This window comes from Paramormyrops kingsleyae, chromosome 21, assembly GCF_048594095.1.
Source record: "Paramormyrops kingsleyae isolate MSU_618 chromosome 21, PKINGS_0.4, whole genome shotgun sequence".
Classification (NCBI taxonomy): domain Eukaryota; kingdom Metazoa; phylum Chordata; class Actinopteri; order Osteoglossiformes; family Mormyridae; genus Paramormyrops; species Paramormyrops kingsleyae.
Window position 1 is genome coordinate 5,507,175 of NC_132817.1, and position 142,294 is coordinate 5,649,468.

At 44.3% G+C, this 142,294-nt stretch overlaps 8 protein-coding genes and 1 long non-coding RNA gene across 12 annotated transcripts; all 9 read left to right on the plus strand.

Moving 5' to 3' along the window:
- Positions 1 to 27,407: 27,407 nt before the first annotated feature.
- Positions 27,408 to 29,048, plus strand: sox14 (SRY-box transcription factor 14). Its single transcript, XM_072704446.1, has 2 exons — positions 27,408 to 27,716; positions 27,808 to 29,048. The coding sequence occupies exon 2, from the start codon at positions 27,825 to 27,827 to the stop codon at positions 28,497 to 28,499; it is 675 nt and encodes a 224-aa protein (XP_072560547.1). The 5' UTR covers positions 27,408 to 27,716; positions 27,808 to 27,824; the 3' UTR covers positions 28,500 to 29,048.
- A 15,905-nt stretch (positions 29,049 to 44,953) lies between these two features.
- On the plus strand, positions 44,954 to 52,150 carry LOC111849446 (uncharacterized). Its single transcript, XR_002839526.2, has 3 exons — positions 44,954 to 45,092; positions 45,598 to 45,673; positions 51,128 to 52,150. It is a non-coding gene; the product is annotated as an uncharacterized lncRNA (long non-coding RNA).
- A 15,770-nt stretch (positions 52,151 to 67,920) lies between these two features.
- On the plus strand, positions 67,921 to 75,879 carry LOC111849422 (claudin-18-like). Of its 2 annotated transcripts, none has more exons than XM_023822270.2 (5): positions 67,921 to 69,346; positions 73,950 to 74,114; positions 74,835 to 74,982; positions 75,067 to 75,177; positions 75,351 to 75,879. In XM_023822270.2, the coding sequence occupies exons 1-5, from the start codon at positions 69,127 to 69,129 to the stop codon at positions 75,445 to 75,447; spliced, it is 741 nt and encodes a 246-aa protein (XP_023678038.1). In that variant the 5' UTR covers positions 67,921 to 69,126; the 3' UTR covers positions 75,448 to 75,879. The 2 variants fall into 2 exon arrangements, with proteins under 2 accessions (XP_023678038.1, XP_023678039.1); XM_023822271.2 differs by lacking the exon at positions 67,921 to 69,346 and adding an exon at positions 70,959 to 73,180.
- A 2,663-nt stretch (positions 75,880 to 78,542) lies between these two features.
- LOC140577553 (E3 ubiquitin-protein ligase TRIM35-like) lies at positions 78,543 to 84,038 on the plus strand. The gene is made up of 6 exons (XM_023822263.2): positions 78,543 to 79,293; positions 80,610 to 80,705; positions 80,803 to 81,033; positions 81,157 to 81,179; positions 82,400 to 82,524; positions 82,628 to 84,038. The coding sequence occupies exons 1-6, from the start codon at positions 78,892 to 78,894 to the stop codon at positions 83,155 to 83,157; spliced, it is 1,407 nt and encodes a 468-aa protein (XP_023678031.2). The 5' UTR covers positions 78,543 to 78,891; the 3' UTR covers positions 83,158 to 84,038.
- Positions 84,039 to 87,627: 3,589 nt separating this feature from the next.
- On the plus strand, positions 87,628 to 118,039 carry LOC111849444 (E3 ubiquitin-protein ligase TRIM35-like). 3 transcript variants are annotated; one of them, XM_072704471.1, is made up of 7 exons: positions 87,628 to 87,896; positions 88,005 to 88,498; positions 88,991 to 89,086; positions 89,184 to 89,414; positions 116,438 to 116,460; positions 116,718 to 116,842; positions 116,936 to 118,039. In XM_072704471.1, the coding sequence occupies exons 2-7, from the start codon at positions 88,094 to 88,096 to the stop codon at positions 117,478 to 117,480; spliced, it is 1,425 nt and encodes a 474-aa protein (XP_072560572.1). In that variant the 5' UTR covers positions 87,628 to 87,896; positions 88,005 to 88,093; the 3' UTR covers positions 117,481 to 118,039. The 3 variants fall into 3 exon arrangements, with proteins under 3 accessions (XP_072560572.1, XP_072560573.1, XP_023678086.2); XM_072704472.1 differs by lacking the exons at positions 116,438 to 116,460; positions 116,718 to 116,842; positions 116,936 to 118,039 and adding exons at positions 89,502 to 89,524; positions 90,545 to 90,669; positions 90,761 to 91,309; XM_023822318.2 differs by lacking the exons at positions 87,628 to 87,896; positions 88,005 to 88,498; positions 88,991 to 89,086; positions 89,184 to 89,414 and adding exons at positions 113,980 to 114,532; positions 115,927 to 116,022; positions 116,120 to 116,350.
- On the plus strand, positions 97,340 to 101,048 carry LOC140577581 (E3 ubiquitin-protein ligase TRIM35-like). Its single transcript, XM_023822258.2, has 6 exons — positions 97,340 to 97,990; positions 98,620 to 98,715; positions 98,813 to 99,043; positions 99,142 to 99,164; positions 100,178 to 100,302; positions 100,401 to 101,048. The coding sequence occupies exons 1-6, from the start codon at positions 97,586 to 97,588 to the stop codon at positions 100,943 to 100,945; spliced, it is 1,425 nt and encodes a 474-aa protein (XP_023678026.2). The 5' UTR covers positions 97,340 to 97,585; the 3' UTR covers positions 100,946 to 101,048.
- On the plus strand, positions 105,227 to 112,947 carry LOC111849416 (E3 ubiquitin-protein ligase TRIM35-like). Its single transcript, XM_023822259.2, has 6 exons — positions 105,227 to 105,827; positions 108,011 to 108,106; positions 108,204 to 108,434; positions 109,056 to 109,078; positions 109,294 to 109,418; positions 109,510 to 112,947. The coding sequence occupies exons 1-6, from the start codon at positions 105,423 to 105,425 to the stop codon at positions 110,037 to 110,039; spliced, it is 1,410 nt and encodes a 469-aa protein (XP_023678027.2). The 5' UTR covers positions 105,227 to 105,422; the 3' UTR covers positions 110,040 to 112,947.
- Positions 118,040 to 119,002: 963 nt separating the features above from the next.
- Positions 119,003 to 123,941, plus strand: LOC140581434 (E3 ubiquitin-protein ligase TRIM39-like). The gene is made up of 6 exons (XM_072704004.1): positions 119,003 to 119,401; positions 122,399 to 122,494; positions 122,592 to 122,822; positions 122,910 to 122,932; positions 123,122 to 123,246; positions 123,394 to 123,941. Exons 1-6 carry the CDS (start codon positions 119,003 to 119,005, stop codon positions 123,939 to 123,941), a joined length of 1,422 nt encoding a protein of 473 aa, XP_072560105.1.
- An 8,205-nt stretch (positions 123,942 to 132,146) lies between these two features.
- On the plus strand, positions 132,147 to 135,150 carry LOC111849417 (zinc-binding protein A33-like). The gene is made up of 6 exons (XM_023822265.2): positions 132,147 to 132,786; positions 133,207 to 133,302; positions 133,400 to 133,630; positions 133,718 to 133,740; positions 133,930 to 134,054; positions 134,180 to 135,150. Exons 1-6 carry the CDS (start codon positions 132,382 to 132,384, stop codon positions 134,707 to 134,709), a joined length of 1,410 nt encoding a protein of 469 aa, XP_023678033.1. The 5' UTR covers positions 132,147 to 132,381; the 3' UTR covers positions 134,710 to 135,150.
- Positions 135,151 to 142,294: the final 7,144 nt, after the last annotated feature.

Here is a 142,294-nt window from a genome sequence, read left to right on the forward strand (position 1 = left end):
CCCTACAGCGGGTTCACTGGACGATCACGGCATTCGGCATCCGACCAAAAAGCCCACGCATGGAAACGTTAGAGCCAGACTGGAAAATGAGATGTTCCAGCTACCCGAGGAGTGTGAGAGCGCCCCCCAGAGCATCGGAGGGGCATCGTGGCGTGTTGGCCAGCTGCCGGAGGGCCCTCTGCAGAGACCTGTTATCCCATTATTTCCAGGAAGGAGGCGCTGATGGCTGGGGGTAGGGTTCTCCTCCACAGTCCCTGTTAAAACCCCCCACCCTGTAAGTGCCCCGTCAGGTAGAAAGGAAAGCCGGTTCAGCGCGGGCCCTGGCGGCGGCAGTGACTGACCCCCATCCCCGCCCTCATCTCCATGTGCATAATTTTCTGGCGTCTGCTGAGAGCGGCTCCAGGAAACATTAATCATCCATCCCGCTGTGTCCCAGCAGCCTCGAGACACCGCAGCCCGGCCAGGCCGACGCGTGTCGTACTTTGGGTTCACCAGAGCCGGAGGTACGGGTGCGGGAATTAGCTGTCCGGCAGGGAGCAGCTTCTGTTGGCCTGTGATGGAGGAAGCGAATGTAAAAGTTGGAGACTAGTCCAGGGCGTCCTGCGGCTTTATTCCCTGTCGCGTTTTGTTTTGCGCTGAAACGACCAAAGAGACGACGCTGTGAAAGAGCAGAGGGTCGCCGCACGACACGGACGTCATACCCGGAAAGCCGGCCCGCCTGCCGACAGCCCACCCCTCTGGTGTTCCTTTCTCCTGTGGCTTCCAACAAAGCGGGCCAGGATTTAGCCCCAGGAAGCACGCAGCCAGACGTGAGGAGCCGGGGCGAGCGGCTGACAGCGTCCCCCGTCTCAGCTGCATCCCACCGCTGGCACCGAGAGGCCTCCTCCGTGCCGCTTCCTTACGAGGCCCGGTTCTGTCGAGGGAGGTGCCGAGGGGACCCAGGCCCGGTTCCAGAAGCCCGGCCTCCGCCGCTGGGGTCTGGATGGCAGTAGCTGCACAGAGTCTCTGACTGACCGCTTTGACATTGACCTCTCATATGGAAAAGTTTTTAAAAAACAACACCGGACTCTTATCCATTTTACCCAAATCATATATATGACACTCAAAATATATATACAATCCATATTAAATGTATGTGTCATTAGTCAAATATGTCCTTTATTCCTGTAAAGTACATGTTAAATGAATGCTTTTTTTCAGTATTAGTGTTTAATGCATAATTCTTTGAATGATGGGCAGTGCCTCAGTATCTCACCAGGAACCTCCTAACAAGGTAAATGACCAAAATGATTAAATATCTATAGATGAAAAAGTTTGGAAAATTATCAGGTTAAGCAATAAAAAAGAAAACAATTGCTAGACTATCTCGCTAGAGGGCTATGTATACATTCTTATAATAGCAAATGCATTTTTAAAACCTTTCGACATAAACTCTTAAGAGGATTTTAATAGCTCTGCTAACATTTTTAATATCGCATTATCTAAATGATAAATTTCCTGCAGTCTGAAGCCTTTTTTCCCTGTCGCAGGAAATGCGCCCCTGCACTGGAGCTCTGCCGGTGACTGTCCATTAAGATCTGCCTAGAGACCACAGGGTCGCATGGACGCTGTGGCTGGGGCTCCCTAAAGTCCCCAAGGACACTCGAGCGGTGATGAACGGGGCATGCGGCGAGCACGCAGCGAGGACAGGTCGCCATCGCATTCCGTCCCCATTGTCACGCGGGGACAGATGAAAGGAAGCGTCAAGCGGGAAGAGGCCTCCGTTTTGACAGGCCCTCAATTGGCACATTATCTCACCGCAAGAGCAGAGCGAGAAAGCAATCAGCTTCACGGCACGCTCCGCCCCACCCCCCTGTCCAAAATCACCCCAGCACTGATAACATCTGCCTCCCCGGTCTGCCGGGCTCCCAGGCCTGCCCTCCTCCAGCCCGGGCTGGGACAGAGCGCAGGACGACTCGTGCTAGAGGGCCCGGTGACCCCTGATTATCACAAAATAATGGCCGCCTTTCCCCATTCAGTTGTGCGCCTATTGTGGGTGTTTAAATGAGAATCGCCGTGGCAACAAGATACCCCATCGCAGCTCGAGGGGGGGGATCATGAACTCTGAAGATCACAAACTCAAGGTGGATGCTAAGCTAATTCAACGTGCCAAAGACCCGAAACGTCTAATCATTTAATTACCAAAATAATTTATTCATAATTTTATTTCATAGCCGCAGATAAGTGCCACGTCGTCCTTCTCTGTGACATCGTGTTTTGGAACGTGGCGGCAGTGCGCTCCCTCGTTTGCCGTTGTCTCCTGTCGCGGACGGTTAGTCCTCTGGGAGACGTGAATGTAGAGGAGGTGAAAGGCCTCTGAAGAGAATGGTGTTTAACTTGTCAGGTGTCGCAATGACTGGAGTGTTTAAGGAAGCTTGTGCACGCGGAAGGCGGCTGCAGGTGCTCCGGGGGGGGGTGAGACCCCCTGTTAGGCAGACGTGACTGACCTGGGGCCTGTCCTGGAGTGACTGCGATCGGCGTGGCGTTCCCGCTCACTGCCGCATTAGGGCACAGGGGTCACTGCAGCCAGCATGCGTCTCAGAAATGTCGTTTTTTCTCTTCAGTGAGAAATTCGGCGGACGGAGGGGGGCACAGATCGGGGCGGTCCTTAGATGCATGGAGGGGGGGTGAAGGCTTGAGAAGGGCAATGGAGGGGGGTTTGCAAGTGGCTCGACCTTCCGATTTTGTTGATTTTCGCGGGATGCTGTCCTCCTGGCCGCTCGTCCTGTTTACCCCCCCCCACCCACCCCCCCCCGGCCCCAATCCCTCCTCACCGGGATAAATAGCACCTCCACCACTTAATAGCCTCAGACCCAAACAGTGGCCGATGATAAATACAGGGAACTTTCTATTTATCTCCATGAGAGAGGTGTCCCCCATTACAGTCCCCCATTGCCACAGGCGCGCCCCCCTCCCACCGAAAAACCACCATCCCTGAGCAATTCTTAGATAGCCTGGTTTGTTCAAGGTTCAGTGCAGTACTAACCAGGACAATTACACACCCTGATGCCCCCCCCCCAATAATACACCCCACCCCACCCCCCTTTACACCCACATAGAAGGAGATGCTACAGAGGATGTGGTCAAAGGGGAATAATGAAGGAGGGGGGGTATAATGGTCTTCTGAGAGGCACAGTGTCATTGCGTTGTGCCTGGAGTCAAAAACTGATACTAATGTGAAGAATTCCCCCCCCCCCCACCCCCCCACCTGCCTGGCTAAACAATTATCATATAAATGCTGCAGAGTGAGCTGGGAAAATAAGAAAATTGGGCATGAGTCTTTCACTAGTTCCTTTACTTCGCCTTTATCCCTTTATTTTCAATCGGCTGAGGAGATGAGTCGTCTCGTCCTGCTTTTTTTATCTCTTTATGATAAACACTGCATAGATTATCGCAAGGAGCCTAAAATTCTATAAAAATAGTCGTGATTTTTGTGTATCGCCTCCCTCGGCGGGGCTAGGAACTGCAGGCCGGGTCACTGGGTGAGGAGGTGTCAGTCCCACTGGTCCTAAGCGTCCCCAGTGCCGGAGGAGAAGGATTGGAGGAAGTGATGGAGGAGCTGATCCTCCAGGCGTTTCGCTGGGTGCAAATGGCGGGCATCCGTGAAGCTGGTGGGCCTTTCGCTCGCAGATCTGCCATCTGACTCGTCTTGGCTGCATCTTGGCAGCGCTAATATCCGGGGGCGGGTTCTGTGCATATGCTAACAAAGGCTCCTGCCGTCATGCCAAGAAGAACGTCCTCTCCTGCCTGGCACCGGAACGTGGACCCGGAACCAGCGATGCGAGCGATGCGAGCGATGCTGAGAAGGAGGGGGAAACAAACGACTGAGCAGGAAAGCCGGCCCGCGCCCGGGGACTCGGGGAAGACGCGCTGATCCGGGATCAGGAGAGGGATCTCCAGTTTTTGTGCGTTTGAGAGCCTCTCCTTAATGGTCTGTCTCGGCGAGGATAACCGGGCTGTGATCCGCGTGGCTGGATGGCGTCGCCGCGGACGGGGCCTGCAGCAGGACGCTGGGGAGATGCGCCCATTGTGGCGAGGCTGAGAATCTCGTCGTGTGGACAATGAATGGGCGAGTCCGTGGTGAGGACCGCCGCCAAGAGGCTTTCAAAGACGCTTAGTCTTGAGCTGTTTAAGCGAGCGGACGCGCGGGCGAGCGAGGGGGCCATCCGGAGAATAACGGCCCCCTCCAGCCTGAATTGGCTTTCAGATCGTGAGCAATCGGATGATGCCGTGATCCTAATTCAAGGCTGTGTTTCTTACAGCGATCTTCTGCCCATTGTATGAGGCCCCCCGCCCCTCCCCCGCCTCTGGCCCTCTAACAAAACCCTACTGCGAAAATCTGAAAGCTTGTTTGCCGTGTATTTCGTAAGCCTCTCGTACTTTACGTGGCTTAAGATTTACCTCTCTGGAAGCGTGTTGTCCTGGCAGCTGAAGGCGTCCGAGCGACACTGTACGGCTGCCATAGAGAGGGCGTATCGCTGCGTCGCTGCGTGTAAGCAACAGAGAAGGTTTGACTCGCTCTGTGTGTGTGTGTGTGTGAGAGAGTGTGTGGGTCTGGACCTTATCATGGGCTGGTGCTCTGTCCCAGGTCTGCAGGGGCTCCCACCCTGTGCCACCTGTGATGGACTCCAGACTCGCAGGCCACCGCCCTGCTTTGGATACACAGTTCTGAGGAAATGGAATGGATGTATTTATGTCAGGAAGTCAGGCTATGAAGAAGGACTGAGGACGGGCGCCTGAGGACGGGCGCCTGAGGACAAGCGCTCAGGGTCTGTCACAAAAATGTCACCTTGCTGCTTGTTTTTGTAATATGAGCCCACAGTTACGGGAAATCTCCCGGTGCCTTCGTGAACTTTCTCATGTGCCCGTTCAGGGCCAGGTGCTCCGCTGCGTCCACTCCCCGTGTGCTGGGGGCGGGAATCCCCGTTGTGGGGGCAGCTTCTGCCCTCAGTCCCGCTCTGGCAGAAGAGGGGGAGGGACACGGGGGGGTGGATGGGGGGGGGGCTGGAGAGAAAGGAAAAGGGCAGGAGGGAATTGACACGGATCTTGGCAGCGAGCCTGGCGCCCAGCACCCCCCCCCACCGAATCACACGGAGGGGGGATTTATTAAAACAGTGAGAAGAGAGGACGGCTTCACAGTGCTGGATTAATTCCGCTTTTTTATTCGGAAAATAAAGAGACTTTGAATTATTAAGAGATAGCAGGATTAGAGGCCTCTCTCCCCAGCCCCAATCTGTGCTCACTTTTAATTTCCACTTCATTAGAATTCTTTTTGAAGTATTTTAATGTGGACAAAGGGGGGAGTGAAAAAGCAGAAAATATTAAATATCATTTAAACTGTATTAAACAGAGGCTCGCGCCCCATTTATATATATTTTTTTATCGTCATATTGATCCTTCTCACCGCTCAATTATCAAGCCGTATGCACAGGGGCCCATCTGGAAGCTGCACGTCAGCCGTCCTCGATTCTCCCCAAGGCTGCTGACTGCCTCGGCCCCTCTCTCCCTCTCCCTCCCTCTCTCTCTCTCCCTCTCCCTCTCGCTCTCTCCCTCTCGCTCTTTCTTCACAGGAAACTCACAGCAAATCCTCAGATAGGTCACGGGCCCCATCCCGGAGAGGTACCGGCCCGTCGTTCGCTGTCCCGGAGCTTCGCGTTTGGACAAAGATGAGATCTGAGGGGTCAGAAGTCGCCGAGATGGAGCTCGCCGGAGGACCGCGCACCTCTGCTTTTCATGACGGCTTAACATTTCATGTGCTCGGATTTTCCTAAACCCCTTGTGTACATTGGCTGGCATATTGATTTTGCACATATTTTGAGAGCTGGACATTTTCTTCAGGTTTAGAAATCCTGTAGAATTTCTGGAGGGAGAGCCACACCGCTTCTCTGAGCAGTTTGCTGCCCAAAGACCCTTGGGTCTGTGTTTTCAGGGTGGAAACACTAAAAATGGAAGTTACGGTGGAAGTTACGGACTCACTCTCGTAACCTGTACACTGGTTAATATCTCCTTCTGGACCCTGATATTAGACCCTGGTGTTTAGCTTGGACGTCGGTCTGGCAGAAATCAGTATTAGATTTATTAATTTTTCTTAGATTGAATCAATTAAGGACTACCTGGATATTTAAGGCATTAAGTATATAAAGCACTGTACTTTGGATGCACTTATTACTCTCTTTAATCCACTAATCGCTATACTTACTTCTTTAAGTACTATAATTTACCCATTAATTACTACATTTAATCAGTTAAGTCTTACATTTAGCCCCATTCGATTCTACATTCACTTAAGTGCTATATTTAGTGCATTAAGTTGTAGTTGAAGTGAATTAAGTCCTAAGTTTACTGTATTAAGCCTTTGGCTTTTGTCATCTCGTCCTTGGCCGGTGAGCTCTGGTGATGGAGGCTGTTTCTGCGGCCGCTTAACGGCACTGAGAGCTGGTGCATATCTAGCCCCCAGTCTGCCGGTAACTGGCCGCAGCCTCACGGGCGTGAAGGCCCAGTCCAAGCGAAGCCCCGTTCAGTACGAGCAAGCGGATCGAGGTTTAGTGAAGCGTCACATAATGAGGGAGCGGCTTGTTTGAAGGGGGAGCAGTCTGCCATCGGGAATTACCCGTGTAAACTAGAGATGAATCGCGATTTTCCGGCGAATGTTTGCCCACGTAAAGGGAGGCCTGGGGGAGGCCTGGGGGGGGGTATCCCCAAGGACGCCTCACGCCGCTAACGCAAACAGGGCTGCATGTCACATGCATTACAACTATTCCTGCTGTAGTCCTTGTTTTCTGAATGGAAATCAATGGACAATTAACTGAGTGTCCCCACTAATGGGTGACAGAGAGATACCTGACAAGGACAGAGGACAGCCAGTACCATACCCAAGCACGACTGCCCCCCCCCCCCCCACACCCCCGCTGGCCTGTGCTCACATTGCACTTAACCATCCTGGCCGGAGCAGGCGCTCAGCATCATCGTGCTACTTTTTGTGTTAAAGAAAACATAGGAAATAAAGCGCGGAGTCGTTCGGGTATGATGACACACACGGATTTATCACGTACGCAGTGATTTTTATTTATTAGTGCTGCTCCAGTAAGAAGACAGTCCCACATTTTACGAAATATCTCAGAGATTGTGCAGACTAGTGTTGCACGGGATACCGACACTGAAAAAGTACCGCGGTACCGCATTTTTGAAAGCTGTTCGGTATTACATTTCTTTAATACCGGCACTAATTACACTATGACAGACCTCACAAATGCTAACCATCCAACCAGAACCAAGGACTCAATATGTCTGAGCCACTGCTGAAGCTCAATTATATCCTGTCAGAATTGCACCCATCATGCTATATAGGGGACAGAGGACAGTAGGACTAGTGGCATGAGGCTGACTAAAATATCAGCTAGTTAAGTGTGATCTGCCCAGCTTCAGGTCAGTGCTTTATATAAGGGGTCTTTTAATACAGCAAGATCTTATAATATAGTAGACAGGCTATGTTAACATTATCACACTACGGTGTGATCACACTAGTCAGACGAGCCCCTAGAGCAGCATCAGAATAGCATGTCGGCCAATCACAAGTCAAGGAGCCAAAGGGGGGGTGGGGGGTGGCAAGGAGCTGGATTTCATGTATGATTATTCCATTTTTGCTTTTGTTTTCACTATAAATCAGTCCCACCCCTAACCCTGTCCCCATGCAGCCTCTAGAAAATACTAGAATCTCTAGAAACTCACGAAATTGTTATGGTAATGACCAGAGAGCATTGCCCCCCCCCCTCCAGGAGGCTCTGTTGTAGCCCCTCCCCCCCCGTGTGTTTTTTGCGAGCGTGTGGAAGGGGCGGGGGTGGTTGAGGGACAAGGGGTCAAGCCCCTTTAAAGACCCTGATAAAACACACAGGAAACATCTGTGTGTGACCGTGAAGAACAGTCCAGTCATGGAAGGCTGGTGTCAGAGTGTTGGGAAGTGTTAGTACGGGGGAGGGGGGGTCATCATTTGGCTGACGTTGGCACCTCAGGGTGTGTAGTTCAGTGCCCCCTCAATGCAATACAATAGGGATTAGCAGAAAGACAGCATGGCACATGTGATGGCTGATATAACAGGACCTAGCAGTAAAACACAAAGTCATGTTCATGATTTTTTACATTGTAGTTCGTAACCGAGCAGTTCGGTCGGTCAGGACAGCAGAGTACGATTTTATTTTCCTGTCACCTGCAGTTACATCCGGAGGCTTGTCATACGTATGGTTGCCGTTATCATCCTGTAATACTGTGTGTCACCTGACAACTGTAACCAAAGCAACGACTGGTCCACGGCGACCTGCAGGGGGTGGGACCGGATCATTCCTTCATTCCGTTCACTTTGTGCGGCTCGTTGCCTCTGATGGAATATAACCCCCCCCCCACACACACACACACACACACACTTTCACCAAAATATATTTATACATCAAATAGATTGTCAGGCACTGATATTTTTGGCCCCCACCAATGAGAGCGGGCAAATGAAACAAGGCCCAGGGACTAATTAAAAAACGCCCTGGCGCTTTAGCGAGCGCTTTAAGAAGGCCAGTGGCGTTCCTGAAAGCCACGGACTGAGTAAACAAATGGTAGAACGGCAGGGGGGGGGGACGAGGGGGATACAGAACAATGTCAGGCTGCACGTTGGAAGAATCACTGATAAAAATCATCTATTTAGACAAACCCAATGCTTGACTGCTTGTCGTGGCTGCATTTCATAAATAAAATATGTTCAGTCACTGATAGTGTCCTTATCTCGAGAAAGAGGCGAGGTGAATGTATGGCGTCATGTGCTGCCTGGGATTGTTTGTAGGGGCTGATAGCTGGTTGGACCCCAAGATGGACATCAGATTGCATTTGTCTGTCAACCAGGCAGACGGGAACCTCAAGGGGAGAATGGATACGGCTGGGGCAAGGGGGACAGGGTGGGGGGCGGTTTGGGGGGCGGGGCGTCGCCAAGCTTCCCACATCCCAGGCACGACCTCTTCCTTTTGGGGGTGCGGGGTGGAGTCACTAGGTCACCCGTAAGAGGACCTTCGAACAAGGCGTGGTGGTTGGATGCCCTCGGGGCCATCTTGGGCTTGGGGGTCTGTGAGCTTAAATACAGACACTGACAAGGAGCTTATTTAATATTTAAAGAACACCATCATGTGAGCTTTATTGTATTGGCCAACCAGATTCAGTATAGTGCATCACATGACCCCTTCATGTGAGAAGTACTGCGGCACGTGTGCGGTCGGTTGCTAAGAGTGTATGATTGAGAGAACAAGACTGTTCAATAAAGTTTGTTAAAAAAACATTAATGGTCCAGTTATTGTTTACATGCACATTGTACCATGGATACATGTGTCCGACCCCCTCTTTTTCACTCTGTCCTGTGTTTTGTACTTTAAGTATCGTGAGAATCCTCCCATTGTTACTGGTTGTTTGTATGTTGCATCTGGGGGGTGTTATTTTGTGCCACTGGATGGTATGACAGTGCAGCCCACCTGACTTGACTTGACTTGATTTGACTTGACTTGAATTGACTTGAATTGACTTGAATTGACGCTCCCCTCTGGACCAGATGGTACTGTCTAAGCTGTCCTGTATGTGAAGCGCAATAAACTGTCCTCAGTCTCTGTGTTTTTAATACCTCACACCAACAAAGCAGGAAGGTGGCCAGTAATCTATCTTAACAATCAACAGATGTATTTTGCATCCGCCGGACGCAGCCCCGCCTCTCTCTTTCAATCTCGCACATCCAATTTTTCTCCCTCTCTCTTTCCATTTCTCTCACTCTCCTCCCCTCTGATCTCTGATTGTTTGATGTAGGTCTGCCTCCCGCAAACGCGTGTGTGTGTGTGTGAGGGAACCACCCTACCTGCCTGCCTCAATTGGGCCGAATATTTAAACAGGATTATCAGTCTGAATGAGGGGTGTGATACAATCCATGCAGATGCTCCAGAGCTGAAAAAATCCCATTTGTCAGATTGTCGGGCTTCATGAATACCAAGGAAGGTGCAGATGGGCTTCCAGATTCCCCAAACCAATTAAACTCAAAGTCGGAGAAAGCGGAATAAACAAATTCCGGGAACATAATACTTATCCCAGCTAGAAGAAGAAGAAAAAAAGAAATCCAGGGTATATTTGCGATCCCATTTTTTCTAGAAGCAGGCGAGCCATGAATTTCACACACCCCGGCTCGCGTGCAGAAATGTCACCCAGTATGGTGTTGCTGGGCAGAGAGGTTAAACGATGAGGTTAAACATCGAGCGGTCGAGAAGAATCGTCAGAATAAATCATCGCTCCTAGAGGCGGAGGCACAGAGGAGTCACGAAGTCGCTGTAGAAACCATCCGCCTCTCCGCACGGCGCAGGCTCCTCCCCAGCCAGTGGAATTGGGCCTTGGGGTCTTCAGCACGCCCTTAATGGGGAAATAACAAGCTGATAAGTTCCTTGTCGGGCACAAGTGGGTAGTCATCTCTCATCCAGGTAGGCTCGGGCCCCTTGTACTGGGGATTGCCTGCTCTCCGCAGCCCCCCCCCCATACATACACACACCAACTTGGCCCCCAGTTCTGATGCCTCATCATGACATCAAAGGCAGGTATCGTTTTCACCACCTCAATTTCAGACCCTGTGCCTGGGGACACAAATACAACGGATAACCCGAAAGTACTCTGCTCCCTTTTAGGTGTGGATTCAATCTATAGGGTTCATCATGTCCCATTTTCATCGAGGAAAATAAAATGCACAAGGCATAAACAAATGAGCAGAATTCTCTTTTTAGACAACACACATGTTAGCATGCAACAAATACCATCCATCTTGAAGCTTTGGGGCAAAGGCAGAAGCATCCCAGTGTGAGAGGTCTTTGGTCAACTCCCGAGCTTAAAGTGAGTTTTAACGCAGCTCTGACATTCCCGCATCATCACGACACAGCGGGGGGGGGGGGGTGTCTCAAAGATAATTCCGATCAGATAAGCGCTCGAAAGAAACACCTGTCTTCTCAAATCGATACACCTCTCCGCCTCTGCCATAATTATTTTTCAGATTAATATCGATTATTATTAAGGGCTCTCTCTCAACAAACTGCTTTGAATGTTTAAAAAGAAACCTGAAGATGTAAAAAACCAGCTTCTTTTCTAAGCTCAGTATTAACCCCTCCCCAGGGGTGGGTGTTTTCAAGTACAGGTAAGAACATCCTTGGGGTTGGATGGGGAGATGAAGCCTGGCCAGGAATAGCAATGAAATGGACTCAGATTGTGTTGATATTTGCATAAATACACATTGATTAATGGCTGAGTAATAAAAGGCCATATTTTGGCATATTATAAAAAATTCTGAACTTTCAGAGCAATCTGTTTAAGAAAGATGAGTATGAGACACATCACTTCATGATAAGTTGGGACTGACAAGGTAAAATTCATCTGCAACGAAATGAAAATATGCCTAGCCTCTCCCCCCCATTGGGGTTACCGTGGCGTTACGTTCCGACAAGCCTATTGTAAGCCGAAAATGCATTTGAGTACAGTGCACCTAACCTAACAAACATCATAGCCTAGCCGAGCCTAGCCTAGCCTACCTTAAACATGCATAGAACACTTAAATTAGCCTACAGTTGGGCAAAATCATTAGCACAAAGTATAATTTATTTTAAAAAGTTGAATATTTCATGTAATTGATTGGACTATGTACTGGAAGTGAAAAACATTTGCACATCGTAAAGTCGAAATATCGTAACACGGACCATCGTAACCAGGGGAGCGTCTGTATTTTTTTGCATCTGTTGTGAACAGAGAAATCTAAAGAACAACCTGCTTCATTTAACCAATGACTGCAGAGTGATGATTTCCGATAGTCTGTTGCCAACACCAGAGGCCCAAGGCTTGGTGGTCGGGCAGTATAGCGGGGGTGACAGCTGGGGATGGAAGAGGGGGAATACTGGGGGGGGGCAGGGCCAGTCGAAGGCTATGTGGGACCCTGACCAAGCTTCACCACCGGCACCGCCAGCGCCGCCGTCCCCCCCCCCCCCAGTAGCTAGCTCTGAGAGCTGGGGTTCCAGGAAACGGACTGACTTCTTCTATGCTGAAATGGTCTGTAAAGCGCAATTCCGGCCCTTAATCTTGGCCGGGAATACCAGCACCAGTGGCAGGAAAAGCTGCGGGATCAGGCCGTTACAAGTGGGTGATACGGTGTCCTCACCTCAGCACACTGCCGGCGAGGATGCAAAGATTACACACATCGGGGTCTTTAAAAGGGGCAAATTTAAGTCTTTCTTCAGAGTCGGTGATAAGGTGAAAATGAAGGGAGTCACCTTATCAGCTCAGCGTGCTCCATAAATCACAACTGCCTGCTGCCTGCGTGCTGCCTGTGTGCCCCGGGGCCTCCTGTGGGAGTCCCCCTGCCACAAAGAGGTCTAATTCCTCACCCCGCAGACTGCTTTGGGGGCGGGACTTCCTGTTTCGGCTGGAGACAGACGGCAGAAGAGGAAGCTCTCCGAATGTCATTCAGCCCCCAGATAATTAATAATTAGCATTAGCAAACTTGTATTGACACATGAGCTGGGCGAAGGCAGCGTCATCTTATTTCACTAGTGAATCTTGTGGAATGAGTGTAAAATAAAACTTCGCATAGGTCAATAAGGTGAATCACGAATTCAAGAATTCAAGATACCAGATTTTATTTTTCACAGGCACAGTTACAGTGGCACAATTCACAGTGAAATGTGAATTTGGCATGCTCCTGCCGCAGTGTGCATGGTATGCAGTGCGCAGACGGCAGTGTACACAGTCACAAAAAGGTAAACATTTCTTATATGATGCAGTGAAGCAGCATAAATCAGCGGCAGCCAGGACCTGGGCAAGGTGCTCGATAGACATTTTGCCTTTTAATCTCTGGAAGTATGAAGCCACATGTGGCCCCTTGTTCTGGGCAGTTGGTGCCATGAGGAAGGAGGTGGATTGTGGTGAGGCCACAGGCAGACGGGGAGAGCGGACGGGGACCGGGGGAGATCGGAGAGGGTCTCACTGCTGCTGTGGATGAGTGACTGGCTGCAGCTGTTACTCCTCAGCCAGGGCATTGGAACAAGGGGCTTAAGATGCTATCAGACCATCCAGAGCCTGCAGGCTGCGAGAAGATTATTAGTCCAAAAGAAAAAAATGTTGACAAACATTCTAGGCCTCATTAAGCTTTAATCATATGTAAAGCTGCCAGTTCCTCTGACCTGCAAATACTGGGCTTATGTGAACTCTGGGACTTAGCCTCCTTATCAAGGTCAGAACCTTAACTCCGATTCTGCTCCACTCAGAGGTGCCTGAATGGGGGGCATTGTGAATCTGGCCGTGTCCTTCAAGCCTCTTGATGGTGCCGTGCTTTCGGTACACCTTGCGTTGCAGGCTCCGAACCAGCAGTTTATTACCGATTTGATAGATTCAAAATATGAATGCACACCAAGTCAAAGGGGCTGTGTGTAGCTCAGCAGTTTGGGATGCTTGTCTGGGATCAAAAGGTTGTTGGTTCGAAACCTACAGTTAGTAGAGCGATTTCACTATTTGCCCCCAAGCTTGACCCTTAACCTGTAATTGCTCCAGGGACTGGCTTTCTCAATTGTACAGCGCTGTGGACAAAAGCTAAATACGTTAAATGTACATCCAAGTCTGCTTACAGCACCCCCTACTGCAATAGTTTGATAACAATAGGCAAATTGTACTGCTTAGATTTCTCACTGCATTACATTTTCTCACTGCATTTTCTCACTGCATTAAACACTGTTTCTGTATCTTAGCCACCAAAACACCAGCTGCTTAAGAGTGAAAAAACATCTTAAGTGAAAGATATTGGATGAGTGTTTCCCAATCCAGTGCTCAGGGACCCCAAGACGGTCCACCGTCTGGGGGTCCGAGAGGACCGGGTTGGGAAACACTGCATCGGGCCAGGCATCAGAAAAACAGCTTTTTAAGGAGCTGTGAGCTTTGGTCAGTGCCTGGCCGCTGCTTCATTAGGACCATTGCGATTTATTTCCTGAGGAGTTCTTGCTGCGGCATTTCGGCCGCAGGCTCGTTCACCAAAATGGAAATTAAACGTATAAACTGCCGCCGGAAACGCTGTTCCTCTGACATTCTGGGAGTTTCTCTGCGAAGAGCGCCTCCCCCCCCTCAGCAAACCGACACCCCGTGTTCAAGTCGCCGGCCACGGGGAGCCGCGGCGGAATGAACCGGGCGGTTCTTATTGTACCGCGGTATCTTTAATTGCGATGCAAAGGATTATGTAGATTTGGGTAAGTCCTCCTGTAAGGACACGTTCTGAAGTGGACAGGCAATGTGCTAGGAAGGCATCTGAGTGTGGAGCTTAGTGTAATGTTCCTCCATAATAGGGTAATCACAGGGGCTCACCGCGGTACATCCACCGCTGCCAAGAAGATACGCTCACCCCGCCGGCCGCGTCCGGCGGCTGAACACAGGTTCCGTGTGCCAGCATAGCTCCGGGACAGACACCAAATGGGCCTGCCAGTCCCCTGCTGCCAGGGCGGCATTCCAGAGCTCCTGAGTCACATGGTGAGCTGTAACTGCGCATGGTGATGGACATTTCCAAGTATGTCTCACCAGTGAACCAGGATACCCATAAATAACAACTGGCTGCTGCCTGTGTGCCCCCAGGGCTTCCGTGTGAGTCCCTCTGCCACAAAACGGACTAATTCCTCACCCGATAGTGATGTTTGGGGGCGGGACTTCCTGTTTAAGCTGGAGACAGACAGTTGGTGGCACGAGTGCAAAAAAAAAGTGTAAGTGCTGGAATTCCTCATCAGTAGTTCAGGATGTATTTTACGTAAGTTACTAAGCTAAGCGATCATTTTGCACTGGCATATCATATTTGTTTAGCTGTGGGCGGCGGGGGGGGGGGGGGGGGTGTTGGTGGTTAAGAGTCACTATGTGCTAATTCTCATCATATAGCACATGGGCATCACTATGCAGCCATACGCTGATGCAGTAGTGTGATATTTTAGTTGCTTTTTTGGGGGGGAGGGGGGCGGGGGGGAGAGAATCACAAAGTGGACGTCAATCCTGATAAAAGTGAAAGAGTGTCCAAGGATTTCTCCTTGTCTGCCGTATGAAAGGAGACTCAAAACCAGGTATGAAAAGAAGGCAGCGTGTATTTTTATAAAGAATAAACAAAGACTCAAACTAATTACTGGTGGAGGTCAGAGCACCAAATGCATATTCAAAAGCTCAGGGCATTGCAAGGAACTCATGACTGTCACACTTATTTAGAAACCGAAATAGGCAATTTCGCACTGAATCAGAACAGAAAGAAAACGTAAAAAGTTTCAAATTATTGATGACGGGCTCTGCGAGAGTGAAAAAAAGAGAAATTGACCATGAAAACTGGGCTTGGAATTAAATTGGCTGGAAAAGAAATAAAAAAAACTGTTTGTGGTACAACTCTTAAAATGTGCCTTTGTAGGAATGCCAAGGTTAATTTGCACGTCAGTTAAATAGGTGATTAAATCTGAAAGGGGTTGAGGGAAGTAGCTTGACTGCATACATGTGAATCAGGGTAAATCTTGCACATTCCTGCCCATGTAGTTCAGCTGTATTCAACACTGTATCTGAAATGCATTTAATGGCTCCACAGAAGGGTCTGGGGGACAGAGAGAAGGACACCTCCCTTCCAATGCTATTGACCAAAAGACAAGGTTTACAAATGCCTGATGGTGGCTTGAGGTAGATGCAGGGTGGTGGCTTGTGGTCTATGGTAGATGTTGGGTGGTGGCTTGAGGTCTTTGGTAGATGCAGGGTGATGGCTTGAGGTCTGTGGTAGATGCTGGGTGGTGGTTTGAGGTCTGTGGTAGATGCAGGGTGGTGGCTTGAGGTCTTTGGTAGATGCAGGATGGTGGCTTGAGGTCTATGGTAGATGCAGGGTGGTGGCTTGAGGTCTGTGGTAGATGCTGGGTGGTGGCTTGAGGTCTGTGGTAGATGCAGGGTGGTGGCTTGAGGTCTGTGGTAGATGCTGGGTGGTGGCTTGAGGTCTATGGAAATGTTGGGTGGTGGCTTGAGGTCTGTGGTAGATGCAGGGTGGTGGCTTGAGGTCTATAGAGATGTTGGGTGGTGGCTTGAGGTCTGTGGTAGATGCAGGGTGGTGGCTTGAGGTCTGTGGTAGATGCTGGGTGGTGGCTTGAGGTCTACGGAGATGTTGGGTGGTGGCTTGAGGTCTGTGGTAGATGCAGAGTGGTGGCTTGAGGTCTGTGGTAGATGCTGGGTGGTGGCTTGAGGTCTGTGGTAGATGCTGGGCGGTGGCATGGATCATACCTCATAGGGTGACTTTGGACTGTCGGAAATCCAGGCAAACCTGTCCACCATCCACACCCAGATGGATCTGTCCACCATCCACATCCAGGTGGATCTGTCCAACATCCACATCCAGGCGGACCTGTCCACCATCCACATCCAGGTGGATCTGTCCACCATCCACATCCAGGTGGACCTGTCCACCATCCACATCCAGGCGGATCTGTCCACCATCCACATCCAGGTGGACCTGTCCACCATCCACATCCAGGTGGACCTGTCCACCATCCACAAACAGGCGGATCTGTCCACCATCCACATCCAGGCAAACCTGTCCACCATCCACAAACAGGCGGATCTGTCCACCATCCACATCCAGGCAAACCTGTCCACCATCCACATCCAGGTGGACCTGTCCACCATCCACATCCAGGCGGATCTGTCCACCATCCACATCCAGGTGGACCTGTCCACCATCCACATCCAGGTGGACCTGTCCACCATCCACAAACAGGCGGATCTGTCCACCATCCACATCCAGGCGAACCTGTCCACCATCCACATCCAGGCAGATCTGTCCACCATCCACATCCAGGTGGACCTGTCCACCATCCACAAACAGGCGGATCTGTCCACCATCCACATCCAGGCAAACCTGTCCACCATCCACATACAGGCGGATCTGTCCACCATCCACATCCAGGCAAACCTGTCCACCATCCACATCCAGGTGGACCTGTCCACCATCCACATCCAGGTGGACCTGTCCACCATCCACAAACAGGCGGATCTGTCCACCATCCACATCCAGGCAAACCTGTCCACCATCCACATCCAGGTGGATCTGTCCAACATCCACATCCAGGTGGACCTGTCCACCATCCACAAACAGGCGGATCTGTCCACCATCCACATCCAGGTGGACCTGTCCACCATCCACATCCAGGTGGACCTGTCCACCATCCACAAACAGGCGGATCTGTCCACCATCCACATCCAGGTGGACCTGTCCACCATCCACATCCAGGTGGACCTGTCCACCATCCACAAACTGGCGGATCTGTCCACCATCCACATCCAGGCAAACCTGTCCACCATCCACATCCAGGTGGATCTGTCCAACATCCACATCCAGGTGGACTTGTCCACCATCCACATCCAGGCAAACCTGTCCACCATCCACATCCAGGCAAACCTGTCCACCATCCACATCCAGGTGGATCTGTCCAACATCCACATCCAGGTGGACCTGTCCACCATCCACATCCAGGCGGATCTGTCCACCATCCACATCCAGGTGGACCTGTCCACCATCCACATCCAGGTGGACCTGTCCACCATCCAGAAACAGGTGGACCAATCCAACATCCCCGTGCAGCAGTCGCCCCCTCTTGACAGGCAGTCGATCGGCTGAAAATCTCCGAATTGCCGTGGTGAGGAAACTTGTGGAGTGAAACAGTCACAGGCCGTCCGTGAAGAAAAGCACACCTGACACTGCTAAAGACACCTAATGAGGGCCAGCAAAAGGGCAATGGGGGGGGGGGGGGGAACATGGGAAAAATATATTTTTTCCCACACATTTGCTGTGCAATTTTATGGCCCCTAGCAACAGAATGTGCCACCCCCCTCCCCACCAGTTACAATAAAAAAATAATCCAGGCCTCTCAATGGCTGTTATTTCCCTTTGGATAATTTGAATACCAAACAGGAAAGGCAAAGAACATTCAACCATTAAAATACATTCACCAAAGCCAATTGTGGGATATTAGCTTGGGACTGGGTGGTGGGAGGGGACAACTCTGAGTTTACCACCCCTCCACACCCCCTCCCCATGAAATTCAGGCACTCGGCAACTATAGAGAAACTGTCCTGCCTGGATAGAGGTCCAAGAACAGGGGAGGAGGTCAAGTAAGCGGAGAGCTCACACTGCGGCTCGGAGACGCCGATCAAACTGGGCTGATAGACATTTTAGCCTCCATGTTGACTGTTGACTGTTAATTGATTCCCCCCAAAGTAATGTGTCATTTCAAAAAAAAAGAAAAGAACGAGAGTCAGAAAAGAAGTTTGGTGGGTGGGGAGCCTCTTAAACAGCCCGCTTTCTTCACCACTTTTTCATCACTCTTCTTTCACCCCTTTCATTTTCTCCCTCAATCTCTCCACTTCTTCTCCTTCTTCTTTTTTCGGGGGGGTGGGCTGATATTTCTCATGAATGATTTATATGTGTCCCGTTATCGGCAGCGATTTCTATAGACCCCGCCGCATTCAGCGAGACATTTGTGGCATAATTGTTAATTTTAATGCCATAATAGTTTCAGATGGAGGCCCTGATTAGACATTTATTGTACAATTAAATGAAACATACTTAAGAATCACAAAAGGCTTCCGTAATTATTTCAGGCCATTAATAAAATGGGCATTAAATTATATTGGACACAAAAGAGAAGTGAAATAGATTTCCATTAGAGTAGCAGAAGCACTGTGCAGTAATAGATCCTGGCTCAATTCACTCTGAAATTAATTGTTGCCCAGACTCTCTCCACACAGTGGAATAAATGAATGAGAAAAGAGAGGAAGAAAAAAAAGGTGGTGGCCACGGTATGGAGTAGAGGGGGCTGGAGGGGTGGGGGGGGGTTACATTAAGAGTCTGATAAAAAAGCTTTTGTGTGACGACCTACAATAGCGTCCTAAAAATTCAAAAAACGGCACATTGATTTCTAATGGCCTGTAAAGTGGGGCGGCAGAGGCCGTGGCGGGGAGCTTTCTGCCACCCACCCCCCCACCCACCCCCAGTCACTTCCTGTTTTTGTTTCCGATCTTTTAAATGGGCGGATATGCCGACCCCACAAGTTCGGGAGATGTCAGATCGTCTTACGGGGTCCAAGCCCAGCCACCGGGACGACCGACACTGAAAAACGCGAGAACTTCAGAATGTTCGCCGATAACAAACAGGCCTTTGCTGGAGGAGTTTACCAGACTTTCTGTAGCTACCACTGAACTTTCAGTCTTACCAGTCTGAGGAGTGGTGCAGAGCAATGGCTGTACTGGGGGGGGAGGTGTGGCCAGGACAGGCAGTAACACAGGTGACCGTGTGAGCAGAGATCAAACATCAACAGGCAAAACCACTGTTTACGCCACATGTGGTGAGGAGCGTCCATAAGAACGAGCTGCATCCCTCACAAAGCTTCCCAAACTGAGGACTGGTGTCTGATATCCAGAAACGGCTTCTATTGATGGATCGTCTGGACTTGTTCCCTTGGTCTCCTTGTCGGTTGTAATGGTCAGTCTGTAGGGCTGGGAACTGGGATTCTGATAAACATCACGAAAGAGGCATCTGTAATGTTTTTCTGCTGGTTTGCTTGGCCGTGGATGGTGTGTACTGTATGCAGACCTTGAAATGGGGACGCAGGAAAGTTCTGGAAACTGGCCAGTGCTGCAGCACCAGCATCATCTGGGTCTGACTCAACTTCCAGATCAATTTCTCAACTAAATACAACTACATTAAAGTCTGCAAGACATGCACACACACACACACACACACACACACGTGCACACACACCCGTACCCAGCCCTAACCTTAACCATGAGTAACCAAACAAAATACAAGACTTTTGGCATTTTTAGTTTTTTTTATTGCAGTCACCGAATTTTATAAAATTGGGTTCCCCTTGTGAGGACCAAAAAACGGTCCACACAATGTGAAAATGACAGGATATCTAGTCCCCACAATGTAATATATACATGCCCCCCCCCCGCACACGCACATACCTCACTGGAAAAGTGGAGAAAAAAAAAACATTTTAAAAAACAAACAAAAAGGAGAGTTTGAGGCTAGCTGGCTGTATCATGAGATACCCGGGATCACAATCGCACGATTGGCCAGGTTTTCCTTCACCTTTGACCTTAGGATGATCATGTGACCTCCTGTCTGCAGAGGTGTGCAGGGATAGAGCATATTTTACATGAAACAGGTCAGCATCTTTATGTAGGTATTTCAGTCTGTGTCACACAGCGACATGCAGTAGCAATGTGATTGCATCAAGGGAGTAGATTTGAGTATGGACAGCGGGGCCGTGACACTGCCAGTACTGTGTGTGTACTGTGTGCGTTTGGGGGGGGGGTGGGGGAGATTGGGGCAGATTTGATCCCTACCAATACTCCGACAAAACCTATGCCTTTGCATGACATTATTATAGCATCTATGTCCCACAGTGTATAGCGCATTGAGCTGAAATTCCATAAGAATCATTTAACGGCGGCGACACAGTAGCCTGTGAACGTGAGCCGACTGCACTGGAGCCGTGCCGCGACCTTTGTGGCGGAGAGGTGAGCGTCAAACCCAAGAACGCTGTCCTCTCACCTCGTCCCATTGGAGAAAGAGATTCCTTCAGAAAAGCCTGTTTTGGCCTCTAAATCCAAAGCTGACAAAGCAGGGTTTACAAGCCACCCATTTGGACCTCTGGCGGTAAGAATCACGTTAAGGTGCTGTTGGATTACAATCAGACATGAGCGCGGTTCACAGAACGCTGCCAATACTACTGCTGGGGCTCCAATTTTAAATTGGGAATAAGAGACTCTTATCATAATTGTTATGAAATGATATTTTGAAGGGAGGAAAAATGCTTTCTCCTCAAGCGTTTCGACAGCACGAGCAGATGGGATTGATTTTTTCCCTCCCTGTTTACCTACATGTTATTCTAAAAGGAAAGAGGGGCTAAAGAAATGAGAAATGGTTGCAAAATGGCCTCGTTCGTGGGGATTAGCGGCAAAATGCAGACACATTTGTGTATTCCCAGTGTGGCATTTTTTTTTTGGGGGGGGGGACCGGCCTGGAAAATTCCAGGTCAAAGGATCGCTTTTTGTGAAGTTTCGCTAAAATCTTCTCAGTTCGGTGTTTGGTTACATTTTAAAAACAGTTGCGTTAGGTTGAAAAATATGAATTTTCAAATCCGTGAAAGAGCTTTATTTTACATAACGAAGCAGAAGAAGATTTTAAAAGTAATTCTGGTGCCTCGGTACAGTAAATAAAAACTGTAAAAACCTATTAAAACGTGGTGAGTCCCCATCATCGTCTGTGCCATGCTGCTGGGACGATCAGGACTTTACGAAGAGCTGGGAAGTGCTCGTGCTGGCAGTCAATAAGTGCATTCTAAGTTAGTTTCTTATGCATATACACAAAAACGCTAACATTGTACACAAGGCTGGAAAAGTTCCCCTTGAATTTCAGTAGGTCGGTCATAGCAGACGGAAGAGACGTGAAGCCCCTAGCAGACGCCCTGCCAACTCTGTGCGTACTTTCAGCCTCTTAATGAAGGTCAACAGAGGGTCACGTTTTCCCCCCTCCTCTGTGATAATTTATCGCTATCTTCCGTTATCGCCGCCCGTGCGTCTCTAATCCTAATTGTATTGTATAATTGTGTGATGCATGCGGCTCGTCCCTGGTGCATTGCCCTTAGCCCTCCGATATAAACCGATGCCTGACACCCGTCTCTGCCTCCACTCTCGGCCTCCGCTCTCTGCCTCCGCTCTCAGCCTCCGCTCTCGGCCTCCGCTCTCTGCCTCTGCTCTCGGCCTCCGCTCTCCTTCCCATGCGCCTTTTCTGACTTACCTGCTTTTCCTTGGTGGCGCCCATCAGTTTGGAGACTTTTGTTCTTGCCAGAGAGCGCTATCGTAGCACGTCGCTGGTTTCGCTCCGCTATGACGTGCGGCTTCCCAACTCATTACCATCCGATTGGCTATTTTAAGCACCCATGTCCGTCCATCCGAGCAGGCGAGGTGCCCCGTTCCCGGTCTTCCTTCCGAGAGCCCGCACTGTCCCCACATAGAATACATTATATTCATTACTTTGTTCGTTCCTGCAGCTTCTTATGGGTTGTGAGCTAATGACATCCCCCCCCCCCACCCCCAATTGCATTTTTGTAAATATATTTCCGCGGAGGTTCAAAAGCTGCCACTGTGACAGCTGACTAAAATCAATTTCCGAGGAGTGAATGAAGTTCTCCAGCCAGAACAAACACTAAAATTTGAATGTATGAAATACAATGGGAAACTGTGGGGTGGGGGGGTGGTGTTGGGCTGGCCGGGGGTGTGTAGGAGAGGGTGCCCGGGAGCCTGTCTCTTTGGCCTAGCAGGACAGCCCTGGGCCTCATCGTGCTTATTTTGCATGAAGTCAGACATTAGATAAACACCTGTGACTGGAATGCGGACGACACGCGGTGCTGATCCGTACCTCTGAATGGGCCGACTTTCCGGCTGTACTCCTGCTCTGCCTCCCATCTGCGGCGTCCCATTCACGGGCACTGGGCAGGTTAGGCCGTCTCTGTGACAGCCGCCTCCAGCTAGCAGCTAAATAATACCCGGGGCCTATTTTGTTATATATCGCTAATAACAGCAAATGGGAAGTGATTTCGTAATAAATTTGGAAACTATTCTCACCGTGGGGCCTTATATATTTCTGGCCTTTTCCAGCCAGGACTCTTTGAAAGAGAGTTGCATATGTAAGTCATTTTGAATCTCTGCGATCTCGTGCTCTTAGTGCTGGAACAGGCTTCTCAAATATGGGGGCTGCTTTCCTGGGATGCGGGATGCCAGCGACTCGACTGAATGGCCGTATCTCCGGCCCCAAGGTCTGCGGTGCGGGGTGGAGTGTCCGTGGTTCACAGCATCAGCCCCAGGCAGGACAGTAAATAAAGAATTTAATAAATCAGTCTGTAAATAAATGAAGATCTGAGATTATCGGGACCAGCTGTCAGCCTGCTGAAACAGTACCCAGAGAACGAAACGGACCATAAATAAGACCAGAGGAACTCTGTCCCCTTTGTAATTATGAGTGTGTTCCTCACTTAATTATCTTTAAGTAATCATCTATCAAGAAATCATCAAGAATGTCATGAAGAGTTAAAGCTAGCTAGTAAATATATGAATAAAATTCATTTTCAAGTGTTGCCTTCTGTATTTTATGGAATAACATTTTAGGGGCAAGATGAAAACGGCCTACGATTTCAGTCGAATAAATGGTCTTTTAAAATGTTATAGAAACGCGTATTTAGGCCAAAAATGGCAAATGATTTAAAGTGTCAAACTGTGATATTGTGGTTAATGATCATTTACACCTAAATGTAAAGCTTCCTTCACTGCTAAACTGTTTAAACAGTTTAAACTCGGAAATTAAAATAAATGCCACTTACATTTTTCCCAGAGGTACCCCGCCGGCCTAAAATCGGCTCATAAGTGAGCTACAATTAGCGCTGCTCGTGGCTTCAGCACCGCGGACAGCGACAGCGGAGACGTTTCAGCGGCGGTAGAAGCATATTCTCAAAGCTAATGAGCCAATTAGATCTGCCGCGGAAAAGTATATTCTTTTTGTAATGCCATTTACATTTCGCTCATATCCTAAATAAACTATATAAATAATAAATAGCTAAAAAAAAATATTTAGTCTAATAGTAAAATAACGCCGTGTTTATAAAAATGGTTTAAGTTTGTGTAGGCCTACGTGCAATTATTTTATTAATCATAATAATGACATTTTCCCAAAAAAATTTCGGGAAATTAAAAATAAATGTTTTAAGTAGTGTAACAAATCAGAACTGTTTGGGATCTACTAAGAAGAGAGCAGTTTGGTTATTTTACTTTTCTAATAGAGACGCTGTGAAGAATCATTTTGTGATTTTGCCAGTACTGTAATTTTTAATTATTATTAGGACAAGAAATTACCTTGAATATCGGCCTAGAAAAACTTTTCTTCCTGAACAGAGAATTATTTGAACGTCCACTTGAACATCTTTTTAAAACAATAACGCTCGTCGAAACATGCAAAGCCGGTAAAGACGCCAAACTTTTTGCAATTGACTTTTGCGCTGCTAAGAAAATACGAATAACGCAACGTCGTTTCAACAGGCGTAGGTGGGATATAATCTTACAATCGCAGCCCGAAACACTCAATTATACTTCCTACAAAAAATGCAAGCTTCGCCATTGACTCCTCAGGAGCCAAGCGTAGGCAATTTGCAAAATTACTCATTTGATCAAAGTTGACGTAACAAGCAGTTACTTTAAAATAGTTCTAGTGAAAGTGAATATATTAATGAAAGTAAAAACGTGTCCCCCAGCATTAATTGACTGGAGCTTTTTAATACTAATTAATTCCTGCCCCTGTCGCGCTTGCTTTAATCGATTTAAAATACCTTTGTACTCATGCCGATGCTCAGGTGCTCCGGCCAGAGACGGTCTGCTAAACGTACCTCCAGCACTATATCGGTGCCGCTATTCAAGCTTTAATGAAATATGCTTTAGAGGATGGCAACGTACAGAAACACTATTATAAACCAAAAAACACACACATTACCCCGCGGCGCTACTCTAATCACCGATTACTCTATTTAGAACGGCTAGGACTCTAAAAACTAAGTGGAGAGATTTAAGCTGTCTGTACCGATGATTTATAAAATAGAAACGCACCTTACCGCTTTACACTGGCGTGTATTGAATGGGTTAAATATTACATATCAACAATCATCGGTTATTGTCACGTGGAGATTGCTGTGCCTTAATTGAAGGGGAATAAAGCTGGAAATTCCTTTACTGAAGCTTAGACTAAGTACCCATATTTTTATGTAGCACGTGCAGGGGATCGCCGGGCGTCTATGCTGCGGTGATCTTTAGCGGTGGAGGGTTAACACGTGAGTATCAGAAGGAATGATATTCCCCCCTTATTTTAAACACAAGATAGACACTTTATGTCACCGCTTCTCCTTCTCCCTGTACTTTCAATGCTGTCCTCCTATTTCCCCATATTTGTCGATTTTCATACGCCGAAGATTACTTTAAATGACCGCATGCACAATTTCTGTTATTTTTTTTCGCGAGTCTATTTTCATCATAATATAGAGAGCGACTGCAGGAATGCGAAGTGGCCCGGTAATTCATTTTAATTCCGGCTATAATTTATATTTTTTTGCTTTTTGTAACGCTTTGATGTTCTGCGGATTTCAGGCTGCATTGCTTTCCGAGCGCTAAGGAGAGGAGATGGGTTTTGAAACGAACGCGACTTAAGCGAAGCGGTAATGAAACTAAAGCGAATAAATGGCGCTTATGTGCGTCCGCTTCGTGCACTCGACCGGCGCGTGCGGGGGACGCGTTCAGAACAATTCTCCGTAAACTTTATTTTAGAAATGTCTCATGGCACAATTTACAGCATGAATAATTTTAATGCAGTATAATATATTTCAGTATGGGTGTCTGTATGCATGTGTGTATCCTTGCTTGCCGTTCAATATTACATAAAATTCTTTTTACACCTGGAAAATACACTGATTACATGAAGGTTATTGCTTTTACGAATAAGATGTTTGTGGGTGCTCCAGTGTCGTCCAGAACAAATACGTTTATTTTAATTATTATTTTAATATTAAAAAGCAAGTGAACATGCAGTCTAATATACAAACTGCAAAAGACCTTAATTGGTTCATCAGTTGTGTCAGACAAAAAATATTCACACGCTGACACAATAATCACGAAAAGAGACACAAAATGTCTACAGTACAAATGTAGGCTAAAGTTGAAAATTAAAAACTTAATATGTGAGCGAGAGATCATGTTTATAGGGAAACTGGTAAAAAAAAGTAATTAGTTTGGTCTTCTGGGTTTTTTTGGATGAGTAGATGATTATTAGTTGGGCCACTTCGAGCGTTTCAGGGCGTTCTGCGCGACTGGGCGACTTCATATATATGAACTACGTGACGGATCTACCTGTAACTACGGAAAAAAATAGATATTATAGGTATTTATTGGCTGCGTTACCCACGTTATGTGTTTGCAGCTTTCAGAAGCAATGACGCAAAGGTGTGCGCAAACTGAATATTTGTCTCATGAGTATTTTTTAAGACACGTTCAAAATGTAATGATAGGTGTTCACGCTATATACTATTGTGCCGTATTTCTTGTACCAATTTAAATCTTTTCAAATTTAAATGAACGCGTTTAATCCCCACTAAATAGGCTTGAAATGTATCCACATAGCATTATAATACGTGCTATTATTTCAATATACTGATAAAGATCATTCTGTCAAGGATCGTTCGAGTATTTCACTTAATAATCACAAGTGAGGAAACAATATGAACAGTTTGCCTCGGGGTTGATAATTTACTGACCTGTTTAAACTGATTGCAAGTTCAAAATCTCGCTACGCTGCAGTGAAAATATTAATTTTACACTTTTACACAAAATGTAGAAAGACTTAATTTTAGTAATACATTTCAGTATTTTTTTTAGAAAATGACTTATTGATGTTGGCAAAAATTCTATTTATTTGAATGTAAAAATAAAGGGCAGATTTGCGTTGATATTAATGTGTGGTATGGGAATACTACATTAAATGAATAAGAATGTGATGAACCTAAAAACATGTTCTCATGCTGTATCTATAATATATCTGTTATCGTGTTTGATATATTATTTTTATGCATTGTAAGATTTCAAGTAACCGGGTTCGTGGGTCTCAGAATCAATCCCATTGGTGTACTTTTTACCCGCTTCTTTTTCATGTAATATAAAAAACACCGAAAATTTCACGTATTCGCGGGAGATTGTTCTCATTTAAAACATATGTCCCTTCCGGGCATATGCATATTATACAGGCCGACTGGGGTCGTCTGCGTTGATTCCCTAAATCTGTTCGCAATTTATGGCAATATATAGCATTTATAAATAAAATTACTGTTGCGTTCATGAAAGTAAAAAGCAGAATTAAAAATATAAAATCGATTAATTTAACGCGTTACATATACATTTTCTTCACTCCAGCAGATTTTAAAATTTATATCTCATTGGTGTGTACGCTGTCAAAAGCCTGGTTTCATTGCAGAACGGTTGAAGTCTATGGTTCGTACGTTTTGAGCAAATGGATTCAAATGGAGTACCCCTCTTTTCCTCCCCAATCTTTGTTTGTGTGGTAATATACATATTTTTGTAAAGGTATTATGTTGCTGTCTCTGTGCTGATTGGGCGCGCAGGTTGGCGAGTTAACGCCCTGCGATTATGTCAGATTGCGTGCAAACCAAACCAGCCCAGCCTTTGAACTTCACCGCTTTTGGCTCCCATTCACCAGCTTTTCCTCATTTTTCAGCCAGGTGCTTCGCGAGGCGAGACACCTCCGAGAAACACGCGCAAACACTTTCACTTTAGCAGCCGGCGTCTGACTTGGGAACTTGCACCTCCTCCGTGGATCTTTTGCGCTCCGGCAGCTTAACCGCGGAACCTATGTTGCCAGGGCAAGATAACTGCTCGTCTCGCTGAATCCGATAGTGACTGATCGACCTCTGGATTTTTATGACTTTATTTTTTGCACATTTCCGAAAACCCACGAGAACTGGTATGAGCCGTTTCTATCTGCTGGAGAGGTGAATATATTTCTTGGTGGTTTAAGAACTTTTTTTCCGCTGTCGAAGAGGGAGAATTGAACGTGTGCTTTTAAAATGTCAAAACCTTTAGATCACATCAAGAGACCCATGAATGCTTTCATGGTGTGGTCCCGGGGTCAACGGAGAAAAATGGCACAGGAGAATCCCAAAATGCACAATTCAGAAATCAGCAAAAGACTTGGCGCCGAATGGAAACTGCTTTCTGAATCCGAAAAACGACCTTATATCGATGAGGCTAAGAGACTGAGGGCGCAGCATATGAAAGAACATCCAGACTACAAGTACAGACCCAGACGCAAGCCCAAGAACTTGCTCAAAAAAGACAGGTATGTCTTTCCGTTGCCCTACCTCGGGGACACAGACCATTTGAAAGGATTTTCCGCGGACTCTCTCTTGGCTTCGTCAGACAAAGCCAGAGCGTTCCTGCCGCCAACATCGGCCCCGTACTCGTTTCTCGACCCAAGCCAGTTCAGCTCCAGCGCTATCCAGAAGATGACAGAAATGCCCCACGCTTTGACCACCAGCACGTTGCCATACGCCTCCTCCCTGGGATACCAAAACGGCGCGTTCGGCAGCTTGAGCTGTCCCAGCCAACACACTCACACTCATCCGTCGCCCACAAACCCGGGGTACGTCGTGCCCTGTAACTGTAGCGCCTGGTCAACCTCAAGTTTACAGCCCCCAGTTGCCTACATACTTTTTCCAGGTATGACCAAGTCAGGAATAGACCCATACTCTTCAGCACATGCTACTGCTATGTAACGCACAAAAACTAATTTTTGAAACTTGAATACAGCAATGCATGTGAATATGAAAAAACGTGAGACGGAGCCGGGCGCTCAGAAATTATGGAAAGCAACGGACTTGTTTTCAAAGAATCAAACAAGAACTCTTACGATTCCAAACAGGACGCTTCTTCTAAGACTTCAGCAAGGGACTTGGAATAGCCGCGAGGCAGGTGCCCTATGAACTGTAAGAATTGTAAATGTTAAAACGTTTATTGACGGCTACCGTAATACAAGGTGGCCTTTAAGTTTATTTATTATGTACATTTTTATTCTATAATTTTTTTTAATTTAATGGTTCATTTTTTACATATCCTTTTCCAAAACAAAATTTGGGTTGCACAAGTTTTGACTGTAAAAATAGAATGAATTTCTTGAAACCCGAACGTTTTAAAAGTTTAGAGTAAAAATCATAAACTCAAAAGTTCAATTATAATGGATATATTGTTTCTATTTATTAAATAGGCACGTACGTTTTGATTGCTTATACAAAATACCAAATTGTATTATTATTATTATTATTATTATTATTATTATTATTTGTGATAATGGTAATAATAATGTGTTTTTACATTTCCCCTCATGTGATCCAGTGCTATATGTTACTTTTCTTCTAAAAGCACTTCGAGTTTGAAGCCAGACAGTTATTCTTGTTTTTTCCTCTCTGAAATGGTATTTTCAATTTGTGGAAAGGGAAATGTGTCCGGCCTGATGTTTCTCTCTGTTCATTTGACGTTTTGAATAAAGACAATCTGTCTTCAAAATATATCAATATTATTACATTTCAGACCTGCGGTTCCATTTTCTAAAACGAATCCCCCACCTCAAAATGACTCTGAAGCATTAAATACTTTAGTGCCTTTAAACGACATCATTGTCCGGTCTCCAGGATATTTACAAAAGATATATACATTTGCTTACAAAGAGTGAACAGACGTATGCACTTGAGACATTGAAGTGTTAATGTTTTACTACTGTTTACTAGTGTCTTGATTAATTTGGTCAATCGATGATATCTTTTTTATAGTATACTATAGCCGATACTATGTTTGATTTACCAAAAGCATGTGCAAAACTGGAACCGCGTGCATTTAACCCTCCTCTACTTCAATTCAAATAAACTTTGTGGATTAAAACAGATTAATATTTATTCACCCTGTCCCTTGACTATCTGGTTATACAATAGATGGTCTAAGAGAGACTAATTTTAAAACGCGCCCGTGGAATCAAGTTTGGGGGAGAAAAGTGAAATAGATATCCTTAGCAATCAGTGGCGTTTGAAATCCATTAGCAAAAACAATTAGTCAGAATCCTCATTACTGAAAGAGACGCGTTTCCCTTTAAAGAACAGTCATTGTCCATCTGGACTGAATGAATGGCTGTTTGATTCGTCTTGTCTGCACATCGTTTTCTCGAGTGCTCTTGAGAGTTAAGTCAAAATAAAATGGTCAAATACAATTAGTGTACAATAGACCCGTTAAAAAATCAAACACGCGCGTGAATTATAATTCAGACTGAGGCAAACAATGGGACGGAAATCAGTTAGGGGACTGGGGGTGGTTCAAAATAGCTTAGCCACGCCGTTTAGCATCACAAAACACTCACATTAAAAAAAATGCAGGAGGTGACCTGAACAGCAATCAGCGCTGAACAGAAACACAGCTACAATATGCATGTAAAATATAATTACGTATCAGATTTAGCTTACGCTTTGGTGAAAAACGCATCCGGCAGTGCATAATTGGGACGATACGAAGGAAGCGAGTGTAATTTAATTTAATTTAATATTTTCTACACTAGTATTTCGCTCTGCATCTGTCACATTTTTCGCTCTGCGTGGTCTTTAAAACAGGCTGCACCCTCTGCACTCGGCGAATTTCAGCAGTGTAACTGCTGATACCACTTTTTGCACAAGTGGTATCAAACTATTAGAGCTAGACTAGGCCTATAGCCTAAACATATTAGCTGAGTGGTAGCATACAGAGCCAAGAGATATAGTTATACACAAATTAGTGGTAAAGGTACAAAAATATTTTAAATAAACAAAACTCATTCCAATTTTAAAAACAATTCAAAACAAGCAAATATGTCTACTTTGTTCATTGCCATTATGTAAAACAAGAAGTTTAAAAATCGATCTAATATTTTAACGTATTTTTAACAACGCGATTAAATAAACAAGTATCTTCTATACCAGTTGGCACACATGCCTTCCTATGCTAAGTATGTTATCAGTCTGTTCAGCCAGGTTCCTAATACCTGTTAGGCCCACTGATGTGCATAAGTGTTCTTTTTCAATCATTATGCCAGTGAAATGATCGTTACCTTTTAGTTTAAACTTGCAGGTAGAATCGCCGCAGGGAGTCTAAATCAGTGGTCGGACCTGTTTCTCAACGTCTCCGCTTCATTGCAACTGAGAAAAAAAATCATTAATATAGATCTTTGGTTTGTGAAAGCACCCGATGAGGTACAATACATTAAAAATAAAAAAAAACGAATGTTTCTGACGTCTTGGAAAAAGTTACAACTTTATTTAACAAATTTATTTAATCGCTTGGCCTACTGCTTTGAATAATATTTTTTTCTTCCGGTGTCATCGAGGGAAAATCATAAATTGCCCTTGATTTTTTTTTTTTTGTATTCAAGCGACCCAGTGTCAGCACTTGACAGTCAGATAGCGCCGGTTTAATTAACCGTCAAAGCTTTGTTTTTTAATTTTTTTTATAGATTGATCACGTAAATTAAGTTTAAGGTGTACTAAAGTTATAATGCAAAAGCAAGCATTAAGTTTACCACTGCAAGCCGACGAAAACACTTTAAAAATATTTTTCATTCATATTTTGGTCGCTAAGGTTTTGAGAGGGAGTTTATTACAGAACTGTTTTTTTAAATGTATGATTTAAATAGATATATGTATGTATAAACACATACACACACACACAAACACGCAGATGTTATTTTAACGTGTCAGATGTTTTAGTAAATTATTAAAGTTCTCCACCCTGAAAAATACCATGAAATACTGAGTCGTGTTGTATGAGTTGTGGGACGATACCTGAGTCTATTCTTTAATTACTCTTCAAGGACGATTTGTTAATAATGAAAATTCCACCATATTTCATATATATGTTGCACGCAAACTCCATGTACATATATATAACCCAGCGTTACAGAAGCGGGCCTGATCAAGACGGATCACGTACTCGTTCGCCACCTTTCAATTGAAAAGCTTCGCACAAAATCACATCGCCAGTGTTTTATTTCGATTTTAATGTACAATGCTTGGACCTAGTCGGTTTTAAAACATATGATGAGATTCATTAAAGGAAAACAAGATCGCAAAACAATTGGTCCGAGTCTACAGACTGAGGATAGGAATTCGACTTTCGTCTATTGTCGCGGGGCACGGAATAGGATTTGCACACCAAGGTGTAATAGCATTACCGTATTAATTAAAATTTTCATTTCACATCCAGATTGTTTACTTATCTGCCAGGAACATATGCTGAGAGAAGTTAAGATTCGGGATTCTGCACTATTGCCCAAGGTGCAATCCAATATAGGAGGGGGGAGAGGGAGCCCGCCTTAGATTTTTATGACAGACTTTGTCCTTATCTCGCGCTGTAAATTATGGTGATACTCCATTGAACCGAATATGAAGTTTTACATCAGCCCCTTAAAGCATGCAGATTCAACTTTGAAATTGGACAATGATAATTACTTTTAGGAGTACGAAAATGTGTATTTTCAGCGATGATGTATTACACTCCGTCTTCCCAACCCCCTTTACTCCCTCCGAATTAATAACACTTCAGCCCTGATACATATTAATTTGAAGAATCATTAGACGGGTCTTGAGGTAAAGTAGGATGAGTTGCAATGAATAAATGCGAGCACTTCAAACTGAAGGATATTTTATGCACATTTTCTGTCCGTTGTCCGCAAAATAATGAAGCGCAACGCATTTACAAATTACGAAATAAATGACGTTTTCATGAAGCTGCATGATGTACTATATGACTGTGTACTATATATATATATATATATATATATATGTATATATATATATATATATATGTATATATATATATATATATATATGTATATATATATATATATATATATATATATAGCCCTCAATGTGAGCATATTTCAGGCCATATATAAATTCACCATATAAATGTTCGTCATAGGATGATAATTTATGACCTCATCAATGTAATTCACCGTCTGTGATCACTTCTCCCATATTGAACTGGCATCTGTTTTTACAAGCCGAGGTCCAAAACAAAACAAACACTACCCGAGAAATAAGAAGAGGAAAATTATGATTTGAAATTATACTCGTCCTAAATCTCTCTCTAACTGCTCTCCCAGACGTTTTTATTTGAGCAGAACATAAAGCCAGCGGTTCCAAAGTCGAATTCAATCTCCCTTATCTCACTACGACTCCTTTCAGGCCGAGATCAGAGGAAAAGAGGGGATAATTGTTCTTTATTTTATTTAATTTAATGCGACAGCCTCTGCTTTCAGGTCATTTATATGCTTAATTTAGTGATAAAAGTCAATGGGGAGGGAACACAAGTCCCGCTTTTCTCTACTCTAACACTTTAGTCCAAATTATTAAGCATATAAAACAAAAGTGAGGGGACATAACACTTTTAATTGAATGCCATGGGTCATTTGCATCATTGTCAGTAAATGTCACCTCAAAACCAACAGTGTACAATTACATGTGATGCGTCGCTTTGAAATATCTTGCGCTTCATCTTGCCATGCTAATTTTCAATGTTCCTCTGAAGGAAAATATAAATAAGAAATAATAATAATGACATCAATAACAACAACAACAACAACAATAATAATAATTATAATAATAATAATAATAATGATGACGATGATGATTTTTGTTACCACTATTGTATCTTTGCTTGTTATGTTCTCGGTATTAATATTGCAATAATGCAACAAGCTGATATTTTGAATTTGGGTAGTCTGCCCTTCAACAGATTAGTTTATTACATTGCTGATTATTATAAATGAGAATATGCGCTGGCCTATGTGTGCAGGAAATTTTATTTCGGTTCATATTTTTCCCACTATTGTTTTGATCGCTCTCACCCCGTATAAACACCCTAACGCATCAGTGCTAAAGCCCCATCTATCTGAAATTGAATCAGGGACACCATTTTGACACAGAAAGGTAAACCGCTGTCCCCCAGTTCGTAACGCCGACGTCGAATTTGGGGCCCTAGCATTCTCATCCAAAAGGAATTAAATGCTGAATGAGCTGATAAGGAAATACGGGAGGGATATGCTAAGAGAAAGGGAATTAGGCTACGGCTATTTACATGTGGTTCCAGTTGAGAAAGTGATTTGCATACACACACGCGTGCACAAGGATGCACACAGTAACACACCCTCGCGCGCGCGTTCAGCTGAAACATCCTTTCCGTGTTATGTACATATTATATACCCGATATTTGTCCTAAAGAGTATCATGAAAAAGCAATATTTCTACTTTCAAAAATCAGAACCCACTGATCTTTCAAGGATCAAGTAGCATATCAATTATTTTTGTCTTAGGGCGCGTGTTTCGTTAGCCAACTACACCGAAATTAAGTGGCACGTGAAGAAGTACATATGAAGCTAAAACGTATAAATAACTTCCCTAACTGTCCGTAATGTGAAAACTTGAGCTGTCAGCATAAGTTACGTGATTATTCTTATACCGGTGATGGGGTTGTAATAAGACGAGAAATAATTACATGTGTGAACTAGTCATCTAATTGTACTTTCGCAATAGTACTGGATAAAACAAAGTGCGATTAAAAGTAATGAATACGCAGCTATTAAAGTGCAGGATAAGACTGTTATGAAGGTGCTAAGTGATTTGCAGCGCTCAAATAGTATATGCTGTGTATATTTCAACAGAGCAGGCGTTGACAAGTGATGCTTAAGGTATATTTAATCTGGCTTTTGCTGCAATACACAGCTGGTCTCCAGGAAGAAAGACAAGACTTGCGATGTTAGGAAACGGCGCTTCCAGAGTTTTGCAGGAACATGTTCGCGTTAAATTCTTCAATCACAAGTGTAATGAACACCCCAAAGTTGCAACCGCAAAGCCAAGCCAGTTTTGTCTGGGGAGTGATTAAAGATAAGGCCCTGATTTTAGTATGGAATTGGAAAGATAAAACACCCTGTATCTGCCGTCTACGACCGGAGTCTGTGGCCTATTTGGGCTGTATATCGGTGATTTGACAAAAAAGCGCAGATTTAAACTCACGGGCTTTCAAAAAAAAATCTACTTTGAGGTTGAAGTCAGCGCTACTGTTGTTGTAGTTAAAAGTACTGATTTGTTAGAAAAGTGACATAATGTCTGTCGCCACATAAAGTTTTAGTTACGTATAACCCTTATAATAGCTGAATTAATTACTTATCGTTATTGTCCATTATATTCTAATCCAATACTTTCTTATTTTTCAAACGTATTACGTAATTCAGAGCTCAGTTTGAAGTCTCTTATTATAAATCTTATCTAGCTATGCTGCTTCCCATTGAAAAAAATGAATGTAAAGTCATGGTTAAATTAAAGTAAAATTAAGTTACATACTTAATGTATAAATAAATATTCATAATCCCACAACTACCATATTACCCTGATGATAACCTATACTTTACTAAATAATTATTTGGCGAGGAGCCACAGCTAAATTTTAGAGAATTCTTTAATATAGTCTTTATATCATTATGCTATTTTTCTCCGATCTTAAGGCTTCCCCTTGAATTATTTGGTTTCCCGGATACTCATTATTGGATGTTTGAGCAACAGGGCGTGTAGTGGACAAATGCAAACTGACTGGAGCAGAAGGTGAAGATGATTTCCAAATGGCTTTGTATCAAAACTACTCCGTTAGGGTAAATAATATCGCTTTATTAGCCTCAAAGGGACAATTTTTCGTTTCCCGAAAGTGTTCAGAAAATAGCTCGATAGTATCCCGCAGCTTTTCACAGAAAAGCAAAAAGGCCAGGATGCTAGAGCCGTAAATATTAGACTAAAAACAAGAACAGCAGCCAATCGACATGCGTTTTGGTCTTTAAGTTTCCTTCTTGTCGACTGGTTAAAAAGCGCTGGTGGTCTCCGCGCGCCTTGCTGGTGAAGGCCGGCCAGTGTGACTGCGGAACGGCCGCTCGCGCATGAACCCCGCACAGAATTAACCCCTTACACCCCGGCCGTCTCGCGCAGTAACACTGCCTCCCGTGATGGCTCCCCTGCAGTCACCTCGTAGTCTCAGCTTAATTAGTAAGAGGCGTAATTACCTTTTAAGCAGGAGCCCTAAAAGAACAATTGGTGAAAAGGCTGAAAACAAGCCATTGTTTTGTTCTCTAAAGCATCTCACTTCTCATTGGGATTGTCCTCTTTTCCACATAAGGATTAATTGCTTAAAACTCTGGGCAAAACATATGTGGTAATTACAAATATTAATTTGTTTTGATAATTATCCCCCTTAAGAAGCGACCGGGTGACAAGGTGGTTGTGCAGTTTAATCATTCCCTGCTATGAAAACAACGGGTCTTTGGAGAATCACGGATTAATGTCGATTGTTGCTCACCTGTGCCGGTCGCAGGAGATGCCTGAGTAGCTGTGGTCCATGGCTGTTTCATGGAGACTGGTCGTACTCAGGTGTCAAGGTCATTTTGAGCCAAGCAAACACATTCTTCCACATTGTTCCACCTGGCCTGTCAGAGCAGACACCTCTGTTTAAAGGATTTTTATTTTTCTTGGGGGGGGGGGGTGTTCTTGGGACGTGACACTCGCAATCTCATTTAATCTCAGCAGAACATGTTGAGAATCAAGATCCCACATTCCACTTCACAAGATCAGTTTCAGTTCAGGGACAGGGAACGGATTGACATGGCGAGGGGACAGGGATGGAGAACGGATTGACATGGCAAGGGGACAGGGACGGGGAACGGATTGACATGGCGAGGGGACAAGGACGGGGAATGGATTGACATGGCGAGGGGACAGGGACGGGGAACGGATTGACATGGCGAGGGGACAGGGACGGGGAATGGATTGACATGGCGAGGGGACAGGGACAGGGAACGGATTGACATGGCGAGGGGACAGGGATGGGGAACGGATTGACATGGCGAGGGGACAGGGACGGGGAATGGATTCTTTATTAGGATGTGGGGTTCAGAAAGTGACCTCCGGCTCCGTAAAGGGGAAAGCAGGTAGGGAGGATGAGGTGCTGTGGCACCGTTTACCGCCACTCATGACAGGTATTTGTGTGGGGCCCCCTGTTGGTCACAAATAGTCACTACACTAAGGGGGTGGAAGGGCCCCAAAGTGACTTTTTGAACAGGGACCTAGAAGCAATAAACCTGCCTGACAAGATGGATGTTGTACCCACATGGGTCACAGGGTTTGGGTGTAACGTCTGCTCTGTGTGGGCTGAAAGAGACAGTTTAATATCATTAGTGACTGGCTTCAGGTGATTGGATGGGTTTGTCACCTGACTTTGCCCCACCTTGGCACACCGACATATTATTCCATTTGCCTCTGTAACAAGGAGTGGAGAGTTTAAGCAAGATTTCCTCAGTGTCCTATTAAAAGGTTTCAGTGATGTTTCATTATTGAGTTTGGATTTGAAAACGTAAGGATCTGCACCAATTCACCTAATAACACAACTGCTGACTAATGACCTTAGTACCACAGTGAAGGGACGTTCACATATCGGCACTCCCAAGGAAATGTAATGATAAAAAATATATTGCACAAATATGTAAATGTGGCACGATGGTCACAGTCTGGTGCACTTTTATTGTTATAAACACTTATGAAAAATTGTCCCACACTTTCCTCATGAATGGAGGGGGCCGCAATGATTTCAGGTAGCACTAGAGAAAACACCTTTTTATTGAGAAATATTTCCTGGGCATTTATTTTATATTGATAACAAGAAAACTGTATTAATAACATTATATTAATTCCAAGACTAATAATATTATGTGACAAAGCTGTTTTTTTCTTTTAAATTGTCCACTGTCTGGCTGTGAGTCTAAAGGATTCCTTGGGACACATCATACACGTGACCAACTTACAGGATCAGAGCCTGTGGAATCCTGGACCTCATCGCTATAGAGTCCCGTAAATGCTTCGCTGTTTATACCATGAATAAAACATGTGCGTGCTGATGGAGCGGAATGCGATTTCCGTGCGACCAGGATGGCAGCGCTCCTTCATGTGTTGTTCCTCTGACAGCCCTTCCAGACACTCCTCTCACGGCAGGGGATCTCGCCCTACATCGAGATGCAAGATCGGTACGTAAAATCCATCAGGCGAATCCCAGGACCGATCTTCAGGGGGAAATGATGGCAGCAGAGAGACCGGGACCCGAATGTTGATGGTGTCGTTGTTTACTGATCAGAGCAAACGCGTGGCTCGCGGAGTTTTGCCGCTTCGTCTGCACGTGACAGACCGTGACGAGAGCCGTATTTTCCTCCCTGTGTTGCCCTTAGACGCCTCCCCCCGCTCTCCCACAGGTACCAGAGTTATCAGTCAGAAGAGCTTGTCTTTGGTCCGTCAGCACGGAGGAAGTGAAGCAAATAACATGTATATATTGTTTATACATTTTTATGCCCCAATCGCTGATGTCGAAAAGTTTGTTTTGAGGTAGCTGTATAAAAGAATGTATTTTTCTGCACAAAACACCAAACATTTTTTTGCCCTCAGTCAAAACATTTGGGGAGGTAATCTTGCCATGCAGATAAAATAGCTGTATTGCATTTAAAAGAAGGGTTTGCTGGCGTGGTGAGCATGAAGTCAGTAATTCATCCTCCACCTGCATCTACCTGGATATGCCCCCCTCCCCCACTCCAGTTGTGTAACACATCATTTTAAAGGCAGGAGTTACACAGAAATGCCTTCTACAGGTCCCCCCCCCCCCCTGCCTGTAGGGCATGACATCAACCCCCCCGGGATTACCTTGATCACCAGCTTGGTTCCCCAAGCAAAAGTTCGGCTGTGGCTGTCAGCTTCTTACCCCCCCACTGCGGTAACGTGCTGTTAAGGGCGGGTCTACAGTACCGGCAGTAATTAACGTGTGATACCTCACACAGAGTATATGGAACACCGTCCTGATTTGGAGGTGGGTTCAAAGAAAACATATTCGGGAACCTGCACCCCTCCCCAACATGTTTTACATGTTATGGCCAATGCCACTGAAACCACAGGGGTGTATCCAGTGGCGGGGTCACTGGAGCACTGACTGCAGCTGAAAACTCATTGGTCCTTGAGTGCCCCCTCCCCTGTCACTCACCAATTCAATACATGTCATAGGTTAATGGTAAGGCTGGCTCCTCTGTATGAATTATGGCCCCTCTTATGCCCCCCACCATAAAAAAAATCTCAGAATTGGCCTGATGTAATGACATCAGCATTGATACAGAAATGGAGGTCTGCGGTGCACTGTACGGTTCTGCACTGCACCTATCTCCAGTGAACTGTACCTGTCTGTGGTACACTGTGCGTGTCTGCGGTGCACTGTACCTGTCTGCAGTGCACTGTATGTGTCTGAGGTGCATTGCACTTTTCATATGTCTGCGCTGCACTGTGCATGTTTGCGGTTCTCCGGCGATAAGGCGGAGCTTCTGACATATACAGCAAGGTCTGCAATGCCTGGCACCCGGGTGTATTTCAAACATCGGCCAGAACATGTTTTACTAAGGAGCTCCGGAGCCTGTTTCCACAGTTACGAGCTGGCCGGCTGGTACCCAACACCTGCTGCTGTGTGGGGAGAGAGGAGAGACCTTCAGCAGGTCACTGGATCCACCAAAAACTGATATTTTTCACTTATTGATATTACAATGGATTAGTTGAAGTTTAGTTTAATTCATTGTTGTCATATTTCCTGTAATGCTTGATCACATGACCGCATTCCATACTCTGGGTTCCTTTGTATGTTGTCAGTTGGCCGGTAGATGATTCCCAGGGCAAACTCATGCTCAGCCCCTGTTTTCTAACCCCCATGTTTCTGCTGGAAGCCCCCCACCCAGCTGACACCCTAGACCTCCAGCCTGCCCACCCCCACCTTCCATCCCCCCACAGTCCCGTTTTTGAGACACACATTCACCCGGCTCATCTCGGACGTACCCCCCCTGTCCCTCTGCCATTGTAATTTGCAGAAGGGGCCGCCAAGAACACCCCCCCCCCCCACACACACAGCCCCCCAGAAACAGGGCCGAGCAGTTCAACCCTCGACTGTGCGACTACTAATTGGGTGTTCTTGTGCGGAGCATGTTGTTCCCCAACCAAAATGAGATTAGTGGGATTCGGGGTGGGGGGGGGGGGTTGGAGAGGTATGCGTGGGGTTCGGGAGGTGAAAGGTAAAGGCCCTTATCGGAAAGCCCCCTCAGGGCCTGTGCAGCTCACTCAATCAAAACCTCGCATGCACCTCTTACTGGATTAAACTAATCAGGCGCGAGCAGGGAATGTATAGACTGCTTATCTGGAGCAAAAACATTGGGCTCTCTTTCCTTTGAACAGACCCTACAGAAATGTTTGTTAATTTTATTTATTACAGGTCTTGTCGACGTGGCGATCTTCCATGAAATCATTAAAAAACGGCTCTCCGACTTACTGAAAGAACGCACTGTTTACATGCCAAGAAGATAGCGGAGCCTTTGATGTTAAACACCCCCCCCCCCCACACTCACTTATTGTTGGTGTCCTCTTTATAATTTTTTTTTGTTTTGTTTTTTTTTTTCTTTCCCAACCGCAGCGGATCGTTTGGAGCAAGATCCTCGACCGAACAAAGACCCCGGAGTGTGAGTGTAATTTCCGGGGTGGTTTGGGAAGCCGATGACGGAGGCAGATGAGCTGGTGGCAGCCCTTGGAAGGATTTCCGGGTGATAACAGGAATTTCCACACCTATAATTACGCCCGAACCGGCTCCTACTTCTGGAGGAGATTTTCGTACTTTTTGATAATTGGATCCCACTTTGGTGATCAGAAAGGAATTTACCGGATCAGAAATTCAGTTTGTTAGCCCCCCTCCCTCCCCAATTTGGCAGAAAACTTATTTGGAGGGCTGGATTAATAGCTGTAATGTCAACATCTGGGCCTGTTAGGGATTGGGATGCTCAGCTCATCCTTTCACAAGACCACCAGGCGGTGAAAAGTGAAAAAAGGCGTGACCTCCCTCACCCCCCCCCCCCCCGCCACGGTTCACCTCGGTTACCGCAGAAATGCCTGTGTTTGTACAGCGCAGACTGTCGACTGGGCAAAGGCCGGGCCAAGAGAAGGAGCCGGACTTCCTGAGCCCGCTGTCATCCAGAACCTCTCAGGGCCGCGGCCCTGGGGCCAGGAATGAATTTCAAGAAGGGGCTCAAACTGGGGGGGGGGGGGTCAAACTGGGGGGCTCAAACTGCCTGCGTGTCTGATTAGTAGCACAGAATAAATAATTTCGGGAGGGTCAGTACCACCAATTTTGAAACACCGGAGAGCATCTGGGGGGGGGGACACACACCAACATAAGTGTTACCTTAGACCAATTTATTTAATTTGTAATTTATATATAAATAAATGTTCGCCTATTAGTATGACAGTGCTTAGCCAGGGCACATGCAGACTGGTTTTGTGTGAATAAATCAAAGGCAGCCGATCGATCATGCTGGGCATATCGCTACCACAGCATCAGCCCGGCACACTGACACTGGACGTGGAGTGGGGGGGGGGGGGGCAAAGGTTCTGCGTCCTGTGACTGAAGGACCAGACATTAACATTTCAGTGATGTTTGTTTTTTCTGGCTGTGACCCCATCCTGTCACTGCCTAGTCGCCCATCTGTAATTGTAACCCCCTCGCCCCCCACATCCCCCCATACTTAAACTGGTATTTTCATTGACGCAAATCCACACGCACCCATTTATGCTTCCCGATGCTTGCGAATAGAAAACCCACTCGTCCGTGTGTGATTACGCCTCCGACCGTAACCCCGCTCCTGTCTAGTCCGCGGCCTGCGTAAGCCGTCTGTCCTGTCAGCAAGATAAAATTACATCCTCGGCCGCGCTTTCAAAAACGTAAACAAGGAGCGTTTGCAAACAACGGTGAAGTGGGTAATTAGCCAGCTAACACGCAGGAGCAGCTGACGGGCGTCGCTCCGCGGCCAAAAGGACGAGTGTGCGTGCGTGTCTCCCTCAGTCACTGCCACGTGGCCCCCTTTCCTGCCAGACAGGGACGCCAGACGCGTCGTGGGGTAGGCTGAGGTGGAGGACGCTCCACGACGAAGTGTCACGGAAGCTTCCGGATACACCTGCTTTGCTCTCGAAAATGTCGTGGGCCAAAAAAAAAAAAAACGACATTTCACACCCAGCATTTTATCACTGCTCCATGTCCAATGGACTCTGTTGTGATCCGGCTTTGTAGTGACCTTTAAAGGCTCAGGTTTTGTGTCCGGTGATGAAAATAGCTGGACAGATTTTCAAAGAGACTGCTGCTGTTGGAGTCACTCTCCTCTCCCCCCAGGCTCTTTTGACATTGATTTTTCTTTTTCAAGTAAGAGTATTCCGCTGAAAAAAAAAAAAAAACCTTTCTTTTCCGGGAATGTTGTGATAGGTGGATTTATGGATGTGTTACACATAGATTAACACAGAGTTACTTTTTTTTTTGCCCGTCCACATGTTTTGAAAATGCGCGCTAATGCTAATTAACAACGGAGCGGTGCCGGCGAGTTCATCTTAAACCTGAACCGAATCCTGGTGTGTTCACTCCTCGTGGAAGACAGACGGGTCAGGGAGAGGCTTGTCGGAGCTCTGTGAGATGCTTTGATTTCGGCCGGGAGTTGGCCTCCCGGTACGTGTTGTTACTCGCGAAGGTGCCCCGGGGGCCACTATCATTCAGGACGTTTTATTACTTAAACCCCAGGCTGGGAGATCAAAAGCACTGGGGGTAAAGGCAGAAAGTCGTTAATCAGCCGGGCAGAACCTCGTCTAATCCGCGGGGACAAAAGGAAAGGGATATTGTGTAGTTTTGATTCCCCGTTTCATTGTTCTAGCGAAAGCCTACAGTGATATTTTATTTGTTGATCTGAAAGGATTAGGGTTACCGTCCTTAGGTCGTATTTACCAAAGGAATGAGGCAGGCAGCAGCAGGCCCCGCGTCTTTGCAGGAGGCTGATTAAAGCATTAACTGCTCGCTTGTCCCCTATCCGTTTACAGTGGTATATAAGCACTGACTTGAAGGGCTGGCTGGCGGGGCCCCCGGTACAAGGTGACAGCCACGAAGCTGTAGGAAGACCCAACAAGAATGGGAGATCCCAGCCTGAAATGATGGCGGAGAATACCGGAAATGCTGGGAAGAGGAGGTCAATGGCAGACTGCGGCGTGGACATCGGCGAAGGCGTTTCGAGATTCCGGAGTCTTTATGTACCTCGTGTACGCCGCTGTGGAGGAATTCTGAGTCACGCCATCCAGTCAGTGACGTGTCACATGCATGTAACAGGATTAGACGGCACAAGACAAAACAAAGACGTGCAAAACATCAAAGCAGACATATGACTAGGAAGTGCGGAGGTACAAATTTATGGAATAAAGACGAAATAAATGGATGAAACGGGCAGAACAAAAATATGAGTATAAATATGTGAAATAGATATAAAACAAATGAATGAAATGGCTGAAATAGGCAATTTGGTGGAATAAAAAATGTCACTCTGTCGCAGGCAGAGGCGGACAGCAGTCATGCTGGGGGTGTGTGTGTGGGGGGGGGGGGGGGGACTACCGTCTAACCAACGGAAGTTCCGGTTTTTCAGGTGAAACAAAACGGTGAATTGCAAAGCCTTTATGAGTCCGCTATCCATCAGCGGCTCATACCCACAGTTTGCAGTTCGTCTCTTTGAGTGAGGTGTGTGTTTGTCAGACGGTCCCTGGGCCTCACACCCGTTCACACGCCCCCCCCTCATTTCACCTCTGCATGTGGGGTTAGGGGACTTAATCAGGGACTCATCGGTGATCTGATTATCTGATAGATAGATAGATAGATAGATAGATAGATAGATAGATAGATAGATACTCTATTAATTGCAGGTTACTTTTGCTAGTCTTAGAATTTGAACCTATGACCACCTGGCAAAGATCCCCACTGAGTTAAATCAAAATGCCTAAGATCCCTGACCCTGTGCTCTGCCCCCCCCCCCCCCCCCCACCTACTACAGTTCTGTTTCACAGAGAGGGATGAGGGATGACGGCCTGGCCTTCGTATGCCCTGGTCACCCGTCCGGCGACAGTCAGAATCACGGCAGCACAGAGTGAACATTGCCGGTGTGTAAACGTCAGGCTGCTTCACCCCCAATACGCATGTCTCTGTCGGCTGCCGGACCCACGCCGCTGAGATTCGATTAAAGCGCCGGGGAATACACCTGACGCAGATACGGGCAGGCGGGGAGACACCTGCACCCCCTTCGCATGTGTGTACACAGCCGGATTAATCTTTTCACATGACCCCAGCGCAGCACAGCGCAGCACAGCGCCTCCCAGGGGCACCGTGTGACATGACACCTGGCTCTCTCTGCCAGCACCTTAAGTCATTAGCGGTCACATTGGGAAAAACACTCTGAACTGTCGGTGTCTTTCTTTGGGAGGTTTACATGGGGTCCAAACTAGCTAATCATGAGTCTTTCCATCCATGGCGGCTACATGGGCATTTATAGGACCAGTGATGACTAGACAAGGGGTTCGGCGAGAGTGTTTCAGAGGCATGAGAGCTCCTGAAAGGTAAATCACAGTCAGCGCTCCTTTCTAAGCAACGTCTGCATTACACAGCATTACTAGTATTACTGGTTTCACTGGTCAGCCACAGGAAAGGATGCAGCCGATCGTCTCGTCTGTGTGGCTACGAGACCGACGGCCTTGCTTGTGCTTCTAGCATCACATGCTTCTAGCATGTGACAGTCAAAGACTTCCTACACTCAAGCAAACTCTTTTCAGGGCAGAGACCGAGATGCCACCTCCCTAACCTCCCCCCCGCAGGTTTGATCTGACCAGCCGTCCAGAGCAGAGATTCTTAGCGGAGAAATTAACAAGGAACGGGACCACCAAGCTGCGCCTATTTAATGAGGCATTAACATTCATTATACTTAAATAAGCCAGAGCAATTACAGGCAAAAGTACAGGAAACAGACCCAGTTTACACTGCTCTAAATTTGATGCGCATCTAGGCTGATAAGTTCTTTTGTCCGTGTTTATGAGCCGTGTCTGAACACACGTCGGGCTGGGCTCGGGGCTGCGTTAGCGAACGGTGTAAAAAATCCACCGCCTGACTCACTTCAGCTCTTCACATTAAATAATTATGCCTTGCAGATGACTCATTTTATATATATATATGCAGTCTGGGTGTAGCGGCAGCTAATTTTAAAGAAAGAGGAGGAACTCGAACAGGGAACGGCGCTCTGAACACTGGGAGAGCGGCGACGGTGAAACCCGGAGACGTGGGACGCATTGGGCTCGGGCAGCGCTGCCGTGTGACGCAGGAGAAAGTGCAGGGCACGCCAATTACGGGGCTTAGGGGTAAGTGGCAGTCTGGAAGTGTGAAGGGCTTTAATCTGCAGGGGAGCGTAACCCAAAATGGGGCAACTATGTCCGTCTGGTCTTGGCGCAGACGGGAGGCCGTCTCATCCAGGATGCCATGGGCCGTGGGACATGTGCCAGGTGGGCAGTGACAGTATTTAACAGCACTCAAACTACACATCTGTATGGGGCCCCAAGGTTTGGGGGGCCCCCTGTTGGCTACAAACCGCCACTACATGTGATATAAAATAAACACATTCCTTATTTCTGAGATGCCTGCTCCAGCTAGCTCCGATGTTCTGACTCTACTCACTAGTTATTCCTGATGTGGCTTTTTGAGTGGGCCCCCAGAAACAACAAATGCAGCCCTGCATTTGGGGGTAAAATGCTTCCCCCAGGTGGGGGGGAATATTGATCTTGAGAGGTAGAGTATCTGCTAGCCATGCAAAGTGGGTGCAATATATATATGACAATGAGTATCCGCCTGTTTATTTTCATACAACAGAGCCAATCTGTGTGTCCTCGCATGCAGACACGCCTGCACGAGAAAGACGTCAGAGCACCCAGCGTGAGACACCAAGGTAGGACGAACCCTCCCAAGCGTTGCTAACGAAAACAACAGGTTTAATGAGATGGGTCTCACCGCCAGCCCCATTACATCGAGAAACAAGTTATAATCCCGCCCACATCGAGTAATGCACAAAAATCAAAGAACAGGGAGGTGCGGATCGGGCCCCAAACACGCACAGGCAAGCTCTGTGGCCTCCGTGTACCCTTTCCAACAAACCTCCATGAAGCTAAACTGCACCCAATGAAATGCTATCAGTTGCTGGCATACAGTACATGAGCACATATTTACTGGGACACTCTCCTGTGGGCTCGAAACGCATCTTTCCGTTCAACCACTTGCCGTTCAGGTGGAAGTGAGCAACACGTGTCAGCCCCCTGCTGTCTGCTAGCTTTTAAACTGCTTCATTACATCGTCTAGCATGAATTTTGCACTAAGAGGGTGTGCATGAATAATGAAGGTAGAGTAGCGTTAAGCAAACAGAGCTAATCTCTCCGGGAGCTCGTCGGCTTTCGTGACATTGCTAATCGGTAACTTCCTGCGACTCTCATCTCTGACATCATGCCACGAGACACGGTATGACGACGGGGGCTGCTTGCCGCTCATATTTCACTTTGATGCCGTGTTTGTGTCGTGTGTGTTAGCATTAGCATGGGACTGCGATGCCCGGTCCACCGCTGACTGACACCGACACACCAACGGCAAAAGGGAACGAGGAGACTATCTCCTCTACGACCATGTGGGACTTGTTGGAATGTGCCAAAGAAGATGGAGAAGGCTGTGGAATAGGGTTGGGAGGTTAAGGCGAGCCTTTGTTGTCCCAGAATGACATCCTATTTACCTGTCGGGCTCTCCTTTCTTCTCCGCGCGACCGTGACCCGACTGTGGCAAGCCAGGCCTTTGTCTCCATGGCAGATGTCTGCCTTACGGATACACTTGCTTGCTTCTCAATGTCCGCCGGCCTCAGGGCGTGAGAGACTCGTCTACAGGGAGGATCAGGTTCCACCAGCAAATATGTGCCAAGGCACGTGTGTATAGTCTGGCTCTGCTGAAGCATCTAGATTGCTGCACCATTTCACTTAAGTTGTATTTACATTTCTGAGACTGGCATGACTGTCGGGGATCGAGTGCATCTCCCAGTTACGCAACCAATGTTGTTATTGCTATTGAAATGCAAAAACTGAGGATTTCTCAGGATTGATCCGCCCAATAGTATTGAAGGTTTCTTATCAAGGGTCTTTTGTTAACAAAGTGAAAAAACAACTGACCACACTAAGAATGAGGTTTCAGTACAAAGACCTGGCTTCCCTCTCTACGGCTATGTTACGGTTATGTTGTTTTGATGAATGCCGTGGGCGGAGTTCTCTGTTTTCTTATTGTTTTTGTTCACGGGGCACGGCGCTAATGGCAGGGTGGCGTCCTTCTCAGTCTCCGACCTCCTTTCCCCCAGCGGTAGTTGGCCCACGGCATCAAACACACAGTTGCCACTTGACTTTGACATTCTCACAAGGAGCCAAGTTCTCCACAAGTCTTGCCAGGCCAAAGTGCCGGTCGGCAGGCAGACGGCAGGGCTGAGCTCTTAATTCCCTTAAGGTCGCACCTACGGGGATGTTCGATACCCAGGAACGTAGGTGGCAATTTGCGCCAACGGAGCTCACCGCCAACGCCAGGGCAGAAGGAGCCGCGTCACCGGTCTGTGAACACTGCTCCCGTTTCTGCTGCAGCCTGGATCAATTTACGCACCACTGACAGCTTTTTTGTCAGCACAGGGCGTTTGTTTGGACCTGCCTTATCTGGTGTAACTGGTATGACCACAAAAACGCCCTCTTCTGACAGCCCAGCAGCAGAGGACCACCTCAATCTCCATCCCTAAAAGAAGGCCCATCCTGAGGGGGCAGAAGGGGAAGGACGGGTGAATCTGTCCCTCTAGCCATGACAACACCCCCTGAATCCATGTCAATCATAAAGGAAACACCTTTTATCACCTAAAAATGAAGTGAGTTCTGGAATGCAGGGGTGATTATAGGATTTTTTTTAAGGTGGGGGGCATAAGAGGGGTCATAATTCATTATTAATTATCATTAGCCAATGATGTGCTTTGAAACAGTGAGTGACAGGGGAAGGGGCACTCCAGGGGCCAGTCAGCTTTCAGCTGGGGCCAGTGGCCTTGTGGCCCCACCCCTGTATACACTTCTGGTGGAATGGCCCTGTTGTGAGGAGAAGGTCTCTCCATGCAAATCTAGGGAAAGCCAGACCATGGATTACGGTGTTAGTCATGCTGTTTTTCGACTTCAACCTCTATAATTAAAGCTATTCATTATGAGGGAGAGATGCAGGCCTTGGGAAGCTTTCCCGCCTCCGGCAGGAAAACACGGACAGGCACAGGGGGAACACTGGGCCTATGCTCAGCCAACGGTGCTCAGTCTCAGGCACATGAACCATATCTCCAAAGCTCCTTCACCCCCCTAATGACTCCAAGCGAACGCAAGCTGCTCACCTTGCTAACCCCTCCATAAATCTCCCGGCTGAGGTCCCGTTAACCTGAAGCACTTCCTATCCACCTCTGTACTCACCAGAGGCCATTGTCTACCCCGGAAGAAGGTGCCATTTCAACCCTTTGTTAGGGGACTCACAGCAAAGCGGTCTGCACTCTGCGATTACTGGCAACATCCCCAAACATTGCTCCAGCGTCAGAACTTCAATATCTCATCTATTTTTGGCCCCGGAGATTATTTCAGAAGGCCAAGACTAATCGAGTTGCTCTCTACGTCGCCTCTCCTGCTAGCCTGAAAGCTACTCGAGCCGAGGGCAACAGGTCACAATGGTCCAGCGCGGAGCACCGGAGAACTTCAAGGTCCATAGATTTTGATTTGGAACTCGATTAGGGTCCACTTTTTGAAGCCAGAGTCTGGGTAGATTTGTCTTTCCTAAAGCCTTCCGGGGCCATTCCCAGAATGTGGATTTGAAGTGGAGTGGGGGGGAAGACAGCATAATCCAGCGAAAAAATGAAGATTAATATTAATATCAAATCAGGGAGACGGCAGGAGGGGCAACGTTGCGCGAAATGCCCAATCTCTTAGCACAAGGCCCGCTGTGGCGCCATATTAATATCGACTGACCTCTCCGACTCGAGCGTTGGGCTTTCCCTGGCAGCATGAATTATAGAGGAACCAGGGGGGTCAAGCAGTCTCCAAGCATGGCTTCCTTTGTCCGATGAAGCAATCAGGTTCCCTCACCTACGTTCCTCCTAATTCTGGCCAGATAAAGCAAAGGTCAACACGGTTATTTATTGATATGATATGTGAGGGTGCCCCCCCCCCCCCCCAATCCATGCGTCATGTGGCAAAACCCCATTGGCTAATTGATTTTTGATGAAATCCATGAATTCATTCCTGCATGTGCACAGTGGCCATGGCTTGTAAATGTACCTGAAATGCTCCTGGAGATCTGCAGTGTTCAGCTTTGCAAAAGTGCAGCTCATTCTTAAGCAACCGTCTCCTCAGGTGCGAATCCATCGGTATGCGTCTTTTTGCATCCCCAAGTTTTTCCCTCCTTTCACTAAATCGTATGATGCGACAAGATCACCGTGTCTCTGAAGATGATCGGAGACATATACGTCCCTCCGGCAATGCGTCATTCATGAAAAAAATTAAAACTTGAGCACTAGTTGTATCAGGAAGCATACATTTGAAATCTGAGAAGGAACCTTCTGGAGAAACATCTTGACTGGTTTCTGAATGTGCAGATAAGGTCTGCATGTTCTCGGTGAGCTTCTTATGGTACAGCGTGGCTCCATGGAGCACTGAATAGCATTAAATGACCGATTCGCAGTCTTGGAGAGAAATTCATGAAGATACATTTTATCCACCCACTCTTTTTCAGAACAAGAACAACACATTGATAAAATACTTTTTAGATACATTTATGCTGATGAAAATGGTAGTGCTATTTCATCAGCAACACTCATTTCACGGTAAAAAAGGTCTCATTAAATGTATTGTATGCACAGGAAAAGGGGAGGGTGTGTGTTTTGGATTAATGAAAACATTATTTCAAGGAACCTTAATCCACCTGCAAAGCAGGCATCCGAGTTATTGATTACAGTTAACTGCCTCAATCAGATCGGTGTGAGACTCAGCAGCAAATTAAGTTGGATATTCCCCTGAATTGTTAAAAATAATAGAATCCACGCTACTTGTGTGTGCGCCAATTTTTGGATATGGGCATTCAGACGGAACAGGTGTGATTAAGCTTTGGCTAGCTTTCATCCATTTGGTAATTATGTGGTCAGCCGTGAACGGACGGGAGAGCGAGGAAGCAAAGTGGTGCACGAGTGTTTAATGATCTCTCATTAAGTGGATCACTCTGGGAGCGTTTATCGATGCCTGGGGGCCAGATGACTAAATTAACAGCCAAACGAGAGTCATCAAAAAGTCAGCTTTAATTGTACATCTGATTTCCGGGCCTATCCATTACACCCCCTGGGTTCGCGAGAAATTTACTCACAGGTTATGAGACGTGAAGAAGACGCGGCATCATTAATACGGCGGCGAAGCCACGCGGTTCGGCTGGAGGCCCCTCGATGTTATGCTCAAGGTGGCCTTCGGGTGCCACTTCTCATAAACATTTTTGTAGTCACTGCCTACTTCTTGAAGGGATGTGGGCCATTTTCCATCCATTCGTCCGTCCTTAAATCCATCCATCCATCTGCTCTGAGGAAAGCAGTGACCCAATGCTGTCTCCTTGAAGGCAGACCCCTCCCTGAACAGCACTCCTATGGTCACACAGTCACACTAAGAGCCAAAAAGACAGCTTGAAGTGTGTTTTGTGGTGAGATAGTTAATCGACTGTGACCTGCTTTCCAAACTGCGTATAATTTCCCTGGAAGTCTGTTGTAATCGTTTGATTTGATGAATGCGGCTGCTTTTTGAACACTGGAGAAATTAAATATATCAAACAAAGCCAGCGAACAGGGCCCCTTTCTCTGCCGCTTCCTCCCGGTGAAATGACTCAGTCTTTCATCGGAGAATGGAGCCACACAGCGTGTTCTTCGCGACTCTCCTCTCGAGGGCTGGCGAAACCGCGGACAGATTACGTGCGGATTGCCGTTCAGCACGCGCTAATCCTGCTTTTTAAAACAAGACACTCCGGCTCTGCCTCCCGCTTTGCTCGACGGTCTCACATAAACCATTATATTCGCAAGAAATGCAGCTCAAACATGTTCACGCGGCGATAAAAGAGAAACAAAGCGCGCTGTTCGTGTATGAGCAGAAATAAAAATAGGTGCTTTATGCGTGTAAATAGTTGTTTTTTAAGTGTTAACACAGGTGAAAGGGAACTCTTTTCATCCCACTGGAGTTTTCTCTTTGACACCCAGGGAATGATGGATAGCAGAAAAAAAGAAGATGCAGACCGCATGGATCCTTTCTAAGATGTTTCTATCTTTGTTTTTTTGTCTCCTTTGCAGACGGAGTCGGGTGTGGAAGATTGATTTTTTTTGTCTTCTTGCGAAATTGCTTACCGTTTGAAAGCGTCACCCAGACAAGACATACCCCCCCCCTCCAACCCACACCCCGCGCCTTTTTCTGAAACAGTAAACAGGGACACAAGGACACAGAGTGTGAAGGAGAGGCAAGAGGTTGTTGGCCCTGTGGGAGGATTTGCCGTCAAAAATATTTAGCAGTCAGGAATGAATCGGAACAGATAATGGATGTTTTGGAATCTGCACACCCTATGGAGTGCGTTCTCCCCTTTATCTGATGCAACCTTGGGTAGCTTGGCTTTATCAGTGCTGGGCCTGCTTGCCTTAGTGCTGCCACGGCGCACGCGCACACTCACGCACACGCGCTGCCGGAACTGTTTGGCTGCAGTGCCCACTAGTGGCCGAAGCGGGAAACTGCAACCCTCCCCCACCCCCAAAGCAGCCAGCAGAGCAGCTCCGATGCCCTGGGCGAGCAGCTCTGACATTCCTGATGTTTTCCCAGTGATTCGCGGGAGCTGGCTTTGCTGAGGGAAGCAGGGGGTGGCGGACGCACCGAGAAGAAGGGAAAGGAAGCATCAGGAGGGAGAGAAAGGCGCGGCACGACCGGGGCAGATGAACGCTGCCAGCAGGGCGGCGGTATACGACGTGGTGCTCACCCAGGAACGGGCCGGGGGAAGGGGGGATGCTGGCATTTAAAGACTCAGCAGGGTCTGTGAGGGTGGAGCTGGAATATCCGTCTGTATAAATCGGCAAGAGCGGGCGGCTTTGATGTGAGAGCTTCTGCTAAGCGCCTAAATAGTGCATTGTAATGAAGCGCCATGAGAAATCGCGGGCTTTAATCGGGCCGATGGATCAGCCCCTTATCCCAGGAGCGATCTCGCGTACGGAACCGGCAGCGGAGGGGAGAGACGGGGAGTGAGCTGAATCAGGAAGCGTGGGAAAGGCATCATCAGCCCCCCCCACCTCCGAAGTCTGCCTGCCAGTCACAGTCCGCCGTGACCAAAGCCACTACCCAGCATTCCCCAGGCATCTGGCAAGTGCCCACTTCTTTTGTCCACCCTCAGCTCAGGTGTAGGTCGTCCCCCCCACCCCCCCCCCCCCCACAGCTGCCCCGAGAGGGAAGCTGGGGCTAGTATCTTGAACATGTGGGAGTATCATGATGACACGTTTCCATCACCGTGGTAACAACCACTCTGTAACGCGGCCCAACATTATTGAGCCTCCTCTGTCGACTGTCACATTCTTCAAAGTGTCTGGAAGCGAACATATCCAACCACATGTGCCAGACAAAAGGTTGGGGGTTTGAAACCAAATGGGCAGAACCAGGGCATGGTCTAAACCCACTTGAAGGAGTACGCCACTGACTCTGATACTGATGTGGTACGAGAGACTCAAAATGAATGAATTACCAGGTATTCAAACCCCTGTATATCAGCGGTTGCTCTGTGAGTTGCGATGCTATGGTTGTGGTCAGAAGGTCGCTAGTTCAAATCCCATGGTTGGCAAAGTGGTTTTACCATTGGGCACTTCAGGAAGACCCTTAAGCCCCATTTACTTTGGGGACGGCTTGGCCCCACTTTCTCAGTTATATGTCACTCTGGGTAAAAGCGCTTGGTAAATAAATTAACATTTCCTACGTGTAGGGGCTGACGTCGGTCTGTACGTGGGTGTCTGGCATGGTGATGGCCTGGAGTTCCACTAACACGTGCCATTAAACATTTAAATTAAGTTACCTGGAATTGCCAAGTCTTGCAGCAGAAAGAAACAAACAACTTTGGTTTATCACTCCGCATTGTTTTGCGTGATGTGCGTTTCAATTATTTCAATTAGTTGCGTCAGTGTCTCGCAGACTCGGGACTGCGGCGTGGCGACTTTTCCTGTGCTAATGCACTGACACATTCTGCCAGTATCCAAGGCGTGCTCAGTGGGCTAAACTAAAAAAGTATTAGGACAGATAACGCTAAAATACACACACCCCTTCATTTGTAATACACAACAATCCATTATTTCCTTCGATTTGTATCCAGTTCCTCATAGCACCTTCCTTCTGGTGCATCCCGCCTGTTGTCATGCATATTTTCTTGTATGTAATATTTTCTACTCCTTGGTGAGGCCTTGCGTGGTCACATGATTAAAAGTTGCTGTGTCATGCTGTGCCGTGTCATGCTGTGCCGTGTCATGCTGCGCTCGGTTTGCCTTTTCTCTTTCCTTTTCCATTTCCCACTGAAACCTGAATCTGTTATTTTATCTTTGACCTTCTGTTGCCTCATATCCAGGTCTTTGCTCTCTTTGGAAATAAAGCTCGTGTCAGACATCAAACTTTCAGAAGCGGTTTATTTCAGCAGCTCAGTCGAACTTTTTCCAGGTATGACCTGTATCTCGATATTGCCGTCAGTGTAAAGTCACTTTCGATCCTCCCCTTCCTCTTACTGCACTGCTCCAAATGGACTTTAAGGACCCCAGATGATCAGTAATCTGTGTTTAATTATCTATGCCGCAAGCCGCTTGTCCTCCTTTCCGTAAAGGATCGATCACTCCAGGTGATCCTTGAACATTAATAAAACAGGTTATCACGTGGGAGCCAGACGGAGCGAATCATGAGCCAAACAAACACGTTTAATGTGCACGATAATCCAGCTGAGTCAACAAAACAGGACAAATAAACAACTGTTTGTGCTTTACCTGTATGTATGTAATAATACTGTATTCCTCTAATAACATTGTGACCTCATACACCCGGGGATGGGGGGGTTACGCTTACCCCTTACTCTACCTAATTACTCTATGTGTAATTAGGCTCCTCGTTGTCTCTACCAGTGCTGGAAAAAAGTTCACACCTGCTTAATTCTGTAACAAATTCGTAGCAAATTTGTTGGTTTCACACCAAAAGTCCATTGACAAGCAATGTTTAACGTTTCTGCACAGACCATCAGTTCTGTTCTTGCCATCTTGCTATTAATTTCAGTCGTAGTCATGGGCTCCCAAAGGGAAACTAAACACTGATTTTGGGCATTTGATGTTTTTGCAGTAAGTCAATGAACTTTTTAACTCAAAACAGCTTTTAGAACTATAATTTGGGTTCCAATTTATTATTACTTGAAGTGAATATTGTACTTAAAACTACTGCTTTTTTCTAATGTGATATATATATTTTTTAAAACAAAACAGTAAAGTAATGACTTTGTTATAAAAACGATAAATGTGCAATAGTTCTACTGAATTAAGTAAAGCGTCCCAAGACTTTCTGTGAGCACTGTATGTCCCCTGTATGGGGGGGCAGGTGGCCTTGACTGAATTAAGGGGCTAGAATTTGGATGCATGTCGATTATTACATATTTATAATTAAATCAAATAATTCTGCACTGTCAACCTCCACTTCAGGGAAGGAGTGATCAAGAGTTTGGGTGTAATTACTCCGACGGGTCACGAGTGGATGTGACCCTTAGGGGATGTGAACCATCTCTTAAGCTTAAGATAATAAACACTATGACCGTGAGGTTACAGCTCATGTAGCCTCAACAGGTACCAGGAACAAGGGATAATCCAAAGAGATGTGCAACGAACGGACGGCTAACAGCCTGCGTGGTTCTGCATCCCTCCAAAGTCCGATCATGCTCCCACTCCTCAGGATCCTAATCTGGCACCTCAGCACGGGAACGTGCGTGGTGACAGCGAGGTGGCGCGCACACACACGCACGTGTGTGTCTGCGAGAATCACCCCGTGGCATTGTTCCCAAATCATTGTAATGTGAATCCGGAGTGACAACTGGATCTGCTGCTGGTATCCGGCATTCATGAAGCATCAAGAAAACCTTTAGATCGGGAGAAGCAGAGAGGCTTAGGATTGCGTGCCTCACCCCCTCATTTATGCGGCTCTGAGGCGTTAAGCAGAGGATTGTGGGAGCGATTGTTCGAGCGTCGCCGAAGTGAACCGCTCGTGGGTGGAAGAGTTTTATTTCCCGGCAAAATCCTTCCTCTTCTTAACATATTTGTTTAACTGTGAATAATAACCAGAAACTTAACTCGCAGCGGTGCAGAGAATAGAATAATGCGCTTTTAAGGACACATAATATGATACATTTTATGCGGCGTATAGAGCCGCCGGAATATTTCAAAAGGGCTTTTCTTTAAGGGTCTGAAAGGAAATTAGTCCGGCCAGAAAAAAAAATGATGCAACACTGTCAAATAAGGAGGGAGACATTATGGCTGCAGAGAATAGTCAGAAATTGCCGCTGCCCCATTTCTGTGGGGCTTACGGCCGAATCTCAAATCCAAGCTCTGTCTGTCTTTGAAAATTAATTTCTCAGGAGGGAAAGACAGCAGAAGGAAAGTTGAGCAGCTGAGAGAAACATTTTCACACTGAAGCCACGGTGATTTTTTTTTTATTATTTCTAATTGCTTAGGTGATTTTTTTTTTCCAAAGTGACTTACAAATTTGCCCATTTAAACAGTGGAATATTTTTACTGCAGCAATTTGAGTGCGAAACATCACTCAAGGGTACAACAGCAGAGCCCTCCCGAAAATCCATAACCTTCGGGTTATAAGTTTGTGTTCTTAATGGCCACCTGCAGCCCCTAAACCTACATATTTAAATGGCACTGGAGGTCCTGTATTGTTTGTTACCCGTCACAGAAGATTTAGAAGGTGCCGGAAGCTTTAGCCATCCCTTTGTAAGTGAGTGAGGCCTTATACATTGCTAACATGGCTAAATGCTATGTTTTGTTAGCTGCAGCTGTCGAACTGGGCAGCTGGGGGGGCAAATCAAGTTGTATGTAAAGTGTAGCTGAGATAAACTAATTGGACAGGTGGTGGGGGGACAACGGATGGAAAGGGACGACAGTTCTGCCATGTGGAGCCTCAAGGCTGAGTTAGCTGGAATCAAATTACCGCTAATAGTGGGGAGAATCAGTTGTGAGCACGGTCGGCCTGCCGTGTGCCCTCCGTGTGCCCCCCCCCCCCCCCCCCCCCCCCCGACCGTCTGACCTGGACCCCAGATTGTAAATCAGAATATGGTGCAGACATTTAAAAAAATGTTGGAAACGGGGAATCAGGGTGCGTGCGCTCCGTGTAGCTAGCCGTGTGCTAATGAGACTCCTGCTAACCAGGGTCCAGCCAGCGTCCATCTACACAGCCGTGGGGAAGGAGCCGCACTGGAGGGCGCAGCTCCTCTGAAGGCTGCCCACTGCCTCACTGCCGTCACCTGCTGGAATCCAACGGCTATGCTGATTGGGTTAGTGTAGCATCAGCTGGGTGTGGCCAGGCACAGACCAGAGGTCACTGATTAGATAGATAGATAGATAGATAGATAGATAGATAGATAGATAGATAGATAGTGTCAGGGTCAGCGCCTGTCCCCGCTCTTCATGTCACTTCCTCAGTTGACCATCCCTTTTCCCTTCCTCTGTTTTGTAGGCCCTTAGTCCCAAGTGTTCTCTGAGCTGCTGCATGGCTTAACAGGCTAAGCGGTTGGCTACTCTTCCTGCTTTCCCTTTTGTTGTGGGTTCGAGGCTGACCAGACGCCAGCCTCAACTAGTTGGTTTCCTTTGTTTAACATTTATTTTTATGGTCTCCTGCTTAAGTGAGTATTTTCCAGTTAGTCTTGCGTTTGCTCCCTGGTCTAATTCTGTTCTTGTATTTATGTTCCTAGTGTTGTGAGCCTCTGAGTTTAATGGTCTCTAGTTTCCTGTGCTTGTTAATTGTAATGTATTCCACCTGTTTCTTGTTGTCCTGTGCCTTGCTGATTGGCAAATTAAGTTGTGGTTTTCAGCTGTCCTTTGTTTGTTGAGTTGTTGAGTTTCTGTGTGAATTTAAGTGCCTGTTCTAGTTCTGTCTGTTGATGGTTCTTTGTAGTTGTACATAGCAGCTTTCTCTTGAAGCTGCTAGTGGATTGTCATCTCTTTTCCTGCCTGCGCCATTCCACGCCATCAAAGGTAGATATGGACAGATAGATATATTCATTGATTTATTGTTGTCACTGTATGAAGACTGTAAACACAATGGTGAACTTAGACTCTCTTGTGCCAACAATCGGATTTATAAACCTTGACCTCTCATCACAGTTTCATTTAATTTTTGTTTTTTTTTTTACAGGAAAAACAAGTTGAGGCTGAGAACTGGTAACCAGTGTATGTTGTGCTGGCTCTAATTTATGACCCTGCATATGAATTTATCCTCGAGTCCCACAGGGAACTTTCAGAAATTCCCATATAATCTAATGACATTGTACCGACCCGGGTAAATGTTATATAAATTATGCATTAAGGGGGAACATAAACCACAGTAGACAAACATGACAGCCTTCACTCCTCACTCGGGGGTACAAGGCCCCAGGGACACCCCCCACCCCCCCCAGGTTTCGTAACAACACCATCCATTAGTGGCCCATTTGAAGATGTCGTTAGCATTAGCGCTCCGAAAGACGCGGGCAAAGGCCGTGAAAATGCGAGCGTGGCACAAGCTAATCCCATGAAGGGAAATCGAGGTTTTCACGGCAGTGTCCCTTTTCTCCCTATTTTGTGTGACGACCTGTTTTGCTTCATGTAAACAAGACAAACACCGACAGGGTTTATCTTCATCTCAGATTGCTGTGTTTTGGAGGGAAACTGTTTGTTCAACCAAAATCAATTCGTCATCTTTGCAGGGAAGCTCCCTACCTGTTTGTTTCATTCGTGAAAAGTTTTACACTTCCCTCATCGCACACTCGTACAAGCAAAAGATAGCATGAAAATTAAAAAATGTGCCATGACTTTGACCCCAGTTCTCTCAGTTTTGACTATGATTTCTCATAATGACCAGAATGCATTGCAGACATTTCCCTCCCAAGCCTGCCACAGAGCCAGCCCACTCTGGTCATGTGACACTGGCTAAAGGTGTTGATTGGAGGCTTTGCGTGTCTCCCTACCTCAGAATAATCCAAGTGCCTAACTGGTCCCAAGAAAGTGCTCCTGCAAGGCCAACCAAAACTCCTTGGCCTACTTAGACCACACAGATCTAGTGGAACCCCATACAGCCCATTGCTCAGACGTAACCAGTGGAGTGTTCCAGACTCAAAGATCACGGAGAACCCACAACACGACTCAGAACATAGGTCATGCTCTTAGCTACAGCCCTGATTCTTGGTTGTAATTTTATGAGATGTAACAAAAAGATTTTTCTCAGTCTGGTGAAAGGACGCCTGTCAGACAAGGAAATCAAGCAGTGTTCTCTGCTCCTCGATATACTGCTATGACTGCTCAAGAGCCTAAATCGGCTGTTCGGAAAAAAAAAAAAACGAGCGGCTAAACTTCGCTATCCAGTGGCCCAGAACATCACGGTGTGAGCGTGAGAGGGGCCATCGAGAAGTGCCGCGATTTCCTGTATCAGCAAAAGTGGGGATGCAAATGGGGAGTCGGGACCTGAGTGGTATTGGGCCCACAGTGGAGATGGATGGCAGAAAGACAGAGGTCCAGGTTCTCTGCTGGCAGAGATGAATGTGAGACCTGAAATAGCCCTTCTTCACGTGCGACCGGTTGGGTCTCTCTCTCGCTCTCCTTCTCTCTCTCTGTCTTTCTAACTCGCATTGTGAACCCCTATTTAAAAGCAGGCAAACAAGGTGGAAAGAAAGAAAAGAAAGAGAGAGAGAGAGGGATGCATAGTATGGGCAGCCAGTGCATTTATGCGAGTTCAAAGTGAGTCTCCCAGCCAATTTAGATGATCCACGAGAGTGACGCAAGCAAAAATAATACACTTGACCCTTTAGTGCATTGATTTTGATAGGTTTGTTATAATAACGGGGCTGGTGATAATTCATGGCACCTCATGTATATTAAGTGGAAACGCACCGGCCTTTATGATGAATTGCCGTGGTACCGGGGGGGGGGGGGTTCTCGTTTGCATTTCAATGGGCGAAAGTGTCGAGATTCTTATTTCATTACTGCCCGACACATTAGCCTGCAGATTTTAATTTGCTTTTTTTTTTTTTTTGGAAACCGCTATCCACCAAAAGAATCCAGATTTGGGAGAGGTCTAAAAGGCATACAATGCTAAATATAAAATAGACAAATAAAATAACAAAATTAATAATGGTAGCATACAGCTGGTCATTTTGTAAACAAACAGTTATATACAAATTAACTGGAAGTAGTAGAGTGCAAAAGGGTAAATATTTAGTAATGTCAGTAATGTTGCTACAGTAGTAATAATGTTACTTGTGGTGTTTCCCACTTTCCCGAATCCCTCTGACTTCTCCCACGGTGCAGATGTGCTTGACTGAGAAGTTTGCTTGAAGCCCACTGCGCCCTGTCTATATATCCATGTCTCAGACTTCCCAAATCCATGCCCATGTTCTTTCCTGGGAAGTTTGATGCCCATCTAGGGGAAAAAGACAGAAGCCTTGGTACCGAATCTTTGAAGAATCTGCGACGGTACGACACTGAACTCGGTTCCATAGGCAAGTTTGGATGAACAGTAAAACGTGCGGTTTCTATGGCAGCATGTTCTATGAAATTGAACTCCGTGAAAATACGCCGCTTGCACTATTTCTGTGACCTTTATCAAAAAGCTCAAGCCAGTCTCACCATTGGTACCAGCAGCTAAAATCCTGGACCTGTAATGGAACCCAGCATCAGACCAGTATGAGACCGCAGCCTAATCCCCCGCAGACCGTCAGCTTACGTGGATCCGTGGGTCTTTCCAAGAAGCAGGATGTTATCCCACCGTACAGCAGGAGAAAGGGATTTGTTAAGTCGGAGGTAAGAGCGATTTATCGGCCCGTTTGTATTGAGGGACCCTCGATACGGTCAGTGCGACGGCCACCTTCTGCGTTTCTCGCCGGTGTCCTCTCCGCGCTAAACGCGAGGCCGAGCACGGCGCCGGGCTGAGATTACGCTCCCTTTGCTGAGCCCCTCATCAGCAGCGGCGGCCCGTGTCTGCACCCCCACCCCCACCCCCCTCTGCTAGAGTAAGTCATCTCAGCAGCTACTGGTGCAGCTCTAACCTCAGGCTAGGAGGAAATTAATTGGAAGCCGACTTCCCAATTAACACATCAGCCGGACCCTCGGTCTCAGTAATCCACCGGAATGGAGCTGGGTTCTCACCTCCTGACACCGGCCGCTCGGCCGCAGCACAGACCCCCCCCCCCATCCTGGAACAATCTCCACCTCCCTGTCCCCCTTCCCCTGTGCGGTGGGGTTGGGGGGTGCATTTCATCTGTCCATTCAGGTGGGGAGGTGTAATTGACTAAGTTCTGGTTCCACGCCGGGATTCTTAATTGGGACCTCGGGGTCCAGTAGTCTGATGGATCCAAGTTCGGGACCATCATCGAGAAACAGCACGGCTCCTCTTCCCAGAATGCATTAAAAAGCATGTGTAACCACGGCACCCGCGTATGCGTAATGCGTGCCTCGATACAGGAGGAGGGGGGGGGGGTTATCGTGATTGCTTCTCATTGCTTCTTTATTTCTGTTTTTCTCTTCGAGCGTTTAATGTCACAGCCAGTTAGACACGAGTCCGTTCTGCACCTGGAGGCTTTATCAAGTTAACAGTGGACTTTAAATCAAATTTATCGCCTCTTTATGAACCTGAAGACTGACCGCACCAGTTTCGAAACTTTCTTCAGCATTTAATTCCTTTAATTCTTGGCGTTTAGCTAACATGGGGTAGCTGTCCACATTCAATGGCTGCCCTGAATTACTAGGGGAAGCAAAACACAACTAAATAAAATAAAAGCACTTCCTTGCTGTGTGATTTTTTTCCCCAACAATTTAAAACCAGAGTTAAGTTAAATTTATGATTTAGTCTGTGAGGTTGTAACGATGTTAACTAACATTTTGCTCATTAGAAGCTCAGCCCAGCAGCACCTAAGTTATGAAACAGTTTTTCTCCTCTTAATAAAATCTGACTGCTGGTGAACTTTCGCCAGATGAGTGGTTGGAAGATGGATGGGTAAATAACCAGTGTAGTCAAGCACTGGAGTGGTGTAAGCGCCGGGAACTGCGACGTTCTCAGGTTCTCCCTGCGTGCTGTGGGTTTCTCCAGGACCCTCCAGGTGCCTCTTGCGGTCTAAAGACATGACTGTCTGCTCTGAACGGCCCATAGAGTTTGACCGTGTTTGTGTCCTGGATAGACGCTATAATCCTGACCAAGATTAGCAAAGGACTTAAAGAGGAGAACGTTCATCTTTCTGCTAATGGCCACGTGCCGCGGTTCTGCGGGGTTGCCGTCCAAGCCGCTTTTTCCTCTTTCCTTTCCTCATAATTCGCTGGAGGTTCTCGTAGTTCTGAATCAACCAGCTCGCCGGATGGAGCACGAGTGCAGCTGTCTGTCCTCCTTCTCGGGGGGGGATGGATGCAGAAACGGGTGGGAAACAATGAAAGAGAAAGGATTTAAGGCGCCTAGGGCCTCTTCATGCTTAATCCAGGCTCTCTGTCTCACACACACACACACAGCATAAAAGGAGGCTCAGGAACCCAATCCTTCGGAGCAGGATTCTTGTGAAGGACACAGTTTCTCTGGTTTAAAAATCCCAGCACACAGGTTCCCAAGTAGCTGTGTCAACTATTACACCAGGGGGCGTTATCCACCAGGGGGCGTTATCCACCGGGTCTGCCACTGGGACTTAGGAAATAAACACTTAAAAAGTCGTTATTAACAGTTCAGCGGGACTTGAACCCTCCCAAGAGATATGACCCTAAAACCTTACGGTGCACAGATTAATTAAGTGAATGTCTCACACGGTTGTGTGTCGGTTCCGGGGCAGACCGACTGGCGCCCCCTACTGGGGAGTCCGCTGACTGGAACGGAAGGAGGACAGGGAGGACGCCACCAACCCCCCAGTGCCCGTGCCCTTAGACTAACATTCACAGAGCGTGTCCCCATTGTTACTCGGCGCCCGCGCTCCCCGGCAATTACCCCCCCGTCTCCGCTTCCCATGCCCTCCGGAGCTTCAGCCATCGCAGCGTCTGGGAACGCCGCATGGCCACATTTTTAATTTTTCCTTCACTTTCCATAGATTAATTTTCTGGGGTGGAGGGGGGGGGGGGACTGTCACCAGCACACAGAGAGTCGAGAGAAAGGTTCCGTGTATCGGGAAGGGGGGGGGGGGGGTCACGGAGGAATATGGAGGAGGGGGGGGTCTGAGATAGGAGCCTAACCGCATGGCGCTTGGTTTTTTTTTCCCAGATCCCTTTTCTTTCCGCCTTGACAGATCATTTTCCGGCCAGAGGTATCAGGGGGTCCCGCTGATAATTGGCATGCAGATTGCTGCTGATGCGGCGCCGGGCCGAAGAAAAGAGGCTGCTAGTTAGAATAATGAGGGGGCCTTTCTGATGGATGGACGAGGGAGGGGGTCACACTAAATGTCTCTGGCACAATTCATCCCCCCCACCCCCTCCCACCCGCCCGCTTTCATTTTTTATTTCATATTCCACAAAGCCATAATGTTTCATGATTTTTTTCTCCTCCCGCCCGCTTCCCGGGATCTAAGAGAGGTCGCTGTTATTATTTTTCCGTCCCGCTCTTCCTCGGGTCTGGCTCAGTGTGTGTGTGTGTGTGGGGGGGGGGGGGGGGTCAGCCGCACTGCGTTTGGCAAACTGCAGCAGAGCCATGGCTCACTGGGCGCTACGTTTGCAGCTCGGTAGACTCCGGATCTATGGGGCTTCAGACACTGAAGCTGTGGCTCTTGAGGGATGGAGGTTCTGGAATTTGAAACACCACCAGTGTTTAAGGAGTTTTAATTACAGCCAGGGTCGGTCGTTGTTACATCTTCTGAAGCTTGTGGGGCGAGGGGGTGCCAGCAGTGAAGCTTCAGGGGGGGAGGGGGTGTCAATGATGAAGCTGCCAGGGGCGGGGGTGTCGGTGGTGAAGCTGCCAGGGGAGGGGGTGTCGGTTGTGAAGCTGCCAGGGGTGGGGGCTTCGCAGTGAAACTTGTGTGGGCAGGGCAGTGCCGGCAGTGAAGCTTACAAAAAACCTCTTAGAAGCAAACTTTTTATTAGGATTCACAGTGTTTAATTTATTCATTTATTCTGTCAGAAGTGGCAGAAATCAGCTTCACTAAGTGCTTCTGAAGTGCCCTTCCAGGCTTCTCGGATTGGACGCCTAATGGCTCGCCGCTCATTAATTAACTGCAGTGGACGTGCTTCCTGCGCTTGCTGTCTATCCAGCTCCTGCTCATCTTCAGCATGTCCTCCCGCAGCTCGGCCCCCTCCCCCTGGACCCTCTGGGCCGGGCGGCGGTCATGGCGGGAAGCCCTCGCCCCGTCTAGGCGCACCAAGCCTATCGCGACTCTCTTCCGCCATTCCCTGTTCACACAGACCCCCCCCCCATGTGCCCAGGAAACGGGCCCTGCAGACCCAGGAGGCGGGTACACACAGAGACCTGTCAGTCCTGTCAGACCCAGGGGGGTTGTGGGTATGGTGGGGTGGGGGGGGCACAGTCCTCTCTCCGGTTCCCACCATCCTGCACCCAAATAAGCAAGGACCCAAACTGGGTCTTTCCAGACATTACCTGACCCCCTCCCACCCCGAAAGCGATCGTCTCTAATCCCTCTGTTCGGAGAGATAATTAACCTGATGTGTCCTTTTCTCCTCCACTTTGATCACTCTCTCTGTCAGGTGAGTAAAATGTAGGGTCACGCTCAAAGTGACCAGTGTGCTGTCTGGGGGGGGGGCTCCCCCTGGTCACCACCTGGTCACCACCTGGTCACCACCTTCTCCTCATATCCCCATCTACCTGAAACGCTTAATCCTCCCCCCGAACCGAAATCTCACATGGTGTCACTCCATCAGGGAACCATTTTGAGTTTTAGTCCTGTGGGAAGCTGTGATGTCACAGGTCTCTCAGGGTCCCAAACAGCCGAATCCCCTGTGAGCAGGATGTCCTGCGAGAAAGTCCACGACAGGACTCAGAGCTCAAAAAGGTAGAGAAGCTCTGAATGCTTCACGTATGACAAAGAATGGGAAAAGTCAAGGAACCATAAAAATCAAGAAAAGGAGAGAAAGAAATCCTGTGACTGGCCTTTACTGGCAACTTGACAGTTTGGTACCATGTGATGCTTATGGGACCAGGTCAGAATAAACCCCATACACACCTGGAGCTGACAGCTGGGCCTTGAACCTGGGCTATTCAGATGTTCAATTTCCTAAACCATGCACCCGCCCCCCTGGGTGGGACTGAAGCACAGCCGTGAGCTAGAATATCAAAAAGGGAAAAATTGGGGTGGGGGTGGCGGTTTGAGGGGAGGGGTTGTCCCTCGGAGTGCCGCAAAACTTTTTTCTTACCCTCCCCCACTCTCACACCCCTTCCGTAAAAACTCGTCTTGGCCATTCCTGTTCCTCCAAGAGCCAGGGCGCAGTACACAAGATCAAAGCCTTAATTGAAAAATAATTATAGGCAGTTAATCATTGAAAGCGGGGGTCTAATTGAAGTGAAAACAAGCCCGTGAGTGAGGGGCCGCTAAATTGTCACATAAAGAGGATATTGTGCTGCTGGAACCTTTAATAAGGCATCCTCCTCAGTCCTCATTGTCTCCCAGATTAAAGTGGAGAGAGCTATTAGCGGAGTTAATTGGCTCCCTAATTTAGATCTCACCGCTGAATGCATGACGGATGCGCGGCCGTCAGCCAGTGACGCGGCCACTCCGTCAATCCGCCGCTGCCGACGCCCGATTGGTTAATCACTCCGGCGACCGCTTGAAGTTTCCATCCATCGCAGAGGCGCAGAGCCGACGTTGTGACACAGCCCTTTTTTTTTGGGGGGGGGGGTCATCTCTCCAGACAGCGACAGTGATGGAGAAGGGGGGGGATGTGTGTCATGTGGCCAGTTAGGGGTGGGGGGGTACCCCCATCATCGACCCGTCCCGGGTGGGTGTGGGCTGTCAAACTCTCAGTTCTGGCCCCGAGACTCCCCCCTCCCTCTTAGATCAGGTGTGGAGTTGCTCCATCCAAAACTCGGTCTCAGTGCAATTGGTTTATTGGTACAAACTGGGACATAAATCAATGGCCGCTCGCACTGGGGTGGCCATTAGCCAGTCATGTGACTGTTTGTCAGAAGGAGCAGGAAGAATTCCTGTCACAAGTCATACAGCAAAGAAAACAGCAAGCAGCTGAGCCAAAAGAGGCCAGATCCCCAGGGAAACATTAAAGCAGGCCGTCCTAAAAGTGAAATGAAGTGTTCCAGAAGTAGACAGGCCTCGTCTAGACAGACCAATCCTGCAGGCCTGACAAGGCCGTCCTTCTATGGGCACCCTTTCAGGGGGCACTGACTTGTGAGAATTACTGCTTTCTTGTCCAGTACCCAGTTTTGTCAGTTCTACAGCTGAGAAGATCCGCTGCTTCTTCTCGCAGTGTATAAAACATTGCAGTGCTCTCCTGTCACCCCTGAAGTGAGTCAGACCCCTTCTGTTCTTTTGTTTGAAGCAAAGAGGAGTTCGACCAGATAGCTGTGTACCTCACAGTGACACCGGCAGGAACATGGAGCACATCCCAAATAGCAAGATGAGTTTGATCCGGATCCAGGCGAAATGTTATTCAGGAATCACCACAGACCGAGAAACTGGATCTGGCCTGATGTCTTTTTGCACAACAGACCGATACTGGTCCGAATCCGCTTTCTGGATTTGAAAAAGATAAGGGCCATATATTGGCCAGATTTACATTGAATGTTACCAAATCTGGCCTGTAGCTGAACCAGAGTCAGAAGTTAAATTCAGATCGGCCTGAAATGGGGACAGTGAGTGGCTCATTGGGCTAAGCCTCTGTGGTTGTGATCAGGAGAATGTTGGTTCAAGCCCCACCCCCAGTAGAGGGCGGTATGTGGTAGTTGACCCTCTGTCCTCCCACACATTGGAAAGTAAAATGAAGTCAGTGAAGGGGAGCCTTATAGTGTGTTTATGCAAAAAAAAATACTTTTTTGTTTATTAAATGTGGCTCAGACTCATTTTCCTCTGTTGACTCATGTGGCCGGTGAGTGGCTCAGAGGGTTATGTCTCCGTGCTCATGAGCAGGAGGTCACTGGTTCGAGCCCTGGCCCTGGTGGAATAGGTGCATGTCTGTGGGCCAGGCACATACTAAGTGCCCGGCCCTGTGATTAGGAGGTCGCTGGTTCAAGCCTGAATAACATCCTCTACTATATTACGTTATCCGGCAGATCATTATGTTGATCCCTTGAGGGTTGGTGGTCAGAGGCTGGATGGTGGCGCAACACACTAAGTCTCTGGCACCTGCGATCCGGAGGGTCGCTGGTTCAAGCCTGAGTAACGTCCGTCTATTATGATACGTTATCCGGCAGATCGTTATATGTTGACGCCTTAAGGGTTGGGGGTCGGAGGCTGGATGGTGGTGCAACACGCTAAGTCTCCGGCACCTGCGATCCGGAGGGTCGCTGGTTCAAGCCTGAGTAACGTCCGTCTATTATGATACGTTATCCGGCAGATCGTTATATGTTGACGCCTTAAGGGTTGGGGGTCGGAGGCTGGCGCAACACGCTAAGTCTCCGGCACCTGCGATCCGGAGGGTCGCTGGTTCAAGCCTGAGTAACGTCCATCTATTATGCTACGTTATCCGGCAGATCATTATGTTGACCCCTTGAGGGTTGGTGGTCATGTGCCCTTGAGCAAGGCCTTTAACTCCCAGCTCTGGGGGTGTTGGATGACCACGTGCTCTGACTTCAAAGGAGTATGGAGAATAAGATGGGAGTTGGTGTAGCTGTACTAATGCGAGTAAAAACCAGGGCCAGGGTTCAAACCAGCAACCTCCTGCTCACAAGCATGGAGACTTAGCCCTCTGAGCCACACACCAGACACATGAGTCAAGAGTGGATCCTGGGGCAGAATTGATCGGCAGTCAGTCTGGAAAATAAGAGTCGGCAGCAGATTTAAGCAAACAAACACATGTAATCTGCACACGTACAGGTACAGGTGCATTAGAACACTTCCCTTCACTGACCCCATCTCACTCACAATACAGGGTGAGCTCATGCACAGTGAACTCTGCTAAGGGTGGGACTTGACCCAATAACCTTCAGATTACCAGCACAGAGGCTTACCCCACCAAGCCACTCGCCGCCACCATGCCAACTGCATCTGAGTTTAACTTCTGACTCTGGTGCAGATACGAACCAGATTTGGTAACATTCAATGTCAGTCTGGCCCAGATATGGCCCGTATCTGTTTCAAATCCAGAAAGCAGATTCGGACCATTATTGGTCTATCGTGTAAAACGACACCAGGCCAGATCCAGCTTACATATCTGCAGCTTTTTCTGAACAACATTTGGCCCAGATCAGACCCGTCTTGCTATGTGGGATCACGCACTTAATACGAAGGGTTAGGCGTGCTATTATTTTACATGCTTTCACTTTCAGAAAAGTGCATGATTCTGGCCTAGAAACCCAATTATAAGGGCAATCATCATCATCAAAAAAACATATTACTCACATTTTTTTTACTTACAGTCGTTGGTAATGCATCTTAGACTGTTTGGTGTTATTTTTGTGAGACTACATTTATATTGTAATGATGCCCTCTAGTGGTGAGTTAAAGACTAGCAAAAAAAACAGTGGTCAGTTCATGTTATTTTGCATTATAGTATTAAGCAGTCAAAATATTATCAGGGCCAAATGAAAAAAATGAAAAAACAAATGCGAATAAAGACAAAAGACTCCTATTCACAATACTGAGAGTATATATGGTTCCAATGGTCAGACTAGGGACTCTGGCAATCTCCCGTCAAAAAGGTGTGTGAATTTGAACAGGGTGTGGTCTTTGGGTCATCAGTAGGGGGCAGTGTTTGGGGTGGGCGGTTGTAAAGGGGTGAGGAACCCGAAAAACCGAATGAATCAGCAAACCCCATTAATCTCCGTTAGCTATGTGCTAACCGCTGGCACTGACAAGCTGAGCCCCGGTGCCTCTACAGAGCAGCCATTCTCAGTACAGAGACCCTTATCAGGCAGATTGTGGCGGTGCCTTTGTTTGCTTTAAGAGAATATTATCAGAGTATTAATTTGCCGAGTCGGGTAACTGATTAGTCCTGTGCTGTGGGGTGAGGTGACGTAGGTGAAACCACCCTCAGCCCTTGTTAGGGACCTGAATAGATGTTTACTCTTCTTCGTTTACTTTATTTACTGTTCGAAATAGCTGTTTTCAGGATCGTCAAGCCCTCCAGAGGGTGATCCGTGCAGCAGAACGCTGCTGCAGGTCGGCCCTTCCATCTCTTCAGGACATTTACATCAAGAGATATAGGAGCAGGACCTTCAGGCTCATAAAGGACACATCTCACCCCAACAACAGCCTGTTTCAGCTTCTGAAATCAGGAAAGAGACTCGCGAACATCATGACCAGGACTGAGAGACTTAGCAGGAGTTTGTACCCCCAGGCCATAAGGTCTCTGAACCTGGACATGCCATTGCACCTCACACCCTGATTGTGGTCTTGTACCCCTCACCATATCCATACTGTTAAACTGGCCACTTTTTATGTCTGTGTCACCGTTCATTTTGAACATACTTCTCTGCTTGCATTTTAGCTTTTTGCACTGTAACTTTAGCATAATTGGATTAGACTACAAAAGAGCGCGTTCAGGATGCATTTCACTGCGTATTGTACTTTGTATAACTATATATGCGACAATGAAGGAATCTTGAATCTACTCCCTCTCAGCTAGATCAGAGAGGCGTAAATAGGCATTTTTCTTAGGTAGCATGACCACCCCCCACCCGAGCAGAATGGCACAGGACTGGACACCACAGCACTCACAGCTATTTGCTCAAGTCCTCAGTGGGACGTTGGCCACCCTCCTGCAGGTACCAGGCGGACCCGTCTCCAAGCGACGGTCATGGAAAGCGCCGGCAGCGCACACGTGACTGAACCGCCTCCTCCCGCCGCCCCTCTGAGTCACAGACGTCAACCCGTCCTGCCAAAAAAACCCAAGCTCAATTCTGGTGTGGGAATAGAGTCCTGGTTTCCCTGACGCACAGGAGCTCGCCCGTATCAGAGACGCACATCTCAGGGACAATGGCCTCCACCATGATCCAGACCTCCGGCTTCATCCTGGGCCTGCTCGGGGTGGTCGCCACCATCGCCGCCACCGGCATGAACAACTGGAGCAGCCAGGACCGCGAGGGCGACGTGGTCACCTCCGTCTACTCCTACAAGGGCTTGTGGCAGACCTGCGTAGTGGAAACCTCTGGCTTCACAGAGTGTCGGCCGTTCTACACCATCCTCGGGCTGCCAGGTGGGTGCCGGCTCGTGTGCCGACCTGCCAAATGTGGGGTCACTGCCATTAGGAGTTGTAGGTTTTCCTTGGATGATTGAGTGGATGAATCGTAAAATCCTCACAATAAATAACCCCTGTAATATTTGCAGGGGGAGGTGCGTTAAAGTACGTTTCACAATCTAGGGAGTCGCCTCGCAAATCTGACTGGATACCAGTTATTTCAAAATGTACTTTTATTCCTAATAGAATTTGCACCGTGCTGTGAAATTGCACAGCGATATGACTGAATAATGTAACATTTCGGGCAGGAATCTTTTTACCGGGCCGAGGTCGCAGGTCCCCCTGTTTCCGTGATCTCCTGTAAATTCTTTAATTCCCCCCGAAGGGGCAATCAGAAAGCATCTGGGAATCAGTTAGAGGATGTATTCGCATCAGAAAAGGATCCGTGTGGTCTGACATTAGATTGTGTTTAAAGGACGCCAGGGTTATCAAATGGGTAATAAAAGTAAGATCACAGAATTTTTATGTTGTAGTAACTGTAGGGATTTTTGACTGAAGATTTGTTTACTGGTGTTTCCAGTATTTGAATTTGTATCAACTTGCACTGAATATTATCACATATAAAACAACGTTACTTTTACCCGAAATATTTGTAATGTTACAAAATGAAACATTTCAAACAGCACAAAGTAAAAGCAGTTATTTTATTTATTTACATATTTGAATAAAAATATCCAAATTCTAGTTTGCGATGTCCAGAAAGAAAAGAAAAACTAGACAACAACCAATTAAAAATTATGTGAAATATAAAATATTAACATTAAAACATTGCAATAGTGCATAAAACATAAACACACACACATATGTAGATGTATTTAGCAATTATATACTTAGTTACACATAGAAACACACATATAAATATCAATGAAGATAAAGTACTTTTACTTTATCTCCATTTTAATTGGAAAATATAAAATATGTAACATATTTGTAGTATATATAATATAGTCTGTGATGAGGCATTTAGGTAGTTTCCCGCTTAAACCAGTTTCCAAGCCGCAGTTTTTTTCATCAGTACGGCTAAATCTTCAGCAGCTTCTCTTATCGTTGGCCTTTGTCTCCATTTCCCGTCCCCTGAATCCGCATTTAATCTGCAAGCACAAACTTCTCCATTCGAAGTTCCGTGTCATTCCCATGCTGGCTTCCTCTCGTGTCAGCTTCCCGTCTGCTGTCTAAAAGGACGATGTCACTGCATCGCAGATGTACGCATGATGGTTCTATAATTTATATCTGATATCTGTTAAATGCTAGTTTCAGGTCAGGTCACAAAGGCCATTGGTCATGAAGTGTAACTTCTGTACATCAGATCATGAAACTGATCATGATCATTTATTACATCATCAAGCTATTTTAATCCGCATGAATGTGGCTCTGGCTGGAAACCACATGATACAAGGTTGGGCGACGAACAAGATCTTTACAAACCACGTCCATTCAAACGGGAACAGGGTGGGGACACAAAAGGACGGATCGCCAACGTTAAGGGATCCCCAAAAGAAAGCTGCCCCCTTTTTGAAAGGGGATGCAACGGGAATATAGACTCAGGCAGGAGGGTCGAGAGGGTTAAGAACCACAAAGCAGGACAGACAGGACGAAACCAAATGTCCTCAGCAGGCCAATGTGCTCACAAGCCATCAGCGTGTGTTTTGGACAGTAACTCGGCACGTTCAAAGCAGTTCATGGAAGGTTCAGTTTGACAAACATAGGGATACGGAGAAAGCGGGTATTTCTCTGGGACTCTGGGGCGGGTTTCTTCATGAATTTCCCGGCACACATCACAACTGGACGCTGCCCTTTCAAACTCAACTCAAAGCTGCCTTATCGAAGTATCGGCAAAACCAACCATGTTTGCCTTTCAGACTCATATCCATTTTCTCTTTGTCACTGGCCCCTCCTGACTGGTTACACACCAGCTTTCCCAGCCCCTGACGACAAAGAGGTGAAGCTAACATGAATATTAGCTCTGCTTAGCTCAGGCACCTGACTCACACCAAGCTGTTGTTGACAAGACCAGTTAGGCTACGGGGCTGTTGAGTGGAATGATGTTATTTTAATAGCCAGAAATTGGCATTTGATAATGTTTTATATATAGATATAAATCAGTGCTTCCCAGCCCTGTCATTGGGGGCCCACAGACAGTCCATGTTTTTGTTCCCCCCAGGTAGGGAAACACTGGATTGGGAAACACAAAATGGACAAAAGTAATGGGACACCTGGCCATTACACCCATAGGAGCTTTTATGACGTCCCATTCTAAATTCATATGCATCAATATGGAGTTGGTCCCCCCTTTGCAGCTATAACAGCTGCCACTCTTCTGGGAATCGCCTTCCAGAAGATTTTGGAGTGTGTCTGTGGAAATTTTTGCCCATTCGTCCAGAAGAGCATTTGTGAGGTCAAGCACTGATGTTGGACGTGAAGGCCGGGCTCACGTTCTCAGTTCTTGTTCATTCCAAAGGTGTTTGATAGTATTGAGGTCTGGACTCTGTGTGGGCCAGTCATAGTTCTTCCACACCAAACTCACCCAACCATGCCTTTATGGATCTTACTTCGTACACTGGGGTACAGTCATGCTGGAACAGAAAAGGACATTCCCCAAACTGTTGTCCAACTCCAAAGTTGGAAGCATAGAATTGTCCAGAATGTCTTGGTAAGCTGAAGCACTGTGTTCCCTTCACTGGAACTAAGGAGCCTAGCCCAACCCCTGAAAAACAACCCCATACCATTATCCCTCTTCCGCCAAACTTTACAGTTGGCACAATGCAGTCAGACAGGTGATGTTCAGCTGGCATCTGCCAAACCCAGACTCGTCCATCAGACTGCCAGACAGAGAAGTGTGATGTCACTCCACAGAGCACGTTTCCACTGCCAGTGGCAGTGTGCCTTACACCACTGTATCCGAGGCTTGGTATTGCGTTTGGTGATGTGAGGCTTGCATGCAGCTGCTCAGCCATGGAAGCCCATTCCACAAAGCTCCAGATGCACAGTTTTTTGTGCTGGGGTTAATGCCAGAGTAAGTTTTGAGTTAACAGACCATTGGCGACTTTGCGCACTATTGCCCCTCAGCACTCAGCTACCCCGCTCTGTTACTTTACGTGCCACTTTGCGGCTGAATTTCTGTTGTTACTGAATGCTTCCACTTTGCTATAATACCACTTGCAGTTGGCCATGGAATGAAACACCAGAATTCAGTAATTAAGAGGTGTGTCCCAATACTTGTGTCCATATAGTGTATATATTATGCGTATTTAATTCTGAAGCAGCCCCTCCTCTGCATATACAAAAAAATTATTTTCCATTTATGCAACAAAAGCCTACCTTCTGCACGTCAGTTTTCTGAATTTAGCTGTAGTTAATAAGAAATCATGTTGCAGCACAAAGTACTAACAGGAAACGAAACGGGTAACAATAACTGATTCTCGAAACCGAGGCAACACTCAGGAGCAAACACAAGATAAGCTGTGTTAGCTCATGAGTTAGCGATAAGTAATGTAGCGTCGGCCTCCATTTCGAGACTGCATCACCACGGCGCGGCTGGGGAGGTCACAGTCTCTGTCAGACCACGAAGCAAAATGGCCGCCACCATGATCCAGTTAATTGGGTTCATGTTTTCGACTCTGGGGCTATTTTTGATCTGTGCTGCCTGCGCTCTGGACATGTGGCAAGTACAGGACCGTTCCTTCACGCTGGTGACTAGCGTATACACCTTCTCTGGACTGTGGCACTCGTGTGTGGCGTCTGCCTATGGGTCCACTCAGTGCCGGCCATTCTACACCATCCTCGGACTTCCAGGTAAGGGGGAACTTCGAACCCACACTTACCGGTACTTGGTAAATGGGGTAAAATATGCTAATTCGGGCCTAATTAAGCAGGGCTGATGAAGCAGACGACCTGAACCTACTTACAATTCATGACTGGATTATATATATGATATTAATCATTTTCCATGTTGTTACTTGGTGTTGATTAATAACAAATATGATTATGATTTAAGCTATAATATTTTTATTCAATATTTGAGTCTTAATTGAGCAGCCTATTTGTCTAACTGGTGAATGTCTATATTGTAAAACAAATCTACAATAATGTTGAAGCTTAATGCAATACGTCAGTATGTGTTTTCCTGTATTTTATGTACATGACCGGCCAGAATGGTCTGTGAATTTTTTCTGGTTAGTGAATGTGCACATGATGGAAGGGCTCTCTGCTTTTTCGAGTGATCATTTATAAGCAAAATAATTATTTTTGTTGAAATTTAACCGAAGCAAAGCATATGGTATATTTCCTATTTTAATATTTATGCTGTTCTTTAATAAAAAATAAACATACATTAATACTAAGTGGAATGTATTACTATTAATAATGCTTTTTATTATTTATTTACATGCATTATTACTATATATGGGTGTGTGTGTGTGTGTGTGTATATATATATATATATATATATATATATATATATATATATGTGAGATGTATTTCATGTTTTGCATTGTTATCTCATGGTACCTTGAGCGCTCGTTGGAAAGCAAACAATGGCTTTGTTTTGTCCTGCTGGCGGCAGGTACCTTCCAGGCGGTGAGGGCCCTGATGATCGTGGGCATTGTCCTGGGTGCCATTGGCATCCTCATCTCTATCTGCTCCCTGAAGTGCATCCGCATGGGCGCCATGGAGGACGGCGTCAAGGCCAACATGACCCTCACGGCGGGCATCATGTTCATCGTCGCCGGTGCGCCCACCTCTCATGTCATAACGTAGCCATTCAATGATGACATCAATTGTACTGCACTGTAAATTGTTCATGCGGTATATTTATATTTTCTGCAGTGTACTTGTACTTGTAAAAATGTTCTCTTAATATTCAAGATATATATCGTATGTTAGAGAATACGTTTTGTGATATAGGCCTAGATGTGTTTTGTTTATACACTCCTCATATCTACACCTTTTGTTATATCCAGTCTCACTCAGTTAACATTTATACTATTTACCAGGCATATTGAAGCAAAAAAAAAGATGACTAGATGTTTCATGCATGTTTCCTAGAAGTACACTACAAAACTGTGCGAGGCAATTTCCTAGCTTGCCTTTGATTCATATCTGTGCAGTGTGTGTGTGCTGGACTGGTCATGGAAGGAAAGTGTTACTGCAAACACAGGCAGAGCCACACAGCTCTCCATACAGCGCGTCAGGTCAAAGTATGATGTGCAGCCTAACTGCTGGCGTCCAGCATCGCGATTTCAGAGAGAGATTTCAGAAGGGTGCACAGTACATTGAAGGGCGTAATTTTGTACCAATCAGGCTTAAACAAGCCATGTGAGAGTATTCAGCATATAAAACAATGAGCGTTCTTTTGATGTGTTCTAACATTATCCATTAGCAAATAAATTAATTTGATTCTGTATGAAGGCGACGATTTCTTTTAATAAGCCAAAGCTTTTCCCCTCAGGGATCTGTGGCATCAGCGGGGCCTCGGTCTACGCCAACCAGATAGTCAGCAGCTTCATGATGACCACATATAACCCCCAGATGGGCGGAATGGGAGGAATGGGCGGAATGGGAGGAATGGGCGGCATGGGAGGAAACCTCGCCCCCAGGTGAGCGCCTTATGCACCCCGCCCTGCACACACAAGCTTGAGACCGGAAACACGCCCGTTTGACCCGGTCCTGGTTTCCTTTAGGTACACCTTTGGGCCCGCCCTTTTCGTAGCCTGGGTGGGAGGGGCTGTGCTGCTGCTCGGCGGCGTTTTGAAGTGCCTGGCATTTAAAGGGTTAATGCCGGAAAAGTCACGGTACGTTTGCGAATGTCTTTCCATTTCAAAAGTTATGTGAATAAGCTGTAATACCGCAGAATATTTCAGACGTGTTATTCTCAGATCTGGTATTTGATGATAGCTGCTCTGAATCAAATTATAAGCGATCTTTGAACTGCTTGAGATTTGAGATGATCCGTATTCTCCTGTAGCTATAATGCTGTAGCGTACAAGGCCCCGCCCCAGAACCAGCACATGTATGAGGACTCCAGGGCTGAAGATGACAGGCGGGAAAAGCATTTCGTTTAAGCACTGAAGTTTCAATTGGAAGATACATTTACAGTCAGAATGATTTTTTTTTTCTTATTAGCATTTCTCGTCAAATCAATATATTAGTGGTTACAAAGTAGTGTTTTGCTGTCACAGATATAGCATCCTACATTATATATGAGCATTTTTATATGAATACTTGTTTGTTTGGTAGAATTTTATTTTATCATTTCACTGAATTTGCCATATTAACAGTAAGTTTGTATATAAGCTGGTTTTTCAAAAATGTATGTTTTCAATCTATTGCGTATTTGTAATGAATTATGAATGTTTTAACGAACTCTGTAATGAATTTGCAGCCAGCTAAAGAATTACCTTATTACTGTACTTTATTACTTATAACTGAAATCCGATAAAGAATTACCGGATTTCATTTATAATTCAATTTCAATAAAATATGCAGTTACAGTGTTTTGCCTTCTTATGGCTGTATAAATAACTGGGACTAAAATAACACACTAAGTAAATGAAGCTGTCTTACAAACCTTGAGAGTAAGGTGATAGAGTCATGCACTGACGAAGGAAAATAAATTTATATAACACTGTCTTCTTTTGAAGTGGGAAACAAATCGGCCCCTGTTGCTTCTTTACTCAAATGAGAAAAAAACCCAGCTTCCATTATATACATTCACTGAGACACATTTTCTCTGTTGCCGAGTCTCACTGACGCTCTCATGGTCTTACTCTGACTGTCTGACTCTTTCACACTCTGTCTCCCACTCTGACTCTTTCGCACTCTGTCTCCCACTCTGACTCTTTCGCACTCTCAGTCTCCCACTCTGACTCTTTCGCACTCTCAGTCTCCCACTCTGACTCTTTCGCACTCTCAGTCTCCCACTCTGACTCTTTCGCACTCTCAGTCTCCCACTCTGACTCTTTCGCACTCTCAGTCTCCCACTCTGACTCTTTCGCACTCTCAGTCTCCCACTCTGACTCTTTCGCACTCTCAGTCTCCCACTCTGACTCTTTCGCACTCTCAGTCTCCCACTCTGACTCTTTCGCACTCTCAGTCTCCCACTCTGACTCTTTCGCACTCTCAGTCTCCCACTCTGACTCTTTCGCACTCTCAGTCTCCCACTCTGACTCTTTTGCACTCTCAGTCTCCCACTCTGACTCTTTCGCACTCTCAGTCTCCCACTCTGACTCTCTGATGCTTTTGCACTCTAAGGCTCAATACATGTTGGAAGCAATTCATATCTGCATATATCACTATGCGCAGAGGGCTCGAGCATGTGTACAGGAACCTTGCGTTCATTCCCAATAACAAGTGAAACAGCACCCCCAGTCACACATGATGACAGTCACAAAAGATGATATAGCACCTTAAACGCAAGGTAGGATATATCAATGGATGTTTCTACAAGCACGAGAAAGGGGGCATGATTTCATTGTATCCAATGGTAGGATGTTTCCATAAGTAAGATGAAATACTAGAACACCGGCATTGTCACCTTGCCTTCAAGTCATGTCAGAAAAATCGTAAATACTACACAAGAGCACATGAACTCCACTACAAAGTCGCATTTACCAGTCGGAAACTTGGGGTATTGCGGTGTGTCATTACAACAATCATGGCGGAGGCAATGGATAGCTCTACTGTAAAAGGCAAATTATTTTGCAAGTAGGACAGTTTATGTAGCGTGTCATTGCAAAACCCTGAATTGTTTTGAATGGTAATGAGATTGTTATTAAATGATGTACGGTCAAAAAAATTGATAGCTTTAATCTGATCGGATAAGAGGCATTCTGATGGCTCACATCAGCTTATCACTCCTCTTCCACCAACATGGAGCCGGTACTGGACTGGTTCTCGCTCGGTGCATTTTCCAACAGTTTCAAAAATGAATGTAGCCAGAAGTGAGAGTAAAGTATAGATTCATATGTATTCCGTTTTGTTGGATTCATTTGGATTTAAAGTTTTTATAAGCTGCCCTACCAAAAAAAAAAAAAAAAAGGTTTTCAGAATATGATTCCTTAAGCTCTCTGTCTCTACCGCCTGTATCCACTTTTGTCTCCTTAAAGCAGTGGTTCTCAACCCTGTTCCTGGCGCCCCACCTGCCAGAATGTTTTCGTTCCAGCCCTACCTTAATCAGGCTCAGATGGTCCTTAATAGGCTAAACCCGGTTTCAGACCGAAAGCGGCGTGCATTACGCTGCGCTCCGTGCCGCGCGCCGTTTGGGAAGCTTGTGCGAATACTGTGGTCAAAGATGAACTTTGACCGCTGCGCCCTATGACGCATTGTCGCGCGATCAATAAAAACAAGGCACCGAACGAACCGGGCACAGAAATCGAAATGGAGGGAAAACTTATATTGTCCGTGTCTGAGTTCCCAGAGCTATATCACACAAGCGTACTACCTTTTTGCATCGTCGCTACTGACCGCGAGCCGAAATGACAGGAGAGTTTTGAAAACCACGCCTACTCTTTGCGCGGAAGCCCCGCGCGAGCACAGCGCATTGACTGTTTTTGTTTGCGGAGGCCCGAAAATGTTTAAATAAACAAAATATGCTGTATCTTATTACTGTTACCTTATAAATGCTACTTTGTTTAAGAGCAAAAATATACTCAAAGTCGTGCGGTTGTACACCTACTGCAATAAATCACGGCTGATTGTCTACAACCGCACTCCTCGTATATGTTATTGCTTAAGTAAATTAATCTACAAATATAATAATTTATTTTGTTTTACCCATATTAATCTATTAACCTATGTTGTAAACTGGAGTAGCTGATATTAGTTAGCAACACAAACATAAATGCGTTTGCACTGTTCAAGTTCAATAAACGCTACGAATGGGTTTTGGTGTTGGAGGAACGAGAAATGAACCTGTATGAATACACACCTAATGCTAAACCCATAAACAAAAAGTTTTAAACCCATAAATACATGAAATAATAGAAAAAAATAACCGCACTTTCCCTGTACTGTGGAGAGCTATTGGCATACAAATACTTCCTTTTTAAGATCTGTCGTGGTTCTCGCAAGTTTCTTTTGGTTTACTGCTATCGCTAACCTTCTTTGGACCCACGGTGGCTTATTTTAAAACAAAATAAGAGAATATTCACAACACGATTCGACGACCATTTTCATTAAGCACTAGAAGCGGCCTGACTCACACTCACGAGTCTCTCCTTCGTTAATAAAACGCGCGCGGAGTCACATGGGTTATAGCGCGAAAGGGTCACCTGGTCGAGAATCGAGAATACGATCGACAACCCAGGCTTTTTTTTTTTAACTGAACAATATGGTCGTGAACGGAATTGTACGAGCTGTGAAACGTTAGAGAACCGAGCTTCGACTGAGTTAACATTACTGAAGTACAACCCTGCTCGCGTATTCGGTGTCAGTAAATCAGAGTGAAAGCGAAAGCAAATCTCTCGGTGATCGGAAGCCATCACTATGCTTAGTGTCCATCGGAAGAAATGGCCGCCAGGTCCTCTGTGCTGGAAGAGGAGCTCACCTGTCCTGTGTGCTACGAAATCTACAGGGATCCTGTGGTCCTGAAGTGCAGCCACAGCTTCTGTAAAGTCTGTTTACAGGAGTACTGGGAAGATAAGAGCTCTCCGGAATGTCCTGTTTGTAGGAAAAGGTCTCCTGTGGATCCTTCCTGCAACCTAGTCCTGAGGAACGCATGTGAGGCTTTCTTACAGGACAGAGCTCAGAGATCTGCAGCAGCTTCTGAAGCTCTCTGCCGTCTGCATAATGAGAAACTCAAGCTCTTCTGTTTGGACGATCAGACACCTGTGTGCGTCGTCTGTCAGACCTCAGCGAAACATGAACATCACAAACTGCGACCCGTACAGGAAGCCGCAGAAAAACAAAAGGTTTGAGCAACGTGTCTTTTTTCTTGTTTTGCAGTTATAAAATATTACAAAAACCATGAGACATTGTTCAGAAAAGATTTGTATGTACCCTGAGACAGATGCTATCTTAATTTTATTATTTTATGTTTAGAATTATTCAACCATCTACAAAGGAAACAATGCTCTTAATACTAAGTAGTTAATATGCTTTATATCTGTGAATATTTCAGATTATAGTAGAAAAACTAGTTAACGTTTTATTAATATTACAATGACTAGAATTTTGTCTCCGAGGAGTTAAATTGGATTGTCTCCTAGATTAGATTAGATTTTAGATTAGAAAATCCTTTATTAGTCCCACAAGTGGGAAATTTGCATCGTCACGGCAGAAAGTGAACAGTACAAGAGCAGCAATATTAAAAAACAATAGAATAAAAACTGTACCAACAGTACAGTATAAAACGTACACTAAATCTGGAAACATAAATATGGATGAGTAATTTAAAAATATAAATGTGTGTGTGTATATATATATGTATATGTAAAATTAGATTAATATATGTATGTATGTATAAATACAGTGTATGTATGTTTACTATGTACAGAGTGGATATATAAATATATGTACAACACTGAAGGAAGAAATATATATATGGACAGGCACGCAATGGAGTGACAGGCATTGACAAGAACTAATATTGCACATAAGAAACACTGCACATAGAGAGCACCATGGTGTATTGGATGTGTGTGTTTGTTAGTCAAAATGCGTGTGGTCAGCTGCAACGACTTTGTTTTAGAGTCTGACAGCGGCTGGAAGGAAAGACCTTCTGAGTCTCTCCTTCCCACATCGTGGATGCAGAAGCCTGCCACTGAAGGAGCTGCTCAGTGCTGTCAGAGTCTCTTGCATGGGGTGGTAGATGTTATCCAACAGGGATGACAGTTTAGCCACCATTCACCTGTCACTCACAACCTCCACTGGGTCCAGAGGGCATCCTAGAACAGAGCTGGGCATCCTAGAACAGAGCTGGGCATCCTAGAACAGAGCTGGGCATCCTAGAACAGAGCTGGGCATCCTAGAACAGAGCTGGCCCTCCAGATCAGCCTGTTCAGTCTTTTTCTGTCCCCAGCAGAGATGCTGGGGACTGTTATTTATGCAATTATTGGTATTATGCATGATTCTTGGTGTTCCTGCATACTGGCATTTAGCAGAAATATATTCCTGTTATAATTATATTAATCCTTTGGTAATAACTGAGCCTGTTGATAATTCCTGTGTAATACCTCACATTAGTATCAGTTGGTTAAAGCTCAACTTTGCTGTCTCATTCATCCAGGAGGATCTGAAGTCTGCACTGAAACCTCTGCAGGAGAAGCTGGAAGCTTTGAATAAAGTACAACAAACCTGGAACAAAACAGCAGAACACATCAAGGTACAGAACTACCTACATTATAAAGTGTAAGAACAGCAGCAACATCACTGGACAGGCTCCTCTGTAAAAGAAATGAGGAAACTCACTTTCATTTCAGACTCAAGCTTGGTACACAGAGAGACTGATAAAGGGGGAGTTTGAGAAACTTCACCAGTTCCTAAAGGATGAAGAGGCAGGCAGGATTTCTGCACTGAGGGAGGAAGAGGAGCAGAAGAGCAAAATGATGAGGAAAAAGATTGAGAAGATCACAAACAAGATATCATCCCTCTCAGAAACCATCAGAGCCTTAGAACAGGAGCTGGGAGCTGAAGACGTCTCATTCCTACTGGTGAGGATAGATCACAACTGGATTCAGTTGTTAAAATATACAGTTAAAATATAAATGGCCCCAAAATCATTTATACTATAAATGATAGTATTTATGACATGATTTTTCTTTGTTTTGTTTCAGAAATATAAGGAAACATTGAGAAAGTAAGGAAATTTCCCTTTTTAACTTTTACTGGTTTGGAGTCAGTGAATTGCAGTAAAATGGGAGTCAGTGTGACATCCCCACGGATTCACCTGTACATCATGTGATCATGTGGACCAATCAGGGAGCTCAGATTGCTTGGGCTAGGTGTGCATATGTGGCGTGGGCTAGGTGTGCGTATGTGGCCTGGGCTAGGTGTGCATATGTGGCGTGGGCTAGGTGTGCGTATGTGGCGTGGGCTAGGTGTGCGTATGTGGCGTGGGCTAGGTGTGCGTATGTGGCCTGGGCTAGGTGTGCGTATGTGGCGTGGGCTAGGTGTGCGTATGTGGCCTGGGCTAGGTGTGCGTATGTGGCCTGGGCTAGGTGTGCGTATGTGGCCTGGGCTAGGTGTGCGTATGTGGCCTGGGCTAGGTGTGCGTATGTGGCCTGGGCTAGGTGTGCGTATGTGGCCTGGGCTAGGTGTGCGTATGTGGCCTGGGCTAGGTGTGCGTATGTGGCCTGGGCTAGGTGTGCGTATGTGGCCTGGGCTAGGTGTGCGTATGTGGCCTGGGCTAGGTGTGCGTATGTGGCCTGGGCTTGTGCGTATGTGGCGTGGGCTAGGTGTGCGTATGTGGCGTGGGCTAGGTGTGCGTATGTGGCCTGGGCTAGGTGTGCGTATGTGGCGTGGGCTAGGTGTGCGTATGTGGCGTGGGCTAGGTGTGCGTATGTGGCGTGGGCTAGGTGTGCGTATGTGGCGTGGGCTAGGTGTGCGTATGTGGCCTGGGCTAGGTGTGCGTATGTGGCCTGGGCTAGGTGTGCGTATGTGGCGTGGGCTAGGTGTGCGTATGTGGCGTGGGCTAGGTGTGCGTATGTGGCCTGGGCTAGGTGTGCGTATGTGGCGTGGGCTAGGTAGATAATGGTAAACAGAGAACACAGTAGAAATAAAAAATATTTTTTTTTATTGTTAAAATGCACCACATCTATAACAAAAAATACAAATATTAACTTTTAAAAGCACTTTCTCATGTTCAAATAGCTGTACATGTACATGTTTTCGATAGGAGTTGGGGTTGGATGCCTAGGCTAACTTCGTTGAACTTGCGAACTTTAGGACTTCTGAACCTGCTCTCGGAATGGAACTTGTTCGTATTTTGGGAACCTGCTGTACATTGCTAGTATCTGTTAGCTTCTCTGGTCATGAACTTACAGGAGCAACATCACTGAATGCTGAACATTGTTACAGAGCCCAGTGCCCAGTGCGGGATCCAGAGGAGATCTCAGGAGCCCTGATTAATGTGGCCAAACACCTGGGCAACCTGAGCTACAGAGTGTGGGAGAAGATGCTGGAGAAGAAAAAGATTAAATACAGTGAGTAGAAGACGTCAGAATGGAGCAGTTCCATAATCTCTCTGTGCGGAATGGGGGGGTGGAGGTTAACTGTACTCTAATGTTTCTCTCTGATTCCCTTCAGCTCCTGTGATTCTGGACCCAAACACAGCAGATGTCCGTCTGACACTGTCTGAAGATCTGACCACTATTACCTGGAGTAATGAGATGCAAGGTTATCCTAATAACTCAGAGAGGTTTACATTGGGCGGTGTGCTGGGATCTGAGGGATTCAGCTCAGGGAAACACTGCTGGGATGTAGATGTGGGGGATGGAGTTACCTGGAGGCTGGGTGTGGTTAGGGAGTCCATCAACAGGAAAAGGGTTTACCCTCTGATGCCACAAGGGGGCGCATGGTGTATAGAGCTGCGTAATAGTAAATACACAGCAATGACCTCACCACCAGTCCCTCTGTCTATGAGAAGGAAACCCCAGAGGATCAGAGTGCAGCTGGACTGGGACAGGGGAGAGCTGTCATTCTCTGATCCCAGTAACAACACTCCTCTCTACACTTTCAAGTACACTTTCACTGAGAGGATGTTTCCATTCTTTGGTACCCAGGATTACAGGGATCCTCTCAAAATGTGCCCAGTAAATGTTTCTATTTCCATCTGAGCACTAAAATTCTACTAACAATTATAGTCTGTTACATTAAAAATCTGATTTTTTTTTTTTTACAAAAAGTAGATTCATATTTTTTATAATTCATGTTTTAGTGTAAATTAACGGCTTTTTCAGAGTGGAGCTAGACTGGGGGCTGTCATATATATATGCAGGGTAATTTCCCTGGGCCTCTGTGGGAGGACAATTCCAGTAGGGCAGGGGAGGTGCATAGTGGGATTGTTGTTAACGTCTTGGGCAAGAAGAATGTGTGTGTGTATGTGTGAGCCTGAACCGGGAGCTGAAACTGCCTGTTTGTGAAGATAATTGGACCCCCCCCCCTCTGCTCGAAGAATGGGACGTACTACGTAGGCTGCTCAATGCTGCAGAGGAAGATAAAGGGGGAGCAGTCAGAAATATCGAAAGGAGACAAACAGGCTGATCTTCTTAAGCATTTGCTATATTCTATTTCAAGCACCATATGGCCTAATGAATGTGTTGTAATTAAATAGATTAATTGACCAAATATATGGTGAGATGTGGGTAGTTTGATTTGCTTGATTGCATAGTATTTAACATGGGGACATGTAAGGGGTTAGCAAGGGTGGGGAGGCACTGGTGGTGACTGGTGATGGGCCTGAAGGAAATGCAGAGCTGCGGATGGTCATCACCTCTGAGGTCATCACCTCTGAGGTCATCACGCACTCCGCATGCAGACCAGAGTGCCTGTCTTGACCAATGGAGTATTAGATTACCTTTTTTTGGAATTGCAGAAATGTATGAAATCGGAGCATTTTCCTTGGGCGGGGGTTCGCTTCGTTGGAACGGGGATACTCTGTTTCTTTGCTGTTAACTCCAAAGGGCCCTGCCTTAATAAAAGTTTTATAATAAAAGACTTACTCAAGTCGTGTCAGGTAAAATTGTTTCATGCCTGGTGCCGATCAGACGTTAGAGAAAGGAGTAGTAGTCAATACTACAGCATATAGGACATTCTCATATCTTAAAACAGAAACACAACTTTTCTGTTGGCTGTTGGGCCATTGCTCCTCCCTGTATGAATGACATACAGACATATTGGTGCATGCAGGTGGTTTATAGAACAAATAAAAATAAACTGGTGATACTACAATCTGGGGAGGCAGGTTTGTGCACCCAGTCATCGAAAATCATATTTACGGTTAGATGATTCAATTTGTTAATTTTGTGTTTTATTTTTAGCTTCTCCCCAATAATGCAATATTTTGAAGGATTCCTGCAGTGTTACATTTATAAAGAACACTGTCTCTCGTGGCAGCCGAGCAGTTGCTGCATGGAGGGAATAATACATTCTTGAGCCATCAGTGTCAACCAATCACATGCTCCAGCACCTATTAATGTCACTCTTAAGAAGCTCTCCCTTAAGCAGTCTCATAAGAGATTGTTTTGGAAACATACGTAGGAAAACAAATACCTTTTGTAAGATATATCTTTACAGTCTGTAAGACGCCTAGAGGAAACCCAGCCCTGAGCATCTTACAGATTTGCTGAAAGGCTTGTGGATTCATAGCTGGTAAAACAGTTACAGACAGCGATGTGTTCACATACCAGGAAGGGACACACAGCATCACGACATTACAAAGTGCAATAAGGGACTCCAGGGACATGGAGGGTGGGGGGGGGTTACAGTCTAAATCCATCTGATTGGACCGTTTATATGCGGCCCAGTCACTCACTCAGGAACTCTTCTACACTGTCCGTGTACCACTTGAGGATGCTGAGCTCCTCTGCAATGTTCTCGGACGTACCCCAGGGTGGGGGGGGGGGGGGTGTAAGGGAGGCGATCATCATCAGAGAAATGACAGGACTCACGGGAGTGACCCGTTGGCTAGTTCGTATTCTTTCCATCACCCAATCTCCCACACAGCTCAAAGCCTTGAGCCTCCCACTGTTAACAGGAGCCACCGATATCTGTGCCCCGACCCCAGCCAAGTCATAAGGAATGGGCTCAACACCATTAATGTTTACACTGCTCTCCAGTGATCTGTGCCTCAACCCCAGCCAAGTCATAAGGAATGGGCTCAACACCATTAATGTTTACACTGCTCTCCAGTGATCTGTGCCTCAACCCCAGCCAAGTCATAAGGAATGGGCTCAACACCATTAATGTTTACACTGCTCTCCAGTGATCTGTGCCTCAACCCCAGCCAAGTCATAAGGAATGGGCTCAACACCATTAATGTTTACACTGCTCTCCAGTGATCTGTGCCCCGACCCCAGCCAAGTGAGGAGGAGTGGGCTCAGCACCATTAATGTTTACACTGCTCTCCAGTGATCTGTGCCCCGACCCCAGCCAAGTGAGGAGGAGTGGGCTCAGCACCATTAATGTTTACACTGCTCTCCAGTGACCCCCCCCTGAGCTGCTCATTCAAAACTTACCATGAGAAAAAGACGCCTCCTTCAGATTATTAACAGAAAAAAAGTAAACCAATGGACAAACATGTGACCAAGAGGGGGCGGGGCTTTACAAATAGGCCACTGTGGCCAACAGGACTGCAGCAGTACAGTCACCAGTAAAGGACTGATATAACTGTCTCCCTCTACCCACATTGTGTTCTGTGGTTAATAATATAGTAATAGGCATAGAGTAGCAGAGTAGGTTATGGATCTTGTTTAAGGTTATGGGTTCAAATCCTGTTACTGGCAGGGACTTTGGGCCCTGGAGCAACTTCTACACGGACACTCAATGCTGGCTGACCCTGAGATCTGACCCCAAAGCTTGTTCTCCTCTGAATATGCACGTGTGTCTCATGGAGAGTAAGATGGGACATGCGCAAAACTGCCCAGTCCACACTCACATTAATGCACATTAAAATATACTTATTCTTTGAAGAGAAGCTGCTTGTTTTCTTTTCATTTATCATGATGACTGATGTACCAGCACGACAAAGAACAGACTCACAATTAGCCATTCATCTGGCTATAGTTCATCGAGGCAGTGAAAAGACAACGTAACACAACCAACATAATATGAAACTTTCAGCCAATCACGTGATCATATATCAGGCTTTAACTGCTCAGAGAAAGGGACAGTCTGCATGACCCCCAAGGGCCTCATATATAAACGGTGAATATACGCACAAAAATGTTGCGTACGCCCGTTTCCACACCTACGTCAAGATCTATAAAAACAGAACTTGGCGTAACGCCACGCACATTTCCACGGCAGCCTCAGACACATGCTTCTGCTCGCTTTTGTAAACGTTCATACCCATGACACAGGCTTTATCAAATTCAGTAAAATTGTTTGCACATCGTTTACTAATTTAAGGCACTTGATTGTAATCAATCTGTAACAATAAAATGGTGCACAGAATGACCTAACTATTCCAACTATCAAGGCTGCTTTAGCATTGTTAGAAGACATCGCAAATGGAAGAATAAGGAGAGAGTGCATATTTAGAGATCACACTGATTTCTTGGCCCATGATGATGACTGGCTTCTAAGTCGATTTAGATTTCCAAGAGCTATCCTCCTGTAGCTGAGCTGGCCAGCAGGATCATTTCAACATAAACTGGCTGACGGATCGGGTATTTATCAGTCATCACTGCCATGCCACGTGCCAGGCCAGCTGTATGGGATGGTATTTTCCCCTTGTCATCCAAATAATATTTCCTTGCACTGAGGTTGAACAAACAAACATTAAAGCAAAATTCGCAGCAACGTCCGGTCTTCCAAACGTAATCGGAGCGATCGACTGCAGGCACATCGCTATAAAGGGAGCGTGCACAGCCAGCGCGCGAAGATGCGCTCCGCCCTGCAGCCCCACCACCGCCAGGAGCACGGGGGTCATCTATTGTAATATTCTCTGACAGAATAAACAGTAATACCGCATCTGCTGCTTGCTTGTTTGTGTTATTATACATGCAATTTATTTAAACAAGTACGGATAATGTTGTGTGGAAAGAAAACTTACCTTTACTCGCGATGACGTCAGAGTCCCCCTCACCCGCTAGCATAGTGGAATTTGAATTCCATTCTATTCCAATGGCCTTTTGGAATTGTGGTATCAAAGCACTGAGTACACATCCTGTGTACATCTCCTGTCCATTTCATCCTAAAGCTGGACACAACATCCCATGTTTCCATAAAATTTCACGGTCCTGCTAGTAAATTAAGTGAATTTATAAATCTTGGCCAAAGTCATTTAGCATAAAAATGTCACAAAACCATGTGGCAAAAATTGTTACGAATCACCCTCTATGTATTTCATGAAAAAATAGATGTGAGCAAATTAAATAACCATTTTAACAATCCATTTTGTTTTAAGCTTATATATGACTATTTTTAAAAACATTTCTGTCACGATCCGCTCCGTCCGATCGTAATGTGTGCCACGCCCACCTCGTTACCTCGTGTTCAGCCCTGATTGTGATCGCCTGTGTCCTGTTAAGTCTAGCTCGTCTTTTGTATTTAGTCCTCGTCTGAGTCGGTCTTCTCGAGACTTGTCATTGTAGTGTTCGAGTGTTGTCCGTGCTTGTTCGTCTTCGTGAAATAAATCCAGTTTACCTGACGTTCTGGCTGCACTTCGCCTGCTTCCCTGCTCGCCCTCCCCGCGAACGTTGACAATTTCATTTTCTCTAAATATTTACTGCTGGGCCCACACACCGTGTACAGCACTGAGTGAGAGCATAAACTGTGCAGTGCTATACAGAGGAGGATGCTGCTCCTTTAAGGAATTTCTACACGATACCTGTGTGGACTCGTCAGGTGTGCGGTAAGTAAGAAAGGAGGCACAGTTCAAATATCTCAGAATGTGCTTGTATTGTTTTAAATTGAAGAATGAAACTGATGACATTATTCAAATAACATTGCTGGATTGTAGCACTTCCAGTATTTTGTTGTTTGAGCAGAGTAGAAGTGAAAGTAAATCTCTCGGGAAGCCGTCACTGTGCTGAGAGTCACTCTGAAGAAATGGCAGCCAAGTCCTCTGGGCTGGAAGAGGAGCTCACCTGTCCTGCGTGCTACGAAATCTACAGGGATCCTGTGGTCCTGAAGTGCAGCCACAGCTTCTGTAAAGTCTGTCTACAGCAGTACTGGGGAGAGAAGGGCTCTCGGGAATGTCCTGTTTGCAGGAGAAGGGCTTCTATGGATCCGCCTCTCACTAATCTGGCCCTGAAGAACGCATGTGAGGCTTTCTTACAAGGCAGAGCTCAGAGATCTGCAGCAGCTTCTGAAGGTCACTGCCGTCTGCATAATGAGAAACTCAAGCTCTTCTGTTTGGACGATCAGACACCTGTGTGCGTCGTCTGTCAGACCTCAGCGAAACATGAACATCACAAACTGCGACCTGTACAGGAAGCTGCAGAAAAACACAAGGTTTGAGCAACATGTCTTTTTTCTTATTGTGCAGTTATAAAATATTACAAAACCATGAGAAATTGGACAGAAAATATTTGTATGTACCCTGAGACAGATGCTATCTTAATTTTATTATTTTGTTTAGAATTATTCAAACCATCTACAAAGGAAACAATGCTCTTCATATTAAGTAGTTAATATGCTTTATATCTGAATATTTCAGATTATACTGTAACTAGTTAACATTTTATTAATATTACAAAGTCTTTAGAATTGTCTCTGAGGAGTTAAATTGGATTGTCCCCTAGATTATAACTGTTATTTTTCCATTTATTGGTATTATGCATGACTTTCTATCCTGATGATCCTGCATACTGGCATTTAGCAGAAATGTGTTCCTGTTATTATATTAATCCTTTGGTAATGTCTGAGCCTGTTGATAATTCCTGTTTAATACCTCACATTAGTATCAGTTGGGTAAAGCTCAACTTTGCTGTCTCATTCATCCAGGAGCATCTGAAGTCTGCACTGAATCCTCTCCAGGGGAAGCTGCAAGCTTTGAAAGAAGTAAAACAAACTTGTAACCAAACAGCAGAACACATCAAGGTACAGAACTACCTACATTATAGAGTGTAAGAACAGCAGTGACATCACTGGACAGGCTGCTCTGTAACAGCAATGAGGAAACTCACTTTCATTTCAGACTCAAGCTTGGTACACAGAGAGACTGATAAAGGGGGAGTTTGAGAAACTTCACCAGTTCCTAAAGGATGAAGAGGCAGGCAGGATATCTGCACTGAGGGAGGAAGAGGAGCAGAAGAGCCACATGATGAAGGAGAAGATTGAGAAGATCACAAACGAGATATCATCCCTCTCAGAAACCATCAGAGCCTTAAAACAGGAGCTGGGAGCTGAAGACGTTTCATTCCTACTGGTGAGGATGGGTCACAACTGGATTCAGTTAGAGAATGGAAATAAAATGTAAAAGTAAATGAAATTTATGTTCTTTATTTTGTTTCAGAATTATAAGGAGATACAGAGAAAGTAAGGAAACACCTCTTGTCTTTTACTGGTAACAGTTTACTTGATGGGGCACAAATAATTTTTTGACACTGCCCAGCCAAAAAAAATAAGGTCACCATTTGAATTTATATCAATAAATACTTAAGAGCCAATGACTGGATCATTATCACAGCTCAGCAACATTATGCAGCAATAAAGTAAAGTCAGCTGAGTACCTGAATCTACTGAATGGCCAGGTTACACCTCCATTCATCATCAATGGATTGTTTTCTTTCCTGTTGGCTTGGGCATATTCCAGGACAAGAATGCCAAGATTCATTGGGTTTGAATTGTGAAAGACTGGTTCAGGGAGCATGAGGAATCATTTTCACGTGTGACTTGGTCACCACAGAGTTGTGACCTTCACCTCATTGAAGGTCTTTGGGATGAGCTGAAGGAGGCTTTATGGAGTGGTTCAACTCACTTGTCAATACAGGATCTCTGTTAGAAATGAATGCAAATCTGGATGAAAATAAAGGGTGAGACATTGCATAAGCCTGTGGAAACAAAGACATGACAAATGTGCGTCATAATCAAAGCTGAAGTTGTTCAACGAAACATTCAAATGGTGACTTGTTTTTTGGCCTGGTAGTGTCCAATTACTGACATATTAATTAACCACAAATTAAGTTTTAGTTACATACTGATCTCATGTTTGTTCATCATTAATGAATCATGATGCATCTTTTATCTCAAGCAGTTACTGTATTTGTTCATGATTTGTATTTAACTTGGTTACTGCTTGTTTGTGCTTAACTTACTTAGTTACTACTAAGTACAAATGTGCGTCATAATCAAAGCTAAAGGCGGTCCAATGAAAAATTCAAATGGAGACTTTTTTTTTTTTGGCCGGGCAGTGTCCAATTACTGACATACTAAACCACAAACTAAGTTTGTTACATACTGATCTCATGTTTGTTCATCATTAATGAATCATGATGCATCTTTATTTGAGTGAAATGTATATTTAGTGTCAACACTGAACGCTGAACATTGTTACAGAGCCCAGTGCCCAGTACGGGATCCAGAGGAGGTTTCAGGAGCCCTGATTAATGTGGCCAAACACCTGGGCAACCTGAGCTACAGAGTGTGGGAGAAGATGCTGGAGAAGAAAGAGATTAAATACAGTGAGTAGATGTCAGAATGGAGCAGTTCCATAATCTCTGTGCAGATGGAGGGGGGTAAACTGTACTCTAATGTTTCTCTGATTCCCTTCAGCTCCTGTGATTCTGGACCCAAACACAGCAGATGTCCATCTGACACTGTCTGAAGATCTGACCACTCTTACTTGGAATAATGAGATGCAAAGTTATCCTAATAACTCAGAGAGGTTTACAGTGGAATGTGTGCTTGGATCTGAGGGATTCAGCTCAGGGAAACACTGCTGGGATGTAGATGTGGGGGATGTAGTTACCTGGGAAGTGGGTGTGCTTAAAGAATCCATCAACAGGAAATGGATTCCCCAGGTCACTCCAGAAGCAGGAATATGGATGATAAGGCGGGAAAAAGGTAAATTGGCAGCATGGACCTCACCACCTACCCCTCTGTCTGTGAGAAGGAAACCCCAGAGGATCAGAGTGCAGCTGGACTGGGACAGGGGAGAGCTGTCATTCTCTGATCCCAGTAACAACACTCCTCTCTACACTTTCAAGTACACTTTCACTGAGAGGCTGTTTCCATTATTCTGGACAAAGGGTTATGGGGCTTCTCTAACAATTTGCCCAGTGGATGTTTCCATTACAGTGGCAATAAAATCCTAAAAATAAATATTGTCTGTTCTGTTCAAAATCATATTTAATTGTTGTTCAGGAAACAGATTAATGTTTAATTTGTTCATGTTTTAGTGGAAATAAATTTTTTTTCGGAGTGGAGCTGGACTGGGGGCTGTCATACTTCTGCCTGTTAATTTCCCAGGGCCTCTTATCCAGTGCAGGGTGACAGTAAGTTTGCAGCCCATCCTAAGAAGCCCTGAGCACAGAGCAGGGGACACACTCACACACTAGGGGGCAGTGTAGAGACACTGAGTCACCTAACCATGTATTTGGGCTTTAGGAGGAAAGCAGTGGAAACACAGAGTCAGAGGGGCACATATTTAACAGCATCACTGCAGGGAAAAAAATTAATCATAAATACAAATGTTACTGCTGTGCTGGTGCTGTCTTGGTTTAAAATGGGATGTTTTGGTTTAAAATGTAGGTTTTGTTCATGTATCTAATACTGTAACTGAACAGGAAGGGAATGCTGCTGGGGGAATGTGCCAATGAAAGCTTCATTTACATCCTCTAATGCTGGTCCAGGCTTCTTTGTGTCACTTCCTCAGCATTCATGCCACGCCTTAAAAAGTGACTTAAAACAATGTTCAGTATGAACAGCAGGGGGCTCTAGAGAGAAAGAGGAAATTAAGTTTATTCTTTGAAATGCTGTTCTTACCACAACCAGGTCCCAGAAGCCGTGAAGAGGCATTCAGTGGAAATCCTATACAGATGTAGCCACTTGAATTTTCCCCTGTTTCCATGATGGGGCCTTGGCTGGTCCATGACAGGTCCCTGCTGGGTCCTGGGTGGGACCTTAACTGTAATGAGATCTCCCACGATGATGTAATGAACAAGGGGGCCTGCATGATCCCCCCCTTAACGCTCTATGTGTAAAGTACTTGCAATTATTTATCCATCCACCAGGGAGTGCAGTGATTATGAAAGGTGAGGTACCTAAAATCAGGTATTGTAACTCCACTGCAAAAAAAATGAAAATCTAAGCAAGTATAACTTTCTCACATTTAGACAAAATTCCAATTTCATTAATAAGCTGACTACACTGCAATAAATGGCCTGTGTAATTTAAGAAATTGTTTCTGTTGTGAGGCAAAGATGGCCTAAAACTAGCAAAATGTGTTTTTAGTCAGTTTATTGATGAAATTAGATTTTTTTATTTTACTTTCTCTTTTGGAGATGAGGTGGACCCAAGATGTGTGCAATACAGTAATTACAAGCCTAAACAAAGTAATAATACTGATATTGTCGAGCAATGAGGCACAGTGTGGTATATGAAAATTAAACAGATTTGAAGCCCATTGAGCTTGTTTGGCACATGATGAAAGACTTCATCTTGCAAGGAGGCCAAGCCAGGTACAAAGCAGCAGCGTGTCCAAGCAATAGAGTTATTTTGGGAGAGGAGAGTGACCCAAGATGTTTAACAGACTAATTACAGGCCTAAACAAAGTAATAAGGTTGATTGTGGAGAATAAAGGTGGAGAGAGTGGAAAATGAAAAAAAACATATGGTTCTGTACTGTGCTTGAATAAAACAGACAGATTCCTTAGTGTGTTCTGTCATTCGGTCTGGCTAACAGTCTGAAGGCTGCTGGTGGCTACGCATTCATGGCGGGGGGGGGGGGGGGGACACTCACAATGACATGTGAATGTGTCATTAACTTCTCTGCTTGGCCACAATGAAAAGAGAGATGTTTGCAGGGGTCAAGGTCAGGTTGTTTTCTTAACCTAAGAACACTGAACCAACAGTCAAGCATGGTGGTGGTAGTATCATGCTGTTTTGCTGACAGTACTGTACATCAGTACATTGCGCAAAGAGAATGGATAATGAAGCAGCACTAGATAGATAGACTGGGAAGTTTTTATCATATTACCAGACACAAAAAGAGGAACATAAAAGAAACATAAGTATTTACGGTAACACTTTATAATACTGTTCCGCAGTTAACAGGTAAATATGCAGGAAGTAAGCAGCAACAAAGGAGTAGTGCTTCATTAACACCTAAATTAGTACTATTCACTACAAATTAAGAAGTTACGCTTAATTACTTAATAGGTAATAGTGAACCAATTATTATAGTAGTTCGCTAGTACTTCTTTAGGAACTATTGAGTATTGCAGGTCTCATTGGGAATTATCTACTAACTATGGATTATTTCTAATAACTACTAGTTCATTACTCGTCAAATGAACAGTGCTTTTTTTTTGGACTAATATGCTACTGTTCTCAATGGTTTTTGGCATTTTTTTCCTTTTGGAAAAACAGGCTTGTTTCTTCCTACTTGTTTGTATGACATACAACTTATTCTACAAAATGTTACTGCCTAAAATATGTATACAGTACCTACATTTTCATTGTTGACCTCACTTCAGTCTGTGTGCCAGTGTTCTTCAAACTGTGCTTTGAAGTCCAACTGAAGGGATGGTCAATCAGAGACTCGTGTTTTGCCACATGATGTGCTCTACCACATATTAATGATCTTTTCTAAACATTAAGAAATGAATGTATGCATTTTAAATAAGGAATGAAGACTTAATAAAGACCTAAATAAAACTAATTGTAACTCATTAGTAATGAATGTGGTGTTACTGACTTCTACAATAGGAGTTATTAAAGATCAAGAACAGTATTATAAAGTGAAACACTCTGTAACTCATTAGTAATGAATGTGGTGTTACTGAGTAAGCTTCTATTTCTTTCACTTAAACATTTACTGAGTTCTTTTTAAGGGGTTAATAAGAATAATAGAATAAGAACAATGAATGTTAACATAGCTTATTTGTTTCACTTAAACATTTATGTAACACTTCATGACACAACAGCATAAGTTCATTTTAAACATGTAATTTGAAGCACATCTATGTTCATATTAACATCACAACTTAATTTTTTTAAATCAAATTACTTTACATTGATTACACATCCATCCCATTAAAACTATTTACACGGGGTATTGCTTTCTGATGTCATGTGACAAACGTCCAAGTGGTCCATCTTTGTGTTTTTGGCCCAACCAGCAGTTCCACTCAATCGGTCTTTGTCAGCTGACGTCACACTCGCTATAGTCGCAGTGTATTGTGGGGCAAATCGCCATTTTGGTTGTTTACCTATCTACCAGGACAGACCTCTCTACAAGCATGAAGCATGTGACAGATGTTAGCAGGCAATTCCAATGTAATGGATGTGATATAACATAAGGAAGCATTTTATTATGAAATAACATAAGGAAGCATATGATTTCAATACTTTGTGTAAATTTTCCTCAAATTTCATATAACCATTTGCATGAAAAAAACTTTTATGACATTTTATTGGACTTATGGATTATCCTGACAAAAAATTACCCATATGCCTCTTATTCTAATTATAGGTAACACAAAACATGCATACTGAACACATTACAATCTAAATAGTTAAAAATGGTTTGCTTTCATTTCAAATCATAAGCCCACCTTGTCTTATCAGAGGATGAGGGGTTCGTTGCTTTGCTACTAGGTAAATCTGATCCATTGTTAGTCTATATCAGGGGTACCACACTTCTTCGGCTTGGGAGCTACTTTTAAATTGTGCAGAACAAAAAGATCTACCTACATAAAAAATGCCAAATACATGCTTATATATGTGTGTGTGTGCGTGTACACAATATATACACACACACTGATTATACTTTATATATACCGTAAATATTGGCGAACCTTAATTACATAACTGTATGAACCCTCACAGCACAATACAATTCAATACATTTGCGGTTTATTACTTTGTCCGGCTCACCAACTCATTTTTTATATTTTTAGTATACTGTATATAAATTGGAAGGCTAGCTGGGATACTTTCATTGCTTGCTGGAGTTTTGCATCAGCGTTTTGTTTCGGTAATCTAATATAACAAAGTTTTAAGCAAAAGCGGACTGGCCAGCCGTTACATCAATAAGGTGGCGAATGCCGAAGGGGTTGACAGATGATAGAGGCTAACATCGGTCGGTCGCGATCGACGTATTGGGCACCCCTGGTCTATATGAACCTATGACACTGAGCATATTAAGCAAATATTAGCCTAATTCCCACTAAACATTGGACGTCGGATAGGCGTGCAGATCATGTCTATATTAGGTCCGTCAGTCCATGACCAATTCTGGACATCTATACAACGTCCAAACTAGGTCCACAATTTGAACGTCCATCCATGACCCAACTTGCACGTCAATATGACATTCAACATTTGAACGTAATTTTTTTGACGTTATTTGGACGACTATGACAGGTGCAGGAAATATAGTTTTATTTACAAATATCAACATTGTTGTTATCAACATAATAAATGTGAATACAGATGATTATTTCGAAACAAACATGATTTATTATGCCAATGTGTACGTATTTTATGTGCATTTGCGCTGATATGACAATAAATTATATCGTGCATTGTTTTTTATGTTCGTTCTGAAAACCATGTGAAAACTGAGTAGTGCAGAGCAGCTGTAACAGTTTTATCCACGTCCCTCGCGGACACTTTTGTGCACGTGCAGAACGCGGGATTTCAAAATCTGGCAGCAGCTTGATGCCCAGTCGAACAAATTAACATCCAGCTTGCTAAACCAGGTTAATGCTAAATTATGTTTTTTACTTTTCATGATACTTTAGCTCTGTACTGTTCTGTTGTATACACTGTAGCACCGGCGGGGCTCATGTCCCAGCATGCCCCGCGTGCAGTTGTAAATAGCCATTGTTGTGTTGTTGCTGTTATTGTTAATTAATAGGTAATTCCTTATTGTTGCGCATGTGTTTACATGTGTCTTGTGTGTACCCGGTCTGATCCTCGTGTGTAATTAGCTTACATAAATGTCCCACCGTGGATGCGTCTTACAGTTCGTTGTCTGACAACTTTGTGTTTCTTACGTATAATTATGTTTGGTGCTCTTTGGGTGCCTGACGTAATCCTTGTACTCAAATTCCCCGGCAGAGTAGTTTCCGTGTTTCTCTGCTCGCGATACCTCCATTTGCCCGTCGCAGCAATACATTATTTAAGTTTTAATTGAAAGTATGGTGAAATTGTTCATTTATATATGAATTTAGTCGAGACACGACATACACAATGTCTAAAATTAGTTTGCTTTTGGTATTATAAGACGTCCACAACGACCACATTTGGACTATAAATAGCCCATACATGGAGGTCCCACGGCCGTCAATACTAGACGTTCATTAGACGTCAAAAAAAGACGTCGCCTAGCGTTACAAAACAACCCCTTCAGTGGACCAAAATTGGACGTCCAAAAACGACATATTAAAGATGTCATTCCGACGTCACTATGCGCAGTGGGTTATGTTATGACCTATAATAACTAATAAATATTAATTTAATTTTCAAATTAGTACTATTGCAATGGTGTGGTATACAAACATCAATTTATTTAGGCTTTACCTCAGATTACAGATGTAACCAAGGCATCACTTTATAGTGTATTAGACGTTCTTTCAATTGTCATGCGGTTTTTATCACTGACAATCGCGGTGGTATTCAGGCGGTTTATACCCATGGGATTTCATTTTATTTAGGCTGTTTTCACATTTGTGCTCATCTTTCTTGTAAAAGAAGTTTGTCAGTAGTTGCTTTCCCTCATTTAGCTTTTTCTCTCGTTCCCGCCTTTCCTTTCTTTTCTGACAGCATGTTTTCGCTTTCTTGGACGAGAGCATTGTCCACTGCAAGGCTACAATGCGCGCTCTAGCAGAAGGAACGGAACTCTAAGTAAAATGTGTCTAGTTAAAAAGCCCGCCGAAGGCAGACTAAACCATTTTGTGTTTTTGCAAGGGGTGTGCTGTGGCCTGTCCTCAGACACTATATACAGTATGTAGGATACAAAATTCAATCCATCACTCAACCGATTTATTTAACCAAAACATTCAATTTACATTAGTTGACAACATTCATTGTGACCTTTATTTATGATAGTAATGTTGAAAGACTTGGGGCCCTGGTAAGACAGTCCCACCTTTTCCCCCATTACCACGCCCATGAACACGATACCTTATGTGGGGACACCAGATGTCCTTATCGGGAAGTAAGAGACGAAGTACAGTTCAAATATCAGTTCAAAATGTATTTTTATTGTTCTAAATTGAAGAATGAAACTGATGACATTATGCAGATCACATTGCTGAAGTGTAGCACTTCCGGTATTTTGTTGTTGTCGTACACTGAGTAAAAGAACAGAGTAAAAGTGAAAGTAAATCTCTCAGGAAGCCATCACTGTGCTGAGAGTCACTCTGAAGAAATGGCGACTAGGTCCTCTGTGCTGGAAGAGGAGCTCACCTGTCCTGTGTGCTACGAAATCTACAGGGATCCTGTGGTCCTGAAGTGCAGCCACAGCTTCTGTAAAGTCTGTCTACAGCAGTTCTGGGGAGAGAAGGGCTCTCGGGTATGTCCTGTTTGCAGGAGAAGGTCTTCTATGGATCCTCCTCTCACTAATCTGGCCCTGAAAAACGCATGTGAGGCTTTCTTACAAGGCAGAGCTCAGAGATCTGCAGCAGCTTCTGAAGGTCACTGCTGTCTGCATAATGAGAAACTCAAGCTCTTCTGTTTAGATGATCAGACACCTGTGTGTCTTGTGTGCCGAGATTCAAAATGGCATGAAAATCACAAACTTCGACCCGTACAGGAAGTCATCCCTGGATACAAGGTTGGACAGCTGTTACCTATTATTTTTGTTGAAACACATAATACTTCTAATTGTACATTTAAATGTTTATAATAGAGCTAGAAATTAAATATTGTGTATTACAGGTTTACATTATGTAATATCTGCTCCACCACTGATTGTATCAGTTACACTTATGATGTTTCTGAGAGGGCTGGTCTAGATCTGTTATCTTATTTATCTCTTAATGTTACTAAAGTTCCCATGTGTCTTCAAATGGATTATGCTATGAGGGGGACACTGGTGCCTATCCCAGGCAGGATAACAGTTACACAGTATAATTAGAATTAAATTAAATGATGTGCAACTACATTACATGTATGAGCTATTTTCAATCACTTTGAAGCAAGATGTCAGCCAATCCCATGTAACGCAAACACAGTGTTAGATTTCAGGTCTATGGAATCATCCTGCGTTCCAAATAACACATAGGTTCTAAAAATCACCAAATAGTAAGATACTCTTTTATGGCATCAGATGGACTTTATTTAACTGATAAACTTGCACAATGTTTCTGGTGATCACTTCTGACATGTTTGCAGTAGCAGTGACAGCTGAACTCAGTCTAGACATTCAGTAAACATCTCACATCTGCTCTTTCCTTCATCCAGGAGGATCTGAAGTCTGCACTGAAACCTCTGCGGGAGAAGCTGGAAGCTTTGAGTGAAGTACAACAAACCTGGAACAAAACAGCAGAACACATGAAGGTACAGAACTACCTACATTATAGAGTGTAAGAACAGCAGCAACATCACTGGACAGGCTGCTCTGTAACAGCACTGAGGAAACTCACTTTCATTTCAGACTCAAGCCCGGCACACAGAGAGACTGATAAAGGGGGAGTTTGAGAAACTTCACCAGTTCCTAAAGGAGGAAGAGGCAGGCAGGATATCTGCACTGAGGGAGGAAGAGGAGCAGAAGAGCAAAATGATGAAGAAAAAGATTGAGAAGATCACAAACGAGATATCATCCCTCTCAGAAACCATCGGAGCCTTAGAACAGGAGCTGGGAGCTGAAGACGTCTCATTCCTACTGGTAAGGATAGATCACAACTGGATTCAGTTAGTGAGAGTGGAAATAAATTGTAAAAGAAAATTTAATTTATGTTATTATTCTTCTGTATTTTGTTTCAGAATTATAAGGAGACACAGAGAAAGTAAGGAAACACCTCTTTTTGTCTTTTACTGGTAACACTTGATGGGGCACAAATAATTTTTTGACACTGCCCAGCCAAAAAAATAAGGTCACCATTTGAATTTATATCAATAAATACTTAAGAGCCAATGACTGGATCATTATCACAGCTCAGCAACATAATGCAGCAATAAAGTAAAGTCAGCTGAGTACCTGAATCTACTGAATGGCCAGGTTACACCTCCATCCATCATCAATGGATTGTTTTCTTCCCTGTTGGCATGGGCATATTCCAGGACAAGAAGGCCAAGATTCATTGGGTTTGAATTGTCAAAGAGTGGTTCAGGGAGCATAAGGAATCATTTTCACGTGTGACTTGGTCACCACAGAGTTGTGACCTTAACCTCATTGAAGGTCTCTGGGATGTGCTGAAGGAGGCTTTATGGAGGTTCAACTCACTGGTCAATACAGGATCTCTGAGAGAAATGAATGCAAATCTGGATGAAAATAAAGGGTGAGACATTGCATAAGCCTGTGGAAACAAAGACATGACAAATGTGCGTCATAATCAAAGCTGAAGTTGTTCAACGAAACATTCAAATGGTGACTTGTTTTTTGGCCTGGTAGTGTCCAATTACTGACATATTAATTAACCACAAATTAAGTTTTAGTTACATACTGATCTCATGTTTGTTCATCATTAATGAATCATGATGCATCTTTTATCTCAAGCAGTTACTGTATTTGTTCATGATTTGTATTTAACTTAGTTACTGCTTGTTTGTGCTTAACTTACTTAGTTACTACTAAGTACTTGTGCCCCCTCAAGTAAACTGTTTTACTGGTTTGGAGTCAGTGACTTTGAATTGCATTAAAATGGGTGTGAGATCCCCACGGATTCACCTGTACATCATGTGATCATGTGGACCAATCAGGGAGCTCAGATGGCTTCCTGTCACTAGGGTTGAGATCTGGGTGGGGGGTGAGATATATATTATTAGTATCATCATCACTGAAGGCTGAACATTGTTACAGAGCCCAGTGCCCAGTGCAGGATCCAGAGGAGGTTTCAGGAGCCATGATTAATGTGGCCAAACACCTGGGCAACCTGAGCTACAGAGTGTGGGAGAAGATGCTGGAGAAGAAAGAGATTAAATACAGTGAGTAGAAGATGTCAGAATGGAGCAGTTCCATAATCTCTCTGTGCAGATGGAGGGGGGGAAACTGTACTCTAATGTTTCTCTCTGATTCCCTTCAGCTCCTGTGATTCTAGAACCAAATACAGCAATTGTCTCTCTCACACTGTCTGAAGATCTGACCGCTGTTACCTGGAGTAATGAGATACAGGAATATCCTAATAACTCAGAGAGATGTATATGGCCCAGTGTGCTGGGATCTGAGGGATTCAGTTCAGGGAAGCACTGCTGGGATGTAGATGTGGGGGATGGAGTTACCTGGATCCTGGGTGTGGTTAAAGAGTCCATTAAGAGGAAAGAGATTCCACCAGGCACTTCAGAGGCAGGACTATGGATCATAACGCAGAATAAAGGTATATTGGCAGCAAGGACCTCACCACCTACCCCTCTGTCTGTGAGAAGGAAACCCCAGAGGATCAGAGTGCAGCTGGACTGGGACAGGGGAGAGCTGTCATTCTCTGATCCCAGTAACAACACTCCTCTCTACACATTTAAACACACCTTCACTGAGAGGCTATTTCCAGTCTTCTATACGGAGGGTCATGGGGTTTCTCTGAAAATTTGCCCAGTGGATGTTTCCATTACAGTGGCAGCAGTAAATCTCTGAGCAATAAAATCCTAAAAACAAATATTGTCTGTTCCGTTCAAAAAACATGTATAATTTCTTATTCGTGTTTAATTTTTAAGCCAAAATTGTCTGTTCATTTCAAAATTATTTATTTAATTATCATATTTAATTGTTCCTCAGGAGGAAGATTCATGTTTAATTTGTTCATGTTTTAGTGTAAATTAACTTTCAGAGTGGAGCTGGACTGGGGGCTGTCATACTTCTGCCTGTTAATTTCCCAGGGCCTCTTATCCAGTACAGGGTGACAGTAAGTTTGCAGCCCATCCTAGGAACACAGAGCAGGGGACACACTCACACACTAGGGGCCAGCATTGAGACACTAAGTCACCTAACTGCATGTATTTGGGCTTTAGGAGGAAACCAGTGGAAACGCAGTCAGAGGGGCACATATTTAACAGCATCACTGCAGGGAAGAAAATGCTTCATGAATCATAAATAACTGCCTACAAATGTTACTGCAGTGTTGGTGCTGTCTTGGTTTAAAATGGGATGTTTTGGTTTAAAATGAAGGTTCTGTTTATGTATCTAACACTGTAACTGAACAGGAAGGGAATGCTGCTCGGGGACTGTGCACTTTCCAGCATGGAGACCAATAAAAGCTTCATTCACATCCTCTAATGCTGGTCCGGGCTTTTTTGTGTCACTTCCACAGCATTCACCTCACGCCATAAGTGATTTAAAACCATTTTCAGTATGAACAGCAGGGGGCACTGGAGTGAAAGAGGAAGTGAAGTTTATTCTTTGTAATGCTGTTCTTACCACTGCCAGGTCCCAGAAGCCTTTGAAGATGCAGTCATTGGAAATCCTATAAATGCTGTCCATGAGTGCAAGAACTGGAGGGGTTGTTAAGCTAAAACGTAGGTGATGGCATCATAATCAAAAACCAATTTCAACGTGAGAAAAAAATAACGTTAGAATACCTGCGGGATTTTTTTTGCTGACTCTGAATGAGCTAACCATTACGTTTAACGCGTTCTAGCTCACTCTTAATAATAGCAATGTAAATACAACAGTACATATTTGACTAAATTTTTCATGACATTTCAGAGAAGGCTGAGCTTCAATTGTAGCCTTAGAGCAGTCGTCACTGAGAGACTGTACTCAGAACATCTGCTAGTAAAATCTGAGATATGCTTTGGCAACTAAAATGTAAATTAAGGTCCTCGATAAGCCCACTGCGGGAAATTTGTACAACAAAAACCTGAAATCCACCATGGAAATGGCTTTTAAACTGAAAAAGGCAGATTGAAGAGGGTTTGCTGTATAAATATTCTGATTATTATTATTATTATTATTATTATTATTATTATTATTACAATTGAACATACGTTTCTTCATCTCATGAAATTTCTAGAATTCGTACTTCCACAGGAACATCTATTGATCCCAAAGAAATTATTGACAAGTTCAGAAGATTATAAGAACATAAGAACATAAGAAATTTACAAACGAGAATATACATTCTTATATTCTTCAAAACATGATGTGGATCTCATGGAATTAGATCCTACTTTTGATTTTCTTAAAAACTTATTCTGTCATTCAAGAACTGATTGAAAAATGGAAACAACCAATCAATACTGAAAAGTTGACAGTTGCTCTCAGATCATTACGCTGTACAATGCCCTGGGCCGGACAGCTATCCCATTCCGAAATTTCTGCACAAATTTACACCAGTTTTAATTGAAATGTATGAGTCTTTCGTGACCCAAACTTTTCCCCAGACACTCACACAAGCATCCATCTCTCCTGACCCTTTGGATTGTGCGTCTTACTGCCCAATCAGCTTATCGAATGCAGACTCCAAATTATTAGCTAAATTTTTGGTATGCGACTTAAACATGCCATTCCATCCATCACCTCTCCTGACTGAAGCAGATTCATTAGGAACAGAAATTCCTTTTTTAACCTGAGATTAGTATTTAATGCTCTTTATAACCCACTGAGCACCACTGCCTCTGAAGCTCTGATATCTTTGGATGCTAAAAAAGCATTTGACCGGGTTGAGTGGAAATACCTTTCCTACACCCTGGAGTAATTTGGCTTTGGTGCCAACTTCATCAGTTGGATAAAATTGCTATACATGTGTCTGCATGCATCTGTCAAAACCAACAGCACCCAGTCAGCTCACCTCCATGCCGGTCGACATCTCAAGTCCTCTGTTATTTGCTATCATTATGGAACCTCATGCCCTAGTGCTTTGCTGAAATCCCAGTATCAGCACCGTTACCACATGTGGGTCTGAGCAGGAAGTTTCCCTACATGCCGAAGACCTTTTGCTGAACTTTTCTGATCCCTCCATCTCTGTCACAACTGCCCTTGCTACCATAATTTTGCTTATGTGTCTGGATACAAAATAAAACCAAACAAAAATGAAGTATTGCCCCGCAAATGCATCCACAAATAAATTTCCGTAACACAGCTTTCATTTCAGAATTACCCATAAAGTCTTCACTTATCTAGGGATTCAGGTGACCAAGGAGTATAAATACCTACACTAGGATAACTTTGCTTTTTTGTTAAACTCTGTATGTCAGGACTTTGAGTGATGGTCAGTGTTTCATCTTTCATTAGCAGCCTGGATAAAATTCAGTTAAAATGAATGTTTTTCCAAAATTCCGCTATTTATTTCAGTGTATTCCAATTCTCCTTCCTACTACTGTTTTCAACAAGACTGGAATACTTCACTTCATATGGGATAAAAAGGTTCACAGATTACATAAGCAGCTGTTACAGAGGCTTAAATCACATGGGGGACTCGCACTTCCTAATTTCAGGTTCTACCCCTCGGCATCGACCCTTAGATTAATGCAGTATTGATTGCAGCATTGGAATTTAGCCCCTGTCCTGGTCTGGGTTGAGATGGAAGCATTCTCCTCTGAACTTCCACCTAGGTTACAATCTGCAGATAATTTAAACGCTGCTTTGGGTTTCATGCAGTCACTCCCTCTGCTCCAAACCTCGGTATCAAAAAACATTTAGATCTGTACATTAATAACACATTTGCTCTTTTCCGACAAATGTCACAATTATTCTCTCAGACCAGGCATCATTTTTTTTTTAATACCTTCGAATCAGGAGCTTTGTTCATTATAGTTACCCTCAAATATCCTTCTCTTCCTGATGATACACTGTTAGAAAGTTCACTCCTCACCTTAAAAGGTATGATATCAATAATATATAATCAGATTGGCTCTTTATATCTGACTCTTTGCATGATGTAATGCCGCTTTGGGAGGGGGATTTGGGTGAAGTGATGATCAGGTGATCTTCAGCCACTCACACTGGAACGAGGACACTCTTCATCTGTTAGTGCCAGATTGCGTCTCATCCATTGTAAAGTTATACACCGTGCCAACTGGACGAATGCAAAGCTGTCTTATGTCTGTGATAATGTTAATCCAAATAGCAGCAGGTGTAGTCAGTCCCCAGTAAATATTTCACACATGTCAAATCCAGCCCTTGAGAAGTACTGGACAGAGATATTTAAAGCACTGTCATATGTTACAGTATCAGGACTCAGATTAAGTGTAGTGCTCTCATTGCCCCCCCACTTTACGGTTTACATTAATAGAAAAATATGTCTTTGCTTTTCTCACCTTACTCACTAGGTGTCTTATTGTACTTCAATGGAAATCTCCCAAACCCCCTTCCCATGCACTGTGAATTAAAATGTTCTTCATTATATCAAACTAGAGAAAATTTGATGCACTTTGAAAGGTTCCTATAATAGGTTTAGTAGGATGTGAGACCCACTGCTCTCTTACGCTAAATATTATAGATGATTCTCGCTGCTGCCTGCTTTGTAGCCTGAAGATGGCAGCATGACAGCCGTTTACCTTCTTCATGGAAGCTGATGAGTGACTCTCCAGCTGTTTCTGTTCACAGCTGTATTCCTGACTTTGGAATTGTGGTCTCAAAGCATTGAGTTCACATCCTGTGTACATCTCCTGTCTGTTTCATCATAAACCTGGCCACAATATCCATGCTTTCATAAAATTCCATCTTCCAGCTGGGAAAATAAGTGTATTTATAGATCATGCCCAATGATTTTACCAATCAAAGTCATTTAGCATCAAACTGTCGCAAAAACCATGTGGCAAAAATTGGTACTAACCACCATTTCATTTTCTTTAAATATGTAGTGCTGGGCTCTCACACCGTGTACAACACCGAACGAGAGCATAAACAGTACAGTCCTATATACAGGAGGAGGATGCTGCTCCTTTAAGGAATTTATACACAATACCTGTGTGGGCACGTCTGGTGTGCGGGAAGAAAGAAAGGAGGCACAGTTCAAATTTCTCAGAATGTATTTTTATTGTTTTAAATTGAAGAATGAAATTGATTACATTATTCAAATAACATTGCACTTCCAGTATTTTGTTGTTTTGAACTGAATAAAAGTGAAAGCAAATCTCTCGGGAAGCCATGTGCTGAGAGTCACTCTGAAGAAATGGCAGCCAGGTCCTCTGGGCTGGAAGAGGAGCTCACCTGTCCTGTGTGCTACGAAATCTACAGGGATCCTGTGGTCCTGAAGTGCAGCCACAGCTTCTGTAAAGTCTGTCTACAGCAGTACTGGGGAGAGAAGGGCTCTCGGGTATGTCCTGTTTGCAGGAGAAGGGCTTCTATGGATGGTCTTCTCCCTAATCTGGCCCTGAAGAATACGTGTGAGGCTTTCTTACAGGACAGAGCTCAGAGATCTGCAGCAGCTTCTGAAGCTCTCTGCCATATACACAATGAGAACCTCAAGCTCTTCTGTTTGGACGATCAGACGCCTGTGTGTGTCGTCTGTCAGACCTCAGCGAAACATGAACATCACAAACTGCGACCCGTACAGGAAGCTGCAGAAAAACACAAGGTTTGAGGAAAATGTCTTTCTTCTTGTTTTGTTATTCAGATGCATTTCATGTAGATGGATTAAAGTGGAATTTAAAAATACTACAAAAACCACCCGAGATTTTAGTCCTTGAGGCAGATTCCATCTACAATGGTTTTTTATACAATTGTTATTGTTTTTATTTTTATAATTATTATAATGAGCAATAGAAAAACTTGCTAATATTAATACTATGAGTATTACAGTTTTGTAACAGCAATTATGTAAAGAAGTAGTCTGAAAGATACAATAAAAATATACAGCATTATATAGAATAGTATTGTACTGATGCGGCATTATTTAATAGGCCATCAATTGGGTATTTTCTCAATTTTGTTTGTGTCAGGACCTGTCTTGTGAGCTCATCATTTCCCCCATTTGGCCAACAGGGGTCACTGGCCATCCTATGCAGGTTTTTGGGATAACCTGTAGGTCAGCTGTTCAAACTCAGGTGTGAGGACTCTTCAGCCAATCAGTCCTCTAATTAGTAATATGATTAGGGAGTTGCAGCAAAATCCTGCATACACAGCAGCCCTTTGCGGATAAGATTGGCCACCCCTGGTGAATATCAAAGTTCAGCTTTACAAATACATTTTCATTTATGTGACACTGTACATGGGATGCATATGAAATAAGGTAGTTTTTTAGCTCATTTAGCGCGAATCGGGGCGGAACTCCGCCAAGAGCGATACAAAGCAGAGGAGAATTGTAAATGCACGACCGTGTAGAGAGAAAAATGACAAGCTGTTGTGTAAATAAGGTAAATAACCTAAAACTATTTAATTTGTTTAATAAAAGGACAATGTATAGACCTGTTCTATAGGAAAGGTAAGCTTGAATGACGTCTGTTGTGATCTGTGAAATTAACTTGACCTTCAAGCAGGGGCGGGAGGTGCCGTTGGGGGGGCAGGGCGCCCCCCCTAATATAACGGTAGGAGAAACACTGAAGAGTACTCAGCTGGTTGGTTTCAACAAAATCATGTTCTAGATTTTTACTTTCTGGCCCTGAACTATCCACCTTTGTATCTGACACTTTTATCAAGCACAACTTGCAGTAGAGAGAGTTACAATTTCAGCATTTTCTCTGGGATTTGAATCCATGAAATTTGCATAATTGGCACGATAGTCTATTAGTTGAGGAACTAGAACAGAAAGCAGTTGGGTGGAGATTCTTGGGAAATAAACATGCTGTTTTCTGCAAGATGGGAAGTCCAGCCACTTCCCGAGTGCCACCATTGTCACCCATTCTTAAATACTAGGTTTGCCAGCAACACTTTTGATGTAGCTACTTTTCGGTTTATAGTGAAATAATATACATTTGCCATCAGAGTTTTTGCATGAGCATGACAGTCTGGAAGCATAAGTGTCACGCCAGATGCATGACAGTTGGCGACCATGAAATACACTGATAAGCGGATCGTAGTTTGATGATCACTGAAATAAAATGTTAGATATGTGAAAATGAGGATACTAGAGTTGTTATAAAAGAATTAAGAAAAATAATGCAATACAAAAAATCTGGGTATTGGCAAATAATATTTACCTTATGATTCGATTTCAATATGTTCCCCAAAAGGACAACTTTTCCTTTTTCTGGTAGGTTCCATTACTCAGCACTTGAAACCCAATAACTAGTGAAACGCACAAGGGCACCTGAAAGTTTCGCTTCAGACCAACCTGGTCTGAAAGCACCATCACAACAGTGTTACTCGTTATATTATTATAGTTTTCCCCGATCCTTCCCTGTGTCCAGGTCAGCCCTTGTCCCACCTGGTTTCCCCTCCCTGCCTTCTGTTTTGTCCCCTAGTGGACGTTTGGTTTGTACTTTTATTTGAATGTTTGTTCGTAAAATAAATTTCCTTTTAATTTACCCAAACCTATAAATGGATCATCACTCCTTCCCCATGATAAGTCATGACAGTCAGTGCTGAAATTTTATCTGTATGAGGTACATTTTTAATTCCTATTTGAGCATTTATGGGTGATAGTCAAAAGCACATTATTCATTTCATCCAAGTGTTGGTGTGAATCAGCAATTAGCGAAATTATAGCCCAGTTATAACTTACTGAGCCTTTGGTGACAATGGAGCCTGTTGATAATTCCTTCAATAAATCATACTGGGATCATTCAGGAAAAGCTCAGCTCTGCCATCTCTTTCATCCAGGAGGATCTGAAGTCTGCAATGAAATCTCTGCAGGAGAAGCTGAGAGCTTTGAATAAAGTACAACAAACCTGGAATAGAACAGCAGAACACATCAAGGTACAGAACTACCTACATTACAGAGTGTAAAAACAGCAGCGACATCACTGGACAGGCTGCTCTGTAACAGCAATGAGGAAACTCACTTTCATTTCAGACTCAAGCCCGGCACACAGAGAGACTGATAAAGGGGGAGTTTGAGAAACTTCACCAGTTCCTAAAGGATGAAGAGGCAGCCAGGATATCTGCACTGAGGGAGGAAGAGGAGCAGAAGAGTCACATGATGATGGAGAAGATTGAGAAGATCACAAATGAGATATCATCCCTCACAGAAACCATCAGAGCCTTAGAACAGGAGCTGGGAGCTGAAGACGTCTCATTCCTACTGGTGAGGACAGACCACATGTGAATTCTGTTAGTTAAAATGAAAAGAATTTAATAAACATGATACACTGAATTTATGCAGATTACTAACTTTTGCGTCACAATGCGCCTCTCATGAATGTTTTAGGCATAGTACTAATCTGCTTACTATATCTGCTGCATTCACTCTCTTTCCACATTTTGAGTCAACCAGTGGCACTCCTATTCTCTACTTAACACCTGACTAATTAAGGCGTTTTTTGCTCGATGTATGACGACATCTGTGCCATACATCAGCACAGTAACTGAATAAAGCCTTTGGCACCTGCATGCAGCAGTGATACTCCAACAGACCTGGGGGATGTTCCCCGAAGCAGGATTTCTCGCTGGATAACTTATTGGATTTAACATAGTCTGGGCTAAATGAACTTTATCTTCGATCACTTACATTTAGCTCAGACTACCTTAAATGTGACAAGAAATCCGTCCACAGCCGTCCACAGCTAACCCCTGATGACGAAATTAACGTCACTTACCCTCGTCCGCAGTCGAAGGCACCTACAGAAAAGTATGATTTGGCCTTCACTAAATTCCTTTGCCCCGTCAAGTAAAGTGATAAACATTGTTGTTCTTCATTTTGTTTCAGAATTATAAGGAAACACAGAGAAGGTATGGAAACCCTTTTTTGTCTTTTACTGGTTTGGAGATCCCCACAGAATCACCTGTACATGTGATGATGTGCACCAATTTGAGAGCTCGGATGGCTTCTTGTGGCTGAGGTTGAGATCGGGGTGGGGGGTGAAATATATATTGTTAGTCTCTGTTAGCTTCTCTGGTCATGATCTCACCGGAGCATCATCACTGAAGGCTGAACATTGTTACAGAGCCCAGTGCCCAGTGCGGGATCCAGAGGAGGTTTCAGGAGCCCTGATTAATGTGGTAAAACACCTGGGCAACCTGAGCTACAGAGTGTGGGAGAAGATGCTGGAGAAGAAAGAGATTAAATACAGTGAGTAGAAGATGTCAGAATGGAACAGTTCCATAATCTCTCTGTGCAGAGGGAGTTGTTTGAATTCTAATGTTTCTCTGTTTCCATTCAGCTCCTGTGATTCTGGACCCAAACACAGCAGGTGTCCGTCTGACACTGTCTAAAGATCTGACCGCTGTTACCTGGAGTAATGAGATACTGGAATATCCTAATAACTCAGAGAGGTTTACATGGCCCAGTGTGCTGGGATCTGAGGGATTCAGCTCAGGGAAACACTGCTGGGATGTAGATGTGGGAGATGGAGTTACCTGGAGGCTGGGTGTGGTTAGGGAGTCCATTAAGAGGAAAGGTCATTTCTCTCTCTTCTCAGAAGGGGACGTATGGAGTATAGAGCTGCGCAATGGCAAATACCGAGCAATGACTTCACCACCTGCCCTTCTTTCTGTGGTGAGGAAACCCCAGAGGATCAGAGTGCAGCTGGACTGGGACAGGGGAGAGCTGTCACTCTCTGATCCCAGTAACAACACTCCTCTCTACACTTTCAAGCACACTTTCACCGAGAGGCTGTTTCCATTCTTTGGTACCTGGGATTACAGGGTTCCTCTGAAAATCTGCCCAGCTAATGTTTCTGTTTCCATTTGAGCACTAAAATCATAACAACAAATTCATTCATTCATCCATTTTCCACTGTTTATCTGGGGTCAGGTCTCTGGGGCAGCAGTCTAAGCAGGGATGCCCAGACCTCCCTCTCCCCAGCCATCTCCTCCAGCTCCTCCAGGGGCATACCAAAGCATTCCCAGGCCGGTGAGTGAAATACTCTTTCCAGCATGTCCTTGGTCTGCCCCTGGGTCTCCTGCCAGGTGGACATGCCCGAAACATCTTCCCAGGGAGCATACCTTGATAGATGACCGTACTGCCTCAACTGGCTCCTCTCAATACGGAGAAGCAGCGGCTCTACTCCTCCCCCCTGCTGCAGGTCACAGCCTGATGAAGCCAACAGGACCATGTCATCTGTAAAAAAGCACTGATGCTTTCCTGGGGTCACGAACCAGACCCCCCCCCCCCCCCGTCCCTTGGCTACACCTAGAAATTCTGTCCATAAATCCTATGAACAGAATTGGTGACAAAGGGCAGCTCAAGTAGAGTCCAACACCCACTGGGAAAGAGTCTGATTTACTGCCAATAATGTGAACCAAACTCTTGCTCCAGTTATACAGGAAGCTAATGACCCCCTTTGGCCCCGACAATGGACCCCAAACCCCCTATTCTGGAGCCCCCCCACAGGACCCCTCCAGGGACATCAGGGATCTTTGTCTCGCAGAAGAAAATCCGACAATACAATTATAAAATCAATCATCACGCTGCAGCCTTGGGTGCTCTGGTGCCAGCTACACGTTTGGGCACCTTATGTTTGAACTTAATGTTAGTTTCGGACAAACTGTGATTACCACAGAAATCCTGTAACTGGTCACCGCTTCGGTCCAGATCGGCCAGGCCATTCCTCCCAACCACACTCTTCCATGTGAGTATTAAAGTCCCACAGCAGAACAGTAGAGTCTCCAACAGGGGCACCTTCCAGCACCCCTACCAAGGTCTCCAAGAAGATACTCTGAGCTTGGTGTTCTATGCATAAGGACAGACAGCAGCCAGAGCCCATCCCCCAACTCAGAGTTGAATAAAGGTGATTCTCTCGTTCATCAGGGTGAACTCCAACGTACTGGCACCAAATCGGGGAGCTATACGTAGACCAACACCTGCCTATTGCCTGTCACCATGGTCAACTCCACAGTGGAATGGAATCCAGTCCCTCTCCAGGAGTTTGGTTCCAGAGCCCGAGCCATGCGTTGAGGTGAGCCCGACTTTATTAAGTCGGTATCTCTCTACCTCCCGCATCAGCTCAGGCTCCTTTCCCACTTGAGAGGTTATGTTCCATATTCCTAAGGCCAGATTTGGTAGCCAATGATCGGTACACTGAGGCCCCTGCCTTCGACTGCCACCTGTTCTACATAGCACCTGACCCCCATGGTTCCACCATGGTAGTGGGCCCACAGGAGGGCAGACCCATTGTGTCAGGCTATACTCAGCTGAGCCCCATGGGTAGACCCAGCTACCAGATACTCGACAGTGAGCTCCCACAAAAACCTGGGTCCTTCTGTAAATCTTCCTGTGGGGTCTATGTGAATTGCAATTTGCCTGGCCGCTCACCTAGGACCAGTTTGCCTTGGGAGACCCTAACAGGGGGAAATTGCCCCCGACAATATAGCTGCTAGGAATACAGAGGCACTCAAACCCCTCCACCACAAGGTCACTATTTGTGGAGGAGTATGACCGTTATTTTCCGTTAAATTCCAAACCATATTTCATATTTGTTCAGACAGCAGATTCATCTTAAATATTTATACTTCACGAGTCGTAAATAACTGCGTACAAATGTTACTGCAGTGCCGGTGCCGTCTCTCTTTAAAATCGAGTGTAAATGCCAGTTGGTGTTTCTTACTCTAACATGCACTGTGACCGGCGCATTTTTAACAGCATGTCATCATGCGGCAGGTCATGGCGGTTGCATCACTTCCTGTACATCAAATGACTGACATGAGCCTGAATTAAGGATGACGGCCAAACCCAAACGCTTGTATATCCTCCTGAGACCCAAGGAAAAAAGTGTCCTTCAATTTTAGGTTATTTGTCTTTGGAGGAAATAAGACAACTTACAATTTAGATTTTTTCAAATTCATTTTTATTTTTAATTTCACAGCATGTCCTCTTTAGTGTACAACAGGAGTAAATATGTTTCCTTACATCAGTGAAAAGAGATGCAAAAACAAAATGTCCACTACAATGGACATACATGCATGAATGGGTGGGGTCTCAGGAGGATAGAGAAATTCTTCAAAGAAACTGAGGTCTAGATTGACCCACTTCTTCTTCAGAATGAGATTCATACACATTTAGTGCAGAGCTCATTTATTTATGGACATAATGTCTGTCCTGAATGTAGGTTTTGTTCATGTATCTAATACAGTAACTGGACAGGATGGCAATGCTACTGGGGAATGTGCATTTTTCAACATGGAGACCAGTAAAAGCTTCATTTACCTCCTCTATTGCTGGTCCAAGGTTTTTAAATGCAACTTCTACAACATTACTGTGACACCAGAAATTTAAACCTTTTTGCAGTATGAACAGCAGGGGGCGCTGAAGTGAAAGAGAAAATGAAGTTTTTTTCTCTAAAATGCTATTCCTACCACTACAAGGTCCCAGAAGCCTCGAAGATGCATTCAGTGGGAATCCTATAAATGCTGTCCATGAGTACAAAACATGGACAATGTTTCACTGTTTGTAGTCAAAGAGCAATTAAGAGTGTTAATGTTTTGCATCTGCACATTCTTAACCTTAAGAAATCTTTTTATAAAAGTGTTATACTAGCCATGTTCATTTCATATGGGTATGTGTGTGTGTGTGTGTGCACATAGTTGATTGTTGTTGCCAAGTTTGGACTCTCTTTGCTTGTCACTGTTCACACTAATTAAAGTTTACCTGTTCTGCTTAATGGATGTCTTCATCATAATGTTATTTTTGAGAAAGTTCTAGTTTTAAAATCTACAATACAAAATTTTTATTGCTTCAAAGCCATTTGAAATGGCGATTACTTTCAAAATGTGTGTAGGTCAAAGGAACTATATTCCGTATGAACTGTTCAAGTGCTGATTCCCATTCAGTCACATCAGTTACTAATAGAAAAAAACCAAACAGGCAGTTACATTTTTGATAAATATTAATGTCAAATTGGAACCACGAAGGAGACTTCAGACTTGACTCGGACTCTAATTTTGTGACTCGTGAGCATCTCTGCAATGCTCCAGCCTGTGTCTTTCAGCTTCTGGGTTCAAAGCCTGTGGTGAGCAGACACCTTGGGTCCTGGAGCACGGCCGATAACCCCAGCCACTAGGGGGAAGCAGTGCTGGCTGACCCTGAGCTCTGACCCCAGAGCTTGCCCTGCCTTGAATATACATGTGTGTCTCATTGAGAGTAAGATGTGAAATTTGAAATAGAATGTGAAATAGAAAACTGAAAATTAAATACTAAAATGCTAATAAGATTAAAGAAATGAACATTGCCTAAGTGTAATCCTAGCGACTTTTAGGTATTTTGTGTTCAGTAAAAGAACATAGTGAAAGTAAAAGTAGAATGAGGAGCCGTAACTGTGCTGAGAGTCAGAGTGACTGCCCTGCTGTTAACCTTGGTTTCCTGGTATAACAAGATCACTGTGCCTATGATTAGGTTTTTATCTTTTACATTTGAAACGACTACATTTGCATGTGCTACATGCAAATTTGGGACTTTTTAGTAAAAAAAAGAATCTATGACCTGTTTATCCTTCATAGACCGAATGATTTCTACTGCTGTGATGGAAGTAACACTAAATGCTTTGTTTATTTGTTTCTGAATGACTTTGCTGGTCGTAATCTGGACATTTCAGCAGATGTGATAATGTTCACTGCACCCCTACTTGGTCCTATGAACCGTCCTCAGTGCCGGTCATTAGTGCCACGCCTCCACTCTCACGTTACGTTTTAAATGCGCTTCATTGAATAGAAGCTGCTCGTTCCCACTTTTATTAACAATTATGGCTGAGGTACCAGTGTGCGGGTTCGGCCACAGTTAGTCGTTAGTCTGTGCATTGTTCGAGAGACTAAGTAACAGAGTTTCACAAGGAAGTCAGTCTGATTCCACATTCTTCCTCCCCCACGGGAACGCATTCTAGATACGGGATCTTCCGCAGGCGATACGCAATTCTAAGCCAGTCATACTAAAATACGTCAGGCCTTTACCACTCAGGGTGTAACCGAAGCTGTATTTAACAGGAATAGTCACGACCCGTTATATTTATTTCTAAAATAAACTGGATACGAAACTGTCCAGTTTGTAGGGGAAAGTCTCCTATGGATACTTGTCACACTGACCTGACTCCGAGATCTGCAGCAGCTTCTGAAGCTCTCTGCCATCTGCACAATGAGAAATTCAAGCTCTTCTGTTTGGACGACCAGACACCCGTGTGTGTCGTCTGTCAAACCTCAGAAAAACATGAAAATCACAAATTGCGACCCACAGAGGAAGCTGCAGAAAAACACAAGGTTTGAGGAAAAAGTCTTTTTTCTTGATTCCTAATTATATTTAGGTCGATGTATTAAGGTTTAAAACTTAAAACCTAAAAAGGATTTTAAAAACATGACAAAAGCCACCTGAGATGTTTGTATGTCCCTTGAGATAGATTCCATGTATAATTTATTATCATTTATGTTATAGGACTAATTCTAATGTACAATAAAGAGTATAGCTACCTCTTCACGTTTGTGAAAGATCGCAGAAAGTCGTAGAGGACGCATAAGCCAAACAGAATTCTGCAAATTATTAAATTATTTGGATCACTTGAAGTCCAAATATGGTATTTAAATATTAGTAATACATATTATCCATGTTACTGTAAGCGCATACTAGATCACGTGGTATAGTGGGGATTTTTTTTCCCAGTGGGGGAGCCCTATATTGATGACGTCATTACAAAAATATACATATACACATGTCATAAAATCATATACAAATACAGAAACTACTTACGCTTATTATAAATTACTATACGCGCTTTCTATAAACCATTTAAATTGCGCCCCTATATGTACAAAGTTAAAACTGTACCCACTGGGAACACTACATTTTGGGCTCTTGATTAAAAATGCTAAATTAACGCCGCTGAAAAGTTTAACGGTTACCGCAAAAAAGCAATATATCATGGTCACAAAGACAGTTAATGTATTCTTCCTAATAATACGTAGCTAACTGCTGATTTGTAACAGAGGGAGGAGCGGGTACGTAAATAAGTGGTTAGAAAGGAGAAGTTGTACTCTGCTGTACAGAGTACAGATAGAATATTACCGATGTCATGTTGCCTTTGAACGTTCTGATTGTCCCGAGATCAATGCGTCCCTGGGTCAGCAAGGCAGGGGCTTCCGTTTCACTTCTTTAACCAATCACAGTCTTCATTGTATGACATCACCACATTAATCAAAACGGGTGTTTTCTGTTAAGCAGCAAGGTGCACAGATTTATAAAGTATACTTTTGTATGCTTATATGCTTTTTGTTAAGGGACATGTCATACATACGAAACAGGAACATGTTTACCTGCAAAGGCTGTATGACGCAATGTAAGACTTGCACCACCCAGGCTCAGTGGCTGAAAGCCTTTACCTTTGAAATGAGAACAAACCGACTAATCTGGTGATGTCATAAAATGAAGACTGTGATTGGTTAAAGAAGTGAAAGGAAAGCCCCTACCTTGTTGACTGAGGGACACATTGAACTCAGGGGAAATCTAGATGTCCCATTGGCTTTAGTGAATCTGCATTTAGTCAAAATGTAACCCAGTTATAACTAACCGAGCCTTTGGTGGGAATGGAGCCTTTTGATAATTCCTGTGCAATAAATCGTACTGGGATTGTTAAGTAAAAGATCATGTCTCATTCATCCAGGGGGACCTGAAGTCTGCACTGAAATCTCTGCAGACAAAGCTGACAGATTTCAATGAATTACAACAGACCTGTATCCAAACAGCAGAACACATCAAGGTACAGAACTACCTACATTATAGAGTGTAAGGACAGCAGTGACATCACTGGACAGGCTGCTCTGTAACAGCAATGAGGAAACTCACTTTCATTTCAGACTCAAGCTTGGTACACAGAGAGACTGATAAAGGGGGAGTTTGAGAAACTTCACCAGTTCCTAAAGGATGAAGAGGCAGGCAGGATATCTGCACTGAGGGAGGAAGAGGAGCAGAAGAGTCACATGATGAAGGAGAAGATTGAGAAGATCACAAACGAGATATCATCCCTCTCAGAAACCATCAGAGCCTTAGAACAGGAGCTGGGAGCTGAAGACGTCTCATTCCTACTGGTGAGGATGGATCACAACTGGATTCAAGTGGTTAAAATATAGATGTATCTAGTAAAGCTGATATTAATCTTCTTTACTCCCTTTCAGAAATATAAGGACATACAGAGAAGGTAAGGAAACTTCCCTTTTTAACTTTTACTGGTTTGGAGTCAGTGACTCAGAATTGCAGTAAAATGGGAGTCAGTGTGAGATCCCCACGGATTCACCTGTACATCATGTGATCATGTGGACCAATCAGGGAGCTTGGATGGCTTCTTGTTGCTGGGGCTGAGATCTGGTGGGGGGTGAAATATATATTGCTAATATCTGTTAGCTTCTCCGGTGATCTCACCGGAGCATCATCACTGAAGGCTGAACATTGTTACAGAGCCCAGTGCCCAGTGCAGGATCCAGAGGAGGTTTCAGGAGCCCTGATTAATGTGGCCAAACACCTGGGCAACCTGAGCTACAGAGTGTGGGAGAAGATGCTGGAGAAGAAAGAGATTAAATACAGTGAGTAGAAGACGTCAGAATGGAGCAGTTCCGTAATTTCTCTGCACAGATGGAGTGTTTTGAATTCTAATGATTCTCTCTGATTCTATTCAGCTCCTGTGATTCTGGACCCAAACACAGAAAATGTCTGTTTCACACTGTCTGATGATCTGACCGCTGCTACCTGGAGTAATGAGATACAGGAATATCCTAATAACTCAGAGAGGTTTATATGGCCCAGTGTGCTGGGATCTGAGGGATTCAGCTCAGGGAAACACTGCTGGGATGTAGATGTGGGGGATGGAGTTACCTGGAGGCTGGGTGTGGTTACAGAGTCCATCAACAGGAAAGGGCTTTCCCCTCTGATGCCAGAAGGGGGCGTATGGAGTATAGAGCTGCATAATGGTAAATACAGAGCAATGACCTCACCACCAGTCCCTCTGTCTGTGAGAAGGAAACCCCAGAGGATCAGAGTGCAGCTGGACTGGGACAGGGGAGAGCTGTCATTCTCTGATCCCAGCAATAACACTTCTCTCTGCACTTTTAAACATATATTCACTGAGAGGCTGTTTCCAGTCTTCTGTGCCTGGGGTGACTGGCTTAATCTGAAAATCTGCCCAGTGGATGTTTCCATTACAGTGGCAGCAGTAAATCCTTGATCTGTTACCTATAGAGTTGGTTACATTAAGTTAAACGTAGAGAAAAATACTAATTTTCGAAAAAAATCAAGCTGCTGATGAATCTGCAGGGGGACGGTTTTGAACCAGAACACAGGCAGTATAGTACAGTACAGTACATTTTACAGGAGGATAAATGTACCCTTTTACGGTTGGTCGGCATGATTCCTAGGTGTGAACAAGATGTGTTTAACAGTCAGTATGAAATGAATCAGTCAAATTATTATTTAAACTAGAAATGATGCTGTCAGAACAACAACAATGTATTCTGCAGACAGCCCTGTAACCCCCCCTCCCCCCATTTAATCCTTACTCCCGACACCCCCCAATCTCTATAATTCCTGTCAAAACTGGATGGATCAACTGTAAAATGTGAAAGCCAATAAATGTCATTTTACCCAAATGCTCACAAGTCCTACTTGTGACACATAACTCTGAAATTACAACTATTCATTTATTGCACATTCCACTTACATGCTAATTTGCACAATCTTTCCTCACCAATTAAGTGGTTAACTGTACTTCTTTATGCATTTCTTAATTCAATGTCTAAAAATGTAATAAAAAATATTACTTTTATTTATTTGTCTTAATATTTCTGTTCTGTTTATTACTTTCCCATGTGCAGTTTCTGGGCAGGGATGATGTAAAGCTCTGAAAATCGAGTGTAAACGCCAGTTGGTATTTGTTATTGTGACATGCACTGTGACCGGCGCATTTTTAACAGCATGTCATCATGCAGCAGGTCGTGGCGGTTACATCACTTCCTGTACATCAAATCACTGCCATGAGCCTGGATTAAGGCTGACGGCCAAACCCAAATGCTTGTCTAGAGAAATTCTTCAAAGATACTGAGGTCCAGATTGACTCATTTCTCCTCCATAATGCAATTGACACACGTTGACTGCAGAGCCCGTTTATACATCTAATACTGTATCTAATACTGTAACTGAAGAGGAAGGGAATGCTGCTGGTGGAATGTGCCCATGCTACAGGTGCCATTTGATGGAGGTGCGAAAGAATGAGTGAAGAGAATCAGAGGAGATGCCTTTGGGTTGCATTCCATGACATTACAGTTAATGTCATTAATTCTATATCAGCACGTTCCTTGAGAATTAGCTAGCTAATTAGCAGCCAGACCACATGTGCTGCTGAAATGGTTTTAATATAAATGAATTGACACAAAGTTTGTCTTCAGCTGCTCTGGGGGATAGGTGGGGGCATTGCGGGGGGGGGAGGAATTCAGCAGAATCACGCATATGGGCGCCAGAACACACAGGGCAAACCTGTTTTCCAACATGAAAAACAATCAAAGGTTCATCCTATAATACTGGTCCTGGCTTCTTTGGAAGTGGCAATTCTGCTCTTTCAGGAACTCCTGCATGACACCTGGGCGTGTCCCACGTGTGCTTCACAGGCAATATAATCACAATAAAGCTATTCCTAACCTCTCAGTGATCAGATGGTGTTATTGTACTGACAGTCAGAATGTCACTCTGAAGAAATGGCGACCAGGTCCTCTGTGCTGGAAGAGGAGCTCACCTGTCCTGTGTGCTACGAAATCTACAGGGATCCTGTGGTCCTGAAGTGCAGCCACAGCTTCTGTAAAGTCTGTCTACAGCAGTACTGGAGAAAGAAGGGCTCTCAGGAATGTCCTGTTTGTAGGAGAAGGTCTCCTATGAATCCACCTATCCCTAGTCTGGCCCTGAAGAACATATCTGAGGCTTTCTTACAGGACAGAGCTCAGAGATCTGCAGCAGCTTCTGAAGGTCACTGCCATCTGCACAATGAGAAACTCAAGCTCGTCTGTTTGGATGATCAGACATCTGTGTATGTCATCTGTCAGACCTCAGCAAAACATGAACATCACAAACTGCTGCAGGATGCTGCAGAAAAACACAAGGTTTGAGTAACATTTTTTTCTGTTGTATTTCTTATTCATAAAATTTAGTGTTAAATAGGTTAAATTAAAGTGATTAAAAACTATTAAAAACCCTGGTTTTTGGTTAGCACTGTGCATAAGTCTTAGGCAGCCAGAGAAAATGATGTTTAAATGATCTTCATGTTGGTGTAAAATTATGCTATTATGCCTGTCAAACTGTGTCAGTTTATCCATTTTGAAAAATCTGCTAAACTCACCCCAGTATTTGCAGCAGCCATCTAATACACCCACGGATTTCTTGACTCAACCACTAGCACAGCTGGTCTAGCTAATCAGTACCTCATTGACTTTTCGAACTTAAGTTTGAAATGTAACAAACACACGGAACGGCTGAGGTGCCCCTGAGGAGAGGTTTGGGATCTGAAGCGTGGTTCATCTAGCCATCAAACTACATATCAGTAACGTTTTCGAGAACAGAAGAAATTCTTGCCAGTCTTTATTGTGTTATTCTTAATCTGCAAATGTTTAAATGCTAAATTGTGCTCGTTGTTCTGAGCAAACGTGCACTTACTACTCAAATAAATAGCTTTAAACTTACTACCTATCCCTCACCCCAGAGGTTCTTCCACAACCAGATGTTGAAGTGCTGCCCCAATACCTGAGAGAACGAATCATTGGGGGTTGATTTTCACTCAAATCACCCCTTGGTCGGGGGGTGTGGAAACCTAGTCCATAGGACCCTTTGAGGAAGAGAAATTTCCCTTTGGTGACTCCCACGCATGATGAATGCACATGTTGGAAGCATTGCAAATACAAAGTGTGGAGACTGGAGAAGTGTTTAAAATTTACTATTGTATCATGAACATTCCTTTGTATTCGAGTTACATTCATTTTCGTTAACAAAATGGTGATACTGAGCATGCTTAGGCAAGATCAGAAGAAATATTTGAAGGAAATTATCAATGACTTCTAACCGTGATTTTCCATGAGCAAATTAACCATTATTTAGATATTTGAAAGTGTAATATTTGTTTTTTGTAATGGATTTTGTTTTCAAATAACATATTGACACATTTCAATGTGGATCGGTGATCATGCTCATTAATAGTTTATTTAGACATTTTATTTATGGTAAGATAAATTGAAACATTGCAAAAAACCAGGAAAAGAAAAATGTGGGAGGGGGGGGCATAAAAGCTTCTATTTCAGTGATGATGTCATACGTAAAAACGGACCATGGTTCGTCAACGAGGGTGCAAGTGTGTCCCATACCGCTTTTTGTACTTGCTACTTTCCTCGCTCACTCACTCCTTTCCTCGTCAGTTTCATGAACTTACAACTTTAGACAAACAATGGCAAGAGCCATTAAAAAAAAAAAAAAAAGATTTGGGATGCAGCCATTGACTCTGCTTGTGTTTGTGCCTAATAGGCTGTATTTGACCGGAACCTGGTTTGAGCCTAATCGACTCTTGAATAACTAACGACTTGGAGAACTGGTTTTGAGTTTCTGGAGAAAAACTCACCGACTGGATTGCTACCATTTGTAATACAGGAATGGCCCTGTCATGCGGAATGTCTTCCACGGAACAAATTCCTACCTCCTGCTGTGTGTCGATCAGCTGTTTTGCCGACGTAATATCGTAATTACTCAATCCTAAATTCCAAGTTAAAACGTGACGTTTCGCAAGTTAACTCTTACCGCGACAGCCAGCACTAACATTAATTCATAAAAAAAACGTTTATATGAAATTTTCTTTTCTTTTTAAGTGTTTTAAAGTATTACACGTAGATCGGTATATCAAAATCCATAATGGACACCCCCTTTGCATTTACAGCATTCAGCAGACACTAGTATTCAGAGCACCTTCCAGTTTCAACTTTGGATTAAGGGTCTTGTTTAGGGAGCCAATGCTAGTATAGGTGGGACTCAACCCCACAACCTCTTGGTTCAGAGGCAAGCATCCTAACCACTAGAGCACCAACACAACCTCTTTTTCATGCACCTACCACTGGGAAAGTTTTTTGCTGGAAGTAGTCCCATTCCCAGTTGCATAAAAAGTAAATACTTTAGCAGTATTGAGATGCATCAAAAATCATTGTGCAGTTCAATTATTGACAGACCAAATGAATTAAACAACAAACCACCCTTTCTTATAGATTCCATTACAATCATTTTATTGGTCCTATTACAATTTATGTGATGCAGTGAGCAACTACGGAAAAACAATGTTAACTGCCTGTTGGCCCTAAAATAATGCAGCTAGTACTAATATAACTATTTTTTTAATAAAGTATTTAACATGTGGCCCCTATCTGTTCTGTGACATTTGGGCCATATTTGTCTAATCACAGGTGGGCCACTTTTGGCATACATCCGTTTGCCGGTGCCGGAACCGGGCCAGCAGTGCCACACATTTGCCAGAAGCGGCCCACATCTGTATGCTATCTGGGATGGGACTTTGGTTAGCATTGTTGCCTTCTGCCTTTGGGACCAGGATTCAGGTGTCTGCCATGCCTTTGTGTGCAGATTTTGCAATTCTACCTGTGTTGTAGTGGGGTTTTCATTGGGTACTGCAGTCATTTAAGGTGGAATGGAAGAAACTGCTGAACCAAAAGCCAACTTCCACCTCGTGATGCACTGCATGTCATTAAAGTACACTGCCGACCCGCAGCGCCACAATACATTAATAACCTAATGTCGGGTATACTATCACGAGAAATGTAAACGATATTTATAATGACTAATAAAAACACACCATTTTAAAAACATTCGTAAACATATCATGAATGTAAACACTTGCTCCCACTGCAGAGTTAACTTAAAATTGCATCATTACGAGTGAATCATGGACCATACGCGTCACAGGAGTGGGGAATTTGGAAAGTGGTCAGCATTTATTGAAAATGTTATCCTCTTATAACTTGCTGAGTCTTTGATGATAGTAGATTTTGTTAGTAATTCCAGTGTAATAAACCATAGTAATTTTTCAAATAATAACAGTTGTTTTACTCATCCAGGAGGATCTGAAGTCTGCACTGAATCCTCTCCAGGGGAAGCTGCAAGCTCTGAAAGAAGTAAAACAAACTTGTAACCAAACAGCAGAACACATCAAGGTACAGAACTACCTACATTATAGAGTGTAAGAACAGCAGTGACATCACTGGACAGGCTGCTCTGTAACAGCAATGAGGAAACTCTCTTTCATTTCAGACTCAAGCCCGGCACACAGAGAGACTGATAAAGGGGGAGTTTGAGAAACTTCACCAGTTCCTAAAGGAGGAAGAGGCAGGCAGGATATCTGCACTGAGGGAGGAAGAGGAGCAGAAGAGTCACATGATGAAGGAGAAGATTGAGAAGATCACAAAGGAGATATCATCCCTCTCAGAAACCATCAGAGCCTTAGAACAGGAGCTGGGAGCTGAAGACGTCTCATTCCTACTGGTGAGGATGGATCACAACTGGATTCAAGTGGTTAAAATATAGATGTATCTAGTAAATTTGATATTAATCTTCTTTACTCCCTTTCAGAAATATAAGGAAACACAGAGAAGGTAAGGAAACTCCAGTGTCTCTCCTACAGTTTAGTGTGAAATGCTTCATATTTTCATAGTTGTAAAAAATTGCCATTATGGAGTTAGTTTGAGATTCCTGTGGATGAGCCTCAGACTGCTTACTGTCCGTGGGGCTGACATCTGGGCAGAGGGTGAAACATCTACTGTTACTGCTGAACATTGTTACAGAGCCCAGTGTCCAGTGCGGGATCCAGTGGAGGTTTCAGGAGCCCTGATTAATGTGGCCAAACACCTGGGCAACCTGAGCTACAGAGTGTGGGAGAAGATGCTGGAGAAGAATGAGATTAAATACAGTGAGTAGAAGATGTCAGAATGGAGCAGTTCCATAATCTCTGTGCAGATGAATTATGGGGGACGGGAGCGTTCAAGAATACTGCTGTATGAACCCAATACTGATATGTGTGTGTCCCTCTCTCTCCCTCCCTCTCCTTTCCCTTCAGCTCCTATAATTCTGGACCCAAACACAGCACACAGAAATCTAATGCTGGCAAAGGACCTGAAGAGCATAATATACAATGATTTCAGACAGAAACTGCCTGATCCCCCGGGGAGGTTTGATGTATGGAGGGGCATCCTGGGATCTGAAGGATTCAGCTCAGGGAAACACTACTGGGATGTAGAAGTGGGGGACGGAACACGCTGGAACTTGGGTGTGGTTAGAGAGTCCATCAAAAGAAAGGGGCTTTTCCCTCTGATGCCAGAAGGGGGCGTATGGAGTATAGAGCTGCATAATGGTAAATTCACAGCAAAGACCTCACCACATGCCTTTCTGTCTGTGGGGAGGAAACCCCAGAGGATCAGAGTGCAGCTGGACTGGGACAGGGGAGAGCTGTCATTCTCTGATCCCAGTAACAACACTCCTCTTTACACTTTTAAGGACACTTTCACTGAGAAGCTATTTCCATTCTTCTGTACCAGCGATAACAGGGTTCCTCTGAAAATCTGCCCAATTAATGTTTCCGTTACAGTGGCAGCAGTGAATCTCTGAACACTAAAATCATAGTGACAAATATTGTCTATTCATTTACTCAAAATTATCTATCATTTTTTGTTTTCATTTGTCACCAAGGAAGCATGGTATGAGTAATTATGGGTTAATTTCATTTTACAGGAGGATGGTTCTGAACCATAACACAGGCAGTATAGTACAGTACGTTCTACAGGAGGATGATTCTGCCCCTTTAAGGAAGCTTTACATGATACCTGGGGGTTTTACAAGATTGAGGAAGCTACAAGTGAAATTGATCACAAAAAGGCCTATGATGTGATTTACTTAGATTTCCAGAAGGCCTGATGTTGTCCCCCACAAACGGCTCTTGCTAAAGCTTAAAGCAACAGGGATTTTAGGAACTGTGGCAGCTTGGATCGAAAACTGGCTAACTGACAGGAAGCAGCGAGTAGTTATTAGAGGCACAATGTCACAGTGGGCCTCCGTTCATAGTGGGGTACCGCAGGGTTCAATTTTAGGACCGCTATTGTTCCTAATTTACATTAATGATATTGACACAAATACATACAGTAAACTGGTTAAATTTGCAGACGACACCAAGGTGGGTGGTGTAGCAGATACTGATCTAGCAGCAGAGAGGCTTCAACGGGATCTGGATTTAATTAGCGACTGGACTGATACTTGGCAGATGAAATTTAACACAGATAAATGTAAGGTAATCCATGCAGGGAGCAGAAATATAAAGTACAGATATTTTATGGGTTCCACTGAAATAAAGGTAGCTGATTACGAGAAAGATCTCGGTATGTATGTTGATGCTTCCATGTCCCACTCTCGCCAGTGTGGGGAAGCAATAAAAAAGGCGAACAGAATTTTGGGTTATATCTCTAGGTGTGTGGAGTTTAATTCAAGGGAGGTGATGTTACACTTATATAATTCCTTGGTAAGACCCCACCTAGAATACTGTGTGCAGGTTTGGTTACCATACCTCAAGAAGGACATTGCTGCCTTAGAAAAGGTGCAACGAAGAGCTACGAGAATGATTCCTGGTCTTAGAGGAATGTCTTATGAGGAGAGGTTAGCGGACCTGAATCTGTTTAGCCTTGAGCAAAGGAGACTAAGGGGGGATATGATTCAGGTCTATAATATTCTAACGGGTCTGGATGCTGTTGAGCCAAATGACTATTTCAATATTAGTCTAAATACTAATACCATAAGTGGAAATTAGCGGGAGAACATTTTAAAACAAATTTGAGGAAGCACTTCTTTACACAGCGTGTAGTTAGAGTATGGAATAGTCTTCCTGCTAGTGTAGCGGAAGCTAAAACCATGGGTTCCTTTAAATCAGAGCTAGATAAGATTTTAACAACTCTGAGCTATTAGTTAAGTTCTCCCCAAACGAGCTTGATGGGCCGAATGGCCTCCTCTCGTTTGTAAATTTCTTATGTTATTATGTAATGCATTCTGGGGACAATCCCTTCAGAGGAAGAAACATATTGAAGAATGCAAATTGCAAATCATCGATTACTGAGGTGACTGGCATGATGTCCATATTCTACCAAAATCAGTCTGCAGCACCATTGGAGTTTAAAGGTCTTATTCAACAGCCCAATGATGATGTGACTGATCTGCTAAGAGCAGGAGTCAAACCCGCCGATGTCTGGCACAGGAGCCTTAGACTCCTGCGTGCATGTTTAAGCAATAAAATGCTCACAGCACTTCTGTTTATGAAACGCATTGTGTCTTTATTGTTGTGTGGAGAGCCCCAATTATCATACATATATGTAATGTGTTGCGTGGTAGATCTGCCACTTTATCTTTATATTGATTTGAAATTAGAAATTGCTTAATAAAAAAAAGTTTGCTAAAAAAAAGCCTTGAATTGCTTTGTGCATATTCTTTGGTTCCAGAATCAACTTCAAACATGTACAGAAGGATGCAGTCATGTTACTCTGAATTTAATAATTACTACAGAATGCATTGCAGATGTCTTTCTGATACGTTTGTGTTCGATGAATTATTTATTTCATAGTTGAAAATAATTATTTCTTTGTTGATTATCATTTTAAATATATTTAAAAAATTCATGTATTCATCTTCAATTTATAGTGACAGACTTCCACCCCTGTTGGACTTGATCTTTACTTGGACTCGACTAAGGTGGACTTGAGCACAACACTGTCAAATGCTACTGCTAAGTAATGAGAGCCATAGAGTAGGTTTTGACTTGTCACACTCACAAGAAAAAATGTCATCTGCAGTCACCCTTCCCTTTGCTGTCACTTACAGGCGCTGATTCAATTTTGAGTCAGTCTTAAAATTTAGGGTCAGTCCGTCTGAAAATCTTGTCAGTTTTAGCTGTTCAACTATACAAAGTATCTGCACAGTTTGAAAAAGATCCACCAAATAGTTTTTGAGTTATCATGCTCACAGTATCAAGTGTCCAAACTGCCTTTTTCTATGCTATCCCTATGCAACATGGCTTCCATTTCAGTGTGATCTGTCTCAAAATATGATCAATTCCAGAGCAGTGCCCATAAAATGTTTCTGTAAGATTTCCTAGGAATACACTTTATTCTGGTCATTAATAAATCCACAAATCATTTGTGATTAGTTTTTATGTAATTTATGTAAATATCCAGTAAGCTGAGACAAAGGCTGGACTCCTTCGGTACTGTGTCTCTCCGGAGAATCCTTGGGTACCGCTGGTTTGACTTAGAGTAGAATGAGCAGTCGCTCAGGGAGACCCGAATGAGGCACATTACCTGCATGGTGAGGGAGTGTCAGTTACGGCACTACGGCCATGTGGCGCGTTTCCCTGAGGGTGATCCGGCTCACAGGATCGTCGCTGCTGAGGACCCGAGTGGCTGGACCAGGCCGAGGGGACGCCCACGTAACACCTGGCTGCGGCAGATGGATGACCATTTCTGGAAGATGGGACTGGACCATGTGTCTACCTGGGGGGTTGACGGCCGGGATCCTGAGGAGTTTTGTCATGTGGTGGGTGCAGCAACGTGCTGCATCAGCACATGCTCCCCGACCTGACCTGACTTTATGTAAATATACAACATCTGCTACTGAACTAACGGGGGTTGCCAGGTAAGCAGGTCAAACCAGACTGCTGCTCGCTCCGCCAGATTCCCAGATGTTACCACACTTTGCTTACAGACACTTAAATACTTATGATTCCTGTTGCTGCCTGGATTGTAGCCTAAAGATGGCAGCATGGCAGCCATTTACTTTGTACACTTGTACCCTGAGATTGTGTCAGAAAAGCTGCTAATTCTGTAAGTCTGCATTTCCCACAGTTAGAGCTGCAAAACACACCACAATAAAATACATTAAGAAAACACTGGCTTATACAATCATGGTCTAAAAGTCTTCATCTTTTCAAAACGTGACTGTCACCTTCTCATAATTATAAAATAAACCGTGGCTACATTAAGAGGAAAATTAAGAGGAAAAATCAAAGGTGAAACTGGTTATGAATCTTCCAGTTACCTTTAGCATTTTAATCCTTTCATTTTTAAGTATATATTTTTTTACTTTCTCTCATTACCTTGCTGGGCCCCCACATGGTGTACATAACAGAACCAGAACACAGGCAGTAAAGTACAGTACAGTACATTCTACAGGAGGATGATTCTGAACCGGAACACAGGCAGTATAGTACAGTACAGTACAGTACATTGATTCTGACCCAGAACACAGGCAGTATAGTACAGTACAGTACATTCTACTGGGGGTTTTACATGATGTGTTTAACAGGAAGTAGGAAATGATTCACAGTCAAAGTATTATTTTACATAAAAAGATACTGTCAGAACACCAACAATGCATTCTGGGGACAGTCCCTTCAGAGGAAGAAACATATTGAAGAATGCAAATTGCAAATCATTGATTACTGAGGTGACTGGCATGATGTCCATATTCTACCAAAATCAGTCTTCAGCACCATTGGAGTTTAAAGGTCTTACTCAACAGCCCAATGATGATGTTACTGATCTGCTAAGAGCAGGAGTCAAACCCGCCGATGTCTGACACAGGAGCCTTAACCTCCGGCGTGCATGTTTAAGCAATAAAATGCTCACAGCACTTCTGTTTATGAAACGCATTGTGTCTTTATTGTTGTGTGGAGAGCCCCAATTATCATACATATATGTAATGTGTTGCATGGTAGATCTGCCACTTTATCTTTATATTGATTTAAAATTAGAAATTGCTTAATAAAAAAAAGTTTGCTAAAAAAAAGCCTTGAATTGCTTTGTGCATATTCTTTGGTTCCAGAATCAACTTCAAACGTGTACAGAAGGATGCAGTCATGTTACACTGAATTTAATAATTACTACAGAATGCATTGCAGATGTCTTTCTGATACGTTTGTGTTCGATGAATTATTTATTTCATAGTTGAAAATAATTATTTCTTTGTTGATTATCATTTTAAATATATTTTAAAAATTCATGTATTCATCTTCAATATCTGTATTCGTCTGTTCTATAGTGACAGACTTCCACCCCTGTTGGACTTGATCTTTACTTGGACTCGACTAAGGTGGACTTGAGCACAACACTGTCAAATGCTACTGCTAAGTAATGAGAGCCATAGAGTAGGTTTTGACTTGTCACACTCACAAGAAAAAATGTCATCTGCAGTCACCCTTCCCTTTGCTGTCACTTACAGGCGCTGATTCAAATTTAGGGTCAGTCCGTCTGAAAATTTTGTCAGTTTTAGCTGTTCAACTATACAAAGTATCTGCACAGTTTGAAAAAGATCCACCAAATAGTTTTTGAGTTATCATGCTCACAGTATCAAGTGTCCAAACTGCCTTTTTCTATGCTATCCCTATGCAACATGGCTTCCATTTCAGTGTGATCTGTCTCAAAATATGATCAATTCCAGAGCAGTGCCCATAAAATGTTTCTGTAAGATTTCCTAGGAATACACTTTATTCTGGTCATTAATAAATCCACAAATCATTTGTGATTAGTTTTTATGTAATTTATGTAAATATCCAGTAAGCTGAGACAAAGGCTGGACTCCTTCGGTACTGTGTCTCTCCGGAGAATCCTTGGGTACCGCTGGTTTGACTTAGAGTAGAATGAGCAGTCGCTCAGGGAGACCCGAATGAGGCACATTACCTGCATGGTGAGGGAGCGTCAGTTACGGCACTACGGCCATGTGGCATGATTCCCTGAGGGTGATCCGGCTCACAGGATCGTCACTGCTGAGGACCCGAGAGGCTGGACCAGGCCGAGGGGACGCCCACGTAACACCTGGCTGCGGCAGATGGATGGCCATTTCTGGAAGATGGGACTGGACCATGTGTCTACCTGGGGGGTTGATGGCCGGGATCCTGAGGAGTTTTGTCATGTGGTGGGTGCAGCAACGTGCCGCATCAGCACATGCTCCCTGACCTGACCTGACTTTATGTAAATATACAACATCTGCTACTGAACTAACGGGGGTTGCCAGGTAAGCAGGTCAAACCAGACTGCTGCTCGCTCCGCCAGATTCCCAGATGTTACCACACTTTGCTTACAGACACTTAAATACTTATGATTCCTGTTGCTGCCTGGATTGTAGCCTAAAGATGGCAGCATGGCAGCCATTTACTTTGTACACTTGTACCCTGAGATTGTGTCAGAAAAGCTGCTAATTCTGTAAGTCTGCATTTCCCACAGTTAGAGCTACAAAACACACCACAATAAAATACATTAAGAAAACACTGGCTTATACAATCATGGTCTAAAAGTCTTCATCTTTTCAAAACGTGACTGTCACCTTCTCATAATTATAAAATAAACCGTGGCTACATTAAGAGTAAAATTAAGAGGAAAAATCAAAGATGAAACTGGTTATGAATCTTCCAGTTACCTTTAGCATTTTAATCCTTTCATTTTTAAGTATATATTTTTTTACTTTCTCTCATTACCTTGCTGGGCCCCCACATGGTGTACATAACAGAACCAGAACACAGGCAGTATAGTACAGTACAGTACATTATACAGGAGGATGATTCTGAACCAGAAGGCAGGCAGTATAGTACAGTACAGTACATTCTACAGGAGGATGATTCTGAACCGGAAGGCAGGCAGTAAAGTACAGTACAGTACAGTACATTGATTCTGACCCAGAACACAGGCAGTATAGTACAGTACAGTACATTCTACTGGGGGTTTTACATGATGTGTTTAACAGGAAGTAGGAAATGATTCACAGTCAAAGTATTATTTTACATAAAAAGATACTGTCAGAACACCAACAATGCATTCTGGGGACAGTCCCTTCAGAGGAAGAAGCATATTGAAGAATGCAAATTGCAAATCATCGATTACTGAGGTGACTGGCATGATGTCCATATTCTACCAAAATCAGTCTTCAGCACCATTGGAGTTTAAAGGTGTTACTCAACAGGCCAATGATGATGTGACTGATCTGCTAAGAGCAGGAGTCAAACCCGCCGATGTCTGACACAGGAGCCTTAACCTCCGGCGTGCATGTTTAAGCAATAAAATGCTCACAGCATTTCTGTTTATGAAACGCATTGTGTCTTTATTGTATACCTTATATTGTATACCTTACATTCTATACCTTACATTTTAAATATATTTAAAAATGTAAGGTATTCAATGAGCAATCAGGCTGAACACACAAGGACTGGCGCAAGAAAGCAGGCAACAGGTGAAACTAATAATTAAATCAAGGAACTGTGAGGTGAAAACGGAAACAAAGAAACTGACAAACAAGGAAACAGAATCTAACAGTGGGAAAATAACGAAGGCGGGTAGAACCAAGGCACAAGGCAAAGAACCCAGACAGGATTCAAGTCACCGAAACACTAGAAAAACTGATACAAATGAAACACTAGGGAACAAAATACTAAAAACAGAGGAGACCCTGACTCTTTATGCTTAACTGATTGGTTGAAACAAAACTTGTACTTTCTGGACCTGAAGTTTTTACCTCTGGTATGGTAAAACACAGGGTCATTCCATATAATCGGTACCTTTTGCGTCTTCAAGAAATAATCTGTTGTAAAGTTATTATAACAACAATTAAAAGACTAATTAAAATTATTTTCTCAATTTGACATAATTTTAAAGTTAATCAAATATTATTTCAAAAAATAAAAATCAGAGGAGGAGATTTCAGGTCCAGAGAGTAGAAATCCAGACCAAGATTTTGTTTCAACCAACCAGTTGAGTTACTGTGACTGTGACTCTTTATGCTGAACTGGCTGGTCTGGATTTCTACTCTCTGGACCTGAAATCTCCTCCTCTGATTATGATCACTTTTATGCTGTTTGTTACAAATTATTTTTATTATAAATATGTATTTTTTTTTATTGTAGCGCCATAGTATCCCGGGATTTTGTAAATACTTTTTGTGCTCCCGATTGAAGTGTGTGTCTTAATTCTAGCCGGCGTCCGACCTCCCCGTTTTTCCCCGCTACACGTGGTTTCGGTGGTTATTTGTTGCCCGTGTTAGTTCTTTTAAGGATTTGATACAAGGGCATTCTTTTCAATTTCAAACAAGCTTTCTCGTCTTTTGCCGCCTTCGCATTGACTTGGTTTGCCAGACGCTACAGTAGGTTATATGTCATTTTGTCAGTGGCCTCTGAATTCATGTCAACACTGTAACCTTCAGCAAAAAACCTTTGAAAAATAATGGAAGTTTCCAGAAGTGACATAATTTACGGAAAGTTGCATCTTATCTGAACCAGGATGCCAGCAGGTGATAGATCGACTAGTATGTTTCTCTCATCTCTAATGTAGGCTACTATTTGTGATGTTTTTAAAGTTTAACCGGGGGCTAGGGGTCAGCATTCAACGTCAATACTGTTACTGTTTTTAACATATAAATATTTATTTATTTATTCATACATACATACAGTGCAAACAGTACAAGGCGTAAGGCAGGACATGCCAGGTATTTACACAGAGAACCTACGGCATGACGTGCAGACAGAGAGCTACTCCTGTCATCCGTAATACTCTGGTCAGTCCTGTTACCGTAAAGTCAGTCGTTGTCTTTAATCTCCTAAAAATGTAAAATAAATAAATAATGACAAGGCTAATGGCCTTTCAATTGCCTAAAAATATTTCTTTTTCTATACGTTGTAATGCTGGGCTCCACATATTGTACGGGATTGAACGAGAACGAAAAAGTTACAGTACAGCGCCATCTACAGGAGGATGATAAACCTCCTTAACGAAAGTTTTACATATAGAACAGGTGTTACGTTAATGACGTGTTAAACGGCTAGTTAAAACGAGTTCGCTGAAATATCTCAAAATATGTATTCTTTATTTTAAAATGTGAAAAATTAAACCGATAAAGTTATTGAATTAACATTGCAAAAAAAACCACCACCAATAATTTAGGCATTTTCATTCTCTAAAAGAAGAAAGTAAAAGTGAAAACAAATCTTTCGGTGATCGGAAGCCATTACTGTGCTGAGAGTCACTCTGAAGAAATGGCGGCCAGGTCCTCTGGGCTGGAGGAGGAGCTCACTTGTCCTGTGTGCTACGAAATCTACAGGGATCCTGTGGTCCTGAAATGTGCCCACAGCTTCTGTAATGTCTGTCTACAGCAGTTCTGGGGAGAGAAGGGCTCTCGGGAATGTCCTGTTTGCAGGAGAAGGTCTTCTATGGATCGTCCTCTCACTAATCTGGCCCTGAAAAACGCATGTGAGGCTTTCTTACAAGGCAGAGCTCAGAGATCTGCAGCAGCTTCTGAAGGTCACTGCCGTCTGCATAATGAGAAACTCAAGCTCTTCTGTTTGGATGATCAGACACCTGTATGTCTTGTGTGCCGAGATTCAAAATGGCATGAAAATCACAAACTTCGACCCATACAGGAAGTCATCCCTGAATACAAGGTTGGACAACTGTTACCTATTATTTTTGTTGAAACACATAATACTTCTAATTGTACATTTAAATGTTTATAATAGAGTTAGAAATTAAACATTGTGTATTACAGGTTTACATAATGTAATATGTGCTGTACCACTGACTGTATCGGTTACACTTATGATGTTTCTGAGAGGGCTGGTCTAGTTCTGTTACCTTATTTATCTCTTGATGTTACTAAAGTATCTATGTGTCTTCAAATGGATTATGCTGGACTGGGTCTTGGGGGGTGGGGGGTGGGGGCTGTGGTCTATCCCAGGCAGTACAGGGCAGGGAACAGGATGCCAGTTATTGGTAATCGTTCCTGATATGTTTGCAGTAGTAGTGAGAGCTGTACTCATTCTGGACATTCAATAAACTTGACATCTGCTGCTTCTTTCATGCAGGAGATACTGAGATCTTCAATGAAACCTCTACAGGAGAAGCTGCAAGCTTTGAAAGAAGTAAAACAAACTTGTAACCAAACAGCAGAACACATCAAGGTACAGAACTACCTACATTATAGAGTGTAAGAACAGCAGTGACATCACTGGACAGGCTGCTCTGTAACAGCAATGAGGAAACTCACTTTCATTTCAGACTCAAGCCCAGCACACAGAGAGACTGATAAAGGGGGAGTTTGAGAAACTTCACCAGTTCCTAAAGGAGGAAGAGGCAGGCAGGATATCTGCACTGAGGGAGGAAGAGGAGCAGAAGAGTCACATGATGAAGGAGAAGATTGAGAAGATCACAAAGGAGATATCATCCCTCTCAGAAACCATCAGAGCCTTAGAACAGGAGCTGGGAGCTGAAGACGTCTCATTCCTACTGGTGAGGATGGATCACAACTGGATTCAAGTGGTTAAAATATAGATGTATCTCGTAAATTTGATATTAATCTTCTTTACTCTCTTTCAGAAATATAAGGAAACACAGAGAAGGTAAGGAAACTCCAGTGTCTCTCCTACAGTTTTGTGTGAAATGCTTCATGTTTTCATGGTTGTAAAAAATTGCCATTATGGAGTTAGTTTGAGATTCCTGTGGATGAGCCTCAGACTGCTTACTGTCCGTGGGGCTGACATCTGGGCAGAGGGTGAAACATCTACTGTTACTGCTGAACATTGTTACAGAGCCCAGTGCCCAGTGCGGGATCCAGTGGAGGTTTCAGGAGCCCTGATTAATGTGGCCAAACACCTGGGCAACCTGAGCTACAGAGTGTGGGAGAAGATGCTGGAGAAGAAAGAGATTAAATACAGTGAGTAGAAGATGTCAGAATGGAGCAGTTCCATAATCTCTCTGTGCAGATGAATTATGGGGGACAGGAGCCTTCAAGAAAAATGCTGTATATCCCAGTACTGATATGTGTGTGTCTCTCTCTAGATCCTATAATTCTGGACCCGAACACAGCACATACAAACCTAATGCTCTCTGAGGATCTGACCAGCATAACATTCAGTGATGTCAGACAAAAGTATCCTGATAACCCTGAGAGGCCTGTATGGTGCTGTGTGCTGGGATCTGAGGGATTCTGCTCAGGGAAACACTGCTGGGATGTAGATGTGGGAGATGGAGTTACCTGGAGGCTGGGTGTGGTCAAGGAGTCCATCAACAGAAAGGGGCTTTTCCCTCTGATCCCAGAAGGGGGCGTATGGAGTATAGAGCTGCATAATGGCAAATACACAGCAATGACCTCACCACCAGTCCCTCTGTCTGTGGGGAGGAAACCCCAGAGGATCAGAGTGCAGCTGGACTGGGACAGGGGAGAGCTGTCATTCTCTGATCCCAGTAATAACACTCCTCTCTACACTTTTAAACACACTTTCACTGACAGGCTGTTTCCAGTCTTCTATACCGATAAGAGCCTTATGCATGTCTGTCCAGGGAATGTGTCCATAAGTGTTAAACATTGAACTAAGAGTGTATATCAGAAGAGAAATTAGAATGAACAAAATAAGCAATTATTTAATGTTTACGACATACAATAGTGTGGCATCAGTGATTTTAGTGCTGAGATCTTCCATAATCTGCCCCGATTTGCACGTTTTGTAAATGTCTTTGCAGTTTTTTGTTTCTTTGTCATTTCATCGGCTGAAAGACCGTGACTGTTTTTCATGTAGTTCAACTTAAACTGGCATTTCCTCCTTGAGTGTTTTGCCTTAATCTTGAAATTTCTTTAACATGTACAAGGTTAATATTATGTCACACAACAATATCAAGGATAAACACCCAATATGCCTTTGAATAACGTCTAATTATTCTAGACACTGTTAGGGTGTAATTGTGTCCGAATCTATGTATATCTGCCTTATTTCAGTAAAACTAGAAAATTTGAAAATTTCTTGGAAAAGTCAGCTTTGTTTTTGGTTTGTTTCTGTCAGACCGATCTCCTCTTGTGATTCCCATTTTAAAGTAAAGATGTGGTCATTTTGTCCTAAGATCTGGGTTCTGCTGTGCCAGTGTATCCAGTGGTTTGTCCAGTGTGTGTTTTGCACATGCTGCCTCCTGTTCAGCCCAGGTGCTGCATTTCCTGCTCCTGCAGCAACACAACAAACGACCACGCAGATTCTTTTTAAATGCTTGTGTCTTATTCTAAATTGCAACTAGGGGTGCACCGATCGATCGGCGCACCGATCGATCGGCCTCGATCACGTTAATTTGAGGGGATCAGAAATCGACCATATTCCCATGAGATCCACCGATCTTAGTTATATGCTTTTAACTCTTTGAGGTCGAGTATGTCGTCAACGACCTCGCGTACTTTTCGCGTCTATTTCAGTTTATAAATATCTCGCTGAAAACTTAATGTATAATCATGAAAAAAACGCTGGCTAAATCCGTAATCTGTCTTCTTTTCAAAACGTCCATTGTCGGAAGTATTAAAGTTTTAAAAATTAGGTTAAATCGGCAAAAAAGTAAACCATGTCATCTTACTTTGTTTTACCTGCATCGGGGGCGTGTAGTACCGCTCTCACCCGAAGATCGCTATTCACATTCTAAATAGCCGCATTAGCGCGTATTCAAATCGCATTCGCATGGTAATTTGATTAACAGCGCAACGGTGAAACGCGATCCAGATACATCCCCTTCAGCGCCATAAAAGGGTTTTGGGGACGTGGCCAGGTGACAATGGCTCATTCATACACATGAAAGTTGCTACATATTCAATGAAAGGAGCCAGAAATAGTTACATGAGTTAGGTTTTTCTTATTTATTTATCCAAATTAATGTTGCATCTACACCATTTAGTCATCTTCATGTAGCCAAGACTTTGGTGATCAGATATCTGGGATCAAAACAAACTGCCAGCATTGCTTACTATGTACTTTTATAATGTTTCTGCAAGTGTTCCAAACTGCATTTTGCAATGTCTATACTTTGATGTCAAATTTCAAACTTAACAAAAATCTGACATATTTACAATATATATTAAAATAAAGATGAGTGTAATGGCAAAACAAATATATAAGAAATAATTTATTTGCCATGAATTAAGTGTGATGAAATGTGTGATCATGCCCCAGTCAGTGAAAGTGTGTTTCCTACCCCTAGGCCCCAGAGGGTTAAATCAGCCTTTTCTCCCATTCCCGAGAGAGGTGCAGTGCAGGCTGCCTCCCTCCCTATTTTTTGGACAAGTGTGTCATAACAGCTATATATATATATATATATTTTTTACAAAATTAGAGAAATTAAAGTCTGGAAGAAAAAATATGATTTTGTAGTTCAAACAGCAATGCTCATTTATATGTTCGTTTATATTTGAGGACACTACCTCATGTTTTGTGAGTATTCATATCAATTTACTCAATAAAAATGGAAACATTGAAGTAACTGTCTTTTAGTTATGAAAGAAACAAGATCGGCAAAAAAAAATCGAGATCGGCAGGTAAGGTTGCCTAAGGATCGGTGATCGTCGATCGGCCAGAAAACTGCAATCGGTGCACCCCTAATTGCAACCAAAGGAATCAGTGTCTGTCAATCGCTTTTTAACAGAGACATTATCTATTTAATTTCTGTAGGGTAATGAATATAAAACAACCAGTGTGTGTGTGTGTGTGTGCTGTAACAGGGCACTATGTGTGCATGTGTGTGCGTGAGCTCTAGCCAGGGGCTCTGTGTGCGTGTGTGTGTGTGTGTGTGTGTGTGTGTGTGTGTGTGTGTGTGCGTGTGTGTGTGTGTACACTGTGACTGGGCACTTTGTGTGTTTGTGTTTATCTATGTGTGTGTGCGATGTAACAGGGCACTGTGTGTGTATGTGTGTGTGTGAGCTCTAGCCGGGGGCTCTGTGTGTCTGTGTGTGTGTGCGTGTGTGTGTGTACACTGTGACTGGGCACTTTGTGTGTTTGTGTTTATCCATGTGTGTGTACGATGTAACTGGGCACTGTGTGTGTGGGTTTGCATTGATCACATTTGATAAAATTTTCCCCAAAGTGCAGTAAAACACACACCTACACACAGACACACACATACACAATAAATTTACCTTGTGAATTATCCTAATAACCGTGGGAAAATTATTTTTCTATTTTCTTGCTGCCATCTCCTGGCCGAATGTAAGTATTGCAATTACCAGAAAAAAATCATTTTAATATTTTTAAATGGTAGTACTCAATTGTGGCCACCAGACGGCAGCATAAAATGTGTGTGTGCTCTAACAGGGCACTTTGTGTGTGTGTGCGTGTGTGTGTGTACACTGTGACTGGGCACTTTGTGTGTTTGTGTTTATCCATGTGTGTGTACGATGTAACTGGGCACTGTGTGTGTGGATTTGCATTGAACGCATTTGATAAAATTTTCCCCAAAGTGCAGTAAAACACACACAGCCACACAGACACACACATACACAATAAATTTATCTTGTGAATTATCATAATAACCGTGGGAAAATTATTTTTCAATTTTCTTGCTGCCCTCTCCTGGCCGAATGTAAGTATTGCAATTACCAAAAAAAAATAATTGTAATATTTTTAAATGGTAGTACTCAATTTTGGCCACGAGACGGCAGCATAATATGTGTGTGTGCTCTAACAGGGCACTGTGTGAGTTTGTGTGTCTGTGTGTGTGCACTATATCAGCACACAGTGTGTGTCACTGTGTGAGCTTTAAATGGGCTGTGTGTGTGTGTGTGTGTGGGTTTGCATTGATCACATTAGATAAAATTTTCCCCAAAGTGCAGTAAAACACACACATACACCCAGACACACACATACACAATAAATTTACCTTGTGAATTATCCTAATAACCGTGGGAAAAAAACATTTCTATTTTCTTGCTGCCATCTCCTGGCCGAATGTAAGTATTGCAATTACCAGAAAAAAATCATTTTAATATTTTTAAATGGTAGTACTCAATTTTGGCCACCAGACGGCAGCATAAAATTTGTATGTGCTCTAACAGGGCACTGTGTGTGTGTGTGTGTGTGTGTGTGTGTGCGTGTGTGTGTGTACACTGTGACTGGGCACTTTGTGTGTTTGTGTGTGCGTGAGCTCTAGTCGGGGGCTCTGTGTGTGTGTGTGTGTGTGTGCGATGTAACTGGGCACTGTGTGTGTGTGCGCTCTACGTGGCCACAGTGCCCTGTTACAGCACACACACACAGTGCCCTTTTAGAGCACACACACATTTTATGCTGCCGTCTGGTGGCCAAAATTGAGTACTACAGTACCATTTAAAAATATTGAAATAATTTTTTTCTGGTAATTGCAATACTTACATTCGGCCAGGAGATGGCAGCAAGAAAATAGAAAAATAATTTTCCCACGGTTAATAGGATAATTCACAAGGTCAATTTATTGTGTATGTGTGTGTTTGTGTGTATGTGTGTGTTTTACTGCACTTTGGAGAAAATTTTATCAAATGTGATCAATGCAAACCCACACACACGGTGCCCAGTTACATCGCACACACACATGGATAAACACAAACACACAAAGTTCCCAGTCACAGTGCAGTGAGTGCACACACACACATACACACACACACAGTGCCCACGTAGAGCACACACACACACACACACACACACACACACACAGTGCCCTGTTAGAGCAGACACACATTTTATGCTGCCGTCTGGTGGCCAAAATTGAGTACTACCATTTAAAAATATTAAAATGTTTTTTTTTCTGGTAATTGCAATACTAATATTCGGCCAGGAGATGGCTGCAAGAAAATAGAAAAATAATTTTCCCACGGTTATTAGGATAATTCACAAGGTAAATTTATTGTGTATGTGCGTGTCTGTGTGTATGTGTGTGTTTTACTGCACTTTGGGGAAAATTTTATCAAATGTGATTAATGCAAACCCACACACACACATACACACTCACACACACAGTGCCCAGTTACATCGCATACACACATGGATAAACACAAAGACACAAAGTGCCCAGTAAGAGTGCACACACGCACACACACACACACACACACACAGTGCTCAGTTACAACACACACACACACAGCGCCCACTTAGAGCACACACACATACACACACACACACACAGAGCCCCCGGTTAGAGCTCACACAAACGGGCAGGTGTTACCTACCTCCTACCTATCAAAAGGTAGCTAATTAAAACATCCAATCTCTCCGCAGTTTGTACAGATTATATAATTGCAGTCACTGAATAGTGTGAGACCTGCGATGGACTGGCATCCCACCCAGGCTGAGCCCTGCCTTCTGCCCTGTGCTGCCTGGGACAGACTGCAGTGTAAATGACCGTGGTAATATACTCTATGCAGAACTGAGCTATGATCCAGAGTATGGAAAATTCGTAAGTAAAGTGAGCAAACCCACTTTGCAGTATAACACTCAGGACCGTTAATGAAGAGGATGAGAGATCAAAGAGAAGGAAAGCTAGACACAAGGCTACCAGGCTCAGGACAATGATGTACAGGGAACTAATCAAACCTGCATTAAGTAATATCATTTAAAATAGCACAAGGCAAACAGACACACACATACACAATAAATTTACCTTGTGAGTTATCCTAATAACCGTGGGAAAATAATTTTTCTATTTTCTTGCTGCCATCTCCTGGCCGAATGTAAGTATTGCAATTACCAGAAAAAAATCATTTTAATATTTTTAAATGGTAGTACTCAATTGTGGCCACCAGACGGCAGCATAAAATGTGTGTGTGCTCTAACAGGGCACTTTGTGTGTGTGTGCGTGTGTGTGTGTACACTGTGACTGGGCACTTTGTGTGTTTGTGTTTATCCATGTGTGTGTACGATGTAACTGGGCACTGTGTGTGTGGATTTGCATTGAACGCATTTGATAAAATTTTCCCCAAAGTGCAGTAAAACACACACAGCCACACAGACACACACATACACAATAAATTTATCTTGTGAATTATCATAATAACCGTGGGAAAATTATTTTTCAATTTTCTTGCTGCCCTCTCCTGGCCGAATGTAAGTATTGCAATTACCAAAAAAAAATAATTGTAATATTTTTAAATGGTAGTACTCAATTTTGGCCACGAGACGGCAGCATAATATGTGTGTGTGCTCTAACAGGGCACTGTGTGAGTTTGTGTGTCTGTGTGTGTGCACTATATCAGCACACAGTGTGTGTCACTGTGTGAGCTTTAAATGGGCTGTGTGTGTGTGTGTGTGTGGGTTTGCATTGATCACATTAGATAAAATTTTCCCCAAAGTGCAGTAAAACACACACATACACCCAGACACACACATACACAATAAATTTACCTTGTGAATTATCCTAATAACCGTGGGAAAAAAACATTTCTATTTTCTTGCTGCCATCTCCTGGCCGAATGTAAGTATTGCAATTACCAGAAAAAAATCATTTTAATATTTTTAAATGGTAGTACTCAATTTTGGCCACCAGACGGCAGCATAAAATTTGTATGTGCTCTAACAGGGCACTGTGTGTGTGTGTGTGTGTGTGTGTGTGTGTGTGTGTGCGTGTGTGTGTGTACACTGTGACTGGGCACTTTGTGTGTTTGTGTGTGCGTGAGCTCTAGTCGGGGGCTCTGTGTGTGTGTGTGCGTGTGTGTGTGTGTGTGTGTGTGCGATGTAACTGGGCACTGTGTGTGTGTGCGCTCTACGTGGCCACAGTGCCCTGTTACAGCACACACACACAGTGCCCTTTTAGAGCACACACACATTTTATGCTGCCGTCTGGTGGCCAAAATTGAGTACTACCATTTAAAAATATTAAAATGTTTTTTTTTCTGGTAATTGCAATACTAATATTCGGCCAGGAGATGGCTGCAAGAAAATAGAAAAATAATTTTCCCACGGTTATTAGGAAAATTCACAAGGTAAATTTATTGTGTATGTGCGTGTCTGTGTGTATGTGTGTGTTTTACTGCACTTTGGGGAAAATTTTATCAAATGTGATTAATGCAAACCCACACACACACATACACACTCACACACACAGTGCCCAGTTACATCGCATACACACATGGATAAACACAAAGACACAAAGTGCCCAGTAAGAGTGCACACACGCACACACACACACACACACACACAGTGCTCAGTTACAACACACACACACACAGCGCCCACTTAGAGCACACACACATACACACACACACACACAGAGCCCCCGGTTAGAGCTCACACAAACGGGCAGGTGTTACCTACCTCCTACCTATCAAAAGGTAGCTAATTAAAACATCCAATCTCTCCGCAGTTTGTACAGATTATATAATTGCAGTCACTGAATAGTGTGAGACCTGCGATGGACTGGCATCCCACCCAGGCTGAGCCCTGCCTTCTGCCCTGTGCTGCCTGGGACAGACTGCAGTGTAAATGACCGTGGTAATATACTCTATGCAGAACTGAGCTATGATCCAGAGTATGGAAAATTCGTAAGTAAAGTGAGCAAACCCACTTTGCAGTAATACACTCAGGACCGTTAATGAAGAGGATGAGAGATCAAAGAGAAGGAAAGCTAGACACAAGGCTACCAGGCTCAGGACAATGATGTACAGGGAACTAATCAAACCTGCATTAAGTAATATCATTTAAAATAGCACAAGGCAAACAGACACACACATACACAATAAATTTACCTTGTGAGTTATCCTAATAACCGTGGGAAAATAATTTTTATATTTTCTTGCTGCCATCTCCTGGCCGAATGTAAGTATTGCAATTACCAGGAAAAAAATCATTTTAATATTTTTAAATGGTAGTACTCAATTTTGGCCACCAGACGGCGGAATAAAATTTGTGTGTGCTGTAACAGGGCACTGTGTGTGTGTGTGTGTGAGAGAGAGCTCTAATCGGGGGCTCTGTGTGTGTGTATGTGTGTGGGTTTGCATTGATAACATTTGATTAAATTTTCCCCAAAGTGCAGTAAAACACACACATACACACAGACACACACATACACAATAAATTTACCTTCTGAATTATCCTAATAATCGTGGGGAAATTATTTTTCTATTTTCTTGCTGCCATCTCCTTGCCGAATGTAAGTATTGCAATTACCAGAAAAAAATCATTTTAATATTTT

What these genes read in the sequence shown, in the direction of transcription:
- sox14 (XM_072704446.1), top strand. Translation starts at nt 27,825, where the DNA reads ATGAATGCTTTCATGGTGTGGTCCCGGGGTCAACGGAGAAAAATGGCA.
- LOC111849422 (XM_023822270.2), top strand. Translation starts at nt 69,127, where the DNA reads ATGGCCTCCACCATGATCCAGACCTCCGGCTTCATCCTGGGCCTGCTC. An exon ending in CACCATCCTCGGGCTGCCAG is followed by an intron (nt 69,347 to 73,949) that starts GTGGGTGCCGGC and finishes TGCTGGCGGCAG; the next exon opens with GTACCTTCCAGGCGGTGAGG. An exon ending in CATCATGTTCATCGTCGCCG is followed by an intron (nt 74,115 to 74,834) that starts GTGCGCCCACCT and finishes TTTTCCCCTCAG; the next exon opens with GGATCTGTGGCATCAGCGGG.
- LOC140577553 (XM_023822263.2), top strand. Translation starts at nt 78,892, where the DNA reads ATGGCCGCCAGGTCCTCTGTGCTGGAAGAGGAGCTCACCTGTCCTGTG. An exon ending in AAGCCGCAGAAAAACAAAAG is followed by an intron (nt 79,294 to 80,609) that starts GTTTGAGCAACG and finishes TCATTCATCCAG; the next exon opens with GAGGATCTGAAGTCTGCACT. An exon ending in AAGACGTCTCATTCCTACTG is followed by an intron (nt 81,034 to 81,156) that starts GTGAGGATAGAT and finishes GTTTTGTTTCAG; the next exon opens with AAATATAAGGAAACATTGAG.
- LOC111849444 (XM_072704471.1), top strand. Translation starts at nt 88,094, where the DNA reads ATGGCAGCCAAGTCCTCTGGGCTGGAAGAGGAGCTCACCTGTCCTGCG. An exon ending in TATAAGGACATACAGAGAAG is followed by an intron (nt 116,461 to 116,717) that starts GTAAGGAAACTT and finishes ACATTGTTACAG; the next exon opens with AGCCCAGTGCCCAGTGCAGG. An exon ending in GAAGAAAGAGATTAAATACA is followed by an intron (nt 116,843 to 116,935) that starts GTGAGTAGAAGA and finishes GATTCTATTCAG; the next exon opens with CTCCTGTGATTCTGGACCCA.
- LOC140577581 (XM_023822258.2), top strand. Translation starts at nt 97,586, where the DNA reads ATGGCGACTAGGTCCTCTGTGCTGGAAGAGGAGCTCACCTGTCCTGTG. An exon ending in AAACAGCAGAACACATGAAG is followed by an intron (nt 98,716 to 98,812) that starts GTACAGAACTAC and finishes CTTTCATTTCAG; the next exon opens with ACTCAAGCCCGGCACACAGA. An exon ending in AAGACGTCTCATTCCTACTG is followed by an intron (nt 99,044 to 99,141) that starts GTAAGGATAGAT and finishes ATTTTGTTTCAG; the next exon opens with AATTATAAGGAGACACAGAG.
- LOC111849416 (XM_023822259.2), top strand. Translation starts at nt 105,423, where the DNA reads ATGGCAGCCAGGTCCTCTGGGCTGGAAGAGGAGCTCACCTGTCCTGTG. An exon ending in TATAAGGAAACACAGAGAAG is followed by an intron (nt 109,079 to 109,293) that starts GTATGGAAACCC and finishes ACATTGTTACAG; the next exon opens with AGCCCAGTGCCCAGTGCGGG. An exon ending in GAAGAAAGAGATTAAATACA is followed by an intron (nt 109,419 to 109,509) that starts GTGAGTAGAAGA and finishes GTTTCCATTCAG; the next exon opens with CTCCTGTGATTCTGGACCCA.
- LOC140581434 (XM_072704004.1), top strand. Translation starts at nt 119,003, where the DNA reads ATGGCGACCAGGTCCTCTGTGCTGGAAGAGGAGCTCACCTGTCCTGTG. An exon ending in AAACAGCAGAACACATCAAG is followed by an intron (nt 122,495 to 122,591) that starts GTACAGAACTAC and finishes CTTTCATTTCAG; the next exon opens with ACTCAAGCCCGGCACACAGA. An exon ending in TATAAGGAAACACAGAGAAG is followed by an intron (nt 122,933 to 123,121) that starts GTAAGGAAACTC and finishes ACATTGTTACAG; the next exon opens with AGCCCAGTGTCCAGTGCGGG.
- LOC111849417 (XM_023822265.2), top strand. Translation starts at nt 132,382, where the DNA reads ATGGCGGCCAGGTCCTCTGGGCTGGAGGAGGAGCTCACTTGTCCTGTG. An exon ending in AAGTCATCCCTGAATACAAG is followed by an intron (nt 132,787 to 133,206) that starts GTTGGACAACTG and finishes TCTTTCATGCAG; the next exon opens with GAGATACTGAGATCTTCAAT. An exon ending in GAAGAAAGAGATTAAATACA is followed by an intron (nt 134,055 to 134,179) that starts GTGAGTAGAAGA and finishes GTCTCTCTCTAG; the next exon opens with ATCCTATAATTCTGGACCCG.